The sequence below is a fragment of the Cibotium barometz genome, chromosome 18, assembly GCF_041138505.1.
Source record: "Cibotium barometz isolate CiBa-2024 chromosome 18, ASM4113850v1, whole genome shotgun sequence".
Lineage (NCBI taxonomy): Eukaryota > Viridiplantae > Streptophyta > Polypodiopsida > Cyatheales > Cibotiaceae > Cibotium > Cibotium barometz.
In genome coordinates, this window is record NC_141063.1 from 24,463,757 (window position 1) to 24,607,935 (window position 144,179).

At 42.9% G+C, this 144,179-nt stretch overlaps 1 protein-coding gene across 9 annotated transcripts; it reads left to right on the forward strand.

The window, feature by feature from the left end:
- The first annotated feature begins 21,826 nt into the window (after window positions 1-21,826).
- Window positions 21,827-109,910, forward strand: LOC147629104 (uncharacterized). Of its 9 annotated transcripts, none has more exons than XR_015267892.1 (23): window positions 21,827-22,418; window positions 49,497-49,604; window positions 52,251-52,396; window positions 52,504-52,585; window positions 52,697-53,109; window positions 53,546-53,981; window positions 54,115-54,338; window positions 86,670-86,865; window positions 86,974-87,146; window positions 87,234-87,408; window positions 87,562-87,615; window positions 87,726-87,905; window positions 88,828-88,940; window positions 97,496-97,678; window positions 97,873-97,930; window positions 101,751-101,810; window positions 101,897-101,938; window positions 102,010-102,175; window positions 103,758-103,893; window positions 104,006-104,083; window positions 108,041-108,157; window positions 109,372-109,434; window positions 109,535-109,910. XR_015267892.1 is itself a non-coding variant. In XM_086812351.1 (23 exons), the coding sequence occupies exons 1-23, from the start codon at window positions 22,278-22,280 to the stop codon at window positions 109,604-109,606; spliced, it is 3,393 nt and encodes a 1,130-aa protein (XP_086668477.1). In that variant the 5' UTR covers window positions 21,827-22,277; the 3' UTR covers window positions 109,607-109,910. The 9 variants fall into 9 exon arrangements, 8 of the variants coding, with proteins under 8 accessions (XP_086668477.1, XP_086668479.1, XP_086668478.1 ...); XM_086812351.1 differs by having other exon boundaries at window positions 102,033-102,175; XM_086812353.1 differs by having other exon boundaries at window positions 102,033-102,175; window positions 109,541-109,910.
- Window positions 109,911-144,179: the final 34,269 nt, after the last annotated feature.

A 144,179-nucleotide genomic window follows, 5' to 3' on the forward strand; every position in this document is an offset into this window, starting at 1 on the left:
TGCAAAAACGGAGGGCGAAATGACTTCAGATCAAAATTCTGAAACGAACAAGCCCTACGGGCTTTCCCACGGCATATACTAACCTGCAGACGCTCGTGAAACCTCGTCGCAATCGGAGGAGATGAAGCGGCAGGTGCCGGTGATGCTGCCCGGGAGGAGGAAGCCTGCTCTGATACCAATTGTTGGAATTAGGGTTGCAGGAATGCACACACAACTTCAAGAAGATGAGGAAGCTTGAGCACAACACAGTAGTGTATTATGAGTGCCAAAAATGAAAGATAACAAGCCCTAGAAGATAATGGGCGTATATACAATGCACGGGGGAAAAAACCTCCTAGTGAGGGAAAAAGTGCCCCGGCGGTCCTAAGTGTGTTCACACACATCACTACTATAATATGGTAACATGAAACTGATGCAAAAGCTACCTGTAATGAAGCAAAGACTGAACAGAAAACAACTCGTGCTATGTAGCACAGTCCACAATGGAGTACGTATGCCTGTTTTGCAGAAAACTGCACTGTCGAAATTTCTGCAGAAAATGACGAACACCTGTGCAGAACTTGAAATGCAAAAACGGAGCCCGAAACGACCTAGAAGCGCTCGTGAAAGCTCACCTCAATCAGAGAACGTGAGTCGGAGGGTGTTGCCGGCGTAGCCTTGGGAGCCGATGCCTGCTCTGATACCAATTGTTGGAATTAGGGTTGCAGGAAAGCACACAAAGCTTGGAGAAGAAGAAGCAAGAATGCACACAACACAAAGTGTACTAGATTGTGTCAATGTACAAAAGATAAGTTAGCCCTAGAAGGATGGGCGTATATACAAGCCGGGGGAAAAAACCTCCTAAAGAGGGAAAAAGTGCCCCGGCGGTCCTAAGTGTGTTCACACACATCACTGCCTATATATATATGGCAACAAACATTTCCAAGGATTTCATTACCGGTTTTACCCAAGACGAGTCGAGGGAATGACTCGGTGTGGGTGGTAGTGGACAGGTTAACTAAAATGGCAAAGTTTATTGCCACAAAAAAACTGTTAAAACGCCAGAGTTGGCAAAACTCTTTATTGAACATCTCTACAAGCTATATAGCCTGCCCGCAGATATAGTGTCGGATAGAGATAGAAAGTTCAACAGTCATTTTTGGAGGGAAATCTTCAAAAAGTTGGATACTACTCTGAGTATGAGTACGGCAGATCATCCGGAGTCTGATGGTCCCAAATTCTAAAGGAAGCACTCAGGATCGCGCTAAAACTTATGCGGATAAAGGACGTAGAAAGGTGACCTTTGCAGAAGGTGACTTTGTATTCCTCAAGGTTCCTGCGCAGTCAGAAACAATGAAAACGGGAAAGTGTGATAAACTTTCTCCGAGATATTGTGGTCCTTTTAAAATCCTTAAGAAGATTGGGGACGTAGCATATAAACTTGAGTTACCGGAGAGTCTCAAGTCCATCCTGTCTTCCATGTCAGTAAACTGAAGAAATCAGTTCACGGGTTAGAGAACGCAGTTTCTCCAGAGATTTTGGTGGACTTGATAGAGCCACCAAAGATACCACATGAACCTGAAAAGATTCTAGAGTATCGTGACAGACAAACCCGACGTAAAGTGTACCAGGAGGTACTTGTTAAATGGACAGATAGGGATGAGGTGATAGCTACCTGGGAACGTCGTAGTGCAATTTCCAAAAGGTTTCCCCAGTTTGTTTTCGAGGACGAAAACTCTTCTTAAGGGGGGGGTAATGTCACGTAGGCTGTAATGCCTGTGACCGACGGAGACCGGATGGCCATGTCCGGGGTTCAGTGGGAGAGGACGCCCATGCGGAGTCATGGGCGGCCAGGCTAGTGTGGACGACAGGCCACACACTATATAGCCTGGGGGATGAGGGGCAATCCTCATTCTTCCGCTATGGCTGGGTGGTGAGCCAGAGGCCGTCCCCTCTTGTGGTAACGCCCGTAGCGGCGTTACGGGAATGTAACACCTCCTACCTGGGATAGCAACTGCGCTTAGTTGCTATCCCTCCTACCTGGGATCTCCTACCACCTGGGATAGCAACTGCGCTCAATTGCTATCCCTCCTACCTGGGATAGCGACTGCGCTCAGTTGCGTCATATCAATTGGCCTGTGTTTGAAAGTAAGATTGGATGAGGTCAAACACAGGCCAATTGATATGACGCAACTGCGCTTAGTTGCGTCATATCAATTGGCCTGTGTTTGAAAGTAAGATTGGATGAGGTCAGGATAGGCATGGAAAAACCGCTCGAGCATTCATCAAGAATTCTCTCTGGGATGATTTTTTAAGGTCAAAAGGTATCTATTATACACTGTACCTATGCGAGTGGTAGTGGTCTCATGGACAATAATAGCTTCAGGTTGAAGCTCTTCTACCTGGTAAACGAGAATAGGCTCTTCCTCACACAGAGGATGTGTAGGAAGTGGTCCCTTATAAGGTCTCAAAAGACTGATATGAAAAGAATTATGAATTATGCAATGAGAAGGAAGTGAAAGCGGATATACTAGGTCATTGATTTTTTGAGCAATTTGAAAAGGACTATAAAAACGAGGAGCTAACTTAATGACAGGGTTAGTCTCAACACTTTTAAGACATATCTTTTCATCAATACAAAACAAAACATATTGACCTACTTGAAAAACCATGTGCTTTCTTTTCTTATTAGCCTATTCCTGTATTGCTCTTGTGCTTTGGAATTAGCATTATGAACATGATCATGAATGGAAGTAAAATCAATGGTGAATTGATATGCAGCTTCAATAGTGTGTGTGACAAACGAGTGATATAAGAGTAGATAAAACTTTGCCATACACAATTGCAAAAGGTGCTTTTTCCAGTGAATGTGGTGTGTTATTGTATGCAAATTGCAAAATATGGATACACTTATCCCATTGTTTAGGTTGTGATGAAACATATGCACAAAGTAAATTCAATATTGTGCTATTTGTCAGTTTAATTCGACCATTAGATTCAGGATGAAATGCAGTGGAAAATTCCAATTTAGTGCTTAGATATAGTCCAAAAATCACTACAAAACTTAGAATCGTAATCCGAAACGGTCACTTGTGGTAAGTCATGATGTGTGAAAATCTGTTTAACAAACAAGTGTGCAGCTTGATGTGCAATAGGAGTCTTTTTGCAAGGAAGAAAATATGCATGTTTGCTAAATTTATCAACAATAGTCCTAATCATATCATTATGGCTTGCAGTCATGGGAAAACCAGTGATAAAATCCATAGACAACAAGGAGTGTTAAGAACTGGAAGAGACATAAGCAAACCGGAATTCTTACCCTTGTAACTTATCACTTTTTGACAAAAATCATATTCAGAAACAAATCTAGTTACATTAGGTTTCATTTTAGGCCAATAGAATTCAGTAGATATGGTGTGAGATCCTGTCCCCACCGCGCAACAATTTCAGGGTTGCTAGCAGCGGAAGTAGCACTTCTTGCGCGGGGCAGGGTCCCACACTCGGGGCCTCGCCCCGGATATCTGGACAAGAGACTAATCCATCGGTTTTTCCAAAACCGAACCCGAAAAAACTTCCTTTGCCCAGAAAGCACGGGCGATTCCACCAGGATAACTTTTCCCTAACGTAGTCAAAAGCCTTAACTAACTGAGCTCATTTGACCAAACCCGTAAGTCCCATAGTCAGATCAGGGAAAAAGACTGTACTTGGATCATAGAGACCAACGCTTTTTTCCTCATTGAGAGGCACAACCATTGATTCTTTTCCATAGAACAATTTTTGTCCGGGATTTACTTCATCTATCAAACTAAACAGAAATTGAGTCTCGATTTATGGATCCATCAGTCCAGCCTAACCCCATCCCAGTCCCATGGGTTAGCCAATCGCCCAACCACTGTAGTGATAGAATCCAATTAGGAATTTGGTTAGGTTTTGTCCCGGATACTAGGGAAAAGAGTTCCCAAGCCCCTAGCCGGATTTTCAAGCAAATTTAACTCCAGTCATACCACTTACACACCCAATATGAAATTGCCTTTTTCCTAGATTCAAATGTATTTAATTCAGTCATTTAATGAAATCATAGTGTTACTGATCATAAACTTCCAAGTATCCGGTTGAATCTTAATTTCCAATCATTCCTTCATCGGAGTATCTACTATGACATCATTGGCAACCAGAACGCTCACCACCTGTTCACTCAGGGGCCTTTTCGATAGTTCCTAGCTCATAGTACCCGGCATATAATCACTTATAAAAATCAAGATGGAATCCTCGTTGAAGATCAGCAAGATCAACCAACAGATCCATATAAGAGAGCTATGGACTCATCAGTTGAGGACCAGCAAGGTCAATCAACCAGATCCATACTCGGTTTCAGAAAACAACTCTTACTCCTTGTTCTAATATCTTCCACGACGCACGTGTGTGGGTATCTTCGGCGACCCAAAGCCCGAGCACCGTATGCTCAGCACCCTCTAGGATCCTTCGCAGGTCACCTAGCGCTTCACTCATAGGCCGCTTCCTTGGTCCCTCATCCACCGTACCGGAAGCTCACCATTTAAATCGAACCGAGGCTGGTCAAGACCTCGGCCGACCTTGCGAGACGTCCTCCATTGACTCTCCATCAGCAGTTGCAACTTTATCAGTTAGGTCTCCACGACCTTAATCATAAGACGGTCAAAATGCTTCCCCAGCATTCTTGACATAATACAGTCATGTACAAATACAGTTTCTATAATGAACTCTCATCTTTCCACATTATCTTTCATCAGTCCACATTACTTATTCCACATTCCATTCATGTGTGTACTCATTCTTGTCCAATCACATCATTTTCCATCTCATCACATCAGATTCATTCACATCACATATCATTTATTCACATCCCAATTTACATGCCATCACATCTCATCCATTCACTCGTATCGATGTCACATCATTTCACATACACATTCGCATTCATTATTCCACATACACATCCACATCCATACATCCACTTCCACATCCGCATTCATACATACATATCCATATCCACATCCATACATCCACTTCCACATGCATACATCCACATCCACATCCATACATCCATTTCCACATCTATACATCCATTTTCACATCCATTTTCACATCCATACATCCATTTCCACATCCATACATCCATTTTCACATCCACATCCATACATCCACATTCACATCTACATCCATTTCCACATCCACATTCATACATCCACATCCACATCCACATCCACATCCACATCCTTATATCCACATTCATACATCCGCATCCACATTCATATATCCACACTGCCATTTCCACATCCATACATCCACATTCACATCTACATCCATACATCCATTTCCACATCCACATTCATACATCCACATCCATACATCCACATATACTTCCACATCCACATCTATACATCCACATTCACATCTACATCCATACATCCATTTCCACATCCACATCCATACATCCACATCTACATCCACATCTATACTTCCACATCCACATCTATACTTCCACATTCACATCCATACATCTACATCCACATCCATACATCCACATCCGCATCCACATTCATACATCCACATCCACATCCATACATCCACATCCACATCCTTACATCCACATCCATATCTACATCCATACATCCATATTCATACATCCACATCCACATCTACATCCATACATCCACATCCATACATCCACATCCATATCTACATCCATACATCCACATCCATATCGACATCCACACATCCACATTTATATTCATACATCCACATCCACATTCTCATCCATACATCCACATCCACACATCCACATCCATACATCCACATTCACATCTACATCCATACATCCATTTCCACATCCACATCCACATCCACATCCATACATCCACATTCATACATCCACATCCACATTCATACATCCACATCCATACATCCACATCCACATCTACATCCATATTCATACGTCACATCCATACTTATCACATACATATACATCTTTCCTTTTCCATACATCCTTCACATACATACATCTGCATCCATTCTTTCACATACATATATCTACATCCATTCTTTCACATACATACATCTCCATCCATTCTTCGTTCTTTTTCATTTATCTGATTCATTTCTTATTCCTCATATCTATTTATAGAATATAAGAGAATTCTTATTTTTGATATAAGATTTCTTTACGCATCTATTTATACATAAATTTTATTTTAAGGAGAATAACACTTTTGAAATAAAAATCAATCTTTTATGCATCTTCCTATGCATAAATTCATTTTAAATGAGAATGACACTTTTGAATTAAAATTTAACTTTTTATGCATCTTCTCATGCATAAAATCAAAATTGATGAAAATAACTCTTGAACTAAAAATAGATTTCTTTATGCATCTTTCTATGCATAAAATCAAAATTGATGAGAATAACACTTTTGGGTTAAAATAAATTCTTTATGCATCTTTCCATGCATAAATCCAATTTAGTAGGAATTACACTTTTAGAATAAAAGAATTTCTCTTATGCATCTAATTTATGCATAAAATCATTTATGATGAAAATCACACTTTTAATATAAAAAATATCTTTTATGCATATGTTTATGCATACAAATAATTTATGATGAAAATCACTCTTTTAATATAAAAGAATTTCTTTTATGCATCTAATTTATGCATAAAATCATTTATGATAAAAACCACACTTTTAATATAAAAAGATATCTTTTATGCATATGTTTATGCATACAAATCATTTATGATGAAAATCACTCTTTTAATATAAAAAATATATCTTTTATGCATATGTTTATGCATACAAATCATTTATGATGAAAATCACTCTTTTAATATAAAAGAATTTCTTTTATGCATCTAATTTATGCATAAAATCATTTATAATGAAAATCACACTTTTAATATAAAAAAATATCTTTTATGCATATGTTTATGCATACAAATCATTTATGATGAAAATCACTCTTTTAATATAAAAGAATTTCTTTTATGCATCCAATTTATGCATAAAATCATTTATGATGAAAATCACACTTTTAATATAAAAAATATCTTTTATGCATATGTTTATGCATACAAATCATTTATGATGAAAATCACTCTTTTAATATAAAAGAATTTCTTTTATGCATCTTATTTATGCATAAAATCTTTTATGATGAAAATCACTCTTTTGAATTAAAAATAAAATTCTTTATGCATCTTTCTATGCATAAAATAAAAATTGATGAAAATAACACTTTTTGGATTAATTTAAATTCTTTATGTATCTTTCCATGCATAAATCCAATTTAGTAGGAATTACACTTTTAGAATAAAAAAGTAAAACTTATTTTTACATAATTTTAGAAAATTTTGCCATAACTTCCTTTGTATGGCTCACCATTTTTCAATTTTTAACTTTCTAAAATCACTAGAATTTTACCAAGAGTATTTAATTCATTCTAATGTAAACAATTTCTACTAATTTAAGAGAAACATTATGAAAAACTTGATTTCATCCATTAATCATTCATCTAGGAATAAAGAATGGTTGGATTTACTAAAGAAGAGAGGGGAATGCCTTTTTCAATGAGGCATAACATCATTTTTATTTTCGAGAAGACAAAAATCATAAAAACCATTAAAATTAAGCATAAATGGGAATTTATGTACTTCCTTACTACCATGCATCAATTAACTTCAATAGCATTAAAGAGCCATTCCAATTAAGCTTCTCAAGCTTGAGAGGGGTTGAGAAGAGAGAAACATCAATTGAGAAATTATGGAAAAAGATCAAAATTCACACTTTACCTTACAAATCGCTTGATTCTTTGTTGATCACGGTAGAGGCCACCAACCAATCAATTGGTTTGGTGTGTTGATGGAGCCACCAATGGAGATTGAAGAAGGAGGGAAGCTCCAATTTCTTCAATTTGGAGAGAATTTTAGAGAATAATAAAAATTATCATTATTTCAGTATAATTCTGGCATAGTATAATTCTCCTATTTTTTTACAAAAGACTCAGGTTCTATTTATAGGAGAGGGAGGCTCTAACCAAGACCAACTGATTTCTAGAATTTTGCAGATTCAGTTTGGTTGAATTTGGACCAGAATTGGACCAGATCTGGACCAAGTTTGGTTCCTTTTTGATTCGGTTTGATCCAAGAGAGAGGAGAGATAAAAATATCACATTATTTTTGAGTTTAAAACTCATTCAAACATGTGAAGTAGGCGCCTCCTTGAAGGGGTCCCCTTTCCTTACGCATGTGTCAAAATGGAATCATTATACCCAAAATATCTTTTTTTTTTAGTAATACTCATAGTTTTTTACTAATAAACCTTGTACATAGTCAACTCTTCATCTTATGTGGGCATTTACTCATTTTTGGTTATTTTCTTTTACAAATTGGATTTATCTCCTCCCCACACATGGATTGATCCTATTGGCCCATAGGAACCTAAATTTAAAATTTTTCAAAAATCTGGACCCCTAGGATAAGGCTTCTTGAGGAGATTATACTTGATTTCTAATGCACCTTCTGGAAATCTTTTTGAACTTCTGTTTCAGGGAAACTTATTTTAATAAGATGAGAAATTTTTCTATCCAAAAATATTCAAAAACTGAATTATCACTCTCTAGAAGATTTTCTCTCTCTAGGCCAAAACTGGTAGAAACAAGATCTTTTATATTTCTGAAGAGGGATTTGACTATAGGAGAAGATACTGGACATCCTGAGAGGCTGGGGAGGAATCTTACATTCTACCCCACTTAAAAAACGCGAGATGTCCTCATCTCGCAAAACTAGAGCCAAATTCTTTTTCTTAAGATCCAACTGATTATGGGTTCCTTATATTTTGGTGAACCCAAACAGAATCCTGGGATAAAGATCCCTTATATAAAACTCATTATTAAATAACAATTCACTCAGATTATAACATTCAATTCCTTATCACAATAATGGTCCATTAGACCAAAATTTCTATCTGAACAGTCCTTCATGGAAATTTTTGATTTGTCCTCCTTTAACTTGATCCACTGGGTCAAGTGTTAACAGCAGCAACCTGCCAGCACAATCCACTAATCTCATAGTGATTTGCTGGAGTCATTAACGTCATTCTAACTACGAACATTATCACAGGGACTCATTCCATTCATCCTCATTGAGGTTTTGCTTAGTTATTACAATTCAGCCAAAATTCAAAAATCTTCATTTTTCAATCAGAATCCAAATCAACTCATCATTTCAATCAGAATTTAAAATCATATCAACCACATTCGAATTCATCATCTGGATAGCATTAATGCTTATAATTTCAAGTCTTAGATTTACTCGTATATACTGCCAATAAAGAGCTGCAGTTATATCCTCGGTATATACGGGTAGTCATGGTCCTTGGAATTATAAGGTAAAGACCATCATGTCTAGGCCTCAAGCAAGTCAGGGATTCCATACAATTGTGGTACTTCCATCTGAACACCCAATTACTAATTTATGAATTTCAGTTCAAATAACAATTTGTATGAATTTCATCACACAATTCTGATCTTATACTGCTACTTCATAAATTTTTGACATTTTTGGCTTTTTGGTTGATCCTCATTAGTTAATTCACTCTGATACCAACTGTGAGATCCCTGTCTCCATTGCGCAACAATTTCAAGGGTGCTAGCAGCGGAAGTAGCACTTCTTGCGCAGGGCAGGGTCCCACACTTGCCCACGGATATCCGAAAAGGAGACTAATCCATCGGTTTTTCCAAAACCGAACCCGAAAAAACTTCCTTTACGCGGAAAGCACGGGTGATTCCACTAGGATAACTTTTCCCTAACGTAGTCAACAGCCTTAACTAACTGAACTCATCTGACCGAACCCGTAAGTCCCATAGTCAGATCAGGGAAAAAGACTGTACTTAGATCATAGGGACCAACGCTTTTTTCCTCATTGAGAGGCACAGCCGTTGATTCTTTTCCATAGAACAATTTTTGTCCGGGATTTACTTCATCTATCGAACTAAACAGAAATTGAGTCTCGATTTACGGATCCATCAGTCTAGCCTAACCCCATTAGTCCATCAGTCCAGTCCCATGGGTTAGCCAACCGCCCAACCACTGTAGTGATGGGATCCAATTAGGAATTTGGTTAGGTTTTGTCCCGGATACCAAGGAAAAGAGTTCCCAGACCCCCTAGCCGGATTTTCAAGCAAATTTAACTCCGGTCATACCACTTACACACCCAATATGAAATTGCCTTTTTCCTAGATTCAAATGTATTTAATTCAGTCATTTAATGAAATCATAGTGTTACTGATCATAAACTTCCAAGTATCCGGTTGAATCTTAATTTCCAATCATTCCTTCATCGGAGTATCTATGACATCATTGGCAACCAGAACGCTCACCACCTGTTCACTCAGGGGCCTTTTCGATAGTTCCTAGCTCATAGTACTCGGCAGATCCACATAAGAGAGCTATGGACTCATCAATTTTTGTTGAGGACCAGCAAGGTCAATCAACCAGATCCATACTCGGTTTCAGAAAACAAATCTTACTCCTTGTTTCAATATCTTCCACAACGCACGTGTGGGTATCTTCGGCGACCCAGAGCTCGAGCACCATATGGTCACTACCCTCTAGGATCCTTCGCAAGTCACCTAGCATTTCACTCATAGGCCGCTTCCTTGGTCCCTCATCCACCGTACCGGAAGCTCACCATTTAAATCGAACCGAGGCTAGTCAAGACCTCGGCCGACCTTGCTACGCGAGACGTCCTCCATTGACTCTCCGTCAGCAGTTGCAACTTTATCAGTTAGGTCTCCATGACCTTAATCACAAGACGGTCAAAATGCTTCCCCAGCATTGTTGACATAATACAGTCATTCGCAAACAGTTTACAAATACAGTTTCTATAATGAACTCTCATCTTTTCACATTATCTCTCATCAGTCCACATTACTTATTCCACATTCCATTCATGTGTGTACTCATTCTTATCCAATCACATCATTTTCCATCTCATCACATCAGATTCATTCACATCACATATCATTTATTCACATTCCAATTTACATGCCATCACATCTATGAAAATAACTCTTTTGAACTAAAAATAGATTTCTTTATGCATCTTTGTATGCATAAAATCAAAATTGATTAGAATAACACTTTTGGGTTAAAATAAATTCTTTATGCATCTTTCCATGCATAAATCCAATTTAGTAGGAATTACACTTTTAGAATAAAAGAATTTCTCTTAATATGATAATCATTTATGATGAAAATCACACTTTTAATATAAAAAATATCTTTTATGCATATGTTTATGCATACAAATCATTTATGAGATGAAAATCACTCTTTTAATATAAAAGAATTTCTTTTATGCATCTAATTTATGCATAAAATCATTTATGATAAAAATCACACTTTTAATATAAAAAATTATCTTTTATGCATATGTTTATGTATACAAATCATTTATGATGAAAATAACTCTTTTAATATAAAAGAATTTCTTTTATGCATCTAATTTATGCATAAAATTATTTATGATGAAAATCACTCTTTTGAATTAAAAATAAAATTCTTTATGCATCTTTTTATGCATAAAATAAAAATTGATGAAAATAACACTTTTTGGATTAATTTAAATTCTTTATGCATCTATCCATGCATAAATCCAATTTAGTAGGAATTACACTTTTAGAATAAAAAAGTAAAACTTATTTTTATACAATTTTAGAAAATTTTGCCATAACCTCCTTTGTATGGCTGACCATTTTTCAATTTTTAACTTTCTAAAATCACTAGAATTGCACCAACCATTAATCATTCATCTAGGATAAAGAATGGTTGGATTTACTAAAGAAGAGAGGGGAATGCCTTTTTCAATGAGGCATAACATCATTTCATTTTAGAGAAGACAAAAATCATAAAAACCATTAAAATTAAGCATAAATGGGAATTTATGTATTTCCTTACTACCGTTCATCAATTAACTTCAATAGCATTAAAGAGCCATTCCAATTAAGCTTCTCAAGCTTGAGAGGGGTTGAGAAGAGAGAAACATTGAGAAATTATGGAAAAAGATCGAAATTCACACTTTACCTTACAAATTGCTTGATTCTTTGATCACGGTAGAGGCCACCAACCAATCAATTGGTTTGGTGTGTTGATGGAGCCACTAATGGAGATTGAAGAAGGAGGGAAGCTCCAATTTCTTCAATTTGGATAGAATTTTAGAGAATAATAAAAATTATCATTATTTCAGCATAATTCTGGCATAGTATAATTCTCCTATTTTTTTACAAAGGACTCAGGTTCTATTTATAGGAGAGGGAGGCTCTAACCAAGACTAACTGATTTCTAGAATTTTCCAAATTCAGTTTGGTTGAATTTGGATCAGATTTGGACCTAGTTTGGTTCCTTTTTGATTCGGATTGATCTAAGAGAGAGGAGAGATAAAAATATCACATTATTTTTGAGTTTAAAACTCATTCAAGCATGTGAAGTAGGTGCCTCCTTGAAGGGATCCCCTTTCCTTACACATGTGTCAAAATGGAATCATTATACCCAAAATATCTGATTTTTTTACTAATACTCATAGTTTTTTACTAATAAACCTTGTACATAGTCAACTCTTCATCTTATGTGGGCATTTACTCATTTTTTGTTATTTTCTTTTAAAAATTGGATTTATCTCCTCCCCACACATGGATTGATCCTATTGGCCCATAGGAACCTTAATTTAAAATTTTTCGAAAATCTGGACCCCTAGGATAAGGCTTCTTGAGCAAATTATACTTGATTTCTAATGCACCTTCTGGAAATCTTTTTGAACTTCTGTTTTAGGGAAACTTATTTTAATAAGATGAGAAATTTTTTTATCCAAAAATATTCAAAAACTGAATTACCACTCTCTAGAAGATTTTCTCTCTCTAGGCAAAAACTGGTAGAAACAAGATCTTTTATATTTCTGAAGAGGGATTTGACTACAGGGGAAGATACTAGACATCCTGTGAGAGGCTGGGGAGGAATCTTACATATGGTTTGAAATGTAGATGAAACACCTTGATGCCCTATATTTAAGGTGGCTAATGTAACTCCTCTAGAATAGAACGTCTAAAGGGTCGAGTAATGCATAAACTTTTCTCGAAGAAAAGGTATCCATTGTCATAGGAATACTCATTAAAAGGATTCCAATTATTTTCTCTCAATCTAGACCAAATGTCACTAAAGTCAGGGTCTTGGTCGTAACTCTCACGCATAGAGTCAAAAGATGTATTCTCAATTACATAAATATTTTCAATCATAGGTCTCCTACTAATAGCTTCAGCAACTACGGTTTCTTTACCACGTTGGTATTGGATAATAGGATGAAAACTTTGAATAAAAGTTGCCCATTTAATATGTCTATTGAAGATAAGTGGTTAAGGAAGCAAATGTTTAATACTTTTCTCATCAATTTTTATAAGAAACTCTGCCTATTAAATAATGTTTCCAAATCTTCAATGCATGAACTATAGCAGACAATTCTTTGTATCATAGGTGCTATACGTACTTTCAATAAGATAAAATTTCCTACTCTCAAAAGCAATAGGATGACCATCTTGCATTAACACAATACCAATTCCCTCACCACTAGCATCAGTTCTAACCACAAAGAAAGGACGTGAAAAATCAGGTAATTGTAACACAGGTACATGAGTAAGTGCATATTTTAATGCAAGAAAAGATTTCTCTTGAAGTTCAATCCATTTATAAGGTTTGGTTTTCTTGAGATGTTCAGTAAGATAATGTGCCTTATTTGCAAAATTACGGACAAACTAATAGTTACACAACCCTAGAAAAGATCGTAACTCATGAAGATTCTTAGGTTGCGGCCATGACGGAATAGCTTCTTTTTTCTTGGGATCATCATGGATTCCTTCAGTAGAAACTATAAGGCCCAAATACTCAATCTCACTTTGGAGGAAGCTACTCTTTTCAAGATTAAGATAAAGTTAATTTTCCTTGAGAAAGTTAAATTTAATTTTCAAGTGCTTTTCGTGCTCTTTTTTAGACTTACTAAAAGTGAGTTTTGTGCTCTTTTTTAACAACCACAAAGTTTTAATGGGGGGCCAAGAAAAATCCTATTCATCATACGGCTAAAAGTCACGGGAGCATTAGTAAGACCAAATGGCATCACGAAAAACTCAAAGTGACCAATCTGAGTTCTAAAACCAATTTTATAGATATCTTGGTCAGTCATTCTTACTTGATGATATCCATATTTAAGATCAATTTTGCTAAAGAGCTAGCTCCCCTTAATTCGTCGAGTAGATCATCAAATCTAGGAATTGGAAATCTATTCTTAACAACATTCTTATTGAGAGCGCCCTGTAGTCTACACACATATGATAAGTACCATTTTTATTCTTTACAAGAAGGACTGGCGCTCCATATGGTTAACTACTAGGTCTAATAAGTCCTCGAGAAAGAAAATCCTTGATTTGAGTCTAAATTTCTCTTTGCTAAAGAGGGTTAACTCTATAAGTCGCTCTTCAAAATGGTGTAGTTCCAAAAATAATATATATTCTATGATCCTGATGAGGATGTGCACTAGGTAATCTAGGAGGTCGCTCATTAAGAAAACAATCAGAAAATTTAGAAAGAAAGGAATCATGTGAGGTATCCCTAGGATGTGGTTCTTCGGTGCTAAGCTGGTTAACCAAAACTAAGAAAGTTTTCTCTCTCTTCCTCAATGCCCTTTCTTCCTAAATATGAGTCAAAAGTGTTTGACCCTTGCTTTCAAATTTTTCCCTATAAACAATTATTCTTACCACAATGCATAAAAGACATTGTGTGCTTTGCATAATCAATATGTGGTGTGTACGGATGTCAAAAAGGAATTCCCAAAATCATGTCTCAATACCATGCAAAGGTGCTACTAAGAAAGTACATTCATCATAAAATTGTGAAATAGACAAAGCAAGATTCTTCACTTTCTTAGTGCAATTATACTTTTGATTTTGAAAAGCAGCCTTTACTTTAAAATGAGAAGGAATCATGTCAAGATGAAGAGCATGTGCAGGACATTTAGATATAAAATCACATTTACTACCATCATGATGCAAGATTGTGATTTATTTATCTTTATTTTTTCCTTTCATTTTAAGTAAAGCGTGTGGTGAAAAAGAATGAGGATCAAGTTTATGAGTATCTTCTTGATCATATTTACCATTGAACTCGTTACCATTAAACTCTAACTTATAGTCATCATCTCTTGTGCCAGTGTCTTCATCACCATCCACCATGTTAAGTCGAGCAATTGGCTTCTTGTTTTGTTGCTTGGACACTTATCAAAATAGTGCCCCTTTTGATGGCAAGTGTAACTTAGGATGTTCTTCGCTTTTTCATCTTGATTCGCCAAATTTGGAACATCTGTCTTCTTTGGTTCTCCACTTGCTCCATTATTGCCAATCTTTGCTTTATTGTTTGGTAAGTGTAACATTGGATGTTCTTCGCTTTTTCATCTTGATTTGCCAAATCTAGAAGAGTTAGTCTTCTTTTGTTCTCCACCGGCTCCATTGTTGTTGATAATATTTGCTTTATTGTTGGTGAATTGATGGTTCCTTTAATCTTGACCTTGTAAAAAGGAAGAACGCTTATCCAAAGCACTAGAAGTTGTCGAAGCTTTGGAGAATTTAGAAGTAAGATTCTCCTATGGGGGAACCTTGGCACACCATTTATCTTTTCACAATTCAAAGCAAGAGATTTAGCAGATGCAAGAGTATGAGGACGAAGCATATTGACCTCTGCTCTAATCTTTGGATCCAACCCTGAAATAAACCATCTTTTAAGCCTGCTTTCATGCACTTTTTCAATTGACTACATTTGAATGAGGGCATTCCAAAAAAATTCAATGTAAGTTTGGACATCCTTCCCTTTCAACTGTCTAAGAGTGTCCAAATGCTATCAGGCTTTGGTGGCTTTGTACTAGGAGGTAAAAAGTGTCTCTTAATTTCATGCTAAAAATCCTCCCAAGTATGAGGTTTATGTTGTCCATTCTTGATAGCATTCCACCATAAAGTGGCATTCTGAATCAAATGATTTGCAATGCACTTGACCTTGTCTTTCTCGAAAAAATTCTCTCTCGAAAAATAGTCATAAAACTGGCTAAGTCGCCAAGCTAAAATAGTGCATGCGTCCTTCTTTCCATTAAAATTTTGGAAAGAGAAAGCCTTGTAACTAATGCAAGATTCTTTCTAAGCCGTTTGAGCATCGAGAGTTGCTTTGACAGCTCGATGAACATAATCCTCATCACCATCACTATCAAAATCATGCCTACACCATTTTCAATGTTTTAATTGGTCTTTCAATGCAAGACTTTGAGTGCGTTCATTGACCAATTGTGCTTGCAAAGCAATAAGTTGCTCTTGAATAGATGGGGGCGCATAACTGATGAGAAATAGCAAAAGTTCTGAAATACTTATAGTAGATCTCGCTTGTGATAATGATTATGAATTTTGTGTAACCCCATGACAAAATAGAAGAGTGATGCGGCCATCCAACGCAATCTCCAATTTCTCTGAAAGTAGTCATGAAGCATCGGAAGGTCGTTCGACTGGAAAATATTGAGTGTCGGAAGAGAATTTGAGCTTTTGAAGAACAAACAATGACCAATTTTGAAAATTTTATTGTAAATTCTGCATTAAAAAAATATGGGACACTGAAATTTTCTTCAATTTGAAGCGGCCCATCTTTAAATTCAGATGAATTTGGGTAAATTTTGAAGGGTTTTGATACCACTAACAAGAAATTAGATCTTGGGGAGACACATCGCTACTAACTATCAAACTGATCAAGTTACATAGACTTCAACAATCATAAATAAAAAATTAAAAATAATCACATGAGAGAGTATTGGGTGCAATCTATCCCCCCCCCAATAATTGTCAGCATACTCCCACTTCTTGGGTATTTATATCTTTATTAACAAAAATAGCCCACATGCCAAAAATAGTTGCACGTTCTTGCATGGGTTTGCCATTTACAAAAGATAGGAGTTGCTTTTACCAAAAGCTTAAATAAATACTTCCTATCCAAATCACTAAGGAAAATACATATAAACCCCCAAGGACTAGCTCACGTGCAACCAAATTAATAGGTCCACGCCCATGTATAAAAAAAAGTGGACAGCCAATAAAATACAAAAATATCTCATAGTAAATACCACGACCAAAATACCAAAATCATTGGCTATCTCGTCAATGCCAAAATACTAGAAGGAAAACCTTCGTGGTAATTGCTTATGCCAAATCACCACCATCATGTCCTAGCCATACCGGCTTAGGGCAAAACTTGTCAATCTCACCAACCTACAAGTTATCCATTCAAACACATTACACATTAGCAACAAGTGCTAAAATTACACAACAGAACATAAGCATTAAATTTAACACTTAGTTCTAACCATCCCTAAATTAATATGTCTTACATATGGAATATTCGGAATCACCCAAGTGCCATTTTACAAACATGGTGGTAATTAGGCATCCCAATTAACCATAGAGGGATGGATGGACAAATCGTAACAAATGACCCATCAAAGAAATACTTTGGCCTTTCTCCAAGTCCTCATCAATTGCATCTATTAATGTGTAGCCTGGTTGGATTGGTTCTAGATCCAAGGGCTCTGCAATTGGCCCTTTCTCTAGCCTCAGACATATCTAAAATGAACATGCACTCACAATCACCACTTGCACCTGTACTAAAATTATCCAAGTATATCTTTGAACGGGGGCCCATGATGGGTACAAACTCTCCATCACCAAACCACCCGCCGCCCAAAGAGAGGTAGCCCAGTCCATGAAAAGCGGATTAAGTACGTTGCTGTGCGAAGAAGCTCAAAGAACACACCCTATGTACATGCTAATCAATCAACTGGTCTTGGACCAAATTTGACAAATGAAAGGCAAGGACCCCTTCAACAACTTTTCTTACTTCGAAGGGCCCAAGACACTTACAAAACAACAAGAGATGTGGCTGCACTTCAACAACCAATACTACACTAAGACTCCCAGTCTAACAATAGTAGTCACATGCTGCCTTGCTAAGCATCCTACTCTACTTGAATGGGCCATCTAATGTCTATCTCTAACAAGCCCTGACAACCTCTAGTTTGGTCCCTAATGGCAACTTCACAACATACCTCATGCGCCATCCACACATCTCCGAATTAGCAACATCTTCACTAAGCTTGACATGAAAGGGAGCTATGTTACCGTTTTGGTTAACATGGCCTCTCCTATCCTACTTTTGTAAGGAACTTTGCCATCTTAACTTCCTATGATGTATCTTTTCTGTAAGATGGTGTTGGAATATATAAAGTAGCCTTACTTTGTGCTAATGCCAAATGGGAAAGTCTATGACTTATTGTATATAGTTGCTTAGGGCTAGACACAATTACCATGGCCTATTTTTAAGTCATGGTCAGCCAAGTGTGAACACTAGCCACTTGTATATAAGGTAAATTTGACATTAAGCAATATATACAATCATTCTCCATGTAATAGAACTTGTGAGCTCTCTTTCCTCTTATCCCTACTCTCTTGCTTGTGTTCTTTTGAATCCTTATATTGCATGCTTGGATAGAAATGGTCATAGGATCTCTCTCTCATGAGCTTCCCCTGTTTTTCCACCTCTTGGGAGATTGAGTCAGTGTGTAGAAATCTTCTTCTTGCACCTCCATCAAGGTTATTCAAGCTCTTCCTCCACACCCCATGGCTATGGAGCTCTCCAGGATCTACATGACGGGCTAGCACATCAATAACCATGGGAAGTTACATTTTGTGGCTCTAAGGCAAGCTCCCAAACAATGACAATTTATTTGAGAGAGCTTCCATGTAATTATATTTATAATAAGGATGCTTCAATTGGGTTTCATCTTGGGAAATATTATCCAAGGTCATATGGATGTATTATCCAAAATTGAAAACGAGATAGATCATAGATGAGCAGCAGCACTAGTTGTGTGAAAGATTATGAAAATTCCGAACTTTAGTTAGTACATTAATGTGCAACAAGTCTTATTTATGGAAATTCAATGTGAGGGGGGGATTGTCATGCAACTTATGATCGAGACAGAAGAAAAGATGAGAACAAATCCAAGAAGAAGGTGTCCCTTGCGTGAGGAACAACCCCCCATAATTATCAGCTGTGATGAAGAAAATGAGTATATACTCCAAGCAATATGTTTCCATTTGTGAGAAAGTTGTAGAATTTAAAATGCTATTATTAACGATGAGGATTTAATTTTGATGTCTGACGCACCTTTTTTGTTGTTCATTGTAGTAGCTGCTCGTTGGAATTTGTATGTATAGCTATTTTTTTGCATGATAAATCATGTGTATACACTTGCATGCCATTGTATGTACAAGCTTATGGTTCCATGCACTTTTAGTCTATAGAAAGTTATGTGTGTGGATTTCCAAGGGAGGCTATGATGTTCATGGAGGTTCTCTATACCTCTCTATTTTGAGCAATAGATATTGTACATATAGTTGCATATTATTTGTACATATAGTTGCATATTATTTGTACATACTTTTTGGCTCCTTAAACTATCTTTGGTTCATGAGGATTATATTGTCAAGTCTTAGCTGCTGTTCCTTGAGTATCTAATGCCAATTTTTTATAAAAAAAACTTATTTGGCTTCCTTTGATGATTCTACACATTTTTGTGCTTCTTGGTTTTGAAGAGTTCATATCTTAGTATGTTATGGTGATGACCATGTACATCACATTAAAATAAGAAATGTTTTTCATGTTCGGCCTATGCACAATTATTTTTTTATAAGGCTTATTACCTTTGATATTTGTTTTGTTGTTTTATATGATTATAGAGCACTCAAATTGTGCTTTATTTATTTGGATTCATGCTTTAGTAAATCCAAGTTGGCAAACTCTAATGCATGTATAACACAAATTTCTTTAATTGAAAGTTATGTTTCGAGCACACAAGCACTGTTTGTATCTGCATTCTCCTCCTCCACTGCACATGCATGAGCATTGCATTAGCTCGCTTCTCTCTCCCTTGGATATGATTTCATGTGCTTGATGTGCCGCGATTGTGCAACGTTTTGGCCCATGCTCTAGATCTTATTTTAAGGTGGCTTCCATTGCTTTCCCCTATAATACCTTGCATGTCATATTTGTTGCCATGGTGCTTTGCAGTTCCTTCATTGTTTCATCACAACAATGTGTAGCACTTGGTTACTTCTCTCAGAGATGTGTTAAACATGCTATCAGCTTCTCATCAACTCATTTTGAACTCTCTATCTTTGCATTATCCATGTAGCTCCATATCCAGTTATCCCAATGATCAAGCTTCTACTTATGTAGCTTTTCCAAAAACCATCACGCTTTTGGATGGTGCAGAAGGCATCAGTAATCTTCATGGAGTTAAGATTCGAGAAAAATTCTCAAGTTTTTTCATGGATTCCCAACAATTTGTTTTATCTTTTCATCTCGAATTTGATCTCTTAAAATGGAAAACCTTGTTTTTTTATTACATTTATATTCTTTTTGGCTCACGTTCATTCTCTATGTAGGATGCAAAGTCCTCAAATTTGCCTCCAAGAAAAACAACAAGAAGGGCTCGTGTGTCGATGTCGTGAACATTTATATTCCTTCTCTATGTAGGATGCAAAGTCCTCAATTTGCCTCCAAGAAAAACAACAAGAAGGGCTTGTGTGTTCATGTCGTGAACATTTATATTCATTCTCTATGTAGGATGCAAAGTCCTCAATTTGCCTCCAAGAAAAACAACAAGAAGGGCTTGTGTGTTGATGTCATAAACAAGAAGTCCCTAACCTCCTTAGAAGCTTGCCCTGAGTTTCCCAACATGAAAATGAGGCCTTTTGAAGTTTTTATCACAATATGGGTGGGGAATGTGGACATGGATTTATCATTTTGGGAGCTTGTGTGTTGATGTCATAAACAAGAAGTCCCTAACCTCCTTAGAAGCTTCCTGAGTTTCCCAACATGAAAATGAGGCCTTTTGAAGTTTTTATCACAATATGGGTGGGGAATGTGGACATGGATTTATCATTTTGGGAGTTTGTGAGGATGGAATACAACTCTATGCATTGTATGGGTAAGTTGGCCTTAAGAATAAGGTCTCTTTAACTCCATTGTATGGGTAAGAGACCTTAAGAATAAGTAACTCCATTGTATGGGAAAGAGACCTTAAGAATAAGTAACTCCATTGTATTTGTTTGAAAGATTTTACAGGTACATGGACAACGACATTACCAATAGGCTCACCATAACGTTACCAACAACACTCTTATGCATGTTGTGCATATCAACAAATACAACTCGTTGGATCATTTCAGGCATGAGCATAGGCATGGATATGGCGAGAGCCCACTCTGTTTGCAATGTGATGAAGCTACCCTATGATAATAGGATTGAACAGTTTGAATCTTTTCTTCATGGGTCGTCAAATTCGGTGGTAGCATACGATACTAGCAGGATTGAAGACTTTTAATCTTTTCTTCATGGGTCCTCAAATTCACAAGTACTATGATGACGCTAGGAATCTTTTCTTCATAGGGTAGCTTCATCACATTTAACTCTGTTTGGAATGTGATGAAGTTACCCTCTGACAATAGGATTGAAGAATTTGAATCTTTTCTTCATGGGTCCTCAAATTCATAGGTATTATGATGAGGCCATGAATGCTGCCCACGATGTTGATAATGATAGTGAAGAGAGCAAAGATTTTCAAAAAGGTGAGCTACTTGGTGGAAGAAAAAATCCAATAGTTATCTTTGTTTTTGATGAAGAGGTGGCATTGAGGATTAAACGCATTCTTTTGTGTCTCTGTGTGATCATGCAACAGAGATGAAGTGTGTTATACTAAAAAAGGGGACTCTTAGATAAAGATGCAATTGCATTGTAGATACCTTTTGTTTCTTGGTTTAATGCATGCTTTGATGTAATAGAGGTTTTCTTGCATGTTGTTTTGGTTGATTTCTATTGTCCATGCATTTTTGCACTAATTAATAGTCACTTTTCTTCACTAATCTTTTTTAATTCTATTTGTAATAGCATACCATAGTGAAAATTAAGGAGGAAAATAAAATAAAATGCTAATGTAAAACAACAATAATTTATTACCTCACTTAATTAACAGCGTTTCGAGAGATCTGGCTTGCCAGGGTTTGTGACTGCAGAAGAGTCCTACCTGCTGTGCCGCGCAGGCAGAGCTGGGGATTCCTCCCACATAAGATCGACAACATGTATGTGGCGTACGGCTGGCCCAAGGTTCTCTCCACAGCATCCAGCTCTCTGCAAGATATAATTGTTCATCTCAAAGCCTCCAATGGGCTCCTGCTGCTCGTGTCCTCATCGCACCTCGAAGTCTGGTGCACAGCACAGGTGCCCCTCTCAAACCCCTGTATTATCGCATCTCCGAATTTTAAAGAAATGAAACTTTCGGGATCTCTCTTTGCAATGGTCTGTCTTGTACTGCAATGGCAGGACCCAATTGGCTTGCCCAAGTCCTTCTGTGCCTGTTCTAGAAAGGAAGGGTAGGGGAGGGGTTTTGCTCTGCTAATCCGTACATGGTTCCCAGCAATTGATCCATCGCGGGGGGCTGGCCAGTCGACCCATTGCTCGCACATGGGAGACTGTCATGGGCGGGGCTGGCAATCGATCTATCTCTGGTGCCGGAACACTATTAACTATTTTGAGCTCACAATTGAGTGGCAGCCTGAGAATCGATCCATCGCTCAAGAATTTCACTCGTGAATTGAGGTGACTTTTACTGAATTCTACTGTTGTACAATGATGGTCACATGCAGACCATTAGTCTGCAGGTCAGCAATGAAGGGCCACTTGGTTGCAAAAGACTAGATCCTGCTTTGCTAGTCAGTACAAAGACAGCCCTGGCAATCATTCCATTGCTTGCACAGGTGTCATTTTCACTGGTTTGTGCTCATAATCGAGGTTTCTTTGTGATTTTCCAAGGGGGAAGGGGACTCGTTTTGCAAGTCCTTACATGGGCAGCCTGTCAATCAATCCACCGCCTCTGCACAGGCCACTTGGCCTCACAGTTGAGGCAGCTTCTGCCAATTCCAGAGTACCCACTCATTGCAAGTTTTACAATGGTCATGGCACCACATGAAATGGAACCATCAGTCTGCAGATCAGTAAGGAAGTACCACTTGGTTACAACCATGTTCATCTGCAAGATCCTGCATGGAGAGTGGGGCGACAATGTTGGTGGTGAAGAGATGCTATGGTATCACTAGGTGAGCCACCTTTCTTCCTATTAATGCAGGTGTTGTGCCAATTGTTTTTCCAATGTGTGGTGACTTGGCCTAAATGTGGATTGGAGTGTACAGGCGTACCTATTATCTTTCTACCAATAGAGTATGGAAGCCTTAGCTAACATCTCTTTCAAAACTCTTAATCCTAGTTTCTGCTGCGGTCACAGGAGGTTGGCAACCTGTTCCTGACTCATCCTGTGTATGCCGTTGCACTAAGAATACTCTGCATGCAAAGTATTCCGCAAAGGCCTTGCAAAGTCCAAGGAAGATGCCAAGGTAGAAGTACCAATAATCAGCCTTGCAACTGTACAATCAGCCCTGGCTGGAGCTGCAGACTGTACGGCCAAACCTTAAGCTGTACGACCATTGTACCACCTGGTCCCTGTAGCTTCTACAGGCTTGTGCACATCTACCCAGATGCTGTCGTACAACTGTACGACATTGTTTGTAGAGTCCGTATAGTATGGACTGTTGCGCAGACCGAACGCATGGCCGTGTAGGTCATACAGATGGTTGCGCCTGCTGGAAACCCTCGATCAGTTAAATATTCACAGTTGTTGCGTAAAAGTGTGCTGAAACGGAGCTGTGAGCCCCCGCTGACCTGCGCCCTGCCCTCTGCATCATGTGCCTCTCCCCCCTCCTGCCTGCCACCATGGTAGCCATGGAGTTTCGAAACGGGTTTCAGAGGTTTCGAGAGGTTTTGGTTTTCGGTCATGCATGAGAAACTCAAAGATAAACATATATCTCTATACATAGACTCTAAATATATATATATATATGTGCATATGTACATGTACATGTATATATACATATATGTGTATATGTACATGTATATATATGTATATATACATGTATATATATGTATATATACATGTATATATATGTATATATACATGTATATATATGTATATATACATGTATATATATGTATATATATATATATACATATATACATATATATACATATATACATATATATACATATATATATGTATATATATCTTCTGCTGAGAAATGAAGATATAGTCATCTTTCTGCCAAACCTCCAGCCCAAGAAAATAATGTAGAAGGCCAAGATCAGTCATCTCAAATGCCTTTGAAAGCTTGGACTGAACCTGTGTGACCAACCCAGTATCTGAGCTAGAAAGAATGAGGTCATCAACGTACAATACAATGACACAAATATCTCCATCAGAAAGAATCACATAGAGATTGCTGTCAGCATATGCCCTCTCAAAGCCAAGAGATAACAAGAAGGCATCAATCTTCTGATACTAGGCACGAGGTGCTTGTTTGAGACCATAAAGAGCCTTCTACAGAAGATAAACATGGGTGTCTTGTCCTTGAATCACAAAACCAGGAGGCTGCTCAATATAAACTTCCTCCTCTAAATCTCCATTCAGAAAAGCGGATTTGACATCCATCTAGAATACAGGCCATCTGAAGTGTGCAGCCAAAGCCAAAACAATCCTGATGGTGGTATATCTGGGTGTAGGAGCAAATGTCTCATCAAGGTCTTCACCTGCCTTTTGAGCATATCCTCGTGCAACAAGGCGGGCTTTGTACTTGTCCAAAGTACCATCTGCATGAAACTTGACTTTGAAAATCCATTTCACACCAATAACATGACGATGTAAAGGCCGTGGTACCAAAGACCAAGTGTTATTCCTCTCAATAGAGGCCATCTCTGCTTCCATGGCTTGCTGCCACTGCGGCTGTGAAGAGCCTCCTCTGGACTCTTAGGCTTATCGGAGAGAACTCATGAGAGCGTAATTCACTGTGTGATGAGATGTGGAAGCCCGAGATGAATGGCGAGGTCCAGGGGTGGTGGTAGAGATCTGGTTATGGAGCTGTGCATCAGTGAGACCAGAATCTCTAAAGAGTTGCTGAACCCACTGAGGTAGGCCAGCCTTCCTCTCAAAGCGTGAAGAAGAAGATCCAGCTGTAGTAGAGGACTCATCCGATGCTGCTGGAAGTGGTAATGAGGTAAGCACTAGTGAGGGTAATCCCGGAGTCAAAGCAGGACTCGTAGGCGGAGTGGGAGCTGCAGAAGCTGATGCAACGGGAACGGGTGACTGTAAAGGAGCAGTTGGCACCGGGGTTGCAGCAAGGGGAGGAGGAGTTGGACATGGAAGAGGTAAAAGATCACTAGCATCTGCCGGGAATGGATTATCCAGAAAGTCGGAAGATGCATCAGGTGGAGAGGAATCAATGCCAAACAAGCTCTCATCAAACCGAGCATCACGGGAAATGATGATGTCATCAACCTTCGGATCCTAGAAGCGGTACCCTTTGGATCTCAGACTGTAGCCTGTGAAGATCATCCTCTTTGACTTCGGGGCGAGTGTGGTCCTTTTCTTATCTGGGACATGCACACGAAAACATAAAGATGAGAAAGAGACGGCTTGTGGTCTGTAAAAGCCTCCTCCAGAGTAGCCACAGCTTCACCCCAGAAAGCAGGAGGGAGACCTGCATGATGCAACAAAGCACGAGTCATCTCTTTGACGGTCCGGCTCTTTCGTTCCACAACTCCATTCTGTTGAGGAGTGTAAGGAACAGTAGTCTGTCGGTGAATGCCCTTCGAAGCAAGGAAGTCATCAAATGGTACAAACTCGCCACCATTATCAGTCCGGAGGAATGAAACTCTACCTCCAAACTGATTTTCCACCATCGCGATCCAAGTCCTGAAACTGGAAAAAGCATCTGACTTGCAAGCTAGAAAACATACCCAAACTTTGCGAGTGAAATCATCCACAAGAAGAAGAAAATATCGAGCCCCGCTAAGAGACTCAACCTCCGTAGGCCCTGCAAGATCTGCATGTATAAGCTCCAGTCTTCGGGTTGCTCATCAGTGAGTGGCCTCCTCTGGAAATGCATCTCGATGATGCTTGCCCATCATGTAGGATGAGCAGATGTGTGAGAGAGACCTGAGCTGAGGTAGTCCGTTGACAACCTATTTAGAATGGAACTTCTGTAAGGCAGCAATGGGTACATGACCAAAGCGAGAATGCCACAAAGAAGTATCTGCCTAAGAAACCAAAGCCAACACGGGTGAGAAAAGCTGATGAATATGGGAATCAGTGTGAGGGATTTGGGAAGAAAAATTGGTGATCTTGTAGAGACCCCCATCATGGACTCCATTGGCAATAACCGAGAGAGTCTTCTTGTCGATTACTTTGATGACCTCATCATCAAAGTACACACCAAGTCCCTTCTGAGAAGCTTTGTATACTGAAAACAGATTTTTGGAAATTCGTGGTACATGGAGAACATCATGTAAGGTGGCAGAGGAACCCAAAGAAGCATTATCAACACCGGTGACAGGAAGCGAAGAGTTGTCGCCGATACAAACTGAAGAAGAGAGAGTCTGATAGTCCTCCAAGATATGGGCCTTATTGGTCATGTGGGCAGAGGCACCACTATCACCAACCCATTCCACCGCTTCAGGTGTGACACTAACCTCTTCAGGAGAAGTCATATTTGTGATCACGAGGAATGAATCCTTTGAAGAGGTGGATGAATTTGTGACTGCCATGTATGCAACTTTGGCAGATCCCTCCTTTGAAACTTTGCCTTTATCTTTGGTGTTGTCCTTGTCAGATGCTTTAGAAGCATCCTGGGCTTTATAGTTGGCTTTTGCTGCTCGAGAATCATCACGATGAGCAAGTCCTCCTCTTAGGTTGTGCACAGCAAGAAGAAAGGGAGGGAGGGTGGGAAACTGAAAGGAGAGGAAGAAGATCTCTCTAGGATGTAGCTCCCTGTTCTCAGCACCTAGAAGAGGGCTTCAACAATCAGAAAAATCAGCAATATTTGCTGAAAAATTAAGAATACAACAGTCCCAAGTGTCAGATGAAGAAAATGCAGCACTCTTGAGGAAGCCTTTGCCCCCGGAAGAAAACGCAGCACCTTCTACGCTGAAATCTGCAGAAAACGCAGCAAACTGTCGAAGCCTCTGCTCCAAAACAGAAAACTCAGCTCTCTTCTGCTCACAGGTCAGCGTTTTTCTCTGATACCATGAAAGAAAGTGAAGCAAATATAAAACACAGATGTAGGCCCAGGTAGAAGACCTGTAAATGCTGGAAATTGATGTTTATTGCTGAAATCTGAGCACGAGGGAAGCCCGTCGGTGTTGTACAATGGTAAGAAGCAGTAGCAGTTGCTAATGACCTCAACTGAATGTTGAAAAATCAGATGAACTGGGGGAAAGGGAGTTAGCCCTTATATATTCCTCGAGGATGCTGGTCGGCCAGCTGTAGCAAGCCGATAGCATGGCAGTAGCATAAAATGCTACAAAAATGTCTAAAAATACCAAAAAATGGTAGAAAAAATGCTGAATAATCTCTGCTAAGATATGCCAATGCAGGGCCTCATAAATGGCCAATACAAGCATGAAAAAGGTGATGTAGGCCCTCTGGAGATGATATAATCCAACAGGCTGGTCATAATAGGCCCTGACCTGATGTAATGAATGCTATTAAATGCTATTACATGCTTTGTGCTGCTGTGGGAGCTCAGTCCCAAACTCATGCTACACATGCTGTAAATGCCCTAAATAATACTTGATGTTTTTGAATATTATCTGCTAAATGCTTATAAATGCTTCGATATGCCATGTCACTTGTACACCTTCTGGGTGTGCATGTGACATTCCCCTCTGTTAAACTGTTGCTGGGTGGTACACCTGGCAACCTTTCGACTCCTCTGCTGATCCTCCTCCATTGAAACCACTGCCCCCTACTAACTTCTTCTGCCGGGACTGAGGTCGACTACAAGAGTTGAATCCTTTAAGCCAAAGACTTCTTTACTGCGAGAACTACATGGCAAATGCTGAAAGATTTGCTCGGAAAACCTGAGTCACCACCCACTGACTTGTTTGTGGAATCCTTTCACACACCATCTCCATCGTTCTTGAACCTCTAAACCTCCTGAGGCGATGTTGGAGCAAACTTCCGTCTTCTTCTGTGGAAGAGAACCCCTTGTTGCTAGTTGAAGCCCAAAACTCCAATTACTCCTCCTCAGAACGAGAGAGATATGCTAAATGCTGATGGTGAATGACTGTTCCTTTCTCCACTGCTGAGGTCCACCCTTGGATGCCGGCTTTCCTCTATGTAGGAGGTAGGAAGATAATTGATCTGAATGCTTACTACTGTGTGGATGCTGAATATGCTGATCTGTTGACTCTCCTTGCTCCCTAGGTAGGAAACGCTGAGAAGAGAGGAAGATCTATGAGATGCTATGGAATGAATAAGGCGATTTGCTTATATATGCTGTATTGATGTTGGTCGGGCAGGTTTGTTGCTGTCAGCCACGTGTCTAAGACCTCACGACTGCCTTAAATGCCTTATTAATGCTGTCGGCTGGTCATAACAAGCCTTGACCCGATGTAATGAATGCTATTAGATGCTTTGTGTTTCTGTGGGAGTTGAAACAGTCCCAAACTCATGCTACACATGCTGTAAATGCCCTGAATAATACTTGATGTTTCTGAATATTATCTGCTAAATGCTTATAAATGCTCTGAAATGCCATGTCACTTGTACACCTTCTGGGTGTGCACGTGACAACACTTGAGCTAGAGATTGAAATATTGAATGTATTGAATGAAATGAAGATACAATGGCCATGCTTATATACATCTCATGTAGAGCAGTCGACTAGTAGCATTGGGGGACAAATGTCGACGACAGATAAAAATACCTAAAATAGCCTAAGAAATATGGGAAAAATCCCTAAAAATATCAAATAAATATGTGGATAAAAAGGGGATAAAATGGAGAGTAAGAGAGCTGGAGCTGACATGTTTAACACCTCCTCTCAGCTCTAGCACGGGGGTCCGACTTCCATACGGGTAAGAAGCTAATCAATAGTATCTGGAGGAAGAGGTTTGGTGAAGAGATCAGCAATGTTGTGCTGAGAAGGACAATACTACAATGTAATGATGTCGTCGGCGACCAGCTCACGAACAAAGTGAAAGTGGACCTCAATATGTTTGGTCCTGCCATGGAAAGATCAAGTTCGAGCCAATGCCAAGGCACTCTGGCTATTTGTAAGAATACGGATTGGATAATCCGAGAGTACATGAAGATTGCTCAACATGTGGAACAACCATAACAACTCACAACAGGTATCCTTAGTAGGAGATAATGAAACTGTATTTTGCATCTTGGATCTCTAGGAAATAAGACCGGAACCAAGAGTGAAGCAATAACCAGAAATGGATCGTCGTGTATCCTGATCATTTGCCCAATCAGCATCAAAGTATCCAACAAGCTCAGTGCCTCTTCTGAAAGAGAGACCATAGTCCAAGGTATCGGATAAGTATTGAAGAACCCTCAGAGCAGCCTGCCAATGAGAATGTCAACGAGCAAAAGAAAAGTGATTGAGAACACTGACACTGTAAGAAATGTCGGGCCTGGTGTTAGTCAAATAAATAAGAGAACCAACAAGCTTCCGGTACTATGTACTATCCTCGAAGAGGGGAGAGGGATCATCATGAGAGAGCTTGGAGTTAGGATCCATCGGACAAGAAATTGGACGGCACTCAGTCATCCCAAATGTCTCCAGGAGCTACTGCAAATATGTGTATTGGCTAAGAAACACTCCATCAAAAGACTGATAGACCTCCATCCCAAGAAAGTAGTGGAGAAGTCCTGAATCAATCATCTCAAAGGTGAGCTAAATCTGACCGGAGCTGTTCAATCTTGGCAAGATGTGAGCCAGTGATCAATAAATCACCAACATATAAGACAATCAAGCAGAGCAAAGCATCCTAAGCAAAGACGTAGAGATTGCTGTCTGCAAAGCATCTCTGGAATCCAAGGGAAAGAAAGAATGCATCAATCTTATCATACCACGCCTTGGGTGCCTGTTTCAAACCATAAAGGGCTTCGTGCAATCTGTACACCTTACCCTCATGTCCGGGAACTTGAAACCTCGTGGTTGTTCAACATACACCTCCTCATGTAAGTCACCATTAAGAAAGGCAGACTTGACATCCATTTGGTAAACCGGCCAGTGCGCATGAGCAGAAAGAGCAAGAACTATCCGGATGGTGGTGTATCTGGCTGTAGGAGCAAAAGTATTCTCATAATCCACAACCTCAATCTGAGAGTACCCCTTCGCAACCAATTTGGCTTTGTGTTTGTTAAGAGATCCATCAGCATGAAACTTGGTCGTAAAGACCCACTTGACCCCAGTGACTTGCCGATGTAGAGGCCGGTCCACAAACTCCCATGTACGATTCCTCTCAATGGAATCAATCTCGGCCTCCATGGCTGCCCGCCACTTAGGAAGAGCAAGAGCCTCTTTAGTTGTAGGAGGCTCATATGACTGTATCACTGTACTCATAAGGGCTAGGTTACAAGAATGACCATTGACGAAGCTACTGTAATCTCTGTGCCTGTGTCAAAGATTGTGCTGAAGAATCAACAAGGTGATGAAGTTTCATATCGGAGAGATGAGAATCATGAACAGTGGTTTCTAGCCATCGTGGAATCTTGGGGGCAATCCTCCGTTGCACAGGAGTAGGAGGAGGAGGAGGAGGAGAAGCCGGGGAAGGAGGGGCTGGAGAGGTAGGGGGTAAAGAAGTTGATGGTGGAGAAGCTGGTGGTGGAGTTAGGGTGGCCGAGGAAGGAGAAGGGATCTCGATCGTAAGCTCGGGATGAGAGCGAGAATTATCTGATGAGGGTTCAACAAAGTGAACATCGCGAGAAATCACCAAGGATCGTGGCTCTGGATCCCATAATCTGGAAGCTTTGGAATGAGAGCTATATCCAAGGAATTTTCATCCACATGAGCTACCAAGGCATGATAGCTGTGAAGAAGTTGCAGCAAATGAGATTGGGTCTCATTCAAAGAGCCTTCAAAGTCCTTCAACCGATAAAGACCACCTGTGGCAACAATCTGCAAGGTGCTGGTGTTGATAATCTCGAGGATGAAATTGTTGAAGTAGACACCATATCCTTTCTCCGCAATCTGAAAAACTGAGATGAGAACGCTGGAGAGCTTGGTTACATGAAGCACATCCCGAATGGTAGATGTCATGTGCATCAGCAATGCCATGGACCTTTCTAGGGCTAAATCCAGAAGGGGCAAGCAGATAAAGACCATGAATCAGGATGATAGAGCACAGATCACCTTGGGCAGTGAAGACTGGAGACAGGCATGGAGAGCAAACTGAAGACCAGATGGTTGTCGGCTGCAGGAAAGGGTGTTGCTGGCTGCACACAGGGCTGTCGGCTGCACATTGGAGTGGTCGGCTGTACCAGAATACAAGGCGGCTGAGAAGCGCATGCATCAGGACCAGTCGGCAGCATTAAACATGTTTTATGCATTTATGACTGGCCGACCAGCAGTCGGCCAGCATAAAATATGTCCAAGACCCCTATATAAAGCATAGATGCTCATCATTGTAAGCATTCCACCCACTAGGGGTGTGGGTCACTTAGAGGTCCCATAGGGGACAGAATTTAGGGTTAGGAACCTTTTTATGAAGGCAGCCCATGGCTGCAAAGATCTGTACCTTTTTTGTACATAGTATATACTGAAATTCCAGCACTTCTCACTCTCTCTCTCTACTCTCTCTCTACCTGCGTTTTTGCATCATGGTGCGTTTTTGCATCAGAAAGTCTTCAAGAGTGTTTAGGGCTGAAAGAAGACTACCCAGAGCTTCCGCGCGTTACATTGGTATCAGAGCATCAGGCTCAGCCAAGCTAAACACTGATTCAGTCCCAGATGATGGTGTACAGGTCCAAGGTACAGGAAAGTACACGGATTCGAAGCCCAAGGCGGGAACACAGATCGGGAAGAACTCCCAGGAGGTTTGTTGGTGGTGTTCCACAGTGCCAGATGGGGATGGCAGTTCCGTGAGCCAGATGGGTTCTAAGGGAACGGTCCCAAGGGAGGTTGATCCTCCAAGGGTGATGTGAGAGTGCCAGACTCAGTTCCAGGAACGAAGACCAAGACGGTGTTCAGAGCCAGGGCAGGAATGGATTGTGGACTAGAGGAAGACCAGATGCATAGATCTTCATCAGAGACAGAGTGGTTTGGAGAACAGATTGGATTTTCAGGGAAAAAGGTTTGCCAGGGATGGAGGATGACAGAGGGACTTCGGAACAGGATTGGGATGATGACAGTCATCCAAGAGCAGGTTGGATTCCCGTCATCAAGTTTAGCAGAGGGGGATGTCATGTGCATCACAGATGCCATGGACATTTCTAGGGCTAAATCCAGAAAGGGCAAGCAGATAAAGACTAAGAACCAGTAGAAGATGGAGCAGGACTTGGAGCAAAGCATGGGTTAGAGGGGCTGTCAGCTTCAGGACAAAGGGTGCTGGCTGCCAGAAGAGAGCTGTCGGCTGACGTCAGCAAGGTGTAGGCAGCATGCGCATCAAGATCAAGGAAGAACCCCCAGTCGGCTGAATAGTATATACTGAAATTCCAGCACTTCTCACTCTCTCTCTCTACTCTCTCTCTACCTGCGTTTTTGCATCATGGTGCGTTTTTGCATCAGAAGGTTTTCAAGAGTGTTTAGGGCTGAAAGAAGACTACCCAGAGCTTCCGCGCGTTACATGATGTCATGTGCATCACAGATGCCATGGACATTTCTAGGGCTAAATCCAGAAAGGGCAAGCAGATAAAGACTAAGAACCAGTAGAAGATGGAGCAGGACTTGGAGCAAAGCATGGGTCAGAGGGGCTGTCGGCTTCAGGACAAAGGGTGCTGGCTGCCAGAAGAGAGCTGTCGGCTGACGTCAGCAAGGTGTAGGCAGCATGCGCATCAAGATCAAGGAAGAACCCCCAGTCGGCTGAATAGTATATACTGAAATTCCAGCACTTCTCACTCTCTCTCTCTACTCTCTCTCTACCTGCGTTTTTGCATCATGGTGCGTTTTTGCATCAGAAGGTTTTCAAGAGTGTTTAGGGCTGAAAGAAGACTACCCAGAGCTTCCGCGCGTTACATTGGTATCAGAGCATCAGGCTCAGCAAAGCTAAACGCTGCATCAGTCCCAGATGATGGTGTACAGGTCCAAGGTACAGGAAAGTACACGGATTCGAAGCCCAAAGCAAGAACACAGATCGGGAAGAACTCCCAGGAGGTTTGTTGGTGGTGTTCCACAGTGCCAGATGGGGATGTCAGTTCCGTGAGCCAGATGGGTTCTAAGGGAACGGTCCCAAGGGAGGTTGATCCTCCAAGGGTGATGTGAGAGTGCCAGACTCAGTTCCAGGAACGAAGACCAAGACGGTGTTCAGAGTCAGGGCAGGAATGGATTGTGGACTAGAGGAAGACCAGATGCATAGATCTTCATCAGAGACAGAGTGGTTTGGAGAACAGATCGGATTTTCAGAGAAAAAAAAGGGTTTGCCAGGGATGGATGATGACAGAGGGACTTCAGGACAGGATTGGGATGATGACAGTCATCCAAGAGCAGGTTGGATTCCCGTCATCAAGTTTAGCAGAGGGGGATGTCATGTGCATCAGCAATGCCATGGACCTTTCTAGGGCTAAATCCAGAAGGGGCAAGCAGATGAAGACCATGAATCAGGATGATAGAGCACAGATCACCTTGGGCAGTGAAGACTGGAGACAGGCATGGAGAGCAAACTGAAGACCAGATGGTTGTCGGCTGCAGGAAAGGGTGTTGCTGGCTGCACATTGGAGTGGTCGGCTGTACCAGAATACAAGGCGGCTGAGAAGCGCATGCATCAGGACCAGTCGGCAGCATTAAACATGTTTTATGCATTTATGACTGGCCGACCAGCAGTCGGCCAGCATAAAATATGTCCAAGACCCCTATATAAAGCATAGATGCTCATCATTGTAAGCATTCCACCCACTAGGGGTGTGGGTCACTTAGAGGTCCCATAGGGGACAGAATTTAGGGTTAGGAACCTTTTTATGAAGGCAGCCCATGGCTGCAAAGATCTGTACCTTTTTTGTACATAGTATATACTGAAATTCCAGCACTTCTCACTCTCTCTCTCTACTCTCTCTCTACCTGCGTTTTTGCATCATGGTGCGTTTTTGCATCAGAAAGTCTTCAAGAGTGTTTAGGGCTGAAAGAAGACTACCCAGAGCTTCCGCGCGTTACAGTAGAAGGCTGGCCCGGGGAAGAGTTATCGCACATTACCAACCGAAGAGACCTCCAAGTTGGAAGCATTACGAATGGACACCGTCGAAGAGCTGGGATGAATGTTATGAAGAATGGTCTTGTCAGGAGTCATTTGAGTAGTATACCCACGATCAACAACCCAATCCGTAAGACGTGAGGAGAAAGGAACATGAGAGTCAGAGGGAAGCTCCTCAATACCGATGAAGATAGTCTCCTTGGTGGAAGAGGATTTTTGAGTTTGGTTGGTGGATGAAGAGGTTTGATTGGGGGGTTTCTTAGTAGAACCACCTTCTTTCTTCTTCTTGCGACAATCAGGCTGAATGCGACCTTTGAGCATAGTCATAGGGGGACGCAGGGGACGGGAGGCTGGGACGCGGGGACGCTGTTCCGAGACGCGGCAGAAACGGGGACAGATGGACGTCCCCCTTGGAGGCGTCCCTCACAAGGGACTGGGGGATGGGGACGGCTCCGAGCCGGGACGGTGTGGGGGACAGTTCCTGTGGGGGACGACAGTTAGCCGTTGCGCATTCTAACGGTTAGTTTTGTGACCGTTGGGGGACGCCGTCTTGGGGGCATGTTTGGGCCATTTTGGCCCATGGTCACAAGGGCCCATAGTGGGCCTCTTGCCTTGGCCCTTGGCCCTTGTCTCCTCTCGAGTCTTGCCTCTCTCTCTTGCCTATCTATATAAGAACAATCACACACACACTTCCTCACACACACACCTTCAAGCCTTCAAGGAAGTTCAAGTCTCTTGAGTCTTTGCTCACTGCTCAAGCCTCTCAAGCGGCAAGCCACACACACACAAGCACTCTAGTCTCTAGTCTCTCTCCCTCAAGCCTCTTCCAACTTCCAAGCCTCTCACACAAGCACTCTAGTCTCTACTCTCTACTATCTAGTCTCTCTCCCTCAAGCCTCTTGAGTCTTGCAACTTCCAAGACTCTCACACAAGCACTCTAGTCTCTAGTCTCTCTCCCTCAAGCCTCTCTCTCCCTCTCTCTCCCTCTCTTAAGCCATCTTCAACCATGGCATCCTCCTCACGTGCTGGGGCTTTCCGTAGGACGATGGGATGGACATGGTGGGAGGAGGTTAACTACAGCCATCCGCTCATGGAGGCGGTTCTCAGCCATGGGCATGCAAGCTTTGCCCGTATTGGCGAACGGGTGGTGTCGACAAAGTGCGAGCCCACCTCTTGCATGAGAGTGGGCATGAGGTGCGGTTTTGCATGAATTTCACGCCCGAAAAGAGACAGGAACTTCTCGACAAGCTTGCCGTCTACGAGGCGGTCGAAGTGGCAAGGACGCCCCGAGTGGCTGTGGCTTCCGCGACGATGGGGAGAGGAACTCAAGCCTCTACGATGCAGTCATGTGTTGGATCGGGATCATGCACGCCATCACCTCCACCATCGAGTCGGAATGTTGCTCCATCCCTCACAACGGCACCCTCCATCTCCACGGCCTCTCAACCCTTGAGCAGTCCCACGACGACAATCTACACTTGGGGAGAATTGGAACCCCAAGTTGAAGGAGGAGGTGGATATGGCGGTGGGCTGCATCTTCTTCCATGACCACATTGCCTTTCAAGTAGCTAGGTAAGTGCGATCAATCATCGCCAATTCATCATTCATGTTTTCATCATACTAGTCTCCTTCTCATTACTAAATTGCTTTCTTGAATAGGTCGGAATATTTCAAGGCCATGGTTAAGAAGATTGGGGAGTATGGCTCAACCTATACGCCTTCCTCATCCGAGAGCTTGCGCACTACATTGCTCGAGAAGGAGAGGCGCATTGTAGAGCAAGCGGCCAACAACACAAAGCGGCAATGGGAGAGGAAACTCCCTCATTGTGGATGGATGGAGCGACATCCGCAAGAGGAGTATTCATGGCGGTTGCATATTCCCGCGGAGAGATGTACTTCATCTCATCTCATGATGCATCCGGCACCGGGAAGAGCGCAGATGTGCTTACAGTGGAGTGGGCTACCACCATGAAGATCATTGGCCCCGAGGATGTAGTGGGCTTTGTTGTGGATGGGGAGCCTTCGAATAGGGCAGTGGGAGCTATCCTCCAAGGTATGTATGGACATGTCACGGTGTCCTTTTATATGGCTCATTGCCTAAACAACCTCCTCAAGGACATAGGGGCTCTGCCATGGATCAGCCCGCTCATTGAGGACGCCAATACCATGGTCTCCTTTGTCCTCAACCACCGACGACTTCGGCATGAGTTCAACAAGAGGTTCTCTCTCTCTCCTCAAATATTCAGACACTCGGTTTGCCTACAACTTCCTCATGTTGGATCGGTTGAAGGATTGTAGCGGTGCTTTGAGGAGGCTTTTCCTTAGCGACAAGTTTGTCGACATGCAAGAGTCCCGTACAAACACCGGCCGAGAGTGTAGGTTATAGGCGGATGACGCCTCTTGGTGGGAGAGTGCGAAGACCACGGATGCTATGGTGAGGCCCATAGTCCACCTATTGAGGATTGTAGACGCTATGCAATCATGTATAGGCAAGGTCTACGAGGCCATAGATTGCATGATAGAGAAGTTGAAAGACTTCTTGCCTGACGAAGACAAATACGAGGAGATCCATGCCTTGTGTCTAGGAAGTGTCAGAATGCATAGCGGAAATGAAGACAACTATTGTCTAGAGAGCAAGACACAGATGAAAGAGAGAGAGAAGCTGTGTAACTTTGCTATATACACCAAAGAAAATCGCGGAAAATATACAATGTGGAGTGTGGGGGCAAGGGGCCATTTTATATGGCCCCAGGTTGCTAGTCGGCCAGCCCATAAACAGCCAATAGCAGCCCTGAGTGCTCACGACCAACAAAAAGCTCAGTCAGCCAGAATACATGCAGTCGTCGAGTAGCACCAGAGCAGTCGGGTAGCACCTAGAGGCAGCCGCTAGCCCAAACACACCTCCAAAAAATAGGGAAAAATACACGGAGAGTGAGGAAAAATGGGAAGACACTAAAACGGGCGGGCACACCCACAACAGAGGCCCTGACATAGCGTACAGACAGGAGATGACTGCTAACAGGAAGGTGGAATTCCTACTACTCTCCATTGCATGCAACAGCTTATGTGGTGGAGCCAGAATTCCAAGGCAACAAGCAGGAGAGCGACCGGGAGGTGAGCGCTGGGTGGAGGATCATCTTGGACCGTCTTGTGCTTGATGCATCGGTTAGGCGCAAGATTAGGGACCAGCTTTCCATGTATAGGTCATTTCATGGCTCCTATGGTTGTCATGATGCACAGATCGACCGCTCCAAAGTTGGTGCCGCTCTATGGTGGGAGGACTTTGGTTCGGATGGACCAGAGCTACAGCAGGCTGGCCATTCGCATACTTAGCCAGGCCGTCAGCTCCTCTTGCGTGGAGAAACTTTGGAGCACCTACAGCCACATTGCCTTTAGGAAGAGGAACCGACTCAGGGTAGAGCGTGCCAATGACCTTGTCTTTGTCAGCGTGAACTTGTGAATGCTTTGCAAGAGCATGACCAAGAAGGTAGATCCCTTCATCGAGTGGGAGATGAGTCAACAAGAAGAGCAACAAGAGGATGAGGTGCAGCAGCAGCATGCCAATGAGGATGAGCTTGATGTTCCTTTGGCACAAGCTACCCATGACCATGAGGCGAGCATTTCACTTGAATGATCATTCATGGATCATGATTCATGGGCCTTACTACTTAGCTCTAGGCTTTAACACTTTTGAGTCTTTCCATGCTTTAGCCTTTTTAAGTTTTTTGTCCTTCCATGTATTGTGCCTCCTTAAGGCCTAATCCTGACTCATTTTGTATCTACTTAATTATTAATACAATCAACCGTCAACGCCTTCACTCTTTGATTGGTGTATTTTGTTAATATGACTCAAAAGCTTACCATTTGTGTAAATTTGCGCTCATTTTGATGTACTTCCAAAGTAGAATAAGTGTAGAGTATAAAAACTTCAAAAAAAAAGTATTATGCCGTTTCCTCCCCTGTTCTCGTTCCCTACTTATGGCCATCCCCCGTCCCATTTCCGTTACCGTCCCCCATCCATTGTGACTGTGCCTTTGAGATCACAATAATGACAAGTAAGCTCTTTATGAGAGGGATTGTTGGCAGCTTTGTGGTCACATTTGTTGCTCGTGGAAACCTTGGACTATTGCCCTTAGCCTGAAGAAGGGTCTCAGAAGTATCTTGGCTGGGCTTCTTTCTCATGGCCCTATCTTGAAGCATGCCAACAATGGTATGTAGATCAGGAGTAGAAGGAAGAAGTGATATAGTATCACAAAAAGCAGAGTAAGTCTCGGGCAATTTGGTGAGGAGTCGATAGATAAAGTCCTCGTTGGTAGCTTTGCTCCCCAAAGAGACCAACTGCTTCTGAATGGTTATGAACTCTGTAACAGAATCCACGGTGTTAGCAGTATCGGTGATCTTTAGGTTAAATTGATGAGCAATAGAGGGTTTTATCTTCTTCTTTAACCTGAAGATCAAGAGTAGAAGGAAGAAGTGATATAGTATCACAAAAAGCAGAGTAAGTCTCGGGCAATTTGGCGAGGAGTTGATTGATAAAGTCCTCGTCGGTAGCTTTGCTCCCCAAAGAGACCAATTGCTTCTGAATGGTTATGAACTTTGTAACAGAATCCATGATGTTAGCAGTATCGGTGATCTTCAGGTTAAATTGATGAGCAATAGAGGGTTTTATGTTGAAGAAGATAAAGGCACGAGCCCTTGCATCTTTGTTAGCCTAGGCATCAATCTCAGCCTAAGGAGAAGTAACAGTACCAGAAACAATACCCCATAGCCGATGATACCAAAGGAGAGTCTTTATCTGTAGTGCCCAATCAAGATAATTGGTTCCAACTAAGATGGATTCCTTGGGAAGTTGAGGAATGGATGAAGAGATGATAGTCGGTGTAGAAGCCATGGAATCCTCCTCTTGAATTTACAACGGAAAGGCTACAAGTAGGTAGCCGGGGGTGGCCCACTCCTCCCTAGATGCTAGGTGAGGTGAAAGCAAGATGAAGAACTGTACTCTTACTGGAGATCAAGGCACATGGGTGAAGACGGGAGCTGACTCGATGTGCAATGAAGGGAGGGAGGGAGAGGCTACTAGAGTAGCAAGTGCACGGTGCTACCACTAGTCCAGGGTAGTGATAGAATACAAAATTAGGAGAGGAGAGAGAGTGCTGGGAAAAAAACCCAGCAGAGTGCTGTTGTAGCAGAAATGCAGCAGAAAAACGCTGATTTGTGCGATGAAGTAGATCTCCAAAATGCAGGCGCTGCCAAGGGAGCAGAGGAGAAAAAAAAATGCAGGCTGAAAACTCTTCTTGCTGATATGGAGAGGCACAAGATCTCTGATACCATGTGAGAGAATGTGAATGTGAAGCGGGAGCAAATGGAGATCACACAAGAGAGTAGACAGCCAAGAGAAATCCAACACTTGAGCTAGAGACTAAAATATTGAATGTATTGAATTGTGTTGAATGAATAAATGAAGGTACAATGGCCATGCTTATATACATCTCATGTAGAGCAGTTGGCCAGTAGCATTGGAGGACAAATGTCCAGGATAAATAAAAATGCCTAAAATAGCTAAGAAATATGGGAAAAATACCTATCAGATAAATATCTGGATAAAAAGGGGATAAAATGGAGTAAAAGAGAGCTAGAGATGACATGTCCAACAGTCGCCCCCCAAACCCCTCTCTTCTTTTTCTGCCTCCCACTCACTCTCTCTCCTCCCCCATCCAGCGCCTTTCTGTGTTTTGCTTGCCGCCCGTGCTCCTCTTCTTCCGTGCCTACTGGCTGCTCCCGCTCCTCTTCTCCCTCGCCTATCTGGCCGCTCCGCCTTCCCACTTTATTCTTCTTTCCCTTCCTACTCCCTGTACTCCCACTCGCCTCCCCCCCCTTCAGTGTTCTATCAAGGTAGCTCTTCCTTTCGACAAGTTTCGGCCTCTTCTAGTCTTGAATCCCCAGAAGAACTCCATGGCAGCCGCTCTGTCATCCCCGACTGAGGCCGCTGTCCCTTGCCTAGCATCGGACCCTTTGGCTGGCGTTTTAGGCTTTCCCATGACAATCTGCTTCCCAGGCCTAAGGAAGGAATACCTTTGGTGATAGGTGGTGCTATCGGGAGAGTGATGGAATTCCCCTCTGCCGCCGCTTTGGTTCTTGCTCTGGTGGCCGGGATTCCATCCCTTCGTATCTGCAGAGCCTCTCTGGAGACAGTGCAGCATGCCATCTCTCTTCCTTGCCTCCGAGAGCCCCTATTCTATAGAGAGTGGAGTACTTTGGCCTCCCAGGCCAATGCTTCATATGCAGGCAAATGGGACATCTTGCTAGAGCTTGTCCTCATCGTCAGTCCAAGAGACCGCCTCCAGTGGTCCACCCCCCGGTCCTAGCTCATATCCTCTTTAGGGGGTGGGAGGGAAGCTGGCTCCTAGGTGTAGAGCACTAGGATCCGGCCATGGTTGATACAATGCCGGAGAGTGGTAGACCGTTGGTCCGAGACGGAGCCAGCAATCGACTTCTAGGGTTGAGTGGTGCTGTTGAGCGCGCTAGGCTGGTAGAGCATGGGAGGATACAGTTTCGTCAGAGAACCGTTTCAAGCATTTATCTCAGTAGCCACCCGAAGGTGATGCCCCCCCCCCCCGGGCGGTTACCTTGAGGAACCCACCTCCCGCCCCGTGTGTTTGGAGGCTGTTACCTCGCCGAGATTCCTCTCTAGGTTCCTAGATCCCAGTGGGGCCCTTTGGCCATACCTAGCCTCTGGCGGACCCTTCCTCCCAAGAGGATTCCTCCCCTCCTCTTTCTTCTCCCACACCTCAGCTACACCGCCCCCCCGTCCCCCAATCTTCATCTTCAGCCCTCCCCTTAGCAGCTTCCTTTGACCCGACTCCTTTGGAGCCCCCTCTCCCCCCTCCTCCCGCCTCTCCGAAGCATTCTTGCCGCCCTCTAGCAGTGCCATACCCGGAGCGGCTGCAATTGGCGAGTTCAGTCCGTCGCTTGATTGAACGTTTCTCGAAGTCGGTTTAGATAACCACCGCCACCTCTTCTAATGAGGGCTGTCCTGCCAGAGTCGCTAGCGGGCCCCTTAGGGTTCTGGGGCAGCCAATGGATTACCGTTGAAGGAACTAGTATGTTCGAGGAGATGGTAGCTCCCATCCGGATTTGTGTGGTGTTGCACCACTGCAGGCCCTCCATGCCAGAGAGAGTGGCACGATGATCTCCTCCTTCCCCGTGAGTGCAGCATTGGGGACAGAAAGGGGTACGGAGTTTTTGTCTGTTGCTACTCGAGGTAGGCAGTCGAGCTTTCTCATCATTTGCATGATCTATGCATCATCGACGTGCTTACCCATCTTTGGCCCTTGGCTCAGATAGAGTTAGGAGGCTCAGGCCACAGAGATCAAGACGGGGAGGTGGTGTCCAATAGCTTGGAGGTGCTACTTTTTGTGTTTCTTCATATCTTAGTACCCCTTCCCCCCTCCTATAGATACCTACATTGTGACTAGTGGTGCCTAGATTATGCTTATTCCTGGGCTTGGACAGAGTGGTGCCACGTGGAGGTCAGGATTCGCGCCCACCCGTGGCATCTTCATCCCAGGACTGATTGTGATTACCCCCTGTTGAAAGCCACACCCAAGACTCTTCGAGTGGAGGGCAGTTCCGATAGTTTCGCTTCCCACAGAGATTAGATATGCAGATTGCCAGGCAGGAGTCACTTTTTGGTCTCCCTCTTTTACCTCTCCGGGACGCAGCTGGGGAGTTTGTATTTTTGTCAGCGAGCAACCATTGCCAGCAGTAGTTGGCTCAGGTACCATTGACATTGGTCGGGCTTAGTGGGTGACCATCAGGATTGGAGAGGATTGTGTGGGCTTTTTAAATGTTTATGCGCCGAATGCCATTGTAGGTAGAGCCGCCTTCTGGAGTACAGTTTGCTAGTCCCTTTTACAGGCCGACTTTTGGTGTATGGGTGGGGACTATAACATGATAGAGTCAGTAGAGAATAGACTCGGAGGAGGCATGGCTACAGTTTCTGGCTCAAAGTACTTTGCTTGGGAGGTGCTGATCCTGGCTCTTAGGGGGGCAAGACCCTTGGCATTTACCAGAGTTTGGATGCAGCTCCGAGAGTCTGTTCTTCTCGAGGTTTGACAGGAGGAGCACCGGCCCCAATCTTTCCAGACTTGATAGATTCTATGTGGATGAGTGGGCTTGCGGTCGTGGGGGCACGATCGGTATTTTGACAGGCACTACTTTCTCCTATCACGCTCTGGTTATTTTGTCTCTGGAGGATCCCTCGAGGCAGGATAGACACTTGAAGACTCGGATCCCTGACAGCCTCATCCAGGACTCTGAGATATGCAACATGATAGAGCAGATATGGGAGGGGCTGGATTTTCTCTCAAGATGAACTAGAGAGCTCAGATCCATAGAGGAGCGGATGGTCGAGTACAGATACCATGCCAGAGTTTCCTTTTGGACCAGGTGGGAGATAGGGTCACTGGGGATTTCTTTGAGATTGTAGGCCCCCACAGGCGGAGAGATGGTATCTGCAGGTTGCAAGGCCAGGATGGATCCCCCCTCCCCCCGCGCGGTTATGAGAGAGAGAGAGATGAGAACTGTACACCAGATTGGGTCCCAAATTACCCACTGAAGGGCCCCCTAATCTGTTACCGAGCAAGTTGGTGGTTCTTCTTTCTTTCAATTATTTTATGGATTTTTATGGTTTTAAAATGGTTTTTATGCTTTATGCCTTCTCTATAATGTTAGGCCTCATTACAAAGGGCATTCCTCTCTCTTCTCTAACAAAACCAACCATTCTCTATCCTAGGTGAATGGTTAAGTGATTAATGTCAAATTTTTATAATGTTTATCTCAATTAAGTGAAAAAAAATGTTTACTTTAGGATAATTTCAATATTGGTGTACTTTTAATTAGTTTTAAAGATGTAGAAAATTGAAAAATGGTCAGCCATACAAAGGAGGTTATGGCAAAATTTTTAGAATTTAGTAAAAGAAAATTCATTTTTTTAAATTATAAAAGAGTTACTTTTAGCATAATTGAATTTCATGCATAGAGGCATGCATAAAAGATGAATATTTTATTATAAAAGTGATAGTACTTGCTTTATTACTTTAGATAGAATGACTGTGGACTGTAGATAAGCCTCTCGGAGGATCGGAAGCTTGGCTGAACTATACACGGCTGTAGAAACATCACAATGAACTGATCTCGAGCCTATGTACTCAAAATGCTTATGAATGCTGTGTTACCTTCACCAGATTGCTGGAGCATGTATGGATGATGCACAAAAGGTGGAGGAACTGCTACATAATTGAAACGCAAGGCTGATCTGGAACACTTGCCGGCTCTGATATGTGCAGAAACGTAGAGATATATGCTGTTTGGGGCCTTTTGAGGACCTGAATGGCTGCGCCTACGATCTGCAAGGACTGTAGAGCTGCTGGGCGGTGTACTGGACTGCTGCGTTGAACTGCAGGGGCTGTTGGAAGCAAAACACAAGATCTCCAGGCTGGAGAGGCAAACGCAGAAGCTCCAAGAAGGTTGGATGAGTCTAGGGCTGAAGGCGTGGATGCTCCTAAGGCTGAGGATGAAGGGCGCCTGGCTTCTGAAGACTTGAATGAAGAACTAAGCCCTATGCAAGCCTATTTATACTAGATAGGGGTTGGTCAAGTTGGCTGGTCATAATTTAATAAACTTTATGTTTATAAATGACATTAAATGTTAATAAAATACCATAAATTATTAAAAAAATACCAGATTGGCTTCTGTGATGTTCTAAATGATGCATAGGCATATGAATGCACATGATGCAAAATGCAGAGTGCTTTTTGATGCAAACCCTAAGGCTTCTATTGACTCTACATGCATGAATGATTCTCTCCAAGTGGGTTAAGGGACTTGACTGACTGACTGACTGACCCGCTAAGGCTGAGGGTTCTAATAATGTACAAATGTTGCACTGCTGATGATGAGCCAGTTTGTCACCATGCACTGAGTGCAGAGTGCATGTGACATAGGGAGAGACTAGCGTTTATGGATTTGGGAGAGCGGGCCTATCACACGCCTCCAGTGGGACACACCCGAGGGAGTGGACTTGGTGTGATCCTGCAGATAGGGAGGAGACTCTGGCTACCCTATTTTTTGTATACATTGCACGGCTTGGCGGTAGGATCCAAATGCTTGAGGTCGAAGGCACTCCGGCAGCAGCAAGACACTGGCAGTCTCAGGGCCTCTCACTGCGCGCTCTCTCAGATTTTTGGAAGAGGCTCTGGGATAGTTTTTCACCTTGGAAGACCACTCTCTTTTTTTGGTTGTTGGCACATACGAGTTTCGTGGTTGGCCGTTGGAGGTAGACTAGCAGCATGTCCGAGATATGGCCATCCCCAGGAGTCTCTGCGACATTGTCTTTGGGATTGCCTGAAGGCTCAGCAGGTTTGGCAGCGGATTCTCCACATCTTCACTATGGACAGGGCCTCTTTACGTACTATTACATGGGGCACTGTCGCTTGGGCCACAGAGGCCAAGGTTATCATGGCTTATGAGGAGGAAGGTGGGGGGCTAACCCTTGAGGTCTCTTACCTTTGCATCTTGATAGTGCTAGTTCCAGCCCAATCTATTCGTCATTGCACTCTTGGTTCGAGCCAGAGATGGGAGATTTGTAGCAGCATTGCCGCATGGCACATCCGGAGAGATCGATGTACCGAAGCCATCGAATGCACCCACACTCTGCTTGTGGAGTACATTAGGAACATCTGGCTCGACATCATTCATACCCTCCAGGGCCAGTGGGGGAAGCTTCAGTGTCAAATCCCCACGGATCCCCTTGTGATCGATCTTGGTTTGAAACTCGAATCCTGCAAACAAACGAACAACAAACAAGCAAGGGGGTGCAGGCCTGACTCACCTCCCAACCATGACAGCCATGGGCAAGCCCACAGTCTTGGCTGTCCCCACCGAGCCACGAGCTGAGCTAACTAGGATGACATACCGACCAATCTCTTCCTCGCGACGTCCCATACCGCCACGAAGCTACCCTCGCGGGCCTCGAGATTGCTGCCGGCCTCGGCTGCGTAAAGCAGGTGCACGTCTGCACTAGATCCAGGCTCCAAGACCATAGAGCTCTCACAAACTCGCGAGACTCTCTATATCCCAATAACTAACCTTGGCCACCCTTTTATAGGCTCTTGGCCGGTCATCGGGCGTCCACACTTGGCCGCCCGCCCGTCCATACTTGGGTGCCCGCCCGTTAGTATTTCCCTAACTCAGCTCGTCAATCAGCCTGCCTAGTTCCAAGCTTCCCCAAGCCTCGAAACTAGTCTTGCATGCGTGTAGCACACGGTAGATACACACTGTGCACATGACATTGCACAACAAAAGTGCGAGTGAACTCGAGAGCTTGAGAGCTTGAAAACTTGAGAGATGTGAGGCAAGAAGCCCACTGAAGGGGTTTATAAAGGTTTCCCAAAAAAAACTAAAAGCCCCCAAAAGCTAACTTTGGCTTTTGCCTTTGCTTTTGTGTTTTTTTTTCTTGAAAAATAAAAATTATATATATATATATATATATATATATATATATATGGATATATATATTCTAAAGTCGTAAAAAAAAAAATAAACACTTTTAAACCTTGGAGAGGAGATGACTTTTAAACTTAAAAAAATAAAATAAAATTTTAAACTCCCAAAAAAAAAAACGAAAGCACTAAAAAAAAACGTGGCTTTCCTTGTTTTTTTTTTCTCCTGGAATAGCCGGCGCTGTCCTGCTGCGTTGCTGACGTCGAGTGCTGCCGTAGCCGGACGTGCTGCCGTCACCTGCGTCAGCCTGTGCTTCCTTGCGCCAGCGCTGCAGTGTTCGCCTCGCACGCTTTCTCTCTCTCTCTCTCTCTCTCGTTCAACCAAAAAGCATCGTGCTTTTCGTTTCTGTTTTCTCTCTACGTTCATGCGACTGCACAAACGAATCTACCTCTTCTTTGCAAAGCAATCAACCCTACTTAGACTACCACCTCCCATCAACATGGGTGTCTTTGATGAAGAAAAACACATACTATTTCTGAAAACTGCAGTATGCACAGAAAAAACAGCAAGTTTTTTAACACATACCGTTCTTCGACATCTTCTTCTCTACCTACCGACTTGCTCGTTCACGAGGTATGCTCTGATACCACTGTCAAATCCCCACGGATCCCCTCGTGATCGATCTTGGTTCGAAACTCGAATCCTGCAAACAAACGAACAACAAACAAGCAAGGGGGTGCAGGCCTGACTCACCTCCCAACCATGATAGCCGTGGGCAAGCCCACAGTCTTGGCTGTCCCCACCGAGCCACGAGCTGAGCTAACTAGGATGACGTACCGACCAATCTCTTCCTCGCGACGTCCCATACCGCCACGAAGCTGCCCTCGCGGGCCTCGAGATTGCTGCCGGCCTCGGCTGCGTAAAGCAGGTGCACGTCTGCACTAGATCCAGGCTCCAAGACCATAGAGCTCTCACAAACTTGCGAGACTCTCTATATCCCAATAACTAACCTTGGCCACCCTTTTATAGGCTCTTGGCCGGTCATCGGGTGTCCACACTTGGCCGCCCGCCCGTCCATACTTGGGTGCCCGCCCGTTAGTATTTCCCTAACTCAGCTCGTCAATCAGCTTGCCTAGTTCCAAGCTTCCCCAAGCCTCGAAACTAGTCTTGCATGCGTGTAGCACACGGTAGATACACACTATGCACATGACATTCAGGGTGGTTCTAACCGTATGCGGAAGTGCTGGGAAGCCTTCCTGAGGCTCTGGCGACATGGTCCTTTTCTCACAGATAGTGGTGGTGAGTGCACTTGGCACTACAGACCACCTGTGTGGTTATTCCCTCCCCACCCCTTGTATGAGATAGCCTTCTCCTCATAGAGCGGCCAACCGGAGGAGAAGTGCATCCTTTCCCCCCTTTTTGTTCTTTGATCCTCGCTCCGTAAATGGAGGCAAGTTTGTATCTAGCCTTTTGAGGCTACTTTTTTGTTAACTAATAGAAGGATCTTGTTTCCGGAGAGAAAAAAAGTGTGCTGAAACGCCAAGTACCGCACTCGGATGACCTGAACCAGCCCTAGAAGATGGCGATCAGCTAATAGGAGTGCAGGAGAGTAGTCGATCAACCTTCTTTCAAGCTCTTAACTCTTGATGTGTTCAATATCAGCCCTCAAACCTCCTTTTTATAGTAATTTGAGCTTGCTTTTGTTGTTGCTTTTCTTGTTTTAAACAAGTGAAAGTTTTTAATAATGTGCTTTTCTTCCAATAGGCACCTAATAAAAGGGGTATTCATATGAATAATACTTGTAAGAAACACCACGTCAATCCTAAACAAGTTTGTGCACACACTCGTCCATAGGGCAGGGAAGCCTAGGTGTCCCTGGTCCCATGGACAATGCATGCAATAAATCCGGGCATTGTCCATGCAAAACAAACAATGTCATAAATATCATGGCACATATATGAATGCATGATGCACATGTAGCTTGGAGTATCACACATGTGCTTTCTTGTATTCCAATTATCTGAAAATGCCTTAAAGTATACTGTTGTGTACATGGCTATAATCACAATGGGCCATTGCCCATGGGCCATTGCCCAAGATGTAGAAATAATATGCATGCTATTGCCCAAGGTTCTAGAATATCACACAAGCCATTGCCAATGCTCCAAACCTCCCTTCATGTCTTGCATGGATTTACACATGGGTGCGACTCATGTAATCCATTCACATAATCAATACCAACATGCCTTGCATGCTTCAAGATAATCATAATTTGGGAGTCCGAGAAATTAGGGATTTGTGACACTTGTCATGAGCGATTGGAATGGGCATCCAAATGTCGCATCGTGTGGAGAAAAAATTATCACAATCAGAAGCAAAGGCATTCAATTTACCCTAATGATTGTTGATGTAACACCTGGGCACATCGAAGGCCAATTGATTGTAAACCTTTGATTGGCCATCTGGCTAGAGTAATTCATCTTGGTATGGTAGGTATCCAACAATGCATGCCAAAAATGACTTACAAATATGCATCTTGGTCTGACACAATGGTATGTGGAAGACCACCAATCGGATACTGAAATCATATAGACAATCAAGCTACATCCTCGGTGGCAGCAACATAAGACTGATTGCACATCAACATCGTGGACTTACTAAACCTATTAACAATGGTCAAGCATGTGGTGTTTCTTTTTTGGTACTACGAGGCAAGTTTGTCACAAAATCATCGAGATGTCTTGAAAAGGTTCTTTACTCCTTAAGGATTAATGGAGAAGCCATGGTATTTATAGTAACATTTTCGGCATGCTTTGGGAGCCCCTTCATCAATGAAGTGTGGGTAGTCCCAAAGTTCGGCCAAGTGTGGGGGCATGTGCAATTCTTGTAGGATTGTGGACAAATGGCAAAATCCCTTGTGCATGGGTATGGGAAATCATGGACAAATTGGTGCCTTCTTACTCCTCCTACATATGCAAAAATCACTCTGGACTCTCAGCTTCTTGACAGATTATGCACTTGCTCATAACCAAGCTACATGGACTTATTTGTAGCATCATTTATGAGATGAACCACTCCAATGGCTTGCTCTATTGCTGTTATTTGAAGCTGTGAGGAGTTGCCCCACCCACTACACGAGTGTGGAAAAGAGAAAATAAGGAATTATCAGATTTTGCTTCATCTCTGAAGACGTCTTATGTGATGGATCAGATCTTAAAAGCTTTCGGGAGAACTAGATTAGCTTATGAGAGTAATACATTATTGATGTCTATCTCTGTTATTGTATACTTTGAGTTCAAGTTTTGTGCCATAAAAGATTTTACTTCTTGTGAGTGTGGTTTGCATACATCGAATGTTGTATCCTCTTACAGCTCCACTTCCACCTCACCTTAACAAGTACTTTTTGTTTTTTTCTCTCTTTATGATCTTAATATTGTGGAAAACAATGAGAAACTTGTATTCAAATTTTGACTGGACCACTCTTTCAAAGTTATATGTATGATATGAAAATATTTTCGTGTGGACTCTGCATGATGTCGCGTTGTGTTCCTTCTACAGCATAAAACTCGGCTAGCACAATGCTTCAGAGATCATGACTCAATTCATCAAGAAGGGCATAATATACAGGCAATATGGAATGTAGACACAAAGAGCATTTTGGTTCTTGTAAGTACTAGTTTGCTTTGTATGTATCAGCTGATTTTGATTTTTTCACGAATATTGATTTTTATGTTTGAAGTGACTTTTTCTGCATGGTTGTAATGTGCATTCTTTGGTGATAAGATATCTTCCTAGACCTTCAACTCACTAAAGGACCTTAAGTTTTAAAGAAGGCTATAGTAAATGGCAGGTATTAACTGAATTTAGTGCAAAACACTCACTCCTAATCTAGTTGTAATCCAAAAAACAAAGAATCTTGGTCAGCTCTTTGGGTGGCTTGCTTGAATGTGGGCTCTTTTTGATTAATGCTAGTCTTTAGGATCTCCCATGTCATAGTGATACACAGCTCCATATGCCCTCTAGAGCATGTCAATGATTCTTGCCCTCTAGATAACATCTATATCATCAAAAGTTATATTCTTCTTACATCCCTTTCAACAGAGAACCATTTTTTGTGATTCTAATCTTTTTGTTTTTTACAATCTTGCAGGCCTGCATTCATGGGTGTGCTCCTGTATGTACGCATACACACACACTCACTTTCTTAAAGATAGGCTTGATGAAACCCCAAGAAAAAGAGAGTCATGTTGCACACACACACACACACACACACACTCACTTTCTTAAAGATAGGCTTGATGAAACCCCAAGAAAAAGAGGGTCAAGTTGGATGCTAGATGTGACTATGAGACATCTAGACCATAGATTACCTTGCCAATGGGATCGCTTCTATTATGTACTTGGACACTAATCTACGGATTAGGGATCTAATTCAGCAAGGAAACTTCATTAGGGGCATGTGCACATGGGCCAGCCCATAAGGCACCCCATCATGGGGGTTGCCTTGTATATGGTGCTAGACGCTTGCAGACTCTCTAAGGCTTGGAAAATCGATTGACTTATGTAGCTCGTGCTTGACATGCCCAGACTGGGGCTCACAATGGGGTCATGGCATACGACAAACATTCCTAAAAAGGGTATTAACATTGTAAGATGTTACATAAAATGCCGAGCCAGTGTGTCACATAGCACCATAGTGCAGGGTGCATGTGACATTTTTATAGGTAAAGAGTGGTTTCATAACCACGAAATACGAGTAGATTGGAAGGGTAAGCTATCTTTTGTCATGGACGGTGTCTTGTTTTGTCTACATGGTGATTTTAATGTCCCATCCGCAACACTTGTAAACTCAGTTGAACTTGATAATGTAGTAAAGGATTCCAATTATGAAGTGTCCCCTCAAGCCCGGTTATTACCATAGCCTATTGCTCCCCTGGTGCTCCACATGATGCTGGGCCCTGGCGATCTAAACAGACTTGATGCCCTTTTTGCCCATGCACACACACCTGTATAGCTGCCTTGTCAGGCTGTATGGCCACCACGTGGCAGTCTGTGCAGTGTACTGTGTGTACCTTGCGCCTGCTGGCTGGCTGCACACTGCTGTTCCTCTGTGGCCGCCTGACCAAGCCCTAGTCCATAGGCGGCTCATACCCTTGCTTTTCTCTCGGCTTTGCACACACTAACATGAAACTTGGCCTACAGGTAACCTTGCATTAAGGTTCCCAGATGCAAAAAAAAAAACGACCATGGAACACACAATTTCCCTCTCTCACGCAACTTCACTCTCTTTCCTAACTTCCGACCACACAGTTCAACATGCGTGACACAAAACTGAAAAAAAGCATCGTACCTTTTCAGCCGAGATAAAAACCCTAGCAACCTACACTAGGATTCTCGACATTCATGAGACATGCAAACCTTGCTTTTTCTTCAGAGAGGGTGAGAGGGGGGGGGGGTCGTAGCCTCCGCTGTTATAAGGCAAAGTCTTAGCAAGTGATTCTCAAATTGGATCTTATCTTTGATGGATTCCAACTCATGACTAAAATTTTCCATTGTGGACCTGCCTTTGATCAGGGTCTGATTGACAGTTGACCTGGAGTTTTTGACCAGGTAAACACTGATCTCAACATGTGTAAGGGTGTGCTCCAGCCTTTCACATGTGTGCGCATGCCAATGCTGTATATTCACATGGCCAGGATTTCATGGCCATGTGAATTTCATGCCAATGCTGTATATTTACATGGCCAGGATTTCATGTTTTGGCAATGAATTTGAATGTGGAACTTCTATTTGAAAGCATGGCATTATATATTCTGCTCATTATGTTTCTTTCGGGTATTGTTTATGGCTCTTTGTGGTTTTCTTTGTGCTATCTGCATTTGAGTCATGTGGTTTTTTTTTTCAACAGCCTTAATGTTTACCCAGAGGGAATTTAAAAAACAAAGAGTATGGCAGTGTAGTTTGGGGCTTACTAAAAACGCTGAGAACCTATTATGGTCATAAAGACATTTGCTAAGTAAACGACTCCCTACAGGCTTAAAAATTGAAGTCTTCTCATGGCTGTAGCATGATGGTGCTCTCCAGGAGGCTTTTCTTGTCAGAAGATTCTGCCTTCATGCCTTAGTCCTTTTTTGATTTTAAAGATCCATTTTGATAATAGTTATTAAGGTAGCAGAAAAGATAAGGTAGTATAAATCTTGGAAAGTAAGGATGTGGTAAAAGTAGTGATGTGCAACTGCTGTAGGTAAACCATGACAGAATTGCATGAAGTTACAAGGGATGCACATTACATTCACTTGTATTTTTTTGCAGACATCGGCCCACTTTTTGCTTTGCTACAAGCTGAGCGTCTCCGATAAGCAGATCCGGTTTGGTGGAAAAGAGTCTAGTGGTGTTTTTCTTCTTCATTTAAAGCTTTCATCAAGCTTGAAAGCCCCGTTTCTGGACATCACTTCAACGTAAGGATGTGAAGTGGACTCTTTTTGTTTGTATTTGTAGAATATATGTTTCTGCTTTGCAGCACATCCACGAAATATGGTTGATATGAGCTTTCTTGATTTTTCAGAAGTAACTTTGCTGGCAACAATGAGAGTGCTTTATTGGGCCTTTCAAATGGAGCTTTGCACCTCATCTCATGGTCTGGTGAGGTACTCTCTCTCTCTCTCTCTCAAGAAAACCATGCTGTCATTGTTTTTGATATTCTCTTCCATTATTAAATAAGCTTAGATCTCATAATGTAGCCATTTTCTTTTATGCAGTTCTTGGATTCAGTGGATTTTTCCAAGGAATGCAAGCTTCTAGACGACAAAATTTCTGTCAAGGAGAGTAATGGTGATTTGACCTCACAAGGTCTAGCCAGGTCGTCTTTAATGGAGTCTTTCACAAACCCACATTTAAGTTTCACTCAACTGGAAATATCAGTGCAGTTGCATCTTCTTGTAGCAGTGTTTCAAGATGGGCATGTTTTGCTTTGCACAACAAGCAAGAACGGTGTGAAAAAAGGTTCTGACATAACACCGGAGAAATGGATAAGTATCTCAGATGCAGTATGTGCTGCTGTAGCCCACGAACAAAATATGCTTGCCGTCGGGTCAAAGAATGGAGCTGTTAGCCTTTTTGATCTGGCAGACAATGCAATTCTCATTCGAACAATCTCACTGTATGATTGGGGGTGAGGGCATCCACATCAACTACCAAGGGGCATATTTTTGAATGGTTAAGAAGCTTCACTTGGAATTTTGTTTTCATGTTGTGTGTTATGATGTAGTCATTATCTCACTTTATGCATATTGCTCTTTTTTTTAAACCCTGGCAAGCCTGCACTTCTGCTTTGTCTTAGTTTGTTTCTTCTGGCAATGTGAGAGCTTTAGTTCCTTCAGAAAACATCTCGCTAGGAGTAAGGGCCTGAATGAAACAGAAGAGACCAACACTTCGATGTAGACTGTAATTTCCAGGATGTTCCAACTTATTTCGATATCAATGTCATGATGTTACTGCTTGGAAATTGTCATTTCAAGTAAGGTCAATGTCATGCTGTGTAAGGGTTTCTGCAAGTGCAAGGGTTAAGACTTTTTGCTTGACAGACCTTTTTTTCAAACTCGTTGCAGGTATTCTATGGAAGATACTGGTGCTGTGAGCAGCATTAGGTGGACACCTGATAATACTGTATTTGCAGTTGGGTGGCAGCTTAGGGGCTTAGCTGTTTGGTCATCTTCTGGATGTAGGTTAATGTGTACCATTCGACAAAGTGGGCTGAATTCAGCTTTTTCACCAGTTGTCAAACCAGGGCAAGATCTGCTAAGATGTGAACCCCTTAGTGGGGGTGTTGCATGCATGGACTGGGGAGATCATGCATACCAATTATATGCTATGGAATCACGCAATGCAAATAGACTGCTTGCATTCTCATTTGGAAAATGCTGTTTAAACAGAGGTGTCTCAGGCGTTTCACATCTTCGTCAACTTATCTGTGGTGAGGACAGGGTGCTCCTTTTGCAATCAGAAGATGAAGATGAACTTAAAATCCAGCATCTTATTGTTCCAGTAAGTAGATTGCGAAGAAAATGAGTTGAACTTGTTGGTGAACCAGCTCATCATTCTGACAAAATGCTGTTTGGCTGCTGCTGTTATTTCTGATAATGTTTTATGCTAATCAACATCATGTTTTGACTGGCAGCAATCATACATCAGTCAAAATTGGCCAGTTTTGCACGTAGCTGCTAGTAAGGATGGAACACATTTGGCCATTGCTGGTCGTCGGGGTCTGATTATCTATGACTTGCGATCCAAGAAATGGCGTGTTTTTGGGGATGTAATGCAAGAGCAGCGGATTAGTTGCAGAGGCTTGCTTTGGCTTGGAAAAATTGTGGTTATCTGCAACTACAACGACACAAGCAAATTGTAAGGTTTTGATTGTCCCTTATTGTATCCAAAGGAAATTGAGGCAAGAAAAGCAAATAAATTTATTTCAAAGCATTTACTTTTTTTTCCGCCCAAGAAAAGATCCTTCCATTAGTTACTGCCTTGGGACAATCCTAGAGGCGATGCCGATGTGTCTCCAGAGGGTGTCCACATCTGGAACACAGAGCCAGCCGACCTCCAACTGCCAGCCAGGTGCCCACTGCCAAGCTCTTGTGTGCTATCTGCCACCGGAAAAGAGTAATCTTCTGTGGCCGGAAGCTATCCCACATCCACCTCCAAAAATCACAGAGAAAATGTGTGTGGATGCCCCGTGTCTGCCAGTGTGCTACTGCCGCATGTGTGCTGTCAACCTCTGGCATCTGAATCCTGTGACCTAAATGGACAGTGTACTCGAAGAAAGGGATGTCGGGGCAAAGGGATCATGCCATTGCCACTCACCAGGATCCCACTCTAGACGCATTAGTGGCCGGCCCTCCCATAACTATAATCTCCAAGATCTCTCTCTCTTGCCACTTTGGCTGGAGGTTGGTTGACGTGCCATCTGTGGTCATGAAACTCAATCACTCTTACCCTCTGTAAAGCGCAGCTGTTGAGGTCCTCTTTCGAGGGAGGGCATCGGCTCAATCTGCCCTGTGGCTCTATAGAGAGAGTTTTGACGGTGCCTCCATCTGCACAATGGACTGCCATTGAGATATCATGTCTGGTAAAAACCCCTACCCGCACGGGGGGAGGCAGATCCTGGAGCTGTATGAGCGGAGGGATGGAGACGTCGATGTAGAGGGTGAGTCCGTCTCTGCCTCAGATCCCAGCTAGGCTCCTCTCTTGAGCCTCTGGCGAGAGCTGTTTGAAGGTGAGCCACTCTCCAAGAGACTGGGCTGGTCCCTCGCTCAATGCGCCCCATGAGACATTAGGACTAGAGTCGAGGATGCGGCGGCTACGAAGTGTAATCAAGGGGTTTCAAACCAGTGGGCTGCGGAAGTCTGTCCTCGTCTAGGAGGGACTGGGGGGGCTGATGAAGAGAAAACGAATGTAGTCCTAGGCTCGGAAGAGGCTGGCCGCGAATCAATCCTCCAAGGCTGGGCTAAGGCCGCGGGTCCTCATCTGGAGTGCGAGTGGAGATGTGGGCCATGAGAAACTCCTTAGGTGGAGTCCTCTGATGATCAACTTGCCCAGAAGGGCTTTGCTCTACATAGAAGGATCAATAATACCCATGATGCCTTTATGACGACTCTCCATGCCACTTTGGCTAGTGCCGGCATGCCATCACTGCCCAAAGGAAGTTGCGGATCAACTGCTGTTCTGGATTTTGAGAAAGCCTACGACAAGGTGGATTGGGGCTTTCTTGAGGGGACTATGTGCAAGAGAGGTGTCAAATCCCCACGGATCCCCTCGTGATCGATCTTGGTTCGAAACTCGAATCCTGCAAACAAACGAACAACAAACAAGCATGGGGGTGCAGGCCTGACTCACCTCCCAACCATGACAGCCGTGGGCAAGCCCACAGACTTGGCTGTCCCCACCGAGCCACGAGCTGAGCTAACTAGGTTGACGTACCGACCAATCTCCTCCTCGCGACGTCCCATACCGCCACGAAGCTGCCCTCGCGGGCCTCGAGATTGCTGCCGGCCTCGGCTGCATAAAGCAGGTGCACGTCTGCACTAGATCCAGGCTCCAAGACCATAGAGCTCTCACAAACTCGCGAGACTCTCTATGCACAATAACTAACCTTGGCCACCCTTTTATAGGCTCTTGGCCGGTCATCGGGCGTCCACACTTGCCCGCCCGCCCGTCCATACTTGGGTGCCCGCCCGTTAGTATATCCCTAACTCAGCTCGTCAATCAGCCTGCCTAGTTCCAAGCTTCCCCAAGCCTCGAAACTAGTCTTGCATGCATATAGCACACGGTAGATACGCACTGTGCACATGACATACTCCCCTTCCTCTAAGAGCTCACTCCTGAGCTCACTAAAAAGCCAGGGTAATCTCTCTGAAGAGAAGTCAGTGTCTCCCATGTAGCGTCCTCCTTTCTCCAAGTATTGTCCTTCTTTCTCCTAAGCAACACAGGTGCACCCCAAGGTGATTTACTTGGACGGATCTGGCCCATCCTCAAATAATCTTCGAGTTGTTTAGCCAACTCATCTTCCTCAGCTTGGCTCATCCTATAAGGTGGAATACTCACAGGATGAGCACCAGGGATCAAGTCAATACGATGATCTACTGCCCGTTCAGGTGGTAAACCCGATGGCAGTTCCTTAGGAAATACATCTTGAAACGAATCAAGTATCTTCTGTAATTCTTTGCTTTCAAAGACACTTAATTCATTCACATCCATGGAAGGGATGAGAAAAGAAGAAAGTGGAATCAAGACACAATGGAAAGCGGTGTACAAAGAAGAATTCATTATATTTCCAAAATCAATTGTATTTACAAGAGGTCCCTGAGAGGGATGGATACAATCACCTAAAATACTATACTTGGTGTCCCTATGCTGAAAAGAAAAAATATGACTAGACCAATCTATCTGGACGTCAAGAGTCTTAAACCACTCAATCCCTAATAACAAGTCTACATTTTCCAGATGCATGACATAGCATTCCAGAGTATCTTTGTAGTCCTGAATCTGGATTGGAAGCATCTCGACCTTGCGATCCCAAACTTGTCTGCCCGCAGGTAGACGTACCTCATAGGTATGGTCGCTGAGTGTCGTGTCAAGACTCAATTTCTGCACAAGTTTGTAGTTAACAAAGTTATGCGAACTGCCAGGGTCTAACAGAATGTGAATTTTATGGCCATTCACTTCTCCATAAACTCGGAGAAGATCATGCATGCCAAATACTTTAGAATTGAACAGACAATCAGAACAAGTACTAGGGCGAGAAAGTACAGTAATTGACGTACCTGTCAAAGACAACTGGTTAGCTGTCTTTGGCTTGGGTCCTGCGTTTGACTTGGTACCCTTCTTCTTCGGCCACTCGTTACGCATGTGTCCCTTTTCTTCGCAGATAAAACAACGTCCTTCCTTCTTGAGCTTCAAAGCCCTAAGGAGTCGTTTCTTCTTCGCTGGTGTCGAACTTGTATTCTTCGAAGGTTGGTCCGAAGACTTGCCTTCAGTCGTGTTAGCCATAGGTGCGGAGAACTTTCTTTTATGCTTGTTCCCCTGCTCGGTAACGGGTGTTGACTTGGAAGAGACCATCGTATCATCATAGATACGAGCTGAATGAATGGCCTCGTCCAAAGTTTTACATTTGTTATTTTTAACCTGTAATCGGTACGAGTCTGGTAAACCAGCTACGAAAAACCCCAAAAGAGTAGTGGGATCCATCTTTGTAGCCTTCATCTGCAAGTCACGAAATTTCTGGAGATAGACCTCATAAGTGAGGTGCTGCGAGGTCATGGTCAAAGCTGAAAACCGGGCAACAACATCGTAGTCATCCTCTTTCTTGAGGAATTCTTTCTTGAAAATGTCTTCGAATTGTGCCCAAGTCGTTGGCTTTGGGTTCAGTTCCTTCCACCAAAGCAAAGCTTTGCCGGACAGGAAACCTGCTGCTAACTGTATCTTCTGTCCATCATCATATGGATGAAACTGAAAGTGAACTTGCCACTTATGTAGCCAAGTGTCCACGATCTCCTTGGTTCTCTGCTTTTGCTCGCCCCCGAACGGTTCCGGAGTAATATTGGGGCCTAAAGCAGAAGCCAAGGTATCCATTCCCGAGAAAGTAGAGAGGGTAGTGGTCAATAGAGCGATGGAGTTCTGCAAAGCCTGCATCTGGGCTGCGATTTGTGCCTGACGTTCCGCCGAAGAAGCTTCGAGAGCTACTTTGAACTCTTGGAAATCTGATTTTGACACAAACTCGTCAAAAAGATCGGCATCAGTGCCTTCCGTAGCCGGCAAGCCTTCGCGTTCCACGAGGGGCTCCAACTCTGATTCTTGGGTCGACATCGTGAAGAGGGTACGTGAAGAGAAAATTCGATCTTTGCACAATGAAAGTGCGAGCGAACTCGAGAGCTCGAGAGCTTGGAAACTTGAGAACTTGAGAAGTCCAGAGATGTGTGGCAAGAAGCCCACGTGAGGGGGTTTATAAAGGTTTCCCAAAAGCCAAAAAAACTCGAAAAGCTAGGCTTAGCTTTTGCTTTAGCTTTTGTGTTTTTTTTCTTTTTTTTCTTGAATATATATATATATATATATATATTTTAATATATATATATATGGATATATATATTCGCTTTTCTTTAAAAAAAAAAAAATAAACATCTTGAAACCTTTGAGAGGGGGGGTTCTTTTAAAATTTAAAAATTTTAACCTCCCCTTAAAAAAAACAAAAACGAAAGCAATTAAAAAAATGCTTTCCTTGCGTTGTTTTTTTTTTCGCTTCCCTCCTAATCTGCTGGCGTCACCCCGTCGGCCATCTCACATGGCGGCTGCTGGCGTCATCTGCTTTCTTGCGCCATCCTGCGCCTGCCGTCAGCTTACTGCCGCCGTCGTCGCCTGCGGGTGCGTGTGCGCCAGGCGTTACATACATTGGGCCGCCTACATGGCGTGGCCTAGGCGCTGGTCTGCCTGGCTTGGGCCGCCTGCGCTAGGCTGCGTAGGCCTGGCTGAAGGGCCTGCGTAGGCCTGGCTGGCTGCGCTAGCCTGGCCGCCTGGCTTGGCAGGCTTGGCCACGCAAGTCTAGGCGCCTGCCAGCCTACGGGTCCTGGCCGCCCATACCATTACGCCCACTATAGCCTGCAGCATCAAACAAGACCCGGCCAACGCACGTAACCAGCAGGACAGCAAACGATTCGCACGCTCTCTCTCTCACTCTCTCTCTCGTTCGTTCAACGAAAAGAAACGAAAAGCATCATGCTTTTTTTTCTTTTTTCTGTTTTCTCTCCCTGCAAGTTATGCGACTGCACACAAGGCCTCTTCTTTGCAAAAGGAATCAACCCAATCAAAACTACCATCTCCCATCAACATGGGATTCTTTGATGAAGAAAAAACACATACAAAACTGAAATCTGCAGTATGCACAGAAAAAACAGCAAGCTTTTTTAACACATACCGTACTTCGACCTCTTCTTCTCTACCTACCGACTTGCTCGTTCACGAGGTATGCTCTGATACCACTGTCAAATCCCCACGGATCCCCTCGTTATCGATCTTGGTTCGAAACTCGAATCCTGCAAACAAACGAACAACAAACAAGCATGGGGGTGCAGGCCTGACTCACCTCCCAACCATGACAGCCGTGGGCAAGCCCACAGACTTGGTTGTCCCCACCGAGCCACGAGCTGAGCTAACTAGGTTGACGTACCGACCAATCTCCTCCTCGCGACGTCCCATATCGCCACGAAGCTGCCCTTGCGGGCCTCGAGATTGCTGCCGGCCTCGGCTGCATAAAGCAGGTGCACGTCTGCACTAGATCCAGGCTCCAAGACCATAGAGCTCTCACAAACTCGCGAGACTCTCTATGCACAATAACTAACCTTGGCCACCCTTTTATAGGCTCTTGGCCGGTCATCGGGCGTCCACACTTGCCCGCCCGCCCGTCCATACTTGGGTGCCCGCCCGTTAGTATATCCCTAACTCAGCTCGTCAATCAGCCTGCCTAGTTCCAAGCTTCCCCAAGCCTCGAAACTAGTCTTGCATGCGTATAGCACACGGTAGATACGCATTGTGCACATGACAAGAGGCTTCCCTGCCACTTGGGTCCGAGGTCTCTGCCCTCTACTCCGCCTCTCACAGTCAAGTCCTTATCTGGGGTGGTCACAGTGATAGATTTCCACCTTCTCTTTCAGTACGCCAGGAATGTCCCCTTGCGCCCTTCCTCTTCCTCTTTGTGGTGGAGGCGATGAGCATTTTTTTAGCTTCCCAGGATACCGGACTACATGGCCTGAGGCTTCCTATCAGATCTCAAGAGGAGGTTCTCAATTCCGAATTCACAGATGACACAGCGGCCTACCTCTCCGGACATGTGGAGAATCTCTAGAGGTTTGGGGATGCAGTTGATATCTTTTGCCGGGCCTCAGGCACACAGATCAATCGACACAAGTCATGTGGATTTTGGGTTAGCTCATCCCCTACCCCGGCTTGGCAACCAGTTGAGTCCTTCTAGTGGATTTCGAGAGGTACTTTAGTTCAGTATCTTGGCTGCCAAGTTGGCATTGGCATCACCTCAGAGCAATAGCTTGCCCCTCTTCTTCTGAGCATTCGGAAGAAGCTTCTTTACTGGAGCATGACCAAGCTCTCACTCGCTGGTTGAGTAGTGGTGGCAAACCACGTCCTTCTTGCCACAATGTTGTTGGGCCTTCTCCATGGCGTGTATTGGTTAGGTAGTTGAACCGCTAAGTCTTGTTGACGTAAACGGGCCGTGGTGGTCCCCTCGTAGAAGGTGAAGATGCTATCCAGGATGCTCCTATCTTGGATGAAACCTGTCTGCGTGCCATGGATCAGATCTGGGAGCTGCGGCTGCCGTTGACAGTTGAAGGTTTTGGCTAGGATTTTGTAGATGGCACCATTGTTTCCCACCCGCCCTAGTGTGATATGCAACAAAAGTCTTTGTATTCGAAGATCCTGTCACACAAATGCTCACACCGTCTTCTGTATCCTGAGTTTCGTGAGTTTAGCAATCCACTTTAGTACTTCAAACTTTAAAGAGATATGAGAGAGAGATATGAGAACTGTACACCAGATTGGGTCCCGAATTACCCACTGAAGGGCCCCCTATCCCGATAACGAGATAGTATTTGCTTTATTTCTTTAGAGAGAATGACTGTGGACTGTAGATAAGCCAAACGCAAGATCTCGGAGGATCGAAGATTGGTTGAACTGTACACGGCTGTAGAAACACCTCGATGACCTGATCTCGAGCCTATGCACTCTTCCCAAGGGCATGAGGAAGGGCTGCACACCTGAGGCTGAGAAAAGGAGATGGTGGACTGTTCTAAGCTATGTTAGAATGCTGTAAATGCTTATGAATGCTATGTTACCTTCACGAGATGACGCTGCATGTATGGATGATGCACAGAAGGCTGGATACTGATGATTCAGGGCTGAGAACTGCTGTAGACTGAAACGCAAACCTGTAGGGATGCTGCTGGACTGAAACGCAGGTAGTACTGATGCTGCTGGACAGAAACGCAGGCTGTTCTGCTGCTGGACAGAAACGCATAAGTGTAGTGCTGGTTCACATGCAGAAAACGCAGGCTGTATGCTGAATGAGGGACTGAACTGATGCTGATGGCAGGCGCCTAGGGCTGTAGGGACTACTGAACTGCAGGTGTTGGATGAGCAAGGCTGGCTGAAGCAACCTCAAGCACTCCAAGGGCTGGATGAGACTAGTCTAGTGCTGAAGGCAAGGGAAACTCCTAGGGCTGAAGAGGAAAGCTCTTAGCACACTGAAGACTGAATGAGAAACTAAGCCCTATGCAAGCCTATTTATACTAACTGGAGGTTGGTCAAGTTGGCTGGTCATTATATTTATAAATGACAAATAATGCTAAATAAATACTATAAAATATGGAAAAAATACCAGATAAATCCTAGTAAATTTCTTAAGGCTTTTGGGATGTTCTAAATGATGCACATGCATATGAATGCATATTATGCAGGATGCAGAGTGCTTTTTGATGCAAATCCTAAGGCTTCTACTGACTCTACATGCATGAATGATTCTCTCCAAGTGGGTTAAGAGACTTGACTGACTGACTGACCCGCTAAGGCTGAGGAATGACCTACGTAGCTCGTGCCTGACTTATCCTGGACTGAGGATGTACAATGGGGTCACGGCGTACGACAAATATCATCCTATTGGGTTCTAAAACTGTATAACTGTTGCACTTCTGATGATGAGCCATCTTGTCACCGTGCACTGAGTGCAGAGTGCATGTGATATTCCCTCCTGATTAGCTTGGCGGCAGGTTCATGGCTTCCAAGTAGTCCGCCAATAACTGGGGGTACTCCTGGAAGAACTCCTCGTCGAGCCATACGGCTTCGTGGGTGCCTCGATCTCGGAATTTTGTATAGAACTGACGAATCCGTCGATCGGAACCATGCTTCCAAACTGAGGGGAGTCGACATATTGGTCTTTCATACTATCCAAGTCCTTCCCCGTGATTTCGAGAATGGTAGCTTCTTGGATTGCCTGGATGCTAGACTTTTGACTGAGAGCATCTGCTACTACTGGGTTATGCTTAACAGGGATGTATTCAATCATACCTCCAAACTGTTGGAAGATTTGACTCCACCTGGCCTGTCGATCACTCCACTGGGCACTTGGCATAGTCTGAAGCCACTTAATTGCTTGGTGGTCTGTTTTCACTGTGAAAGCCTGTCCATAAAGAAAAGGCTTCTAATGTTTGAGCGCTGTTTTCACACCCAAAAGCTCTTTGTCATATACCGAATAATTCTTTTCGGCGACATCCAACTTTCTACTATAATATGCCACGGGTCTATTGTCCTGCTGGAGGACTGCACCTATGGCTACATTGCTGGCATCGGTGATAACCTCGAAAGGTTCGTCCCATGATGCTAACTTTAATACAGGTGCTTCTGAGGCAGCTTTCTGGAGTGCACGGAATGCATCAAGTGCCTTACCTGTAACTGAGACTTTTTGCTTGCGAGTCTTCACCTCCTTGAGCAAGTCGGTAAGAGGTGCTGCAAGGTTGGAAAACTGATGGACATGGGTACTATAGGCCTGACAAAGACCTACGAATGAACGGATTTCTTGGGCGGTCTTAGGAATGTCCCAATCTAAGATCTCCTGAACCTTTGATGGGTCCAGTCTAATCCCATCGGAACCGATGATGTAGCCCAAATACTGAACTTCCTTAACACCAAATATAGACTTTTTGGCGTTTATGTAGAGCTGATTATCTCGCAAAAGTTGCAAGACTTTCTCCACATCTTTCTCATGCTGCTCCGCAGTGGCTGAGAAGACTAGTATGTCATCAAGGAATATGAAAACACACTTCCCAATGTGGACTGCGAAAATCCTAGACATCATCTTATTGAACGTTGCGGGTGCATTTGTAAGCCCAAAAGGCATGACTACGAAATCGTAGTGACCACGCTCTGTCTGAAAAGCTGTTTTTGGAATGTCAGCTTCAAAAATGTGGACCTGATGGTAACCACTCTTGAGGTCGATCTTAGTGAAAAACTTAGCACCGTCTAAACACTCCAAAATGTACTCTATCGTGGGCATAGGAAACTTATTCTTGATAGTGAGTTTGTTTAATGCCCTGTAGTCTACACAAAGGCGTGCAGACTTGTCCTTCTTTGGGACAAATAGGATAGGTGCAACAAATGGGGAGGAAGAAGGCCGAATGAATCCGGCTCGGAGAAGCTCAGATAACTGCTTTTCTAACTCGCTCTCTAAAGTCTTGGAAAGACGATAGGGAAACCTGCTAGGGAGATCTGATCCAGGGACCAAATCAATGTGATGGTCCTCAAGGCGAGAGGGTGGGAGACTGGGCGGGAGATCATCCCTAAGCATAATGTCCTGGTGTTTGGATGGTCCTCAAGGCGAGAGGGCGGGAGACTGGGCAGGAGATCGTCCCTAAGCATAATGTCCTGGTGTTTGGATAGGAGGTCTGCTAACTGAGGGATTGAAGATGTAACGGATGCTACTAATGAGGGAGGGGCTGTTTGAGCACGAACATAAAGGAGTGCTCCTTCTGCTCCCTTGCGGATAGCTCGTCTGGCCTGGAGATGTGAAATCAATGGGATGCCAAGAATGCTTCTATCCCCACGAATCATGACAGGCTCAGGAAAACCTTTACAAATAGTAAAAGTGTCTTGCCCCCAATTGGGAATAGGCTCATACTGACGGAACCACTGAATTCCTAAGATCATGTCACACCCCAACAGAGGTGAGACGATGAAATCTCGTTGAAATGAGGCCTTCTGAACTTCAAAGGCAAATTGCTGTGCCTTCTGGGAAATGTGGGTGCGAAGACCAGGTGTAAACCCGTCCACATCCAGAGGATATGGGACTAATGTGCAGTTCGATTTATTAGCCAACTGGGGAGAGATGGCGTCTTCAGAACTACCCATATCGAAAAGGACTACAAACTGTCGGCCCTGGGTAGAGCCATAAGCTCGGATGAGGCTCTTCTGAGCAGCATCGCTCGCACCCTCCTGCTTAGCATCAAATACCACGGATGGCATAGGATGCATGGAAGGTAAAAGTTGAACTGCATTTGAGGTAGGAGGCGGGGCTGGAGGAGCTGGGGAGCCTGTGGCAACTGTGGCAGAAGGAGCTTTGGCGGCTTGTGCCGCTTGCCATTTGTGGCAATCCTTCTTACCATGCCCTATAATATGACAGAAAAAACATCTATTTTCTGACTGGTACTTCCTTTGCTCCTCTGGAGGAAGATAACCTCCAGTAATGCCTGCTTTAGCCTTTTCATCAGGGGTTTTCTTAGGTTCTTTATCCTTCTTACCCCTTGAACTAGAGCTATTACTGCTGTCCTTCTTAGCATCTTTAGAAGACGCGTTACCTTTCCCTGTCTATGCAGCTGATTGCTGCTGCTGCTGCTGGGGTTTGGTACTGGACTAAGATGACTGCTTGGGCTTGCCCCCGTTAAGCTTCATTTCTTCATTCTGAGCGAGAGTCAGAGCCCGGTCATATGTACTTGGTTCAAAGTTACGAACTGTGAACCGAATGTTAGAGTCCAATCCACGAATGAATTGCTCCATCTTAGCCTGCTCAGATAACCCTAACTGCTGTGCTAAAGTAATAACCTTACCGGAAAACTGAAGCACTGGGGATCCGTTCTGTCTGAGTCCATAGAACTCGTCTTTCAGACCGGTCCTGTACTGGGGCGGGAGAAATCTGGTCTTGAGGTCATGGACAAAGATGTCCCAGTCAAAGGCTGTGACACCTGTGGCTTGGTCTGTATGAATACTAGACCAATGCTGCCACCAAGTGACTGCCTCACCAGTGAGATGGGGAGCCGCTAAGTGGACTTTGTCTTGTGGGTCTATGATCCTAGCTAATGGAAAATGAGCATTAAACCGATGAATAAATTGATTAACTGATGAATGATCACACTTACCATCATACTTGAAGTTTGGTTGACTGCGAATGATGGTGGTTGATGACACCTATGACTGGGGAGACTGAGGAGAGCTGCTGATACCTCAAGTGTATGGCCTCCTTTTCCCGTTGGTGCTTGAGTAACATACGTTCTCGATCAAGCTCACGGTGTTGTTCCCGAGCGGCGAGTTCAGCCTGACGCCGGTCTTCGTCGATCTTGCGTTGGGCTTCCTCATAGTCCCGTCTTTCTGCTTTTTCTCTTTTCCTTCGGGCCTCGTCCTCTCTCCTTTGTTGTTCCATCTGAAAGAAGAGGGAGATGTAGTCGGGTGCTGCCTGGAGGTGTAGAAGGACGTGCTGCTCTGCTGCATCCAAGAGTTGGAGACGCTCCATGAGTAGCTGGTTCTGAGCTCTAAGAAGAGCTATGGTGTCTGCTGTAGGCGGAAGAACATGGTCTCCTTCGGGGGAGACGTCTTCCGGCTGATGAGTACTCTCTCTTGTAGACATGATGCTGAAGTCGAAGGTCGTGCCGGAACGCAATCTAACCATCCAAGGATGCCCCCACGCTAGGATACGGTGTGTGTGGACAATCTGAATCTGATACCAATGTGATATGGAGCGGAAGTCTTTGTATTGGAAGATCCTGTCACACAAATGCTCACACCGTCTTCTGTATCCTGAGTTTCGTGAGTTTAGCAATCCACTTTAGTACTTCAAACTTTAAAGAGATATGAGAACTGTACACCAGATTGGGTCCCAAATTACCCACTGAAGGGATCCCTATCCCGATAAACGAGATAGTATTTGCTTTATTTCTTTAGAGAGAATGACTGTGGACTGTAGATAAGCCAAACGCAAGATCTCGGAGGATCGAAGATTGGTTGAACTGTACACGGTTGTAGAAACACCTCGATGACGTGATCTCGAGCCTATGCACTCTTCCCAAGGGCATGAGGAAGGGCTGCACACCTGAGGCTGAGAAAAGGAGATGGTGGACTGTTCTAAGCTATGTTAGAATGCTGTAAATGCTTATGAATGCTATGTTACCTTCATGAGATGATTGCTGCACGTATGGATGATGCACAGAAGGCTGGATACTGATGATTCAGGGCTGAGAACTGCTGTAGACTGAAACGCAAACCTGTAGGGATGCTGCTGGACTGAAACGCAGGTAGTACTGATGCTGCTGGACAGAAACGCAGGCTGTTCTGCTGCTGGACAGAAACGCATAAGTGTAGTGCTGGTTCACATGCAGAAATCGCAGGCTGTATGCTGAATGAGGGACTGAACTAATGCTGATGGCAGGCGCCTAGGGCTGTAGGGACTGCTGAACTGCAGGTGTTGGATGAGCAAGGCTGGCTGAAGCAACCTCAAGCACTCCAAGGGCTGGATGAGACTAGTCTAGTGCTGAAGGCAAGGGAAACTCCTAGGGCTGAGGAGGAAAGCTCTTAGCACACTGAAGACTGAATGAGAAACTAAGCCCTATGCAAGCCTATTTATACTAACTGGAGGTTGGTCAAGTTGGCTGGTCATTATATTTATAAATGACAAATAATGCTAAATAAATACTATAAAATATGGAAAAAATACCAGATAAATCCTAGTAAATTTCCTAAGGCTTCTGGGATGTTCTAAATGATGCACAGGCATATGAATGCATATTATGCAGGATGCAGAGTGCTTTCTGATGCAAACCCTAAGGCTTCTACTGACTCTACATGCATGAATGATTCTCTCCAAGTGGGTTAAGAGACTTGGCTGACTGACTGACCCACTAAGGCTGAGGAATGACCTACGTAGCTCGTGCCTGACTTATCCTGGACTGAGGATGTACAATGGGATCACGGCGTACGACAAATATCATCCTATTGGGTTCTAAAACTGTACAACTGTTGCACTTCTGATGATGAGCCATCTTGTTACCATGCACTTGAGTGCAGAGTGCATGTGACACCCAGGTTCGAGTCATAGCCACTGGTTTCTTCAATTCCTTGCTCACTGCAGAGCCTCACTCCTCACAGCTACAAGATGCGAGAGAGGGTCTGGCGACAAACTTGTGACATGGTCCCACCGGCTCTCCAGAGTTTCTTGATGACACCCTTCGCTTCCGAGGAGATTGCAGAGACTTTGCAAGCGCTCCCTAGGGGCTAGTGCCCAAGTGAGGATGGGCTTCCGGCTCCCCTGTTTTTGTCATTGGGAGCTCATGGAGGGCTTCTGAGTCACCTTCAATGAGTCATGGTTTCAGGATCTATGCCAGAGAGATTGGAGGACGGCTTGATTCACTTGATCCCAAAGGAGGGAGGCAACATATTGGAGATTTGCCAGTGGAGACCCATCACCCCTCCTAAGCCTCCAGATGCCATCCCTCTTGTGGTGAGGCCCTGTCATCTCAAAAAATCCCTTGTGCCACTATGGCCAGCCTGAGTCCAGAAAGACGCGCTGGCATGGAATCTGTAGTCCACTCTCCTCTCCTCTATGGAACTGATCTCAGTGTGGGTTGTGGCCATCTGAGCCTCAATCTAAGGGCTGTTTTGTTAGGTGCTGAAGGGAGGCTAGGCTTTGACAGAGACTCCTCTCTTGCTCTCTAAATTCTAATGGTTTGGTCTGAGTTGCCTCTTGGAGAATGGTGCTGATCTCGTTGAACCCACTATCCAAAGTCGCCACCGCTGTGCCCTCATGAAATACCAAGCTCTCCCATAGTTCCTCAATCCTCTTGCAGATCTCTGAGTCTTGGATCAAGCTCTTGGGTATGCAAAGGCTCTGCTGACTATCCTTTCGCCAGTACATTTGGATCCATCTATCGAGGGTTTTTGTTACGTGTTTCAGGCCTACTCATCAACATAGGAACGATCCAAACAGGAGAGGTTGGGGCCTGCGCTCCTTGTGTCAGATCTGGAGAATTTCAAGATCCCCAGTCAACGTCCAAACTCCGTGAGATGCAAGGGGTCCTGTTCCCTGATGGTGAAGACAAGCTCCTCCCTGGCTGCAAGCTCTGCACCAGAAATGGTATCCTGGCTACCACCTAGTCTATCCTCCATGGTCTCCAGCATATTAAAGTCGGCCCCCATACCCCAAAAATCAGCCTGAGGGAGGCCCTGCCGAATCATGCTCAAGAAGTCCGCTCGACCTGCCATGGAGCTAGGGGCGTAAATGTTGCGGAGGTCCACCCGCTCCTCCCTAAGCCTGATAATCACCCACTATCACCCACTGTGCTTTTTTGGGGACTATGGTGCCGGAGTCCACCACCGCCGGAGACGGGCTGAAGGCGGGTCACCAAAAAATGTGGTTCCTGTCCTGCAAAATCTTCCCGCATTTGTAGGTACAACTAGCTGACAAGTGATGCTCCTGAAGAAAGAGAATGTTGATAGAGCCTCCGGTAAGGCTCTCTGCAGATCCTCGTGAAGGACTTCCCGCCTAGAGCGGTAGTGCGTGTAACGGGAGGCGGACGCGTGTATTGGAATCGTATAAATGTGAACAAGATTCTGAGCACTTAACACTTGAGCATTACAACCACAAAGCTGAAAATGACAGTACACCACATAAAGGGGCCGATGATAGGCTGACCCCCCCCCCTTTAGGTTATATTACCAAAAGAGTCTGCAAAGTACAAGTTTACGGGTGCCTGGGGATTCACCACCAGCCTGCACCTGATTCTTCCAAATACATCATGAATGAATACATTTCAAACAAGAGAATCTGTAGGTACATCCGCCCTACACACAGGTACATCTGCCCTGTACAAGCCTCTTCACAGGTACATCCGCCCTGCACAAGAGTATCACAATCCTCACAGGTACTCCGCCTTGCACAAGATGTAAATGGATCTTTAGGCCCTGTTTCCACGCGAGAAACTGATCCAGAAACCTGTGTTCTCCGCGAGCAAGTGTCCCCAATGCTTGCCCTAAGCACCTGTTATATCAGGAAACCTTGAGACACATCCATGCTCACATATTCCATTGCTGTCCGGCCTGTTTTGTGCAATAACCAGTCCAAAACAGCAACTTTCTATCGCGAGAATTCCACCTGTAAAGGGTCCTACAGCCCTGTGGAGGTCCCTAGAGCTGTCCTGTACTGTCCAAGTTGACTTTGGACACCTGTAACGAGCCCAAAACTCGCAATAACCAGAAATTACAGGTCTGAAATTTACCAACCAGCCCTTTAGAAGAGTGTGGGGATTGTTATCCAAGCTTGTGTGAGTCCGGGAAGCAAGCAACCAGACCTGTAGCAACTCCCAAAGCTCCAACCAGCTCTCCAATGTGTTGAGTGATGAATAAAACAGCCCAAAAGGCCTCTTGAGGGAGGCGCCTTTTTCCAGTGCCACCTAAGGGGCTTGGTGGGTACACATACTGGCTGACATGTGTCCCCATAAGGTGTCCAGGTAGGTGTCCAGCCCATAGTGCTCCATTTGTCCTGTTTGTATAAGTTTAGGTCCAACCAAATGGGAAATGGCCATAAGCTGTCCGGACTTCATTAATTTTGGTCCAACCAAATGCGAACGCATTATAAGTTGTCCGGCCACTTATTAATGAGTGTGGACCCGCAAACCAATAAACCTTAGTAGTAAATGAAATAAGCTGTAAATTGAGTGTGGACGCACTTACCACCTGCAAAACCCATAAGCCCACAGTTTTAGGCCCAAACAGGAGTGCACACACGTGTCCACAAGGTGCCCGGGCGTCCCCGGTCCCTCGGACTTCACAAGCCAAAATAAGAAGCATTGTCCAGGCAGCAAGACAATGTCACACAAAGTAAAATAAAGTTATGGCATGCATCATTTATGCATTGTGCACATGTAAACTTGGAGAACCACCTATCATCATTCTTGTACTTGAAAATATTCCGCCTGCCATCATAACACACCATGTGTGCATGGTCGGAATCCACACGGGCACCGCCCGAAAGTCCACAAATGTCCTGCCATGTCCTTGGACTCATATGCATCCACTCATATGATCCATACACATGCCCAGGTATAATACATACATGCATCCGCATGTTTCTAGGCCTGACACTCCACAAATGTCCTGCCATGTCCTTGGACTCATATGCATCCACTCATATGATCCATACACATGCCCAGGTATAATACATACATGCATCCGCATGTTTCTAGGCCTGACACGCATCCGCATGTCCCTAGAATATAGGGGTTTGTGACATCCCCCCGGCTTCTAATCAGTTGACCGCAACTGAAAAGCCTCCAGATAGGCCTTCAAAAGATCTGGGTAATCCTCGAAGTAGGCCTCATCCATCCATTTCGCATCCAAAGCTGAATAATTCTTGAACTTCACAAGGTACCTACGAACAAGTTTGCCTCCCGCAAGCTTTCGTTCCTTGTGAAAAACAATCTCTTCAGGTTGAAGAATCTCTTCCAGCTCATCCACCTTGGGTGGGTCTTCCAAAACCGGCTCAAACGGTGTCGGTCCCACATAAGGCCTCAATAGGCTCACATGAAAAGCATTATGCATGTTCCAATGATCTGGGAGTACAAGCCGAAATGCAACATCATTGATCTTCTCCAAGATCTGAAAAGGTCCATAGTACCTGTTGGAAAGCTTAGGGTACTTTCCCTCTTTCCCTGGCCTCTTCCGAAGGCGTGCCTTTTCAAATTTCAGCAAGACCCAATCACCTTGTTTGAATTGTACATCCCTTCTATGCTTATCAGCTGCCTTTTTATTCTTGGTTTGAGACCTCTCTATGGCTGTCCGTACCTGTGCAAATGCAGTATCCAAGTCTCTGACATACTCATCTGCTGCAAAAATTTCATCCTTTGTACGAAGGAATGGGTGGTAGTACCACCTTGCCATAGATAATCTCAAAGGGCACCTTGCCCGTAGAAGTATGTACCGTATTGTTGTAGGCAAACTCCACAAGTGGTAAATACTTCTCCCAATCCGATTTGTGGTCGGATACATAAGATTTCAGCAAGTCAAGGACGGCTGAATTTGCTATTTCACTTTGGCCATCAGTCTGTGGATGGTAAGCTGATGAGAAGTTCAGCTTTGTACCCATATTGTCAAACAATGCGCGCCAAAATAAGCTTGTGGTTCTAGGATCTCTATCCCCCACAATAGATTTAGGCATGCCATGGTGTTTGAATATCTGTGCCAAAAACATCCTAGCCATATGATCTGGCTTTATTATCTTGCGCACGGGAATGAAATGTGCCTGCTTGCTAAACCTGTCAATGATGGTCCAAATAGCATCATTTCCCTGTGGCGTCCTTGGCAAATCCATAATGAAATCCATAGCAATGCTTTCCCATGGTTCATTTGGTATAGGCAAAGGCTGAAGCAATCCAGGTGCTTTATGTTGGTCAAACTTGACCTTTTGACATACCATACATTCACGTACATATGCTTCAATATCCTTGCGAATATGTGGCCAAAAGAAATACCTCTCCAAAGCTTGTGCTGTGGCCAAAATGCCTCTATGACCTGCATATGGAGGAGCATGGCACTCATCCATAACCTTATGGCGAAGGTTCTTTACCACACACATACGATTTTGCATCATGAGATATCCATCTCTTATGACATAAGATGGGACAGCAATACCCTCTTGCAAATCAGCCCATACATGTGCAAAATCCTCATCCATATGATAAGTATTACGCATATCCGATAAGTCCTCATGGTATGCAACTGTAATAGCATGAACCTGTGGTCGTCTAGATAAGGCATCTGCCACCACATTCTTTTTCCCTGGAGTGTGTAAAATCTGAAAATGAAACATTGAGAGGAAATTTGCCCATCTCATATGCTTCTCTGAGAGCTTACTTTGAGTCAAAAAGTATCTCAAACTTTGATGATCAGTTTTGACCATAAAATCAGCCCCTAAAAGATAGTGTTTCCAAATAGTAAGGGCATGAATTACAGCCAACAACTCCTTCTCATAAACCTGTAAGTGAAGCTCTGCATGTTGCAAGCGTCTGCTCTCATAGGCAATGGCATGTCCTTCTTGGTTCAAAACAGCCCCTATGCAGTCCCCACATGCATGACATTCCACCACAAAAGGTTTGTGCAAATCCGGAATAATGAGTACCGGTCCCGAGATGATTGCACTCTTCAACTTTTGGAAGGCATCTCTCTCTTCTTGTGTCCATTTAAAGATTGCTTTCTTCTTCGTTAACTCATGTAACGGAGCGGCAATGAAAGCAAAATGCTTGACGAACCTCCTGTAGTAAGCACATAAACCAAGGAAGCTCCTCACTTCATGGACTGATTTCAGCTCTGGCCATTCTTGCATGGCTTGTATCTTTGCGGGATCCATGCGCACACCATCCTTTGATACAATGTGACCAAGATAGTGAATCTCTGGGAGGAAGAATTCACTCTTTTTTGCATTTATGTAGAGCTGATTTTCCTTAAGCTCTTTAAACACAATAGCCAGGTGCTCACGATGTTGGGCTTCATTCTTTGAGAATACAATAATGTCATCAAAGAATATACCTGTGAACTTTCTATGCTTTCTGAACACCCTGTCCATCATCCTGTTGAAGGTAGCGGGTGCATTTGTAAGGCCAAAAGGCACCACCAAAAACTCATAAAGACCAAAGGCTGTCCTAAATGCAGTCTTGTGTACATCTTGAGGTGCCACTCTCACTTGATGATACCCACTCTTGAGGTCTATTCGGCTGAAACATGCCGAACCTTCAAGCTTGTCCAAGATGTCATCAATGCGCGGAATCGGAAACCGATTCTTGATGGTTATCTTATTGAGGGCACGGTAATCAACACACATCCTGTAAGTACCATCCTTCTTTTGAACAAGAAGTACCGGCGAGCAATATGGCGAGGAACTAGGTCGAATCAAACCCTTTTCCAAAAGTTCATTCACCTGTGCCATAATCTCTTCTTGTTGACTAGCACTCACCGTGTATGGTTGCCTATTAGGTGGAGAGCTACCGGGAATTAGATCTATGCAATGATCTTCCGGCCTCTCTGGTGGCAACCTTGCTGGCAAAGCATTTGCAAAACAATCTTTGAACTCATTCAAAAAGTTAAGCTTGTCTTGATCTAATGCACTAACATCAACACTAGAATGTTCAATGGTATCACGTACAAAAACCAAGTTAGAACAAGCTGATTTCTTTATTGCCTTATTAATTTGTACATGGCTTACAAGAGGTATGGTACTTCCAGTAGTACCAGCATCTATAGACTGCTCACGACCTCTATGTACAAAGCTGATTTTCTTCTCTTTGTAAGCCTTAATAGGCTCTAAACGGTGATGCTAGGGCATCCCCAACAAAACATCACAACCTGTAAGAGGAGCCACTAAAAAGTTCTCATGGTCGAGGTAGTCCTGTATATGTACAGGGAGCTTACCAATGACCGGAGTTACATCAACCTGTTTGCCCTCAAAGGCGGCATCTGCATTCATTTGCATTCCCATGTCTTCCACATTGAGACCTATGGCGGCAGCCATCTGTACGGATATAAAGTTATCTGTGGAAGCATCATCAAAAAGGAACAAGCGGGCTGATTCTTCAATTTACCCCAAGCTTTGCATATGACTCTACTCTTGGGCTCATGCCCTGTATTACCCTGCACATCGGGTACAACATTCACAAGAGGCTTTTCCACATTAGGCTCAGCATTCTTAGGATTCTGTGGGCATTTAGGATATATATGATCTTTACTGCCACACTTAAAACATTTTCCAGCCTTCCTGTACTCTTCCAATTGCTGTTTTGAGAGTCCAAAATTGTGGCGTTTACCCCCCGGCTTCTTTTCGGAGTCATCCTTTGCATCTCGGCCATCTTTGGGAGCATTCTTAGGTGGCTGTCCACCCTTTTTCTGGTCATAACCAGCCCTGAATTTGCTCTTGTTTTGACCTGCAAATGGCTTATTTGTGGGTGCTTTTATGTGCAAGTTCTCCGCAATCATGGCTGAGTGTATAAGCTCTTGTATGGTTTTATTTGGGTACACTCCCAAGCTTTGTTGGATGATGTGATGGAGCCCCGATTCAAACTTTCTCTTCTTCTCGTCCTCTCCAATCTTCATGAAGGGAGTAACCTTGAGAAGGACTTTCCAAAACTTTGCTATGTATGAAGCAACGGACTCTCCCTCATCTTGGGACAGGCAATCCCACTCCTTGCGTACATCCTTTGCAAAGTTTGGTGGTAAGAATTGATCATAAAACTGAATTTTGAAAGAAGACCAAGTTGGGGCAGCACTTCCATCAAGTATTTTTGCAAGCCACCAATCACTTGCCGTATCCTTGAGATGCATTCCCACATGCCTGAGCATAGACTTTTCCGAAAAGTCTTCATTGCAAAAAGCTATCTCAAACTGTCTAATGAAAGCAAGTGCTTTGGTAGAGTCCATCCGTCCCTGAAAGTTTTCAAACTTTACATCCTTGTCACCGGACTTGAACTCTCGAGGCTTCTTCCTTCTATATGCATCCCTATGTACATCCTGTTCATCTGCATGATGATGATGCCGCGATGAAGATTCACGATCCCTCTTCGTTCTCTCTTGAGCCACACTCTCCAAATGAGTAGAAAGCTCAACACGAGAACGGATATGTCTTCTTGGAGGAAAGCGGGAATGAGTAGAGGATCCCTCATCCTTACTCTTCTCTTGACTTGCATCAAGCCTAGCACTGGGACTCTTGTCCTTTCAGCATTTGGCACTTGCTGTGCTCTTTCTGCTTGTTGTACATCATGTGCACCACCACGGGCAGCCATGAGGGGTGGCTTTTTGAAAGCCAAACTACCATCTGCTTCAGTGTATACATCACCCTTAACCATTAGGTATGCAAGTGCAAGCTCTCGGGGTTTCTCAACATCCATTTCCTTTGCAATTGCTTCAAAAGTGACTTCATGGACCGAAGCCTTTGCCTTCGCAGCCAACACCTTTTGTACATCCGGGTCATTTTTCAATGACCTAAGCTCTTCGGTTTCAGCCCTATAGCGTCGCACTTGACGCCTCAAAGATTCCAAATCAGAATGCATAGTGTCATGAGTACCTGCATCTCCATAGACATCATTGCCTGCAGCATCTCTTGCATCCTTTGTACCATGAAATTCACGGTCCTGTGTGTTCTCCACACTGTCAGAAATGTGGCTGTCCATGACACTCAAATCAGGTCACCAGTTATGATTCCAAGCCTCAGACCGTTTTCCAATGAGGGGAAAAACTGAGCTCTGATACCAATGTAACGGGAGGCGGACGCGTGTATTGGAATCGTATAAATGTGAACAAGATTCTGAGCACTTAACACTTGAGCATTACAACCACAAAGCTGAAAATGACAGTACACCACATAAAGGGGCCGATGATAGGATGACCCCCCCCCCCTTTAGGTTATATTACCAAAAGAGTCTGCAAAGTACAAGTTTACGGGTACCTGGGGATTCACCACCAGCCTGCACACCTGATTCTTCCAAATACATCATGAATGAATACATTTCAAACAAGAGAATCTGTAGGTACATCCGCCCTACACACAGGTACATCCGCCCTGTACAAGCCTCTTCACAGGTACATCCGCCCTGCACAAGAGTATCACAATCCTCACAGGTACTCCGCCCTGCACAAGATGTAAATGGATCTTTAGGCCCTGTTTCCACGCGAGAAACTGATCCAGAAACCTGTGTTCTCCGTGAGCAAGTGTCCCCAATGCTTGCCCTAAGCACCTGTTATATCAGGAAACCTTGAGACACATCCATGCTCACATATTCCATTGCTGTCCGGCCTGTTTTGTGCAATAACCAGTCCAAAACAGCAACTTTCTATCGCGAGAATTCCACCTGTAAAGGGTCCTACAGCCCTGTGGAGGTCCCTAGAGCTGTCCTGTACTGTCCAAGTTGACTTTGGACACCTGTAACCAGCCCAAAACTCGCAATAACCAGAAATTACAGGTTTGAAATTTACCAACCAGCCCTTTAGAAGAGTGTGGGGATTGTTATCCAAGCTTGTGTGAGTCCGGGAAGCAAGCAACCAGCCCTGTAGCAACTCCCAAAGCTCCAACCAGCTCTCCAATGTGTTGAGTGATGCATAAAACAGCCCAAAAGGCCTCTTGAGGGAGGCGCCTTTTTCCAGTGCCACCTAAGGGGCTTGGTGGGTACACATACTGGCTGACATGTGTCCCCATAAGGTGTCCAGGTAGGTGTCCAGCACATAGTGCTCCATTTGTCCTGTTTGTATAAGTTTAGGTCCAACCAAATGGGAAATGGCCATAAGTTGTCCGGACTTCATTAATTTTGGTCCAACCAAATGCGAACGCATTATAAGTTGTCCGGCCACTTATTAATGAGTGTGGACTTGCAAACCAATAAACCTTAGTAGTAAATGAAATAAGCTGTAAATTGAGTGTGGACGCACTTACCACCTGCAAAACCCATAAGCCCACAGTTTTAGGCCCAAACAGGAGTGCACACACGTGTCCACAAGGTGCCCGGGCGTCCCCGGTCCCTCGGACTTCACAAGCCAAAATAAGAAGCATTGTCCAGGCAGCAAGACAATGTCACACAAAGTAAAATAAAGTTATGGCATGCATCATTTATGCATTGTGCACATGTAAACTTGGAGAACCACCTATCATCATTCTTGTACTTGAAAATATTCTGCCTGCCATCATAACACACCATGTGTGCATGGCCGGAATCCACACGGGCACCGCCCGAAAGTCCACAAATGTTCTGCCATGTCCTTGGACTCATATGCATCCACTCATATGATCCATACACATGCCCAGGTATAATACATACATGCATCCGCACGTTTCTAGGCCTGACACTCCACAAATGTCCTGCCATGTCCTTGGACTCATATGCATCCACTCATATGATCCATACACATGCCCAGGTATAATACATACATGCATCCGCATGTTTCTAGGCCTGACACGCATCCGCATGTCCCTAGAATATAGGGGTTTGTGACAGTGCGGGTTGCCCAATCCGTGAATGTTCCAAGAGACCATCTGCATCAAAGGGGTCTAGTGGGGTGAGATTCGTCTGAGCTGCCCTCCACCTGGTGAGACTTGGGTGAGGGTTTGGACGGCGAGTAGTCACAGCTTGTCCTGGTGTGCAGATGTCTGAGGTGTTCCCCAATCCTGTGCTCCATGTGGGCCCACTCCACTTTGGCCTGACTGTATGCATATGCTGGGCTCCAACTATCACAATATGAGGTATCTGTAGGAGGGGGGGGGAAGGGGATTGCTAACAATTTATGAAGGTAGATGACGAGGATCACCTCCAAACTAGAGCTCTCGAGCTCACCATCCTAGTCCCCGTGGCTTGATCCTCCAAGCTTCATGCGTGCCAAGGACCAAAAGTGAGTGACAATGTCGGTGAGCTGCAAGTCCCCCAGGTGATGAGAGAGCTCTATCACCTGTCCATGAATAATGGAGGAGACTCCACTCTCGCTGTGCTGCTACACTCAGTGGGAAGGGGAAGATCACTGCACCACTCTTTAGGAGTGGCTGGTCTGGATCGGTGAAAGATGACACAGACTTGGAGAGGGGCCGAAGTCTCTACAATTCTCCTGCATCCGCTGGTAGGAATCTGAAGAAGCTGTAGTCCACACGCTGCACGACTCAAGGCGGGGTGAGGGGTAACCTCATCAATGTTGAGCAATTGTTCTTGTAAATCTTTCACTTTGGTGAGATGATCTGACATGGAGTCACCCTCATCCATAGAAAGAAGATCCAATTGTCTCTCCAAGTAAGCAACTCTTGCCTCGTTGCGTACTTGATGCATTGCTTCCAATGTGTCCCATGCAAGCTTTGATGTCTTGCAAGACTGAATGTGTGGAATGATAGACCTTTTCACCGAAAGGGCTATCAAGGACATGGCCTGTGCATCCCTAGAGTCCTATCTCTTCTGCTCTTGTGTGGGAGCATGTTCTACCTCAGGAGTTCTTTGAGCACCTCCCCTTTGAGGTGTTGTTGGCTGTATGGTAAGTGGGCGCATGTCATCACCACACACGATGCCCCAAAGCCCTTTGGCTACTAGCAAATTACGGATCATAAAACTCCAGAGGGAGTAGTTTGATCATAGTCACAAGGGACGGGGGACGGGGACGGGACGGGGGACGGCCATAAGTAGGGAACGGGGACGGGGGAGGGAACGGCACTCAAAAAATACTTTTTTTTAAAAATTTTTCTACTCTACACTTATTCTACTTTGGAAGTATATCAAAATGAGCACAAATTTACACTAAAATGGTAAGCTTTTGAGTCATATTAATAATTAAGTAGATACAAAATGAGTCATGACTCAGGAGTCAGGACTAAGCCTTAAGGAGGCAAAATACATGGACGGACTCAAATGAGTCAATGACAAAAAAGTGCTGAAGACTAGAGGCTAGAGGCTAGAGCTAAGTAGTAAGGCCCATGAATCATGATCCATGAATGATCATCCACGTGAAGTGCTCGCCTCATGGTCATGGGTAGCTTGTGCCAAAGAAGCATCAAGCTCATCCTCAGTCTCATCCTCACTGGCATGCTGCTCCTGCACCTCATCCTCTTGTTGCTCTTCTTGTTGACTCATCTCCCACTCGGTGAAGGAATCTGCCTTCTTGGTCACGCTCTTGCAAAGCATTCGCAAGTTCGCACTGACGAAGACAAGGTCATTGGCACGCTCTACCCTGAGTCGGTTCCTCTTCCTAGAGGCAATGTGGCTGTAGGTACTCCAAAGTTGCTCCAAGCAAGAGGAGCTGACGGCCTGGCTAAGTATGCGGATGGCAAGCTGCTGCAGCTTCGGTCCATTTGAACCAAAGTCCTCCCACCATAGAGCAGAACCAACTTTGGAGCGGTCAACCTGTGCATCATGACAGCCATAGGAGCCATGAAATGACCTGTACATCGAAAGCTGGTCCCTGATCTTGCGCCTAACCGATGCATCGGGCACAAGACGATCCAAGATGATCCTCCATTCAGCGCTCACCTCCCGGTCGCTCTCCTGCTTGTTGCCTTGGAATTCTGGGTCGACCACATAAGCTGCTGCATGCAATGGAGAGTAGTAGGAATTCCACCTTCCTAGACACAAGGCATGGATCTCCTCGTATCTGTCTTCGTCAGGCAGCACGAAGTCTTTCAACTTCTCTATCATGCGATCCATGGCCTCGTAGACCTTGCCTATGCATGGTTGCATAGCGTCTACAATCCTCAATAGGTGGACTATGGGCCTCACCATAGCATCTGTGGTCTTCACACGCTCCCACCAAGAGGCGTCATCCGCCCGTAGCCTACACTCATGGCCAGTGTTTGTATGGGACTCTTGCATGGCGACAAACTCGTCGCTAAGGAAAAGCCCCCTCAAAGCACCGCTACAATCCTTCAACCGGCCCAACATGAGAAAGTTGTAGGCAAACCGGGTGTCGGAATATTTGAGGAGAGAGAGACAAGACCTCTTGTTGAACTCATGCCGAAGTCTTTGGTGGTTGAGGACAAAGGAGACCATGGTGTTGGCCTCCTCAATGAGCGGGCTGATCCATGGTAATGCCCCGATGTCCTTGAGGAGGTTGTTTAGGCAATGAGCCATACAAAAGGACACCGTGACATGTCCATACATACTTTGGAGAATAGCTCCTGCCGCCCTATTGGAAGGCTCCCCATCTGCAACAAAGCCCACTACATGCTCGGGGCCAACGATCTCCATGGTGGTAGCCCACTCCGCCGCAAGCACATCCGCGCTCTTCCCAGTGCCGGATGCATCATGAGATGAGATGAAGTACATCTCTCCGCGGGAATATGCAACCATGCCGTGAATACTCCTCTTGCGGGTGTCACTCCATCCATCCACAATGAGGGAGACTCCGTTCCTCTCCCATTGCCGCTTTGTGTTGTCGGCCGCTTGCTCTACAATGCGCTTCTCCTTGTCGAGCAATGTAGTGCGCAAGCTCTCGGATGAGGGGGGCGTATAGGTTGAGCCATACTCCCCAATCTTCTTAACCATGACCTTGAAGTATTCCGACCTATTCAAGAAAGTAATTTACTAATGAGAAGGGGACTAGGATGATGAAAACATGAATGATGAATTGGCAATGATCGACTGCACTTACCTAGCCGCTTGAAAGGCAATGTGGTCGTGGAAGAAGAAGCGGGCCACCGCCATATCCACCTCCTCCTTCAACTTGGGGTTCCAATTCTCCCCAAGTGTAGATTGTCGCCGTGGGCCACGTAATGATTGAGAGGCCGTGGAGATGGAGGGTGCCGGTGTCGTGGATGGAGTAACGTTCCGACTTGATGGTGAAGGTGATGGTGTGCATGATCCCGATCCACCACATGACTCCATTGTAGAGGCTTGAGTTCCTCTCCCCATCGTTGCGGGATCCACGGCCACTCGTGGTGTCCTTGTGGCTTCGACCGCTTCGTAGACGCTAAGCTTGTCGAGAAGTTCCCATCTCTTCTCGGGCGTGACATTCGTGCAAAACCTCACCTCATGCCCACTCTCATGCAAGAGGTGGGCTCGCACTTTGTCGGCGCCACCCGTTCGCCGGTACGGGCAAAGCTTGCATACCCATGGCCGAGAACCGCCTCCATGAACGGATGTGGTGTAGTTAACCTCCTCCCACCATGTCCATCCCGTTGTCCTTCTACGAGAAGCCCTGGCACGCGAGGAGGATGCCATGGTTGAAGATGGCTTGACTCTTGAGCCTTGAGGAATGAGAGAGAGAGAGAGAGAGAGAGAGAGAGAGAGAGAGAGAGAGAGAGCCTAGAGGCTTGGAAGTTGGAAGAGTCAAGACTCAAGAGGCTTGAGGGAGAGGTGAGAGCCTAGGCCCTAGAGCTTGGAACTTGGAAGTTGGAAGAGAGAAGATTCAAGAAGCTTGAGCCTTGAAAGCTTGAGCCTTGAGAGTTGTGAACTTGTGTGTGCTTGTAGCCTTGTAGAGGCTTGTTCTTATATAGATAGGCAAGAGAGAGAGAGAGGAAAGCCTCAAGGGCAAGAGAGAGAGAGAGAGGGCCAAGCCTCAAAGAGCCAAGGCCCAACAGCCATAAACGGCTAGAAACGGGCAGGCAAGCGCAACGGCCAAAAACGGCAGCAACGGCAGGCGCAACGGCTCTCTGCCATCCCCGCACAGCGCCGTCCCCGACAGCCGTCCCCTGTGAGAAACGTCCAGTGGGGGACGTCCATCCGTCCCCGTCTGTCCCCGTCCCTGCGCTGTCCCGGCGTTCCAAGCCTCCGTCCCCTCTGTCCCCTCTGACTATGAGTTTGATCCATCCAACTTGTCCTCCTTGGTGAGCACACCAAATACATCTGTAGCATTTTGAGCCATGTCGACAAAATACACCTGGAGGCATCAAACCAAGCACCAATGTGCATTGCCAGGCAACCAAATGTCCTGTGCAAATTTTTGTCTGCAACCTGAAGCAAGTATAAACCTGCACCAAATTGTCCAATTACACACAATGTGTATACATATGCGACAAATCACAGCTAAAATCCCCAATTACATGCTCCAAACTAAAAAGCCCAAATTTTTATGCACTGCAATTGCTTCTATGTGCAGTCAATTGTCCAATTTTCACAAAAGCCCCAAATTTTTGCAACTAGAAGAGGCTTAATTTGCTGATTTTGAATTTAATTTGAAAAACCCCCAAATTTCAACCAAAGCAGCATGTTCAATTTTTTGGCAATTTTGCATCAAATTGAGAAGTCTACATATGGTGCTTCCTGCAATTTTCCATGCAAAGGGGAATCTTGCCAAACCCCCAAAATTCTCTGAACTTGCACCAGAATGTCTGCATCCTTTCTTTTTTTTTTTTTGGAAATAAAAATACCTACAAAAGTGAGATGACGTGACCCGCTTGAGATGACTAGGTGCAGAAGGCGAGACTGCAGGTGTGGAGGTGGCGGGATTTTGAAGCAGGGCTGAAGGTCGTAGGCGGCCAGGCTCAGTCGGCGCTAAGGCGGGTGTCCAGGCTCAGTCGGCGGTGGGTGATGGGACCCAAAGGGCACAGTTGGGCGCTAGTGAGGTGGACAGAAATGGCGACAGCGGGAGAAGTAGGCCGGAGGCGACGGCGTGAGAAGCAGGCTGGAGCAGGGACCGTTGAGACGGAGAGGGGCGGACTCGCACTCTGGACGCCTCACGTGCTGCGAGCGCCGCCGTTGGGCGGCGGCGGTGCTCTCCCCACTAGCTCCGCTCCTTTGGGAGGCTATATCGGGCGGCAAGACAGCTGACGGGCGGCGAAGCTGCGACAGAGATTGCCGAATGGACTGCAAGGATGGAATAGGTCGACGGACGGGTCGCAGCGGCGGATTTCCACAGCGCCGACAGACAGATGTAGGCGATGGAAAAACATAGGGTTTTTGAAGGAATCCGGCGCCAGAAACTGCACGGGCAGAGGGGGCAGCCTAGCCCTGGTACCAATTGTTGGGGGACTCCCACACTCACACACAGCAATGCTTCTTGCAGATTAGGTTTAGGTGCAGGGAGAAAAAGCTCACACAGAAGAGAGAGAGAGGGAGCTAAACACAAAATGTGTGGTGATCACAAAATGCAAGTCAACCCTTGCATGTGAGTCACATCCATATAATATAGAAGTACAAAAGTTATATGGATAGAGTGTCCTTTCACACTTTATATCCAAGGAGGAAAACCACATGGGAAAAAGTACCCTTGGTTAAACCCTGTTCACATGTAGGCATATGCTCACTTATGGTAGTGCTACGTGTGAACAGGGCTTAACCAAGGGCATTACCTTTCCTTTGCTTTGCATTACCTTTCCCTGGCTGCGCAACAGATTGCTGCTGTTGGGGTTTGGTACTAGACTGTGATGATTGCTTGGGCTTGCCTCCATAGAACTCATCGGCCAGGCTGGTCATGTACTGGGACGGGAGAAATCTGGTCTTTAGGTCATGGACAAATGTATCCCAGCTAAAAGCTGTGACATCTGTGGTCTGGTATGTATGAAGACCAGACTAATGCTGCCACCAAGTGACTGCCTCACCCGTAAGGTGGGGAGCCGCTACGTGGACTCTATCCTGCGGGTCTGTAATCCTAGCTAAAGGAAAATGAGCAGTAAATTGATGAATGAATTGATTAACTGCTAAATGATCACACTTACCATCATACTTACTAAAATTTGGTTGAGTTCGAATGACGGTAGTCGATGTCGCGGGCTACTGGCTGGTGGCACCTATGGCTGGGGAACTGAAGATAGGTGCTAATATCTCAGATGCATGGCCTCCTTTTCCCTTTGGTGCTCGAGTAACATACGTTCTCGATCAAGCTCTCGTTGGTGCTCCCGAGCGGCGAGTTCAACCTGACGCCGATCTTCTTTGATCTTGCGTTGGGCTTCCTCATAGTCTCGTCTATCTGCTTTTTCTTGTTGCTTTCTTGCTTCAGCTTCAACTTTTTCTTCTCTTTGTCGAACCTCGTCTTCTCTTCTTTGTTGTTCCATCTGAAAGAAGAGGGAGATGTAGTCGGGGGTTGCTGGAGGAGGAGGAGGTCGTGTTGCTGTCGCCTCCAAAAGTTGGAGATGCTGTATAAGAAGATGGTTTGAGCTTTGAGTAGAGCTATGGTATTTGCGGTAGTCGGAAGAGTAAGGTCTCCTTCGGGGGAGACGTCTTCCGACTGATGTGTACTCTCCTCTGTAGACATGATGCTGAAGTCGGTGGTTGTGCCGGATCGCAATCTGACCATCCAAGGATGCCCTCACGCTAGGATGCGGTGTGTGTGGACAAGATGAATCTGATACCAATGTAACATGCAGCGGAAGTATTCATAATTAAGGATCCTGTCACACAAGTCTCACACTGCCTTTTGTATCCTGAGTTTCGCGAGTTTAGCAATCCACTTTTATGACTTCAAACATTAAGAGATTTAGAGAGAGAGAAATTGTACACCATATGGGGTCCCGAATTATCCACTGAAGGCCCCCCTATCCCGTTACCAGAATTGTATTTGCTTTATTACTTTGAAGAGACTATCTTTGGATTGACGATAAGCCAAACGCAAGATCTCGGAGGACCAAGAGTCGGGCTGAACTGTATACGGCTGTAGAAGCACCAATGATGACCAATCTCGAGCTTATGCACTCTTCCCAATGGAATGAGGGAAGGTTGCAAATCTGAGGCTGAGGTATGGGCTGATTGGGATTGTTTCTAGGCTGTGAATGAATGCCGAGTTTTACCTTCACCAAAGTGTTGTAGCAAAACGATGAAGATATGTATGCTGAAAACTACTCCTATGCAGAAAACGCAAGGTATTCTGAAGGCTGAATGCTGTATGCTGATGCATTTTGATGATGGATGCTGATTGCACATGCGTTGATGCTCCTAGTTGCCGAAGGATGAAACGCTGGCTGAAAATGCTGAGGGCTGAAGTGCTCTAGATGCTGAATATTCAATCGTTGATGCTCCTTAGGCTGAAGGCTCCAACGCTTGATGCTTGATTGCTGAATTATGATATGAATGAGTGGAGGGTGCAAAGCAAGCCTATTTATATGAGTGCTAGGGCTGGTCGGTTGTAGCTAATTTGCTGCACGACTTGTCCAAGATGATAAATGGTATTAAATGCTGGAAACTATGGAAAAAATGCCAGATAAATGCTAACAAATATCCTAAAAATACTAGATGCTATTTCAAGGCTTCTGGGATGGTCTATATGCAATGGATGAATGATATGCAATATGTAGAGTGCTTTCTAATGCAAACCCTAAGGCTTCTATTGACCCTACATGCATGAATGAATCTCTTCAAGTGGGTTAAGGGACTTGACTGACTGACTGACTCACTATGGCTGAGGAATGACCTATGTAGCTCGTGCCCGACATATCCTGGACTGAGGATTACAATGGGGTCACGGTGTACGGCAAATATCATCCTAAAGGGTGCTAATACTACTGGACAATGTTGCACTGATGATGATGAGCCATCTTGTCACCATGCACTATAGTGCAGAGTGCATGTGACATTTCAATGGCTCAGTATATCCATGATGGTACCATTGTATCACTTTTGGTCCCTTGTTGTTATGGAACTCCCTCCTCCACCTTCCGTCACACCACTCCTTTGCGCTTGCATGCACATCCATTGTGGGCTCATGGTCTGTGGACCTACTTTAGGTGTTTGCCTCATGAGAGGGTTGTAGTCTGCCAGTGCACGGATGTTTCTTTTCTGTACTTATAGAATTATATTTGGCTGGAAAAGAAAGAATTTACTCCGTTGCTGCTGAATTAGTTAACAAATTGAATCCAGATATGATGGAAGTGGCCCTTGTGTACATAATCAAAAGTTGGTCATCGTCTTGTGCCCATGTTTTAACTAGCGTCAATATGTGCATAGGAAGCCACTGTTAGAAGAAATGATCAATGAAGAAGCTCACCACAATTGGTGGGTTGCTGTTGTGCAGGAGGCCAAGAGCACGAACTCCACTGCAATCATCTTTGTGCCAGCGGAAGTTCGGATGTCATGTGAATATAGGAATTTCCAAGGATAGCTGAGACAAAAGGGGGCTGAGGGTCCAGTTTAGACAAAAGCCTGGTTTGGCCTCCTAACCATGAGTGCAAATGTTATCTGTGGGTTCTGTGGAGAAGGAGAGGGAGGGGGGACGAGATGGTGGTTCTCTCCTCGCATGGGCTCTGATGTTTTTTGAAACATATGCCCTTGGAAGTGTGCACAGTAGGAGTTGCCCTGGCGATTGCATCTGTGTTGTACGCTACCATTGCGTCTATCTTGTAGAGTCCCTCCATCACAGTACGGCATTGTACACCTTGTACTCCTCCTTTTGTTCTTTCAAAAGGTTGTGCATACTTAACTTGGAATGTGATTGGTAGTGGCTGCATTTTCCTTCCACAATTGCTGCTGGCTGGCTTGTGCATTAGCTGTCTCAGCTCGTGAGGAGGTGGCCTACACTATCCAGCAGTTTTTTAATCCATGTACTGCTCTCTGAGTGTATTGGGATCTTGTTTTCTCCATTTTAATGTGGCAAGGAACTGCCTTGCTCCAAATGTTCTTTCAAACTTTGCATCTTGTGCATGAAGGCAAATCCATTCTTCCTGCCTTTCATTAACCACACTTGGGAGATGAGTGCATACTACATAGTTCTTTGCCTTGTCATTGTTGAAGAAGAGTTGTCTGCATTGCTGCAGGATTCTAACAGGCTTAGTTTTATAATGTGGGAGCTGAGTATGTGCATTTTACTGTTTGGTGTTGCATGCTTTGTCTGATACCACACGGCTGATGCTTGAAATATAAAATGTAAACTTTTATGGGTCCATTCATACTACCAGTGCAATTTTTTATCATTTTGTGGCTGATGGCATTTGTTTGGTGTATAAGGTCATTCATTATCTTTTTGTATGGCTAAGGTAGTTTGCTGCACTCCTTCACTTTGCAGGTATGAGCTGTGCTTTTATCCACGTTACCACCTTGATGAAAGCTCTCTGCTGTGTCGAAAACTTCTGCTTGATAAACCTATTGTGATGGATATTTGGCAAGATTATATTTTGGTTACATACCCTCCGTTTGATGTTCATGTATTTCAAGCTAGACTATCTGGCAAACTCAACCCAACAAAGACTCCAACTCTGCAGGTATGATTAATATCTCAATAAGGGTCTTACTGTACAACAGTATTCATGGATAGGCCAGGCTGTTTTTTCTTTTTGCGTTAAAAAACCATATAATGAGACAAGGAACAGCTTGTTACAGCAAGGGAGCTTTCAATCATGACTGCCAAGAAGCAACCTGTGGCTATGCGCTTTTTACCTCACCGTATTGTGCTAGATGGAAAGCTTTCATCTGATATCGACATCTCTGTCCCTGATGATGTTCAGGGATCTTTTGTAGACTCTCTTCCAAAACAGCCTTCGAGGTCTCCAATCTGTTGCTGCTTTAGTTTGATAAGGTTTAAGTAGTGTTATTATGTAGGTCAAGGTTTATAACATCTATCTGATTGCAGGTGTCTTATCTTGAGAATAAATGGAGAACTGTCTTTGCTGGACCTGGATGAGGGCAGTGAACGTAAACTAACCGGAGATGTTGAGCATTTTTGGGTAACCTATAAGCAACCAGACGGGGAAGCCAACTTGATAGAGGAGGTGTCTTGGTTGGCGTACGGACATCATGGAATGCAGGCAAGGTCTTTATAAGCTTGGTGTGCAGCATGGACCCTTATTGGAAAGGGACTGACATGACATGAAGTGTTCTCTTGTCATGTCTTATCAGCTTGAGTAGACATCATCTCAGTTGTGTTTTCCAGATCTGAGCATATAATGTGGGCTGTGCAGGCCTGGTATCCCTCGTCTGGGGCAGATCCATACCAATTACAAGACTTCTTGCAGGTCCTACTTACATTTTTGTGTTAGAAGAATTTGATCTATGCTTTCTATATACCTTCAAACAAATCCTTTTACTTGGTTTCAAGAGTTTTTAGAATTGGATCTGTTTCCAGTTGGATCCAGAGCTGGAGTTCGACCGGGAAGTGTATCCGTTGGGACTACTGCCTTACTCTGGTGTGGTGGTTGGAGTTTCACAAAGACTATCCTTTTCAGCAGGTGTGGATATGCCCTGCTTTGAGCCTTTGCCACAAGCTCAGACTATCTTACACTGTCTTCTTCGCCATCTTCTTCAGGTTCAATTCTATCTTTGAAAACATATCATTTCAATTTGATGGGTGTTGAATGATTTTGCCTACAACCTCTATAGTCCTAATTTTATCCTCCTGTGCCATATGCATGTAACTGGAGACAACCAATGTATGCCCTAGGGTCCCAACTTCGTTCTTGTTTGAAATAAATTTCAGTTATTACGAAGAGAAGTTAAGGGGTCTAAGCTATGTAGTTCATTACAAAACATCTGAATGTAGTCCAATTTTCAAATTGTCAGACAGGGAATACATTAGTTGCGTAGTGTGCACATCAAAAGACCTTCGCGCGTGCACTTGAAGTGGAAGAAGCATCTTGCTCATCTTCGGCTTATTTTTAAGAGATGCCGGCTTTACCCCATCTAAAGAGCCTAAAACCCTTACTTCATGATTGTTACTCACAAATATGTATTTGACCCTTACTTTCATGACTGTTACCGACAAATATGTATTTTACTCCTTTGTTATCAAGCTTAATAATCATTTGTGGAGGTACATAGGCATATGACTTAGAATTTGACTCAGAATTTGCTAATCTAGGGTGGATTAAAAGAGAGAGAAGTTTATGATTACTAAAATCAAGGGAGGAGGGGAGGGTATTTTATCATCATAGTCAAACAGTGCAACCATTAGCCATGTAGGGTGCACATCAAGAGAGGAAGCAGGACATGGTATTTTATTCTCTTAGGAGACCTACTGAAATGCATGTAGTCCATAGGGCAAGACCATATGTGCGTGCAGACACCATGTGTGTGGGTGTCTGCGTGTGTCTATGCATGCACTCACTTGCATGTAAGGAGACAAAATTCAAATGCATGCACCATACAGGCGGTAACCTTGAGTCAAGTGATTGCTTCTCCCCTGCTGGACAGACTGAGTTTATTTTTGCTTTGTTTTGTGTATTGGACAGCGGGGAAAAATGGATGATGCTTTGCAACTTGCAAGGTTATCTGCGGGAAGGCCTCATTTTTCACATTGCCTAGAATGGTTGCTTTTCACGGTGTTTGATGCTGTAGTCTCCAGGTACACTCTCGATTTTACACAATGTCTTCTTCTGTTTGAGCAATGTTTGATTGGATTTGTGTCTGTGAATACAAGTTTAGTACTAGCCGAGGCTATGGTAGGCCTTTTCAAGGCTTAATACTTTTTTTTTTTCGAGAAAAGATCCTTTCATTAGTTATATAAAAACGCCCGTAGGGCTACAAAAGATCCTCTCCTGCTCACAAGAAAAACAGAGCAGTGAACAAAGCAAGGCAGCCCGGGAGACTCTCCCTAGGTGCTGAAAGGTACAAGCATCAATACAAAGAACTGAGGGGCTAAATCATACAATAGGAGGGGGGAAAAGCCAAACAGGTGGCCTGTAATGCCAACGGGGGGACCCCGCGTGTAGGGTATAGAAGGGGCCGCTGTGCTAGGTGGTGTGAAAGGCCTGGCGCCGCAAGATCGCCTCATCCGAGTCGCCTCGGATACGGTCATACTGTCCTCGCAGGGCGTGGATCAACTCTTGCCAAATCCCCCGTACAGTCTCTGCTGGTGGCTCCAGTCTCCCCTCAAAGGCCCTAAAACACCGGGCCCTCCAGGTGAACCAGATGGTGAGGCTGCTGAGGAGCTCCCATCGTAGATCCCTCTCTTGTGTCGAGCTAGCGGACGAGAAATCCGGTGAAGGAACGAGGCGAGGCTGGCCCCTAATGAATCTGATGGCCTGGCTGTCCTGCTCCGTCTCATAGCCCATAGCAAGCCCTGACAAAGTCGACCAAGCAGCGGCACCCCACGTATACATACCCTCTGGAGAGAGGGGGACCAAACTACGCAACATCCGCAGCCAAATCTGCTGCGCCTGAGGGCAATCCCAAAGGCAATGTCTCTGTGTCTCCATAGGGTGGCCGCATCGGACGCAGGCCGTCGGAAGACCGCTGTATACAAGCCAGGTGCCAACTGCTGAGCCCCTGTGGGCGACCAGCCACTGGAAAGTCGAGATCCTGCGGGCTTGTCGACTACCCCAGAGCTGGGCCCAAAAATCCTCCAGGAACTCCTGTGAGAGTCCCTGTAGCCGCCAGTGCCCCGCTGCAGCTGGAGAGACCATCCTCCTCGCCGTCAAAATATGCCGCCCCAGCCTAACAGTATACTGGAAAAAGGTGATCTCTGTGGCCTCAAGGGATGCATAAGGATCATGCCACTCGTACTCGCCAGGGTCCCACTGTAGCCGGGCCAAGGGGCGCGCTGCATATGCCCATATGCGCCAATCCGGGAGCACATCTGCAGGGTCTGGGTCAATATGCCACTTCCGAGAAGCGGCGGCCACTACCCGTATCCTCTGAAAGATGCACTCTGCAACCAAAGGCGACTCCACCTCCACTCTCTGAAGTCTGCCCTCATCCTGAATCTCATAGTAGAGGCATCTGCCATCCTCAGTGCAAGCTCTGACAGCAATCAGGATCTCCAACTGTGTAAAGGCTTCCATCCACCGTGGGGCCACAAGCTCGAGAGGCGTGAACCACTCCTCTGGGAGTGCCTCCTGAATGTCATTCCTCATAATCAACCCCCCTCTGAAGTGACTCAGCCTCTCCGCCTGGATCTCCTCTGGGAGACTGCAAAACGCGTGCCAGTCTCCAAAGCTACGTGCTGGGCTTGCCGCCAAAGGTTCCCAGGCTAGACGAGGTCGAGAACCCAGCATATGACCCTGCTTTGTGCGAACCGCTGGGCTCCAGATGAGCGGCTGTCTGGCCCGCTCCTCAACACAAGAAGGAGGTCTCTGAGAGAGCCCCGGTCTCAGCAGCTCCCAAGCTCTCAGGATGCTCAAAGCAAATCTGTCCTCCCATCCTCTACTGAGGCCTGTCCTCCTCATCTCTATGAAGATCCAGCGAATCTGTGGTGCCCAAGTGCCCCCTGCTGGGGGAGCCCGAGCCTGCAGCCGCTGCAAAAGAAGCTCTTTCCAAGGCTCAACGCCTGGAAGCAGCCCCCGAACAATAAGCTTCCCCAATAAAGCTCTACTGTGATCGACTGGATCTATAATGCCCAAGCCTCCTTGGGCCAGCGGAAGTGTAATAATTGCCCAAGCAACCTTTGCCCGAGCTGGCTGACCGTCCCGCCCGAACCAAAGAAAGTTCCTGATCAGCCTCTGTACCTAGCTGATGCAAGAGCTCGAGAAGATCCAGCAAGACGTAATGTACCACATGGTCGCTAAAAGCACCTGATTTGCCACCACCACCCTCCCAGCCAAGGATAGCCGAGCTGTACTCCAATACAAAAGCTTCTTCCGAATGCTCATAAGAAGCGGGGCAATCTGCTGCTCAGGTGACAAATCTAGTCCAATCTGGCATCCCAAATATCGCACTGCTGTGCCAGGAGGAATCCATCTAAAACCGGGGTCTGGGCTCCATGCCGGAGTGGGAGCGCTACTGATCCAAAAGGCCACTGTCTTGCGCCAATTGATCAATGCTCCCGAAGCTGCACTAAAAACCTGGAGCGACTGCTCTGCCCGAAGAAGATTGGCCTCCTGGCCATGCCAAAATAAGCCCGTGTCGTCAGCAAACTCAGCATCGAGCAGGTCCTCCCCCCGGACTGGGAGCTGGAGTCCTCTCAAACCAACCTCCTCTGCCGTCAAATACATGCTCATAGCCTCAGCAAAGAAGAGAAATAGAAACGGGGCGAGAGGACACCCCTGTCGGACTGATCTGGTCAGCTCAAAACTCGGCCCCCGTCCTCCTGCAATCAACACCTGGCTACGAGCTGTGGAATATAGAGCCGCCACCCCTCTAATCCAACCTGGCTCAAAGCCCAGGCGAAGCATAGTGCCCTCTAAGAAACCCCAATCGACTCTATCGTATGCCTTCTCAAAATCGAGAAGCATCACGACCAAGTCCTCACCAAGAAATCTAGCTCGGGCCGTCGCCTCCCGGAAGGTGAAAATGTTGTCAAGGATACTACGCTCCTTGACGAATCCTGTCTGGGTAGCATGAATCAACTCCCCTAGGAAGGGCTGGATCCTCAAACTCAAGGCCTTTGCTAAGACCTTGTAGACAGTGTTGAGGATCGTAATAGGTCTCCAATGTCGAGTATCATCTGATACTCCCTCCCCCTTGGGGATAAGAAAGATCAAGCTCTCTGAAAAGCTCTGTGGCATCACCCCAGTGTCCAAAACATACTGAAAGCCCCTGCGGAGGCCTGGCCCCAAAATGTCCCAATAGCGCATAAAAAAGGCAGGCGTCAATCCGTCCTCCCCTGGGCAACTATGGCGTGGCAGGACCCTCAAGGCCTCAGCAAGCTCAACCTCTGAAAGAGGCTCACCCAGAACTGTACGCATACGATCTGTGACCCTCCTCTGCACATGGGCCCACACAGTCTGTCTGCAAGCATCCCGAGCCTCAGTGGTGGCTGGCTCCGCTGAAAGCAGGTCTCTATAGAACCCAGTGGCAATGGCTCTGATCTCCCCGGGCTCAGTAGCTACTGATCCGTCCGGCCTCCCAAGCTAACGGACTCTTGCTCTAGCATGGCGGGGTCCAGTGATCTCAAAAAACTCCCCAGTCACTCTATCACCAAGCTGCGTCCACTGAGAGGCCTGGCGACGATAGTAAAACTCATGTCTCTGCTCCTCTGCCTCTCTAACCTCCTGGCGTGCTTGGCTCAGCTGGGACGCCACCCACTCACATGCAGGCTGCTGCTCCTGAAGGCGCTGAAGCGAAGCAAGGCTGCGTCTCAGCCGATCCTCCCGCTTGCGAGTCTCTCTCAGCCGTGTCAAAGCTGCAGCGTGCAGAAAAGAGCTAAGCTCGATGACTCCCTGGGCACACTGGCCTGCTGCATCCTGGTCAGAGCACTGACTGTCATACCAGATCCTTTCAATGTCCTCAGCGAGACTAGGATCTGTAAGTACCCTCTCTGGGATCCTCAACTGCAGGTTGGGCTCCCGTGTCCTCTCCTCAAGTGTCAAAATAACTGGCACATGGTCATAAAATGAGGTGCCAGCGAGAATGCCAACAGAGCCCCCTCGCTCCCCTAACCAGTCGCCCACATAAAAGCGATCAATCCGTGATAGATTAGTCCCTCCCTGCCGGCGATCCGACCAAGAGAAACTAAGACTGTCGTGAGAGCGGGAGAAGGCCCCATGCTGCCATGCATCAGTGATCCTCAGCGACATGCAAAATCGCTCCCAAGCTGCTAGCTCCGTGCCGTGCACTGTAACATGACTGCCTCCCACCCTATCAGCCGGGTCCTCAAGCATGTTGAAGTCTCCCCCGACACACCAATGTGCGGCCTCTGGCAATGCATCCATAACCTGGGTCCAAAACTCTGCTCTGGCAATAGGATGGTTGGGCGCATAGACGTTGAGCACGCCCAAGAGCTCATCATGCATCCTCAGAATGACATACTGTGCTCTACCAGGCACAATGATCCCTCGATCCACAATGGCCTGCCGCCATACATCTGCAATGACCATGCATACTCCTCCCTGTCCACCCAAAGGGCCAAACCCTGCAGACCAAAAGGTGTCCCATCTACCAGGCATCACCGAACCATATCTCCGGATCCTGCTCTCACCCAAGTGGTGCTCCTGCATCATCAAAATATCAATACTGCCACCAACCAGGCATCTCTGCAGCTCCTGCTTCAAGCAACCACGATAGCGTATATAATGTGCTCCGCCAAGGCCCTGTACATTATTCCATGAGATGATCCTCATGGATGACCTGCTAAGGTGGATGCTGTCTCAGCCGTACGGCGGGCCTTCGCCAGCGGCTTGGATGGAGAATAGTCCCCATCCGAGCGGCTGCGAATCTGCCCACCCGGTGTGCTGCAAGAATCACGGATCAGGCGCCAGTGGTTGTGTCCCATGGCGACTGCCTCCCGCTCAGACAGAGCAATCTCGTGTATGTATACATATCCAGGGTCGCGTGCTAAGTCTGCCACTATGCGAACGACCAAATGACGAATCCCTGAGGCATCCACACTCCCGGGATCCAAGAAAAAATGAGCCAACTCCCATAGTCGGCCTATCACATCTGTCACCTCCAGATCGCTCACATGGTGGGAAAACTCAACTGCCTGAGTCTTCAAAGTGCTAAGAGCGAGCTCTAGAGTCCACTCCCGGTCGCATGGGCCACAGAGAGGGAACGAGAAGGCAACCGCTGAATCAAGTGCCTCCTCCCCGCGGGCCGGAGGTATCACTACATGAACTCGGATGGGTGCTGGCTCATGGGGACCCTCTGCTCCAAAAAGCCATGTGAAGGAGTAATCAAAAGCCTCCGAGCGCTGTCTAGTGCCGAGGTGACTCAACCGACTGCGAATAGATGATATCCGTGAAGCCCGAATCGGCATGGTAAGTCTCCTCTGCGGTACTCGATCAAGATCGGTGCTCAGAGCCCTTCGGACTGCAGGTGAACGCCAGGGGATTGCTAGGGCCTCCTGGGGAGCTGAGGCGGGCGGGGGGGGGAGGAGGGGGGGGCGAGGGGGGTGGAGAAGGAGCCGCTGCCGAAATCGGAGCGGGGACGGGAGGTGGCGAAGGAGGAATTGAGGCGGTAGGGGGGGATGGGGGTGGGGGGGGTGAAGGAGGGGGTGCTGGCATCTCCTGGTCCTCAGTCGTCTCAGGGGTCTCCTCCTGTAGGGGAGCAAAGTTGTTCCTCACGGGAACCCAGTGATGCTGAGACTGTGTGGCTGCTGCTGCATCGGTCTCTGGGCGTGCTGCTGTGGCTGTCTCCCTCGACGGCGCCCCTGTCCAGGCTGCCACTCTGAGGTCTCTGTGGCCTGAGCAGGTGTCCCGGAGGCTGCCTGCCGAGCCGCATCTATGGGCGGGCCATCAGGGGCCTGCTTGCTGCCGTGAGGGTCGGGGTCTCCTGCGAGGACAGGCCTTGGCCAGATGGCCAACCTGCCTGCAAATAAAGCACTGGTTCGGGAGCCCCGAGAACTCCACTCTCTGATCAATCCATCCCCCCCCTATCCTAGGTAGCTGAATGACCTTTGGAAGGGTGGAGATGTCGGGAGCCCCGAGAACTCCACTCTCTGATCAATCCATCCCCCCCCTATCCTAGGTAGCTGAATGACCTTCGGAAGGGTGGAGATGTCGGGAACCAAAACTCTAACTGAAGGTAGCCCAGCTGCTCTGGCCACCACTGAAGCTGCTGTGGGGCCAGTCTCTAGCACCAAACCCAGCAATGCTCCTAGCCTAGAAAGGAGCGGCAAGTACTCACGGCGGAGTCCAGGGAAGCAAACTGTAACATGGAAAAGGCGCTCTCCGTGCTCGGCCGCTGCTGGGTCAAAGCCATGCTGCCAAGGTCTGAAGAATGCCTGAGCACCCCTGATGTCTAGGGGACTCATGGCTAGGACCTTGGCCACGCTCTGGGCGGTCTCGAACTCGATCTGGTAGTGACCACGGCCCAGTAGCTGAACGTCCAGGATCTTGCCCACATCTGCAAGAAGGCGGGCCTGGAGAAGATCCCGGATCTCCCCTCTGCTGGGGCGAGTGCCGACTATACGGCAGATGGTGGAGTGCACTTGGAGGCGTTCCACCTCTGCGGCGAGGCTCGCTTCCTCTTCTGGCGAAAGAGAAAGCCTGATGGGGGTATCCTCAGGGGGGCAGGCGAGGGGGCTGCAGGAGAGTCCCTCTGAGGTGGGGCGGGAGGAGCCTCCATCAGTGTCTGAAGCTAAGTCGAAGGCGGAGCGAAAGCAGAGAGTCGTGCAAGAGCCGAGCTGCACACAAAGGACGGAGAGGGAAGGCAGAAGGCAAAAAAGAAACAAAAAAGGAAGGCCCCAGGGGACGGCGAAATCAGAAAAAAAAGAGGTAAGGCGGCGAAGACAAAAAACCCCTAGGGGGAGGCGGAAACAGCGCGAAACAGGGGGCGGAGGGGAAGATAAGGCGAGGCGGCGAAAGGGGGGGGCGGGGCGCTGAAGAAAGACGGGAGGGCGTGAAGGAGAGGATAAGGAGCAGGGGGCGGCGGGCGCTGCAGCGCTGGGGCGTGCAGGACAGCCAGGCGGGGGAGTGGGGGCAAACGCGAGCGCAGGTGGGGGGGAGGGGGGGGGGGAGCAGACGCGATGGCGGGAGAGGGGGGAAAGCGAGCAGCCAGTGCGAGCAGGGGGGGGGGGAGCGAGAGCTTCAGCGAGCGATCAAGGCCCAAGGGAGTTTCAAGGCTTAATACTTAATAAAGGTCTAACCTTTATTAGGCCTTTTCAAGGCTTAATACTTAATAAAGGTCTAACCTTTTGGAGAATCTTAGTCTAATCATACCTCGAAGAGAAAACCTTTTGTATAGAGAGCCCCTGTTTTGAAGAAGCCATTTTTTCCGTATTCACAAAATGGAGGATTCAAGTAGTGTTTATGCCTTCACGGGAGGAGGTATAGGTTTTGTATCTGTCCAAATGCGAGCCAGGTTGAGTATCTGGTGTTGCTGTGTGGCTGAGTAAATTTAACTAAGACATTGAGTAAACTCAAGTAAGACATTGTGCTCAGCTTGCCAGATGCCCAGGCTCAAAGACCTTACATGTTTTATTAATTAATGAGGCTCGAGTATTGCTAACCATGTCACGAGCTCCCTAGATTTTTTGTCTCACCCCTTACTATCTGACTACCTCTAGTTTGTTGGAGAACCACTGCCTCTCCCCGCAACCAACACCTATATGACGGGTGGTGTGATCTTTTCTGTGATTCCCTTTAAGGTGTTCATCGCGTCACATACCACTGCCAAAAGAGCTTTCCACATAACTTGATATAGGAGATCGTATTGCGATGATAATTATTCAAGCCAATAGATTTCAGATGCTCTATAAGAAGACACACTTTTATTATTCTGCACAATCCTTGCCAAAAGAGATCTCCACCATACAGTCAAAATCTAGTAGCAATCCTTTTGCAGATAAAAATCCACAGAATAATGTGATAGAGAATGTAAAGTCCAACCTGAAAACCACATGGGATTTTACAATTATTCCTTCCAAGCAGGAAAAGCAGATCTTAGAACCTGAGCTATAGCTTCTTTATGCAAGATAAGAATTCACAACCTTTCTGATCATAGTTGCAATGAAACACTACCTTTTAAAACTTATGAAACATTTTGAAAACCGTTGCATACATTTCATACTGTTTTTTCAGCAGCAATAAAAAAATTATATTTGGACTGCTATCAAATAGAAACCTGCCCTGTACAAAAAATAAATGTGCATTGCTTCTCCTTTTGCACATGTGCCATCATCAACAAGTGCATGCAAGAGCTTCTTCTTCTTGCAAAAACCCACCTCAGAGGCACTGTGTAGAGAAGTTTGGGCCGTAGACTCTTTTTTGTTACTCTGTTCAAATCTTCAATGAGAATAAAAAATCAAGAATCATTTCACAACACAAAATATTTGCTTTCCATGATGGAAAATTGCAAGGATAGGCAATTTTTGCATTTATAGGCTATAGGGATTTTAGGATGTTTCTGGGCCAATAAGGGGATTTTTCTGGGACTTTTACCCCCTTTAAAGGTACAAAGAATTTCTTTAACGTTTTGAAACATGTCTCATGCAACACCTAGCAACTATGTCTCTCTGACTGGATTTGTCAATATTTGTGAGTTTGAAGTTTTGACTCTAAAGCATGTAGTTTGGAGTTGCAGTCAAAATTCTGGTAAAGCAGACTGGCCAAGCCCTATCAAATGGAATCCTTCCATGTTACTGCAGCAAGCATGTGATTTGATCAGGAATTTTTCAGAGTATCTGGATGTTGTGGTAAGCGTTGCAAGGAAAACGGATGGACGCCACTGGAGTGATCTTTTTGCTGCCGCTGGAAAGTCCACAGAGTATGGTACTCTACCCCTGCACAAAGCTTCCTGTAACTTGTGAAAATGTTTCACGCTTCACATTTGCTGCAGGTGCAAGCATAGATCTAATATTTCCTAGCTCGTAAAGTGTTAGTCATCATATCTGCACATTACTAGTACATGCTGTAACTTACTCAGCTTATTGAAATAGTCATTATCGTCCTTTTGTTCAGGCTTTTTGATGAATGCTTCAAGCGGCGTTGCTACCGGACAGCCGCTGGTTATATCTTGGTAACAGAAACTAAGACATTTCAAAAAATACAATTCTTTCTTGTGTTCATGTATAGTTTTTACTTGGGCTGTGTGTGCGTTGAAGGGGCTGTTGCACATTTTGATTTTCATTATTTGCTGCATAGATACAGCTGCAATCAGTGTTGTTTAAGGTTTTGACGGGCCCATGTTTCTGTTTCTTTTTACAGAATGCATCTTTTAAGATTCAGTTCTTACACTTTTTTCCGACTGGCCTTTGGCCCAAGATCCTCCTATAGTTACTGATTTTTCACCACCCATAGGCGATGCTGCCGAGGAAGCACCAAGGGGGGTTTTGAACCCATGACTTCTTGGTCCTAGGCAAACACCTTCACCACTTGAGCTATCACCTCATTGGCATTTCAGTTCTTACACTTGCAAGAGAAAAACTACGTTTTTTCAAAATTCGAAGCATCTACATATTAAGAAGTGTGAGATCCCTACCCCTCTAACCACACAATAATCTGGCAACGGAAATCAAACCAAGGGTAGTGACTCACTTAGGGCCTCATATCACAGTATCCTGACGCTTGGCTATCCCGTCAGCTCTCCTCAGTTTGACTGGAACAATCCTTATGAAAGGAAAGGTGAATGATTCCACTACGTATTTTTCCCTCATAATTCTCACAAGCAGGTTTACATCTAGTGGCATCCGTTTCTGTTTCCGTGTTTCCTAATGTGGCCTGAGTTTTCTTGATTTTTCCAATTTTCCTTGTTATCTTTATTAATTTATAATATATCCCAAGTTTCTTCTCTATTTCTCTCAACCTTTTTCATCATTTCTATTTACATATGCTATATAATGTTAAAGACATGCCGTTTCCTAGTTTTAAGCCGTTTTCGTTGCGGAGACATCATCCGTTTCAATTGCCGTTTACGTCGTATGCAACTATGTAAATAACACATATGCATCACATGAATATAGTGTTCAAATAGTTGTTTCAAGGCATGAATTCAGACAACATGCATCATACACATCTCCAAAGCAGTGTAAATCATCACAAGCTCAACAAGACATCATAGCTCCAGTCGATAGTCCGAGCAAGTCAAATTCCTCCAGCCGCATGTATTCTAGTGAGGTCTTCTCATGACAACTCCTTTATGCTTCATTCTTGAAATTTCACCAGTTTTCCTTAGGAGATTACAACTCCTTAACCAAGGGTCATTCATCACAACTCTAAGGTAGAGTTTTCAAGTACAACGGGGGTCTTTCTAAGGTCATCTATGCAGTCTCTCTTATTTGAAATTCCTCACCTTGATGCTTACAATCTCTAAGGGTCTTATGGTTATAAATCTGGAATTTCAGGGGTAAAAGAGTCTTTATTTTCTATGGTCTTTAGTCTAGACCTTTGGTCATACTTAGAAGTTCTTCTAGGATCATCGTAAAATTGCCTTAAGTTTCTTAGCATTTCTTTAATTATCCATTAACCATAATTTTATCTCAACTTCCTTCTTACTAATTTGGGATCAGGGTTAAGTCTTAAATATCCTAGGACACATTTAGGCCTTTACTAGCATGTGTGTGCGTCCATGTACATCATTCTTTTTAGGGTAAAGCACCCCTACTTTCTAACTTGATAAGCGGTATCGTTGGACTTGAATTTGAATCTTGTGTTAATTTACATCGTAAGAATCAATATCAATATATTGACAAAAACTATGCACTCCTAAGAAATCACTAGCATTTCGACTAGCCTTCCTAAGGTTCTGACCTTAATTTTCTTGAGATCTTCTCTGTAACTTTTCCGCTTATGATGAGTTAACTCTAATCGGTTGGATTCCGTTTTCTTTTCTAGGGTTTGGTCATGTTTTCACTATTTTCTAGAGATTCTTTGAACAATCATCCAAGAATTGATAATCCAAGGACTCGATTTCAACTTGCTCTTAACCTAATGCTTTTTCTTCACTAATCCTGCATAGAATCTTTCTCTTTTTTTCAAAAGCTAAGTCTTAGTCATTTTTGGGCAATTACTCTAGTGAGCGAATTTAAGACTCTTAATGAAAAATTACTAGGGGGCATTTTGCATTTTCTATGGCTAATTTGACTAAAGAATTATTCCAACTATTTATGCTATCCCTATTTAGACTTTCTATCTCTATGTCCAGATCTTGTCTTTGTAATATATAGGTATTTTTCGTCTCCTAAAAATCTATTCTAACTTTTATAATTTGGTCTTTAATCTTTCAAAAATGATTATGAATTTATAACCTAATATTAGTTATAATTTACTCATGCACAACTAGTACATGTAGGCAATTTCTTCCTCTACATTGCTTCTTGGATATTCTCTCTTTCTGTCTTTACAATTAAGATATCTCTAATATCCTTAAGTCTATCCTGAAATTGATTTTAATCCTCCAATGTCTAGTCGATTATCCCAGCCTAGCATTGAGTATATTCAATTTGTGCACACTAGTACACATAGACCAATTTCTCTCTCTCTAAACTAATGTCTTTAATTAATTAAGATTTAACAATAATTTAATTAGTTATCTTTATAGAGTTGATCCAAACCTCCTTTAGCCCATGTTTTTATTTTAAATCTATATGTCATGAGTATCATCCATTTTAAATTAAGATTGTATGGTCAATTTAGGACGTTTAACATACTCTGTTCTTGAGAACCGTGCAATAAATGAGGGTCTTATATTTAAATTTATCCTAAGCTTTCATTCCCATAGAAATGACTAGCAATTTACAAAGATTGCATAAATTGAATTAGATGGGTTACTTTACCTTTGTTAATTGAGTTAAATAGGTGGTATAGAGCCCGATGTAGATGAGATGAAGGCCGCCTCCCTCCAAGAAGCCAAAAAGTTGTTTTGATGATTTCTAGGAGCAACACGAGTCCCAGTCACACTACTTTTGATGCCAAATGAGTACTCTATACCTAGGTTATGCACTTGTGTATCCCAAAAGCTAGTATTGCATTGTATTCTATGTAGAAAAGTACCCTCCCATGCACAAGAAAAACGCGCGTATTTCAAATGAGCAAGGGGGTCTTTTTATATGCTCTCTCTTTTGGTTTGATACCCAATTCTAATGCAATAGTTTCCAATGTATCATTCACAAAAGCTAACACACTAACAATACACCCTCACATGACTAATGCATGTATTCCACAAAAATCTAATGCAACTAGACTTTAATGTTCATGCAACCAATCACTTTTCATGCAATTAACCACTTCCTCATGCATCTAGACCTTACACCAATTAACTACCTCTCTCACGGAGAGTTGAGTTTACTATTAGTTCCAAAGCTTATCTCCTTATTTAATTTATTTCTTTGGCTCCAAAATTCAACCTTAGGCTTTGCACCTGTACCCATTTAACATTAGATTAATTAATGTGCACTCTCTCATTTACAAGTGCCAAGGCTAATACTTTAACACCTAAGCACATGCTTTATTTTTGTTTGCATGGGGATTATTTTTCTTGGATCATTTATTTTTTTTCATAATATTTGCTAATGACATTTTTCTCTTTCTAACCCTAATATGTGCTGGGGGTGCACGTGCAGTGCACATGGGAAGGCCCCAATAAATTTGTACACCAGCAGCTTGGTCAATTAACTTAAATTATCTATATGATTTTATTTTCTTAGGCTCTTAAGTTTTTCTCATTCAAATGCACACCTTCTCTCTTTTAAGTTTGTATTCTCTCACTAGAATTGTGCAGTATAGAAAACAATACCCCATGTTAATTTACTAAATAGGAAGAGGGATCTTACAAGAAGTTTGACATGGCTGGTGTTTGAGTTAGCAGTGAATTTCTCATGCACCTTGCATTGCTTCTGCAGGTAATAGAGAAGCTGGAGGGCACACCAGTCAGTCAATACAATGCTCTACGCTTACTTCAGGTATGAAAGTGATGTGTCAAGGTAATAGTTGTTGTTGTGTTTGGTCCCGTTTTGGAGGGAATTAATCTGTCGGATTTGTTTTGTAGGCCACACTTGAAGAATCCATGTATGAACTTGCAGGAGAACTGGTAAGCATGCATTATTTTAAAACTATGCTTGTTGAGTGATGTGCATGTTGTGTATGCACTGAATTGTATAGGTGTAATGGCTTTGCAAAACAAGGTTCGTTTCCTGCTGCGTTCTGGAAGGGAAATCGAAACTGCAAATGGAGAACCGGAGAGGAAAACAAACAGTTTTTTGGGGTCGTTTTTATTTCGTTCAAGCCCGGCAAAAGAGCCTCCTGCAAACTTGCAGACTGCAAAGAGGTATATGGACAAGTGTGCTTTTTGAGGAGTGCAAGATTCTCTCCAAGATCAGATTACAAACTGGCTTTGATTGATTGATTCAAATGGTGATCCGTTTGACTTGCTATTATTGTAGAGTCTGAGCTGGGTATGGTTCATGCCATCTGAGGGGTAGGCCTTCATATCCTTAATATGGCGGACAATGTGCTTGCATAGCATTCTAGTTGTACCATTTACATTTGTTAAGATCCTTTGATTTATTTGCTTGTGAATTACATTTGTGTTATAGCAAATAACTTTGAGGTACCTTCTTTCACACTGCTTTAGTCAAAGGGCGGGATCTCAGCAAGTCTCTCAAAAGTGCATGGTTGGCCCTGGCTCTATGGCACATGCAAAAAGTATTCTCACATGATTGAACTGGCCCCTGAATGCTACCAATGATGTGGCATGCCATCATTTCCGGGGCAAGCATATGCGGAGTGCTTTTGGGAGTCATACATGGCATGGCACCATGTGCAATTAATCCACTGCTAGAACTAGTGTACAAACAATTGGTGGAAAGTTGTGCCGATAACTTCAGAATTGAATGTGATGGTTCAAGCTTTCAAAGAGATGCAGACCTGTAGACCCTCGACAAAACCCCTTGATGGTCGTGAAGAAGTGTCTGCTGTGCAGGCTCTGATGGTCCGAGAGCAGCTGGTTGAGAGTGGGCAGGCGACCTGGTCGGGTGCAGGTCGTCAAGGTACTTCAGGGACGGAGACAATGACGGCAACGGACGTGACGAAGGAGCTGAAACAGCACAAAAAATGACCCCTTGCCCCGTAAGCCCAAGAGTGGGCTGAGTGCCGCCCGCTGAGAATGCAGCACTGCCCACTGGTTGGGTGGCAGTGGCTCTCCCCCCACCTGTGCCGCCCAGTCAGCCAGTGGAAAGGGGCGGAGGTGGTTGACTCCACGCTAAGGCTGTGAAGGAGGTTGAGCAGAGGGGTGGCACGAAGTTGGGCTGGAAATATGCAGCCTACAGTTGGAAGGCAGAAACTCGTGAGCAGTTTGACGGGTAGCTCCAGGAGAAACAAGCTCTAACACCAAATGCTGGAAAGCCACAGCCACATAGAGAGAGTTAGGGTTTCAGCCGACAGGCACACTGAGATGGAGATAGACACAGTACACAAATTGGTGAGAGTGAGAATCAGTGGAGGTGACAGAGTCAACCTTCCATCCATAATAATAATATGAAAGTACAAAGCAATTAATAGTGTCCTTTCACACTGGATATCCAAGGGGAAAAACCACATGGGAGAAGGTGCCCTTGGTTAGGTCCTGTTCACACGTAGCACTACCGTAAGTGTGCATTTGCCTTCACATTAGTTATGTTTAAATCTGTCTAATGAATATATTGAAAATATAATGGATAAAGTATAAAATGATCTGCACTAAATACTAGGCAGGTGCAACTTTGGGACCTACCTTGTAGTGCATGCCAAGTAGGATATACAGATGTAGAGTGGCTTCATTAGCATGCAGATGGATGCCACATGCAACCTGTTGTTTCCAACCTGCTGTTTCTTAATGCAAAAACTAATTTTTAATTTTATTTCAAATGAAGTTTTACAGCAAAGGAGACGAATGCACACATTGCCACTGTAAAGAGAATATTGGAGAACCATGCTGGCTATCTCATGGCACATAAGATGCTCCGTGAACTTGTAGCTTTTGTCAAAGGAACTCAGTTTGACCTTACGGTATTTTCTTTTGCCATGAAGGTTTTTTATTTTGGTAAATTTTCACAGGAACTCTTAATCATGACTTGAAAAAATTCAAGATTTTGTTAAATCGTTTGATTTTGATTGGCAGGAATTTTTGCAATCATCAGGTGGTAGATGTGCTCGCTTGCAGGACTTCGCTTCTGCTCTCCATATTGTCGGGCAAAAGGTAGTTGCTGCTTTCAACTTTTGGTTTACAAGTAATGTTTCGAGGTATGTTTTGTTTCACTTAGAAATATTTCATCCTAGTCCAACATATAAAAAGAAACAAATATTAATTGCAGTGAAATTGCAAAAATCCCGAAATCCCTTTTAAGGTTTTATGCAATTTCACTACAACTTCACCGAATTGAAATGAGATTGCAGAAACCCCCAAACCCAAAATTGAGGATCTTGCAAATTTTCTTCAATTTCATAAAAATGAATCGAAGTTGCAAAAATCCATGAATTGACAATTTTTGCGATTTCACTTTAGTTTGGTTGAATTGAAATGAAATTGCAAAAGATCTCAAATTGCATTTGGAGATTCTTGCAATTTCACTTTACTTAAGAAACTTACTTCGATAGCTTATCTATGAAGATTTGTCGACTATGGTGACATTCCTTTATGCATGAACTTGCACCTACTCTTTAGTGTTGATGATGTGAGTGGGGATGTCATAGCATGAGTCTGTGCTATGCATGATGGAGTTGAAATTTGAACGTTTGTGAGTAGACACTCATGGAATCAAGATCACACTTTGGTTTTTGCTGAGTTTGGAAAATAACCCGAACTTCCATTGGTATATTTATTATGTTGCTACGATGAAGCACAACTTGTTTCTTGTTCAAGGAAAAGCGATACAGGCATCCTATGAGTAAGCAGGCACTAAAAAATAGTGAATGTTGTGGTTTGTAGATAATGTAGACCATCAGTACTGGCACACAAGATTTCCCTCTGGTGGGTTGTGTAGCCTTACAATAATCAGCCTAGGTGCATTGCCTTGAGACTTAGTCATGTACATATAGAAATATATATGAGTGGTTCCGTTATGAACACAGAGTATGCTTATCAAGCACAAGAAGAGGAGGATTTGCTTTGTTTCAAGTTTCAACCATAGGTGCATTTCATTCTTGTACCGAACCCCATGATCTGTAGGCCACTTTGGATACAGGTCGCGTACCATACAGAGCATTCCATACACTGCCTAAAATGCACAAGCTTCTAAAGGTCTTGTTCATTCTGGACCATATTTGGCATCCCCCGTGCCTCATCCATGCATCGTTTATGCAGCTCGTACATATTATCTATACACAATGGTAGCATATTTTATATTTAACTATTCAAAGTAGAAGAAGAGTGACTGAATAGCAAGATCTCTACCCGGGAAAAAAAAACCATAAACTTATGTGGAGACACTTTTCTACACCTTTCTAGCCCATTCAACCACTTTTCATCGAGAAACTGATGTTGATTACTCTTCCTTTATACTGTCTCCTGCTACCTTAAGTGGCCAATCCGCTTACTCGGTAAGTACCCCATTTGAAACTATCCGAATTCAATTGTTCAGTTTTGTGGACATTCTCACCCCCTTTAAAAGGGTTCACGATAGGACTTTTCAACTTCAGCCTATCTAGCCCTAGCCCATTGTTATGCCCGCATGCATCTGTAAGGCTATGGGAGATGATTTGCATTCCATGTTAAAATTGGCTCAAGATGGTCAAACAAGATGCATCTAGGATTAGTATCTGTAGCAATGGCTATGAGAAGAAAAAGAAGTAAGCTTTAGCTGATCGTTGATATGACTACACATGAATCACTTAACCAACTATGGCTTAAGATGTCCCTACCATGGAAAGTAAAGCATGACTCGAGAAGAACAAGAGGGGCTAGCATGTCAAAGCACTGACAATATTTTTAAATGGCAGAGGCGATGCACAAAGAGCTTTAACATTTTGATGTACTCGAAGAGCATTAGATGCCAATACTCTATCAATGACGCTTACCTGTAGCGGGTTAGAAATGTTAGGTATGGTACATACAGCACATGGGTGATACAATTACCAAAAGCAAATGATTTAAGCTAACATGTGTTAAGTACAATCTATCAGCTCACAACCTTGCATAGTCTCCACGCTTGACCGCATGACCCCTTGAGAAGATCCCGAACGTGCTCTCAACAATAACGCCACTGCCAGTATTGCAGCCATTGTTTGTGCATTGTACTAGATGATGCAAAAGTCGACAGCACCAGATGCTCCAAACTCAAAGAGAAACTCTGGCTGCAGAACAGATTTTCCTCTGCAGACGAGGCATTGGAGGTGGAAAACAAGCCCATGCTGACGATCAACTGCTTCAGTTTTGACACTATTGTGAGAGAGTATTATTAGCTCATGAAAGATGTAGTGGAAGAATCTTGTCACCAGCCCAAAGATGATGATTATGCATGATAAAAGGCAATCTGAATCTGGGCAAGAGATAAGCATGCCACCATAGCTGACTGGCTACTCTCTCCGATGCATCAGAGAAAGGCACTTCCAGCGAATCAGTATTAGAGCTCCTCACTCCAACCCACATAGGTATCAGACTGGAGTTCCTTTAATTTTGTTTATGAAAAGACATCTGGTGGAGTTTTAAGCGTGACACCACATGTTATATTACTGGGTATGATTCTGCTACTCTCAACAACCCTATTTTATTGGTCTCAAGGCTCTTTTTTGACCAGAGTCATCTTCTCAGCACAATGATAAGCTTGGTGATGTTAATCGATATTACACTAAACATAATTTGCTAAGGAGTAGAGGAGTTTGAAGAACCAAAGAAGTGGACAGGGCATTTGCCTTTGAAGGAGATTGAACGCCACAAGACAGAAGAACTTATGTTTCGGTCATCATGAAATGGGCATTTTGAGAGGGGTTGTCCTTACATCACATAGACATTGAGGTGGTCAACCCTTCTGGAAAGGGGAAGACTGATGTTTCTTTCTGTGTGGGTTGAACTGTCCAAAGGGGGACTCCATGTGAATGACACCATTACATGAAATGGGCATTTTGAGAGGGGTTGTCCTTACATCACATAGACATTGAGGTGGTCAACCCTTCTGGAAAGGGGAAGACTGATGTTTCTTTCTGTGTGGGTTGAACTGTCCAAAGGGGGACTCCATGTGAATGACACCATTAAAATGCTTTGTCTAAGTTAAGGTGCTGGTGCTCTTTGATTCAGGCAGTAAAGAAGATTTGATATCACCAACCGTATTGAAGAAGCTCCCCTATTGGTAACAAGGGGTGTATGGTTTGTCAGGTGCTTTCACAAGCGGTGTTTGCTGCACATATTTAAAAGCAGAAAATGAGCGTGTCTTTTTACAGGTGAAAATGAGCCTGTCTGCTACCATTCAATTAAAGCCACAAGAGGAGCTCCCTCCCCTCATTCTACAACTCGAGACTCATTTCCAAAGTAGTTTTGCTGTCGACAACCTTTTAAAGCCTCTGCATGTGACATCCAGCCTCGGGCAAGGTGCAACCACCAGAACTGCTCCAGTTGCCAGCACTCGTTGAATGCAAAGGTCTTTAGGGAGGAATGCAGCAACAGCCAGTAGTTTACAATCTTTTGTACCTTTTCTCCTGTTAAAGCAAATGCTCCACAAGAAAGGAAGAGGGTTGGAGGTGGGATCTGGTGGGGGTGTGCTGTGAACATTTTCTTCAACTTTTGTCTAATTTGTTTGCTGTTTATTATTGTCTTAAGTGTTTTTGTTTTCTTGTGATGAAATTGCCAGGATTTTCGTGTCTCCACTGCAGTGACCTGACAATGAACTAATTACTTAAGAGTATTTTGTGAAAGAGTGTTGTGTCCCGAGAGGCATATCAATCGAAGCTACCCACTGTTTTGTCTTTTGCCCTTTTACAGATCCTGCACCCCATCACTCCACCCTCTCCTTTGCACGATTGTACATTTTTCAATTCTTCATAGGAACACGTGTAAGCGAAGCTTAAGCCCTCTACAGCTGATGCACCCCAAACACTCCGCCCTCTCCTTGGGTTTTGCATGATTGTACATTTTCCAATTCTTCAAAGATACACGTGCAAGCGAAGCTTAAGCATGTATAGAGGAGGTTTAACCATGATGCTAATCCTTGTTTTTTGTGTGCAGCTTGACATGAACATACTGCAGAGTCGATTGGATGCGGAGTTTCTTTTAGCCCATATGTGCACTGTTGGGTTCAAGGAATGGATAGTTGTACTTTCTACTTTGCTAAGACGCATGGAGGTGAAACTGTTAAACCACGTCTGTGTCCATAGTCTGTCTGGAGCTGAACTTCAATATTGAGTTTTCTTGTCGAACATTTTTTGGTTTCACTTTGTGAAAGCATCTTTCGTTGTACAAGTTCACAAAATGATTTTCTTTTTTCCGGGAGGGGAGGGAGGACATCACTTTTTAATCAGTAAGCTTGCTGTGGGTGAAGCTGGATCTAAGTTAGGAACAGAAGGATTTGTTTGGTGTAGAAGGATGTCTCAGATTGGAATTTGGGCAATGGGTGATCATTCCAAAATGTTGAATGGTCATGGACTGAACCTGGAACATAAAACTGGTATGTTGTGTTCAGACACCTGTTGACACACCCTGTTCTGAAAAGGTGGTGTAGCTGAGTGACTGCACCAGATGCGGTCAGTCTTTGGCCGGCAGGCAATTTGAATGGCTGGCAGACAATCCAAATGAATTTAAACCCAAGCTTTGGGTGGTGCGTATTGCTTCCTGTTTTGAGGTGTTCTAATAGCCTATTTTGGGAAGGGTAAAACCCCGGCATTGACTGCACCAACTTAAGAATCATACCGGACATGACTTCCACAGTGTGGGGAGTTAACAGGAGTGTAACCCACTATAAAAGGCAAAGCGACTCCGGAGCTAGCATGTATGGACATAAGAAATTCCTGATTTTTAGCTGACATAGAGACAAGTGAGGTGCAGGAGGATTCAAGAGCAGTGATAAATATCATGGTTTGTTCTCAAGTGCAGTGATTAATGGAATTGCAAAAACCGAACTGTCTTACAAAGGTGGATTGCAATTTAGAGTGGATAAAGGCCATATGGTAGGAATATGGTTTGACTATGGAGAAACATTTGCTGGACTGTTGAGTGTGACTCCAGTCTTCGGTGGATGGAGTGGCTTTACAAAACTAAATGCAATTCTGCTGGTAGCTGTGTGCTTTACACAGTTGGACATTGGGACATTTTATCCATGAAAAGACCTTCACTTGGATCCAGAGTGATCACGTTCTTGGTTCTTGCAACTAATGAAAGATCCAAAAACCGTAATATATAAAGAAAACAGATTTGATCCATTGTTCTAGATGTTTAGAATAGTAGCTTAACTGTAGCATCAATCGTATCTAGGGAATGTGTAATCTATTGGCTGTATGCCTAGTTCTTCCAGATAATATAATGAAGAGAAAGCAAGATGAGAATCTTTGTTCTGTCTGCAGGTCTTGTTGGATCTTTTCAGAGGGGACCCACGTCTATGGAACGCATACAGTCAAACCCTTAGGGTATCTTCTAATCTTCTCTTCACAAATGTGGCTTTTGACGAGTGTATAAGGTGGTAAATCATCAACTTCCCCTGCTGACTAATTGTTCTCTTCTTAACAGCTACAGTCTGAATTTTCGGAGTTTGAAGATTTGCTTTGCTTGATTGAGGAGGCTCTTGAGCCTGTAGAGTGAGACCATAGGCTCTGGTTGTATCATGACAGAGCCTGATATTTTTTAGTTTTTTGGGGCGCGGGGCGGGGGGGTGGGTTTGTTGTGACTCTCTAGCAGCCTTTATGCTCTCAATACTTGTAATCATATATCTTTGTTCATGCCCCCACTAATAAATCCATATTCCACTTCTTAAAGTACTAAGTTACAATTTTTTTATGCATTGATGAAGTGTATTGTTCAAAGCTTTGAAAAGCTTGTTAATTCCTTGAGAACTCCAGCCATTGTAGTAAAGTTTTGGAATGGTGTAAGTTGTGGAAAAAGAAAACTGTGTACACCTTGCAATTCTAATGTTGGTTGTACTTGAGCTTTATTTAAGCAGTTTTAATCTGTAAAAGAGAGTTGATTCCTGACGGAAGATGATTCTTTTCAACTTGCGAGAAAAGCCTCTAGATATTTTGCTAAAAAGCAAGCTCGTATATTGTGAAGAATGCTGCATCGGACTGATCTATTCGAAAGCAGTTAATAATGTTCATGGGAAGTATAGGAGTGGGGTAAGAACACATAGACATATACATAAACACATACACATACACATACACATACACATACACATACACATACACATACACATAAATATATATGTATTTGTAGATGTATATATATACATGCATACATATATGTTTCTGTATATACATATACATATATATGTATGTGTATATATATATGTATATATATATGTACACACACACACACACACACACACACACACACACACATACACATCATGGTGCAAGCCCTTGCAATGGAAACACTGCAAGAGGTGGTCTATGTGACATACTAATGAAATCTCTCGTCCTTGGTAATACCAGAGGTGGGTATAGCATTGGGGGTGGTTTGTACATACCTCTCGGTATAGGGTTCTGTTGATAAATGGGCATTGGGTTATGTGCCAATTGAGAATCATTTGGTATGGGCGGTAGGGCTAGTCATTGCTTTGGTGCCGAGAGAGGAGTCATGGTGCCGGGTTTCTTTGGTACTAATAATGGGTGGTATCATGGCTCCCATGGCATTGGCAATGAGCACAATAATCATGTTGTCTAGGCCTTACCAGCGAACACTCCGTGCTCGTAAGATTTTGGCAGTATATTGCACACCAAACCATGTCTCTCCGTGTGCTTGAGGAAGTGGTTGGGACTAGTCTTGGGGTTGCCCTTGGGACTGGCCTTGCCTAGCCTAGTGCTAGGGCCTAAATGGTTGAGCAAATTTTCTGATAACTCATCCATGCTCATGTCCTTGAGTAGGACTCTAGCTAGTGCTTGTGGGACACCCTTAGCCATTGAGACTTTAGATGATGCGTCCCCAATCTCTTGGTTCAGGTGGAGGACTTCTATATCCTTATCTTGGAGATTGTTGATTGGGTGTATTGCCTCGATGGCAATACTCATCGAAGATGTAGTGTCTAGACTTGTAGAGATGGTCATGAAGTATCCGATCATGAAATGATCGATAAGCAATAAGTAATCTAGTCTTTTGCAGGGGTTGCATCTTATAAAGTCTCGTTTTATTTTTCCCTCCTCTTGTTTAAGCTTATAGATTTATGCGATTGGGCTCCATCTGGTTTCATTGGGCAAGAATCCCATAATGAATGTGTCGCAAAGACCTCATAGTTGGCCTTTTCTTGTGGATTTGATTGTGTCTTAAGACCTTGTAGCTAGCCTTTTCATGTGGGTATAGAGACCTAAACCATTGGTTTGCTTTGCTTTCAAGGCAAAGTCCGAATGAGCAAACCTTGGTGGGATCATTAATCCTTTTCACTGCCTTGCAAATTTGATCGAACTTCTCTAGGTATTGAATGGGACCTCGAGTTCCATCAAATTTGGTTATCCTTGAGATGTGGATTGGCTTTGTTTTGTCCAACTCTGAGCCTCTAGGTATTATGTTCGTGGCAACCTCCCTTCTATTTTCAAACGCCATCCTAAGTATGTCTTCTGTATATTCATGTGGTGGTGGAATGTAAGGGAGTGGTTGCACAAAATCCTCTATTTCAGGTATGGGAGCTTGTCCCACTTTGCAAGTCAAGATCTTTCCTTAGCCTTACTGAAGCATGTGTTGGTGGGTCTTGCCTTAGGGCCGCAAATGCAACTTCCCAATGTGGGTACGCTAGCTCGTCCCTCACGTCCTCACTTTGTCGTCACACTGAAATACTCATTTGTCAATGGGGTGAAGGGAGAGATCTCTATGTCTTGATGGAGGAAATAAGAGATCCTTCTTCGTGGTGGTTCTCTCACACAAAAGACAAGGGAAGAAGAAGAATCGAATGCGAGAAGAAAACCTACAATCAAGTTTATCTAGCATGCATCCATCAAGAAGCCAAGAATCAACGGTTGTGCCTCTCAATGAGGAAAAAAGCGTTGGTCTCTATGATCCAAGTGCAAGTCTTTTCCTTGATCTGACTATGATACTTACGGGTTCGGTCAAATCAGTTCAATTAGTTAAGGCTCTTGACTACGTTAGAGTAAAAATATCCTGGAGGAATCGCCCGTGCTTTCCGGGCGAGGAAAGTTTTTCCGGGTTCGGTTTTGGAAGAACCGAGGGATTAGTCTCTTGTCCAGATATTCGTGGGGCGAGGCCCCTAGTGAAGGACCCTGCCCGACGCAAGAAGTGCTACTTCCTCTGTTAGCATCCCAGGATTCATTGCGCAGAGGGGATAGGGATCTTTCAGAAATGCCTTGTGTTCATTGCAATTAATGCATCCATCCCAATTCCCATTGTGCGTACAAGATACCTATCTTTCTGTACTGCATATATTGCAAAACCTTTAGTCATGACACACCCCAATGTCCCAATTCATCTACAATTAACTCAAAATCTCCATCTCTCGTGCCCCAAGAAAAAACAGTTCAAAGGGATAAAACTGCTCAAGAAATAGTTCAACGAACATTTTAGTGTTTCTATTGTCGTGGACCACACAAAGTAGCAGACTGCATAGTTTGGAATACTTCCATGTCCACAGTCGTTGACACTTTGCAACCCATATGTCAATGATGTGGAATCGATCACATATTCCAAGATTGCCCAAGGCAAGTTGCTTCCCTACAAACTGTATCATAGAATACAACTCTTAATATCTTGAGTGTATAAAACAGCAATTGTCCACGGTACCCTTGAATGTGCTTATACGCTTACAAGCCAAGGCACGAAATACAGTAAAAAATAATGCAAAAGAAAATACTTTGACATTAGGAATTTTTTGGATCCAAAAAGGACCTCCTGAGGATTCCTAATTTTAAGGGATTAGAGCTTAAAAAGCTGGGCTTAAGGGAGACAAAGGCTATGATGACTCCTATTTTTTGCCTTGCCACATCAGCCATACCTCCCTAGTTTCACTTTTTAAAGGGAATATTCTCATACTCTCTCTCTCTTACTTTTTGACTTTTCTCATACTTTTTGACTTTTTGAAATTTTTATCTTCACTCTCTATAAATTGAATCTTTCTTGTCAGTTTGAAATCTCCTTTCTCATTAACTCCCACCATATGTCCCTTCCATATCAGCAAAACATTCTCGTATTTAGGTGGGTCTCAAAAAGTGAAAATTTTTTATTTTTTATTTTTTTACATTTTGAGGTGGAAAAAACACTACCCAAACAATATGTATGATGAAAATAATTTTTTTCCTCCAAAAAGCTTGTAATTCAAGGGTCATGTCGTCAGAAGCCTGTCAGGAACTGTCAGGTCCCCACAACCCCATAAACATAATTAACTGTCAGATTTCAAAATTGTGGGGATCTCAAAAATTATTATTTTTTAATTTCTCATAAATGTAATTTATTGATGAAAAACTCCATGTTAGTATATTTGTATATCAAAAAGATCATTTTCTACTTAGAAAAATGGATTTATGTTAAACCTGCAAAAACAGCAAAGTTTTAACAGTCTCTCTCACTCACTCCCTCTCTCTCTCTCTCTCTCTCTCTCTCCTTTTTAGCTTCTTCCTCTGCTTAGCTATGGGGCCTTTGCAAGCTGTGTGTATAGCCCCTTGTGAAGCTAGAAAACAGAAGGTTGATTTACACATTCGTATTCTTGAAGAGTATGGCAGCTCTAAAAAAACTTATCCTACTGATGCACAATCTGTCCAAGCTGGTAGGATAGCTAAGGAGAAAAATGTAGATCTTTGGGTTGATGGGCATCTCTATCCAGTTGACCCTCCATTAAGAGCAAACCCTCCTTCCCGCAATTTATCATCTTTTATGCAATTTGTTGGTGAAGGAGAGCTTGGCTTGTTAGGATACTGCAGAAGATTGACTATACAAGTGGAGCTTGGAAAACCCATATTCTCCAATCTCAATTGCAAGCATCACAATTCAGCCTTTTACAATGTCAAGAAGGACTTAAAACATCATCAGATAAAATGAAAGAGATCCTCGCAGGAGAATGTGGAGAAGGATGCAAAGATTCAAAGGCTAGAGGAACTTATCAAACGACTCAGAGCAACGCCAAATGGTGCTCGTGAACGCAAAAAGACATTGCTGGTATAGAATCTCTTGCGTTTAAAGGTGGAGCACGGAAGAAAAGGATTCGTACAACAAAGTAAGTAACATAAACTCTCATTATGTACTCAGTGATTTAAACAAAATAGCCATGATTTGTGTTCTGCCAGAAATTTTCTGCAAGAGATGTGTGGTTCTAATGAAGAGGGATGGAAGGATTTGGTCAAAGCCATTCTGAATACCAAGGATATTCTCTCAATTATTACTGACCCTCATCATCCTAAAATATGCCAAGCTGTTGTTAGCAATGTAGTGAGCGAGATTATCACCTCCATCGATTCTTCATTAATTCAATATGCTTGTGATGCAGCTGGAATCAACATGAAAGGGTACCAAGCAATCCGTCAGGTTGTAAAAGATGCATTTCTAAGACAAGGAATCACTGGCACTTTATTTCCTACACTCAAGGTGATTCACAATGTCAAGCGTATCAATAATGATGATGTGCAGCGAGCTATAGGATAGTTTTATCACGTTGAGGACACACTAACATTAGACACAGGGTCAAGCAGAAAGAAAATCAAGACAACAAGTATAGAATTTCACTATGATGTTTACAATAACATCTTTGTTCATATTGAGAGACTACAACAAGCTATGGTGAAGTTCTATTGTCTTTCACCAGAAGGTGAGAACTTGCAATTGCTACTATTCATGTTTTTCAGTAGAAAATGAAGACGATTATTTTGTTTTGAATATTGTAAATTACCGTTTATTTGCAGTTTTGGGGAGCACACTTTCATTTGTGCTCAAACTAGATGAGTGCCAAATTGTGAAAGGTCGGAAGCTAGAACGTATGAGCATTACGCTCATGAATGAGGCCATGATTTGTGCATGGGTGTAAGATTCGTCCCCAGCCTCTCAGGATGTCCAGTATCTTCTCCTATAGTCAAATCCCTCTTCAAAAATATAAAAGATCTTGTTTCTGCCAGTTTTGGCCTAGAGAGAAAATCTTCTAGAGAGTGGTAATTCAGTTTTTAAATATTTTTGGATGAAAAAATCTCTTTCTATTAAAATAAGTTCTCCCGAAATAGAAGTTCAAAAAGATTTTCAAAAGGTGCATTAGAAATCAAGTATAATCTGTTCAAGAGGCCTTATCCTGAGGGTCAAGAAATCAAGTATAATTTGTTCAAGAGGTCTTATCCTGAGGGTTAAGATTTTTTCAAAATTTTAAATTAAGGTTCCTATGGGCCAATAAGATCAATCCATGTGTGGGGAGGAGATAAATCCAATTTGTAAAAGAAAAATACCCAAAAATGAGTAAATGCTCACATAAGATGAAGAGTTGACTATGTACAAGGGTTATTAGTAAAAAACTATGAGTATTACTAAAAAAATGAGATATTTTGGGTATAATGATTCCATTTTGACACATGTGTAAGGAAGGAGAGTCCTTTCAAGGAGGCGCCTACTTCACATGCTTAAATGAGTTTTAAACTAAAAAATAATGTGATATTTTTATCTCTCCTCTCTCTTAGATCAAACCGAATAAAAAAGAAACCAAACTAGGTCCAAATCTAGTCCAAATTTAATCAAACTGAATCTGAAAAATTCTAGAAATCAGTTGGTCTTGGTTAGAGCCTCCCTCTCTTATAAATAGAACCTGGGTCCTTTGTAAAAAAATAGGAGAATTATACTATGTCAGAATTATGCTGAAATAATGATAATTTTTACTATTCTCTAAAATTCTCTCCAAATTGAAGAAATTGGAGCTTCCCTCCTTCTTCAATCTCCATTGGTGGCTCCATCAACATACCAAATCAATTTATTGGTTGGGGGCCTCTACCGTGATCAAAGAATCAAGCAATTTGTAAGGTAAAGTGTGAATTTTGATCTTTTTTCATAATTTCTTAATGTTTCTCTCTTCTCAACCCCTCTCAAGCTTGAGAAGCTTAATTGGAATGGCTTTTTAATGCTATTGGAGTTAATTGATGAATGGTAGTAAGGAAATATATAAATTTCTATTTATGCTTAATTTTAATGGTTTTTATGATTTTTATCTTCTCTAAAATGATTATGATGTTATGCCTCATTGAAAAAAGGCATTCTCCTCTTCTCTTTAGTAAATCCAACCATTCTTTATCTTAGATGAATGATTATTGGATAGAATCAAGTTTTTCATAATGTTTTTCTTAAATAAGTAGAACATTAGAATGATTTAAATACTCTTGGTGAAATTCTAGTTGATTTTAGAGAGTTAAAAATTGAAAAATGGTCAGCCATACAAAGGAGGTTATAGTGACATTTTTTAAAATTGTGTAAAATAAGTTTTATTTTTTTTATTCAAAAAGAGTAATTCCCATCGTATATGTATTCTTAAAGTGTTAATTTTCATCCTAGGTATAAAAAAATACATACTAAAAATATTTTATTAAAAAAAAGCGTTACTTTCTTTAGCATTAAGTTCTATGCATAGAAGAAAGTATATTGAAATTGTTATTCTGATTATATAAAAGAGTGATTTTCATCATAAATGATTTGTATACATAAACATATGCATAAAAGATATTTTTTAAAATCTTAAAAGTGTAATTTTTACCATAAATGATTTTATGCATAAATTAGATGCATAATAGAAATTCTTTTATATTAAAAGAGTGATTTTTATCATAAATGATTTATATTCATAAAAGATATTTTTTTATATTAAAAGTGTGACTTTTATCATAAATAATTTTATGCATAAATTAGATGCATAAAAGAAATTCTTTTATATTAAAAGAGTGATTTTTATCATAAATGATTTGTATGCATAAAAGATATATTTTTTATATTAAAAGTGTGATTTTTATCATAAATGATTTTATGCATAAATTAGATGCATAAAAGAAATGCTTGTATATTAAAAGAGTGATTTTCATCATAAATGATTTGTATGCATAAAAGATATTTTTTTATATTAAAAGTGTGATTTTTATCATAAATAATTTTATGCATAAATTAGATGCATAAAAGAAATTTTTTTATATTAAAAGAGTGATTTTTATCATGAATGATTTGTATGCATAAAAGATTTTTTTATATTAAAAGTGAGATTCTCATCACATAAATGAATTTTATGCATAAATTAAATGCATAAGAGAAATTCTTTTATTCTAAAAGTGTAATTCTTACTAAATTAGATTTATGCATGGAAAGATGCATAAAGAATTTATTTTAACCCAAAAGTGTTATTCTCATCAATTTTATTTTTATGCATAGAAAGATGCATAAAGAAATCTATTTTTTAGTTCAAATGAGTTATTTTCATCAATTTTGATTTTATGCATGAGAAGATGCATAAAAGATTGAATTTTAATTCAAAAGTGTCATTCTCGTTTAAAATGAATTTATGCATAGGAAGATGCATAAAAGATTGGTTTTTATTTCGATTTTATTTCGAAAGTGTTATTCTCCTTAAAATGGAATTTATGCATAAATAGATGCGTAAAGAAATCTTATTTATGCATAAATAGATGCGTAAAGAAATCTTATATCAAAAATAAGAATCCTCTTGTATTCTACAAATATGAATGTGGATGTGGATGTATGGATGTGGAATGTGGAATGTGGATGTGGATGTATGAATGTGGAATGTGGATATGGATGTATGAATGTGAAATGTGAAATGTGGATGTGGATGTATGGATGTAGAATGTGGATATGGATGTATAGATGTGGAATGTGGATATGGATATATGAATGTGAAATGTGAAATGTGGATGTGGATGTATGAATGTGGAATGTGGATATGGATGTATGGATGTGGAATGTGGATGTGGATGTATGAGTGTGGAATGTGGATATGGATGTATGAATGTGGATGTGAATGTGAAAATGGATGTATGGATATGGATGTGGATGTGGATGTGGATGTGGATGTGGATGTATGGATGTGGATATGGATGTGGATGTATGAATGTAGATGTGGATGTAGATGTATGAATGTAGATGTGGATATGGAAATGGAAATGGATGTATGGATGTGGATGTGGATGTATGGATGTAGATATGAAATGTGGATGTGGATGTGGATATGGATGTATGAATGCGGATGTGGAAATGGATGTATAGATGTGGATGTGGATGTGGATGTGAAAATGAAAGTATGGATGTGGATGTATGAATGTGGATGTGGATGTATGGATGTGGATATGGATGTGTATGTATGAATGCGGATATGGAATTGGATGTGTGGATGAGGATGTACGAATGTGGATGTGTATGTGGAATAATGAATGCGAATGTGTATATGAAATGATGTGACGTCGATATGAGTGAATGGATGAGATGTGATGGCATGTGAATGGGGATTTGAATAAATGATATGTGATGTGAATGAATCTGATGTGATGAGATGGAAAATGATGTGATTGGATAAGAATGAGTACACATATGAATGATGTGATGAGATGAAAAATGATGTGATTGGATAAGAATGAGTACACATATGAATGGAATGTGGAATAAGTAATGTGGATTGATGAGGGATAATATGGAAAGACGAGAGTTCATTATAGAAACTGTATTTGTAACCTGTTTGTAAATGACTGTTTTATGTCAAGAATACTGGGGAAGCATTTTGATCGTCTTATGAGATTAAGGTCGTGAAAACCTAACTGCTGATAAAGTTGCAACTGCTGACGGAGAGTCAATGGAGGATGTCTCGCGTAGCAAGGTCGGCCGAGGTCTTGACCAGCCTCGGTTCGATTTAAATGGTGAGCTTCTGGTACGGTGGATGAGGAACCAAGGAAGCAGCCTATGAGTGAAGCGCTAGGTGACCTGCGAAGGATCCTAGAGGATGCTGACCATACGGTGCTCAGGCTCTGGGTCATCGAAGATACCCACACGTGCGTCGTGGAAGATATTGGAACAAGGAGTAAGAGTTGTTTTCTAAAATCGGGCATGGATCTGGTTGATTGACCTTGCTGGTCCTCAACGGATGAGTCCATGGCTCTTTTATATGGATCTGTTGGTTGATCTTGCTGATCTTCAATGGAGATTCCATCTTGATTTTATAAGTGATCATACTGCTGGGTAATATGAGCTAGGAACTATTGAAAAGGTCCCTGAGTGGACAGGTGGTGAGCGTTCTGGTTTTTGCCAATGATGCCATAGATACTCCGATGAAGGAATGATTGGAAATTAAGATTCAACCGGATATTTTGGAGGACTGTGATTAGTAATACAATGTTTTCATTAAAAGATTGTTTTAAAGATAGCTGATGCTGGAAAAAAGGCAATTTCATATTGGGCATGTAAGTGATGTGACTGGAGTTAAATTTGCTTGAAAATCCGGCTAGGGGACCTTTTCCCTGGTACCCGAGACAAAACCTAACCAAATTCTAAATTGAATCCCATCACTACAGTGGTTGGGCGGTTGGCTAAACCATGGGACTGGATGGGGTTAGGCTCGACTGATGGATCCGTAAAATAAGACTCAATTTCTATTGTAGTACGCTAGATGAAGTAAATCCCGGATAGTAATTGTTCTATGGAAAAAAGAATCAACGGCTGTGCCTCTCGATAGGGAAAAAAGCGTTGATCTCTATGATCCAAGTGCAAGTTTCTTCATTGATCTGACCAAGTGACTTTAGGTTCGGTTGGATTAGTTTGGTCAGTAATGACCCTCACTATGTTAGAGTAAAATTTTATCCTGGAGGAATCGCCTGTGCTTTCCGGGCAAGGGAAGTTTTTGTAAGTTCGGTTTTGGAAGAACCGAGGAATTAGTCACCTGTCCGGATATCCGTGGGGCGAGGCCCCGAGTGTAGGACCCTGCCCCGTGCAAGATGTGCTACTTCCGCTGCTAGCACCCAGAATCCGTTGCGCGGTGGGGACGGGGATCTTACAATGGGAAAAGACTACCAAACCAAGTTTTAGTGTGTAATCTGAGAAAGAGGTCTGGTGGCTTGGTGCATTCGAGGTACCGAAGGAGACACATGAGGTATTGACATGGATATTTGAAAGGACTCCCTAGATAACAGATGTAATCAAAAAGCAAATTGATGGTCAACTTTTAGATGTAAAAAACATAGGAAAGTTCAAGGTGGATTGGCATCTTGGGGGAGATTTGAAGACAATTAAATGCATGATGGGTTGTGCTCAAGGCACGACATCAAGATGGCCTTGTCCATACTGCAATGCTCAGATTGATATTCCTAGGCAGAAAAAGACAAATGGAAAAGGTATACAGAAGGTTGGTTCTATTGGGAAGGATGCCTCAAAAGGTCCCAAGAAAGGGAAGAAGCAACAAGAAGATGTAGTAGATCCAACAACCGAGTCAACTGATGATGAAGATGAGGAACAACCAAATGCAAGATGGGTGGAAGGTGTCATGTCTCGTGATATGCTAGGAGAACCAAATAGGAATTCAAATTGGAGCCCCATCATTAATTTTTCACTAAAGAATATTCACTTTTGCACACTTCATGCATTCATGAGAATCTTTGATCGATTGCTTAAGTGCCATATCGATTATGCATTCATAATGCCTACACAAGAGAGGAAAGTTGCAGCCCTTGGAAAATTAGAGCATCTTTTGAATTCTCTGGGCTGCCATGGTGGAAACGTGAAAATTAGAGTGAATAAGCAGGTCTCTGGTATGTCATACGAGGTTGCTCAAAAGGTCTCCATGACTGGATCAAAGGCAAGGAGATTTTTGGAGAAGCCAGCAAACATAGAGAATTCAAAGAAGACTTGGGGACTCTGGAGAGACCTGTGTGCAATCACCACAAATGTAGATTGTCCAATGCCAGCTCTTGTAAATATGCGCAAATAGCTTTGGATAAATTTCAATAACATGGTTCGCATTATGAATCAAAGTAGCACAACTCCCCAAGAACGAGCATCATTCCAACAACATATCATAGAATTCACCAAAAGTGTGCTAGGTGCTTGGGGAGAGAGTAAAGTAACACACTATATGGTAAGTTGTACAATAACAAAATAAACTGGTGTTTTAACCTTGACTTTTTCTAATTAAATTCTATTGTCATGTGTACAGCACATAGTTTATGCGCATGGTGCGTATTTCATGAACAAGTATGGATCGCTCGATATGTGGAGTACCCAAAGGGATGGAGAAATCACATTATAAAGCAAGAGGGATTTATTTCAAAAATACAAGACATGGAGGTGGAGCTTCTGTAACACGTACAAACTATCTACAAGAGATGTTCAATTGGTCTTATCGCACAACCTTTGGAAGGGTATTGGTTAGGGAGTGGGCCCAACAATCTAAGCTTGCGCAAGAGGCACGCAAGGCTGCAAAAAGTCATGCTCGGCTTGAATGGTTGCAGACCAATGCTCCCCACCAATGCTCCCCATAGGCATGGTGCTTGGCGTGCACGAATGAGGAGACAAGGGAGGCATTGGGTTGTGCACGTACCAGCATAAATCTAGATGTAATAAGGCTAAGAAAATAAGTTTAGTTAGGTTTTTTTTCCCTTAAAAAAACTATTAATAGTTCCTTCTCTCACTTCATTTTCATTTCACTTTTTTAGAGAGCTTGAGCTCAAGATCTACATAGACACCCACGTAAGGACACCAACACATCACCATGTTAGCAGAGTCGTACATGGATATGGCACGCACCAAGAACACCGCACGTGTTACCATGCCTTCACAAAACACAGTGCAAGGCACCCAACAACCACATACTGGCGACACCATAGAAGAGAGTGATCCCTTGGATTCTAGGACACACCCAATGGGATCACCAGAGTCCAACCCTCCTCCCACAGCAACACCATGCACACACATGCAGGCCCTTCTAGTGGGAGGAAGCGTGTGAAGAAGACCCCACAATGTAGCCACCCTAGAGATCAAGACAGAGAGGCCAATGATGAGCAGTTCGACTGGGTTGGTGAAAAAATTCCTACATTGCGTAGCACCATAGGTGGCAAGACCCTACTACCAAGACAGGGTCCCCTACCTACTCGGGAGGAACTTGATACACAGGTACCACAGCAACAGGAGGAGGATTCAGACTATGAGAGAGACCAAGAGGAGGTTCTTGCAAGTGCGCGCAAGCATAGAAAGGTCAAGCTCTTCAAGCCAAGGAAGTCCCATCCTCACCAACGCACTAACACAACACAGAGAGCTCCAAGGAGAAGGATGCGCCAAGGGCATAGGGCTCTACAAGAAATCAAGTTTTATCAGAGGAACACTGAGTTGCTCATAAGAAGAGCCTCTTTTGCTCGCACAGTGAAGGAGATTCTCCAACGATATAGAATAGAGTTCCGTGTGCAGGGGATTGTCCTTGAAGCATTGCAAGAAGCCTCCGAGGCTTACCTTGTTGGGCTTTTTGAAGACACCAACCTCCTTGCAATACATGCAAAGAGGATTACTATATCTGCCAAGGACATGCAACTAGCTCGGCGCATTCGAGGTGAACGAGACACGATCTAGAGATCTTAGATGTTAACCTTTTTTTTGAAGCAACTCTTTTGTTTCAAACCCCCCTTTGTAACAAGCCTATCTGGCTTTCATTTGTAACCTTTTGATAGTTAAAATTTTAAGTTTCTCTTACAATGTCTCGGTGTCATCATGTTTCTCTTACAATGTCTCGGTGTCATCATGTTTGTTTAACATGGAGTGTCTATCATGTGCCAGTTTGTCACCCAAGGCATCAGAAATACTCTTGGAGGGCTGAGGAAGCTGTGCCAAAACAGTGCGAATTTGGCCTCTGCAACGGCGATGTAGGCTCAAAATTTGCACTGTTCTGGCACTTCATCCCTAGCCACTCAGGATCATTTCTGATGCATTTATAATGAAGTTGAGCACACTAATTGTGAGAAACAGTAGTTTATAAGATAAAAATACCTTTAATCATGTGTAAAAATATAGTGTTTATTATCCAATGCATCAGAATTTCTCCTGGAGGACTAGGGAAGTTATGCCAGAACAGTGCGAATTTAGGCTCTGCCAGCGGTGCAGGCTCAAAATTCGCACTATTCTGGCACTGCTCTCCCAGCCACTCAGGATCATTTCTAATGCATTTATAATGAAGTTGAGCACACTAATTTCTAATGCATTTCTAATGCATTTATAATGAAGTTGAGCACACTAATTGTGAGAAATAGTAGTTTATAAGATAAAAACATATTAAATCATATGTAAAAATATAGTGTTTATCATCTAATGCATCAGAATTGCTCCTGGAGGACTGGGGAAGCTATGCCAGAATAGTGCAAATTTAGGCTCTACAGGCAGCGGTGCAGGCTGCTAAAAAATTCGCACTGTTCTGGCACTGCTCCCCTAGCCACTAAGGATCATTTCTGAAGTTGAGCACACTAATTGTGAGAAATATTAGTTTATAAGATAAAAATACCTTTAATCATGTGTAAAAATATAGTGTTTATCATTCAATGCATCACAATTGCTCCTCGAGGACTGAGGAAGCTGTGCCAGAACAGTGCGAATTTAGGCTCTGCATCGGCGGTGCAGGCTCAAAATTTGCACTGTTCTGGCACTGCTTCCCCAGCCACTCACACGATCATTTTTGATGCATTTATTATGAAGTTGAGTACATTAATTGTGAGAAATAATAGTTTATAAGATAAAAATAGCTTTAATCATGTGTAAAATTATATTGTTTATCATCCAATGCATCAGAATTGCTCCTGGAGAACTGGGGAAGCTATGCCAGAACAGTGCAAATTTAGGCTCTGCTCAGCGACGGTGCAGGCTCAAAATTCGCACTGTTCTGGCATTGCTCCCCCAGCCACTCAGGATCATTTCTAATGCATTTGTAATAAAGATGAGTACAATAATTGTGAGAAACAATAGTTTATAAGATAAAAACAGCTTTAATCATGTGTAAAATTACATTGTTTATCATCCAATGCATCAGAATCGCTCTTGGAGGACTGAGGAAGCTATGCCAGAATAGTGCGAATTTAGGCTATGCAGCGGCGGTGCAGGCTCAAAATTCGCACTGTTCTGGCACTGCTTCCCCATCCACTCAGGATCATTTCTGATATATTTATAATGAAGTTGAGTACATTAATTATAAAAACAGTAATTTATAAAATAAAAATACCTTTAATCATGTATAAAAATACATTATTTGTCATCCAATGCATCAGAATTGCTCCTAGAGAGCTGGGGAAGCTATGCCAGAACATTGCGAATTTGGGCTCTACAGCAACGGTGCAGGCTCAAAATTTACACTATTCTGGCACTGCTCCCCCAGCCACTCAGAATCATTTTTGATGCATTTATAATCAAGTTGAGTCTATTGATTTATGAGAAACAGTAATTTACAAGATAAAAATACCTTTAATCATGTGTAAAAATACATTATTTATCATCCAATGCATCAGAATTGCTCCTGAAGGGCTGGGGAAGCTGTTCTGGCACTACTCTCCCATGCTCCCAGGATCATTTTTGATGCATTCACAAAAACATTGATGGTACAAACTTAAAAAAAATGATATACTTCATGAAAATAAGTTTGTAAAAATTGTATTGTATTCATAATAAGAAATGATACATCATCTTTACAAAAGCTTTCTTACAATATTGAGCTTCCTTCTTTTGTTATTGGGTAGAGTGTGCTCAAGGAGTGATTGGGCTATTTTTTGAGGATCCTCTATGCCTATGCTTTTGGCTATACCTATACGAGCAAGAAGCTTACCCCTAAATCCAGAACCAAAAACATCGAAGGCAAGGGATTTTTTAATTAGAACTATACATTTGGTGCTCTGTGCCATAGAGGCTACACAGAGCACCTTAGAGAGGGCTTTCAAAAAGAAGAGAGTGAAGGCAGATTGAGGGGTGTAGTCCCTATGGATAATGGCAATGCCATCCACCACCACAGGAAGTCGACCAAGATAATGCACCAACACAGCATCATGTCCATGGACCTTGGCCTGGTCTCTGTTGTCGTCGCCTCTTCCAGTAAATGCGTCAATTTCAACCACCCTATACAATCAAAGGAAAAATCAAAATATTTTCCTATACATAATTACAAATGTTTCTAAGTTGTAAAAGGTCGATTATTACCTCTTGCTCAATGTCTTCTTTTGCCAAAGTGCTGGTGGGGGCGGAGAGGTCAATCGAGGACTTAGCCTCATCCTTTTTTGGTGCTTTGGTCTCCTCCATTGCTCCAGTAGCAAGGGTATCCTTTTCAACCTCTAGCTTGTCTTGTAAGGTTGTGAATTCCTCCTCTGGAACTAGGGCTTGCTCCGTGGTCTCAACCACAGTTTCCTTGACCAAAGCAACTGTCTCTGCGATAGATTCTCCAAGGGGTAATATAGCACTATCTAGGTGAGGACCGAGGTTGTGGACGTATCAAGGTCCACCTCACATCGCGTGCATATAATGCCCAGGCATTCATCCATTCTCAAGCCAGCTGTCTTTTCAAGGTCATGAAGAAATAAGTACCTTCCACCACAATGGTGCTCAAGAGATTGATCTCAAGCTCTGGCAGCACCTTGCTCTCCTGGTGTGGGGAAGATGGCCTCGCATCTTCTACTATAGTGGGCTATTCAGCTCTACAGATTGTGCACCCTCTGAAAAGTTCCCTGATGCAAGCTGCTCTTTCACACCAGCACTCGTTCCTACTACCTTCACTTCCTTGTCATCCCTCAAATACCCTGCCAACTGCAATGCAGGCATCTCTACCTCCTCATTCGAATCCTCATCTCGCTGATGAGGAACGCAAAAGTGGCGAGCCACGAGAGGAACCTAGTTCCTAAATTGCCCTTCCCCAACCTCTTCACCTCCTACTTATTGAAGGTACAGTAAGCTGCTCCTGCGGGGATGTAGATGTCGATGAAGCGTTCAAGGCGCTGGATGTAGGGGCGGGCATATTGTTGAATGTACTTAAGCAGCTCAACAGGCACCCATCCATCATTGGGGCAATGGGGAAAGGAGATGGAGTGGGGAGCCAAGTATTGCTCCATGTATGCAATCTGCGTCTCATAATGTTGGGACGCAAGGGCGAGCGACTTTTCAAAGTCGACTTCATGAGAGAACATGACAAAGAGCTCGCTCTTGCCCGCCCACGGGGTGGTGGAGAGGAACTCACATAAGTTGTCAAAGTGGGTAGCCATGTGAATGCAAAGAGATAGTGTGAGCTCGTGCTTGGTTTCTATCGCGTGAAAATGAGAAAGAAGGCACCTTTGGCTATTTATAGTTAAAATTTAAAGTTTGGCCTTTTCACACTAGACTGCTAAAACAAAAAAATTACAGTTTGTAAAAATATTAAGATTTCAATTAAATAAAGATTGGTTAAAAAAGAGCCTCCTACAAAATTACAAGCATGTCATCTCTAATCTAAAATTGTTATAATGTCTTCATTTTTTGCCCCTCTTGTGACATTTACTTCATGTTGATCTCCATCTCCTTGTTGACTTGAAAGCTTGTCATTGCCTTCACCTCGATCCTCCTGAAACTCTTGCCCCTCACGTGCATTAGAACAGAGGCTATTTTCCCATATACTCAGTTCATCTTCAAGCTCTTCCACATGCCTACTATGTGTTGGTAGGGCTATGCACCTTGCTACTGAAAATTCAAGGTCCCCCATTCGCCATGATTTTGAGACCATGGTTGTCCCCTCCTTACGCTTCCCAATCTATAAAAATATAGAAAGTAGCACAATAACCAAAAAGTGTAAGGGTTAACTCTAGACATGTAGTGAAATCAGATCTACCTTTCTTCTCATCAACTTGAAACTTGACTCTTCCACATTGTCAAAGCCCATGATGCTAAAGTGTTGACGCAGGTCTGCTAGGCTCCAATACTTGCTTGCTGCCACTCGCTCAATCCATCCATTTTGCATCATCACAGCTACCTCAATAGGCATAATTTCTTCTTCTGAGGCTTGAAGTGGGATCCATGTCCCGTGCTTTTGCATCCATCTTTGGTAGTGCACATGCATGTACAAAATAGAGCGCGCCTTCAAGAACTTGAAAGACACTGTAGAATCTACTACTTTGCACTTGTACACATCACCTTGATGTGACCCCTCATTAACCTCCCAACCCTCTCCTAGTAATCCTTGAATGAGGTCAGACAGTACCTCTTTACAAATATACATTATTTTTGTTTGATGCATTGGTGGCATGGAATTGAACATGTGCACAAAAACATGTAAAGGACAAAACCAATTTAGCCCTACTAACCTAGATGCCTTTGAAAACTTGAGTGATGTCTTGATATCACTTACCATCTTAAACTTTAAGCAAACCTAGTTTTTTATCTACAAAATATGAGTGAGAAAAGAAAAAGATATTGTTCTGTACAAGATCACTTGGGCTTTGAGATACAAACATTGCCTCTCCAATGGATGCATGCATAGCATAGAAAACTCCAGTGAGGCTTTGTAGTAGTGGTTGTTCCTCAACATAATTAGAGGGAAAAATATCTGCAGAGAGACATAAGAAAATGGAGAATCATAAGAAAATTTGAAACAAAAAATCCAATATTAGCATGTTGTTAAAGCTGTGTTTATGTTACACTGACAATTTGAAGGAAACCTTGGTCATTGGCCTTGAATGTACAAGTCTCCAAGGGTATACACATGTTGCACTGACAATTTGAAGGAAACCTTGGTCGTTGGCCTTGAATATACAAGTCTCCAAGGTTATACACATGTTGCACTATGGCACCAGTCCTTCCTTCTTAGTATGCTTGAAGCCTTGTAGCCGCCCCTTCCAATGATGTAGCATATTCCCCAGTTGACGCACTCGCGATGTGGTCCCTTAGAGCTTGGCTGCATGTAGACCCAAGCCCCAACCCTGAATCTTGTTGGAGCCCAAACTCCATTCTCATCTCTTGTGTTATGCAGCACAAGCTCTTCCACCTCCTCCCTAGGTCTTCTCTCATTTACTAGAAGAGGCCATGGTGGTAAGAAAAGAGAAGAAGGAAAAAGAAAAACTTGTTTTACAACAGAAGAGTGGAGAGGAGAGAAAGTTCGGGGTTTTTAGTGCAGCAATGGAAAGCTTAGAAGAGGGTTAGAGTTTGAGAATAGGCTTCCTGAACCTAGGGTAGACTAAAGGTGGGGGGGAGTTTGAGAGGGAAAACACACTTTTGGGAAAAAATTAAATTTTTTAATTTTTAGAGTTTTTCATCTGCGCGATTCTAGGTGGGGGTACCTCTAAGTTTGGGCCCAAGAGGTAGGGGGACAAGAGTAGTAATTAGGCCCCATTAGCAAACCAAAGCCTAGGCCCCCTAGGGTCAAAGAAGTCAAAAATGTGCACCCAGCCCTCTTCCTATTGGTCCATTCCTAATCAAAAGTTAATCCAAGAGGCCCTCTTTGGGTCCAAAAAATTCCTAATGAAATAGGTAGAAGAGCATGTTTTAAAACAGAAGCCAAAAGAGGAAACAAAACCTTTTAAACCCAAGAACAAGGGCAACCAAACTGTCAAAACCAAGGTTGAAGTAAAGGACAAGGGAAAGGAGCCTGAGGGGACCTAACCCCAATAGAGCAAAAAGCTACACATGATGTAAAAGCATCCACCTTAAAGTCTACCACTTAAACCACAAAACCCACAGGTAAGACAGAAAACAAAAAAACAAAAAAAGAAATTTTATTCTCATCGCATGGGCAAACATAATGAAAACCTAACGATCCAAGGAAAGTCAAAAGAAGATATAAGTTCTAGTATGTTACTTAGTGAGGATGAACCAAATTCTGATTTGTCACTAAGTGCATCTCATAGACCAAGCAAGAAACTAGAACCCGCCCAACTATCTCGACGTGAAAATCATGATCACATGATGACATATGCGCAACGCAAAAGGCAAGCTTTAGCAGAGCATGCTTAGCATTGTTGAGTGTCATACAAGATCCCTGGTTGTGATTGAACCTCATATTGTCAAACCTAAAAAAGTAACCCAAATACAAAAATGAGAGGGATATCGCTTCCCCTTCCAAGAGGAAGACACACTCCTTAAATAAATGAACTCATTAAGCCAAGAAGAGTCATTAGAGGCAAATTGCACGAATGATGCGGTTGAAAAAGCACGTGACAAATTTGATGACTTCCTAACAAATTTAATGTAATCTCTCAGATCCTCATTTGGAGGAGTGCTCTTCTCTCGTGTGGTGAAGCCAACATAGCATCAACACTTGCACCATTAAAGGCTAAACATGAGTTATACCAAGACATAAAGAGCTACATAGAACAGTACTGTAAGGATTCACAAGTTTCCAAACAGACCTCAGTTAAAATTGTAAGAGGACCAAGTGTGCCATTGTACACATTGAATACTATTGAAAAAGCTGAAAGCCAAGTAGAGGTATGGTTAGATTTCCCTATGAGTAATCATGTTAAGCACAAACACACATTGATTAGCCCTTGAGCTAGTCATAACATCATGACAATAGACACTTGGGTGTCATTTGGGACAACCTCAAATTATCCCTAAAGACAATGGTCTTGCAAGAGGTGCTAATGGACAAAACATTGAAGTTCAAGGTTAAAGAATTCCATTTACACAAGACTTGAACATGCCATGTTTGGGGTACTTTGATTATACAATGTATATTGAAACTAACCCCCTTACTTGCAAGTTTTTTGTGGTTGAGTATGTGTTGGAAGCAGATTTGATCTTGGTACATAAATGGACTATTGCTACCTAAGCACCGTTGTGCTTTGCTAGCGATAGGTTCATCATGATAGTCAAAATACTCACAGTCCTGTTCTATAGAGTTCTTTATGTCTCGGTATAACTTAGGTTGAGCCCTTAATGGTGTAAGTGCGGATGTTATACTAGCTTCACCAGAAGAGAAGAGCATTCCTCCAAATGAGGTTTTGAGAGACTATTTTAATCTTATAAGGGAATTATCGAATTCCTCATGTGCTTTCTCAAGAGTATAGTTTGTATAATATGTTTCAAATGACTCTTCTGTAGAGAGTATGTCTCCCTCTTGAAAGGAGAAGCGGTACTCCTCTAGGCTTTGTATTTTGGTTACTTTTTTAGGATTGGCATTATGAGGCTCAATCACAACTGGTGACCCTGTAAGACATTCAACCAAGCTAAGCATGCTCTCTTGAGCTTGCTTTTTGCATTCCGCATATGTCATGTGATCATTAGTATCCATTTGGGGTGGTTGGGTGGGTTCTAGTTTCTTGATTGGTCTATGTGGTGCACTGAGTGAAGAGGAAGAACTTGTTTCATCCTCACTTAGTAACGTACTAGAACTTATTTCATTTTTTGACTTTCTTTGGTTTGTTAGTTTTTCATTATGTTTACCCATGCGAGGAGATCGAATTTTCTTTTGAGATTTTGTATCATGTGTCGCGGATGTGGATGTATATGTGGAAGAATGAATGTGGATGTTGTATGTGAAAGAATGGATGTGGATGTGCATGTGCATGTGAGAGAATGTGACGTCATGTGAATGAATGAGATGTGATGTGAAATGGATGTGATGAGATGTGATTTAAATTTATCGATTGTGGCTACTACGTCATGGCATACATAAAGCGTCTCATTGATGGTGCTTATGGGAAGAGATCTAAGAGAAATCTGTGCGGCCGTGTTTTTGTATGAGTCACTTAGGCCGTGTGTGGGTGCTAATGTGAGTAAAGATTCACTTAGACCTTGGGCAACCCCCTTGCTAGATTAGTCAATATGTCCAAGGTGTGGGTATCTAGGGGTTGCAAAGGGTTGGTACCTAGCATGTCTAAAGCTTTAGGACTTGTGATAGTGCTAGGCAAGGGGCCAAATCCTAGAGAGATTGATGTGATAGGGGGTGTAAAACCCAATGACACACTTGTTATAGGCATGGCAAATGGTATTGGGAAGTGTATTTGGGGCATGGATCTCAATGGCTTGAAGATATCAGCCATTGGGTTTAGTTTGGGTGTGAGTGCACATAATCCCTCTATTATTGCCATATCTTTGACCTTGTCAATAGCTCCTTAATTGTGAGATCCCGGTCTCCACCACGCACAGATTCGGGGTACTAGCAGCGGAAGTAGCACATCGTGCGGCGCGGGTAGGGTCTCACACTCGGGGCCTCGCCCACGGATATTCGGACAAGAGACTAATCCGTCGGTTTGTCCAAAATCGAAAACGGAAAAACTCCCTTTACCCGGAAAGCACGGGCGATTCCACCAGATAACTTTGTACTCTATCGTAGTCAAGATCCTTACCGATCACGCTGATCCGACTGCACCTATAAAGATACTCGGTCGGATCAAGGAAGAAACTTGCACTTGGATCATTGGGATCAACGCTTTTTTCCCCATCAAGAGGCACAGCCGTTGATTCCTATCCATAGAACAATTACTATCCGGGATTTACTTTATCTATCGTAATAACAGAAATTAAAATCTCGATTTACGGATCCATCAGTCCAGCCTAACCCCATCCAATCCCATGGGTTAGCCAACCGCCCAACCACTGTAGTGATGGGATCCAATTTGGAATTTGGTTAGGTTTTTTCCCGGGTACCAAGGAAAAGAGTTCCAAGACCCCCTAGCCGGAAGTTCATGCAAACATAAAACTAGTCATACCACTTACACACCCAATATGAAATTGCCTTTTTCTTAGCATTAACTAGCTTTAAAACAATCCTTTAATAAAACCATTATGTCACTGATGACAATCCTCAAAGTCTCTGGTTGAATCCTTATTTCCAGTCATTCTTTCATCGGTGTACTTATGGCATCATTGGCAACCAGAACGCTCACCACCTGTTCTCTCAGGGGCCTTTTCCATAGTTCCTAGCTCATAGTAACCGGCAATATATTCATATAATAGAATGGAATCTCCGTGGAAGATCAGCAAGATCAACCCACAGATCCATATAAAAGAGCCATGGACTCATCTGTTGAGGACCAGCAAGGTCAATCAACCAGATCCATGCCCGGTTTCAGAAAACAACTCTTACTCCTTGTTCCAATATCTTCCACGACGCACGTGTGGGTATCTTCGGTGACCCAGAGCCCGAGCACCGTATGGTCAGCACCCTCTAGGATCCTTCGCAGGTGACCTAGCGCTTCACTCATAGGCCGCTTCCTTGGTCCCTCATCCACCGTACCGGAAGCTCACCATTTAAATCGAGCCGAGGCTGGTCAAGACCTCGATCGACCTTGCTACGCGAGACGTCCTCCATTGACTCTCCGTCAGCAGTTGCAACTTTATCAGTTCAGTCTTCATGACCTTAATCCTCAAGACGGTCAAAATGCTTCTCCAGCATTCTTGACATAAAACAGTCATTTACAAACAGTCACAAATACAGTTTCTATAACGAACTCTTGTCTTTCCATATTATCCACTCTCGGACCACATTACTTATTCCACATTCCATTCAGTGTGTACTCGTTCTCATCCATTCACTCATATAGACTACATTATCTCACATACATCTTCATATTCATTATTCTACATACATATCCATGTTCGTACGTCCACATCATACATCCAATTTCACATTCATACATACGCATCTACATGCATACATCCACATCTACATTCATACATCCATACCTCCATTTCCACATCCACACATCCACATTCATATTCATACATCCACATTCACATGCATACATCCATTTTCACATCCTCATTCATACATCCACATTCACATACATACATCCACATCCGTATCTACATCCATACATTCACATCCACCTCTTCGTTCACAATCACATCCATACATCCACATCTACATACATACATCCACATCTGTATCTACATCCATACATTCACATCCACCTCTTCATTCACAATCACATCCATACATCCACATCTACATACATACATCCATACATCCACATCTATATACATACGTCCATTTTTACATCCTCATTCATACATACACATCCACATACATACATACACATCCGTATCTACATCCATACATCCACATCCACATCAACATTCACATTCATACATATACATCTACATGTATACATCCACATCACATTCATACAACCATATTACATCCATTCTCGTCCTAACACATCCCATATACATCTTAACACATCCTAACTCATCTTAACACATTCTATCACATCTCATACACATCTTATCACATCTTTTTACATCTCATACATCTCTTATCACATCCTATCACTTTCCATACGCATCTTATCAATTCTTATCACATCTCATACACCTCTTATCACATCTTATCACATTTCATATCTTTTTTTTTTTTAAAAGAGAATTCTTATATTTGATATAAGATTTCTCTACACATTTATTTATACATGAATTCCATTTAAGGAGACTAACACTTTCGAAATTAAAATCAATCTTTTATGCATCTTCTTATGCATAATTTCAATTTGGTAGGGAATTACACTTTTAGAATAAAAGAATTTCTCTTATGCATCTAAGTTAAACATAAAATCCATTTATGAGGAAAATCACACTTTTAGTATAAAAAGAATATCTTTTATGCATACCTATATGCATGAAATCCAATATGATAAAAGTAACACTTTTGATATAAAAATTTTTCCTTTATGCATACTTCTATGCATGAAAATTAAAAATGATAAAAGTAACACTTTTGATATAAAAAATTTTCCTTTATGCATACTTCTATGCATGAAAATTAAAAATGATAAAAGTAACACTTTTGATATAAAAATTTTTCCTTTATGCATACTTCTATGCATGAAAATTAAAAATGATAAAAGTAACACTTTTGATATAAAAATTTTCTTTTATGCATACTTCTATGCATAAAAATTAAAAATGATAAAAGTAACACTTTTGATATAAAAATTTTTCCTTTATGCATACTTCTATGCATGAAAATTAAAAATGATAAAAGTAACACTTTTGATATAAAAATTTTCTTTTATGCATACTTCTATGCATGAAAATTAAAAATGATAAAAGTAACACTTTTGATATAAAAATTTTTCCTTTATGCATACTTCTATGCATGAAAATTAAAAATGATAAAAGTAACACTTTTGATATAAAAATTTTTCCTTTATGCATACTTCTATGCATGAAAATTAAAAATGATAAAAGTAACACTTTTGATATAAAAATTTATCCACTATGCATACTTCTATGCATGAAATAAAAATGGTAAAAATAACACTTTTGATATAAAAACTTATCCTTTATGCATGATATTAAAATTCAATTTCTCCATGATTGTAATGAAATTCTTTCAATTAATCTAGGATGATAATTCCTAGAATATGGTAGGAAGTCCTCTTTTTATGCTTTGAATGAAATTATTTTATGCATAATTTTTATAAAAATTTTGCCATAGCTCCGCTGCTATGACTGATAAATCTCAATTTTTCTAAGGGATAATGCTTATCATTAAAGAAATAATTAAAATGATCTCTAATTGGATTATTAATCCATAATGGATTGAATCATCAATATACATAAACTAAAAGCATAGAAAAAAGCCATTAATTTGACCTCAAGCATAGCTTAATCTTGGGTTAAGGAAAAGCTTTATGAAAAGCTTGATTTGAATTGAGAACGGGTCATGAGTATGACCATTTCTTGAGTGAGAGAGAGAATTTACATAAAAATCATTAGAATTTAAACATAAATGAAAGTTAACTTCAATAGCATTTATTAAATTTGTAACTCTTCACTACTATTCAAACTTCAATAGCATTTAAAAAAAACCATACCAATTAAACTTCTCAAGCTTGAGAGGGGTTGAGAAGAGAGAAACATTGAGAAATTATAGAAAGATCAATATTCACTAATTACCTTACAACTTGCTTGATTCTTTGTTCACGGTAGAGGCCCCCAACCAATCAATTGGTTAAGTATGTTGATGGAGTCACTAATGGGGATTGAAGAAAGAGGGAAGCTCCAAAAACTAGTGAATTATTAAATGAATTCACAGTTCTTGGCTTAGGTTGAGTAGAGTAACGATGCATAAACACTATATATTTTTCAACAAGGGGGAGGCTTCTATTTATAGGAAAAATTGAGCTCCTAACCAAACAAACTGATTCTAGAATTTTCTAAATCAGTTTGGTCAATATTTGACCATTTTTAGGTCAGTTAAGCTAACTTTTTGGAACTAGACTTAAATGAGGAGAGAGGAGATATGAAATATCTCAATTTTTATGAGTTTAAAACTCATTCAAGCATGTGAAATATGCACCTCCTTTAAAGAACTCCCTTTCCTTACATATGTGTCATAATGGAATCATTTTAATATTGCTCATAGTTTTTTTACTAATAAACCTTGTACATTTTCAACTCTTCATCTTATGTGAAATATGCACCTCCTTTAAAGAACTCCCCTTCCTTACATATGTGTCATAATGGAATCATTTTAATATTGCTCATAGTTTTTTTTACTAATAAACCTTGTACATTTTCAACTCTTCATCTTATGTAAAATATGCACCTCCTTTAAAGAACTCCCCTTCCTTACATATGTGTCATAATGGAATCATTTTAATATTGCTCATAGTTTTTTACTAATAAACCTTGTACATTTTCAACTCTTCATCTTATGTGAGCATTTACTCATTTTTGGATACCCAAAATATCTCATATTTTTAATATTGCTCATAGTTTTTTACTAATAAACCTTGTACATTTTCAACTCTTCATCTTATGTGAGCATTTACTCATTTTTGGGTATCTTCTTTTACAAATTGGATTTATCTCCTCCCTACACATGGATTGATGCTATTGGCCCATAGGAACCTTAATTGGACCATAATCCAAAAATTTCTGAAAATCTAGATCCTTAGGCTAAGGTCCTTTATACCCATTTCCAATTAATTCCAATTGCACATTGGAAAGTTCTTTTTGAATTTCTATTTCAGGGAAACTTATTTTAATAAGATGAGATAATTTTCTATCCAAAAATATTAAAAATTTAAATATTCTCTCTCTAGAATATTTTCTCTCTCTAGGTTAAAACAGTTAGAAACAAGTCTTTTATATTTCTGAAGAGGGATTGATTACAGGGGAAGATGCTGGACATTTTGAGAGGCTGGGGAGGAATCTTACATTAATGAGCAAGCACAGGTGTTTTTTTAATATATTTTTAGGTTTTCGTACAGCCCGTTACATCCTCAGGAGGCTTGGCGTTCTCTTCGGTGGGTGTGTTCATTTTCCCTAATTAGCTTAGGCACTACATGGCAGGTGATTTGAAGACTCTAAAATGCATGTATAACATAAGCAAAGGTGCAAATGCAAAGAGGCCATGTCTATATTGCATGTCAAGTGTCAAGACTTTAGATCGTGTACTATGGAACAAAGCTCCTGACAGGAATTTAAAAAATTAAGATTTCAAAGCAGTGCTTGATATTCCTCTATACAGAGTGCACATATGCACATTGCATGCACTATGTAGAATTGTAGAGAAGCTGGTGTATTTGTACATATGCTTTGCATGGACATTAAAGCCTAAAAAAGAATCTTTAAAAGAAATCAAAGCAATAGAAAAAGTGCTATCAGACATTGGCTTGCATGGGGGGCATGTTAAAATTGAGGAGGACGACAAGTGGTCACAAGGGGGCAGCAAAGTACCAAAAAAAACCAGCAATAGGTGGTGTGAAAGCTAAAAGATTTTTATCATACTGCCTCAAAGACTGTCGAGATAAAAATAATCAAAATATGTTTAATCTATGGAAAGATCTACATAATGCAGTCAAGGACATTGGAAATGAAGGTTCAATCCAAAATCGGAAGGCAGATGTGTGGATTTCACTTGACAAGATCTTTGCATTCATGGAGAAAAAGAGTTGGAGCAATAGTGAGATAAAATTATTTGAAAACATATTAAAGACTTGGAGGAAGGCATTCATTGTAGGATGGAGTGATCAACATGTAACTCATTACATGGTAAGAACTTTAAAAACTGTTGCAATCTCCATACTGTGAGACTAACTAATACATACATCTGATTTTTTTCTATTTTGTCATCATTGATTGTAGCATATACTATATAATCATACACCATATTTTGCAAAGACATACGGTTCATTGTCAATATGGTCAACTCAAGGCATGGAGAAGTTACATTACATGCCAAGAATATGTTACTTTAAGCACACTAGACATGGTGGAGGCAAGAATCGAGCCAATAGTCTTGTAGAGTTATATCAATGGACTTACAGGAAATTGATTCACAAAGCAAAACAAAAAGACACATTCAAGTCCTCATCATTGACACGTGCAATATAATTGATTAATAAATAAAAGCGACAATGCGCTTGGAATCAGTCAACTACAAGAGAGCACCATCAGTCCTCATCATTGACACGTGCAATATAATTTATTAATAAATAAAAGCGACAATGCGCTTGGAATCAGTCAACTACGAGAGAGCACCATCAGTTGTGGCGTTGCTCAAGAGTCAGGGTTGGGAGATGAGGTGGGCTTGATCTTCTTCAGTGGTCTTCCTTCTTCATCTTCCTTTTCCTCTTCTTCATCTTCATCTGCCGGGAGATCTATTTTTGGCATTTGCACCATTGGAGGCAATAGTTCCGATCGGCTTTTTCTTGTCCTTATTAAATATCTTTTTCCATATGGATGCAATGTGTCTGGGTCTGTAATTCTCGCTACAATAGCATGCGCTATATATGATAGGTAGTAGGAGCGTCTTAGTGCTTGGCAACCATACCCCTGACCAAACACCCGCAATGCAAACTGTTTCTCACAAGCACCACCTTCTCAGCATTTGAAGGCACTTCGTGTCCACCACAAAACTTGGATAGTACTTTGAATGCAAGGAATTTTGCATTGTCTTTTGAGAACTCCTTGTGAAATATAACGATCTGTATATTAAAATTGTAATCATCATGACTCATGTCACTGCTTGTTGTTGTCAATTTTAAGCTAGTGTCGTAAATTGCACGTACCTTTTGATGATTCAAATGTCTTATATATTGAGCAAGAGCAACATCCTTTTGATGACTTGTTGACTTTGAAGTGGAAGCTCCGAATGATCTTGAGCCTCCTGCTCTCTTCAAGAAATCATATCATATACAAAAACCTGGTACCAATGTTATATGTTTAATTGACACAATCGACAAAGTTCGCGTAAATCAAATTCTTATAGTTTGAAAAATCTTTGGCTCTATTACTTGTTGATTTTCATCACCCTCAAGTATGGATCTTGTCCACAAAGGGATCGTGGACTTACTGTCTTCATGCATAGTAGGTGCCAAAAATTTTCCCATATCTGCCAAACCAAGACGGTCGCCAATTGCTGCAACCTCCTCCTCATAAGGCAATTGGGTTTCATATGTCCTAGCTTCACGAACATCTTCTTTAATATCTCTTTTCCAGGCACGTACTCGGAGTCTTGGAACTGCAGAATCAGCTAGTAGATAATTGTCAACTCCTTTCTCTATCCAACCCATGTCTGCTTCACTAAAATTTGCTAAGACATCCAAGCAATAGTCTTCATGAATATTGAAATGTTGCATAATGTATGTTAATAATACATAATCAGCTTGGGCTGCCATAGTAAAGCTGGGCAAGGAAGGTAATGACAACTCCCCCTATTCATTCTCATTAGATTGATTGTCTTCCAATGAAATAGGTGCTGCATCAAAGGGGATAAGGGATGCATTAGCCTCAAAGGTTTCCTTTTTGGCCTCTGCCCTCTCCTCTGCTGGGTCTATAGCCACCTCTTCCTCAACCCCATCATCCTCGATTGGCACTTGAGTGCTTGCCAAAGTCAATATCTCAGGCTCTGAGTCCTCAGTAAGAAGATGCAGAAAACAAAGAAAACCATAACTAAATTGGAGCAAGCGAAACTTCTTTGAGTGTATTGGGCATTTCTCCTCTACTCTATTGCAGCAGCTAGGAATCTTTTCAAGACAATGGCTAAGCCTCCTCTTCATGACTTTGTCTGTTGCAAAATCAGATGGACGAACATATCGTTCACCATCGGACATAACGATATTGGCAGAAACAGTGTCTTTATACTCCTACTCACGATCACCAAGAACAATCCTACAAGAATTAATGACGTTCTCAAGAGAAAGTTCCTTGTTGAACACTGAAGACAACTCATGCAAACGCTCGTGGGCTTGTGCATTGTACAAGAACATAAATAGCTTTTCTACACAAGACTCTTCTGCCCTCCTTCTGCCTCGTCATCCGATTCGTAGACAATGTCCAACTCTTTGAAGACATTCCTAAAAAAAACATTTCAGTCAATTAGAACATGCACGCTTATTATACATGGGGTCAGTAATACCTGGCACGATAAGGAGATTTGGATATACACATGCAAGCCCCCTATCGCTTGGTACTAGCACCAAAAAAAGAGGGGTCAATACCAAGCAGTAGAGGGCTCATGCAAAATTCACGAGCCCATCACCGCTTGGTACTGACCCCTAACTTTAAAGAGACTTAAAGGGGTCAATAAGTTTTTTTATAGATGAAGCCTTTATATGTTAAATAAAAAACATACAAGCGGTATATTTTATATTTTAGTTGTATTTTGTAAGCTGAAATAGTCTGTCTTCTAGGCTTGAAAATTGATGGCCTGCCCTAACCTTCAATGTGAAAGCCTATAAACCTACTGGCCTTCATATTTACACATTTGCAAATGGATGAGGGGTCAGTACCAAGCGATAGAGGGCTTACGCGGAATTCAAGAGTTATCACTGCTTAATTTAAAGAGACTTAAAGGGGTCAATAAGTTTTTTTTTTAAGATGAAACCTTTATATATTAAATAAAAAACATACAAGTGGCATATTTTGTATTTTAGTTATATTTTGTAAGCTAAAATAGTCTGTCTTCCGAGCCTGAAAATTTAAGGCATGCCCTAAGCTTCGATTTGAAGACCTATAAACTTACTTGGCCTTCATGTTTACACATTTGCAACCCACTACTACTATAAAAATTTTGATTTCAATTGAAACCTTAGTTTCCATGGTGGCCTTCACCTGAAGGTTAAAATTAAAATGCCTTTGAAGGTCGTTGCAGCCTTAAAATTTCAGGGCCCAATTTTTATTTCTCCAACCATCCGAGTGGTTGGAGGTTTTTGCTTTAATGGAGGGGGGCTCAAACCGGCTCGCCCCCCCACCTCATCATGTGTGTGTGTGTGTGTGTGTGTGTGTGTTTTTGTGTGTGTGTGTGTGTGTGTGTGTGTGCGTGCGTGTGTGTGTGTGTGTGTGTGTGCATGTGTGTGTGTGTTCCTTTTAAGTGTTTGAGAGAGAGAGAGAGAGAGAGGGGGGGGGAGAGAGAGAGAGAGAGAGAGAGAGAGAGAGAGAGAGAGAGATGGGCATACCTGTAGAAAAAATTGAAAGCTTCAGTTTTCCAAGACGAAGGGATGATGGCATTGGCGATGCAGAGGGACGAGAACGTAGGTAACTCAACGCAAATGGGTGTCTCAGCTTATCATAGAGCTAGTTAGCTTTGAGGATTTCCTATTAGACTTAAACCTAGAAGGATTTTAGCTTACAAAGAAAATTTATGAAATAGTGTCAATTTCTAAAAATGTATGTCCCAAATTGCTTGATTTGCTGGTTTGAGAAGAGTCCAATGGGAATTCGGGTATGTTTCTCAAAAATATTTTCCCCGAACATTGCTCCTAAGGGAGATTTGGGACGTTATCAACTTGTACCACACGAGCAGATTTGGGATGTTATCGACTGCAGACATTTAAAAGGTCAGACGCATTAATGGCACATCAATATGGTATGTACTATGTGCTCACTCCTCTCCTTTCTTGCATGTGTTTATCTTTTTCACCTTTGAGTCTCTGAAAAAATAGCAAGAGCCAAACAGCATCGCCGCTACATCCATCGTCCTCCGAGTCTCCGACTACATCAGCCTCCTCAACGCCCCCCAAACGCCATCGGCCTCTACATCCATTGCAGGTATTTCAAAGTTCTTTCAGACCCTCTATTAACGTTTTGATGTTTGTTTTTTGAATGTTGATAATAGTGTCTGTACAAAGCGCTCAGGGTTTCATTGGGGTCCTTCTGGTCCCATATCGCTTAATACTAACCCCCTTGGCTCACATTGCCCACGGGTCTAGTACCAAGCAATTAGCAAGTCTCTTGGTACTAACCCTCTTATGGAATGTTTCCCACGGGTTCAAACCCTACGAGCACAAACCCTACACAATGTTGGTCATGGGGTTAGTATAAAGCAATTAATAGGCCTGTGAATTTATGTTTAATTGATTCTCGCTTGGCACCAACCCTGTAGGATCCCACTGCCCCCTCCACACCCCGGATTCCCGGTAGCTAGCAGTGGAAGCAACTCCCTCATGCACGGACAGGGTTTCCCACTCGGGGCCTCGTCCTCGAATGTTTGGGCGCATGAGACTAAGCTGGTGGTCATTCCGAAAACCGAAACCGGGAAAATTTTCCATGCCCGAAAAACGGGAATGATTCCACCATTTTGAATTTCTTAACGAATTTTTCTAACGAGGTCAAGATATTGAACTAACCTTCATCTGAATAAACCAGATAGAAGGAAAATTATTACACCATTTTGAATTTCTTAACGAATTTTTCTAACGAGATCAAGATATTGAACTAACCTTCATCTGAATAAACCAGATAGAAGGAAAATTATTACAGACTTAACTTAAAGGAATCAACGCTTACTATTCATTAGAGAAGTCTTCACGATTTTATTTAACTACTCGAGTTCTAAACGTATTCCTATTAATCAATTTTATTATTAAAACTCTACTAATTCCAGCCTAACCCCATCCGGCCCATGGGTTAGCCACTGCCCAACCACTAGAATTGGTAGAACTAGACAAGTACTCACCCACCCATAATTGAATGCCTTTCTCAACTTTTGCTTTAGAATACAGATACGCACACACTCCTCTTTAAACTTTAACTTTTAAAACAATCCATTAACAAACAATTATTGGTTACAGATGTCATAACTCAAAATTTCCATTCAATCCTTGTTTCTCACAAAACAGTATCACTCTAAACTCTCCGTTGAGACCAGCAGGTCAGCCAACGAGATCCAGTAAACAGATTACAATAATTTTCTCGTCTCATCATACATATATATATATCTTCCACGACATATGCATGGGTGTCCTAAGCACCGCGAGCCCGTGCATCGCCTGGTCAGAACTCTCCAGGATCCTCCTTAAGTGTCCTGGGACTTCACTCAAGGACTGCTTCGTCGGCCTTCGCCCATCGTACTACCGGAAGCACACCATTTTTCACCATACCCAGGCTGGTCAAGACCTGGGCAGGTTTTTGCCGCGTGAGCCGTCCTTCGCCAGCTGTTGCAACCGAACTTCCCTTAGAAAAACACATATACCAAATGCTCCCTCTAGCATTTTGGCATAAGACAGTCCTTTGAGAAAATAGGGTTTCTATGCAAATTTTCAGTTTTGATTTTCTTTTAAATACAATGGGTATATCTTAAATCCGTATCCCAATACTTCTAGATCACAGGTCTAAAATTCCAACTGAATTTCCTGAATTCTGTAACCTTGATCCTCATATCAGAATCAAGGGTCTTAACTTGATTTCAGATTAGGTAGGTGATTTGAGTGAAACTTTCTTGAACTGGTCACATCTTCTTTTCTGAAGGAGATTAAGTCTTGGTCATAGTCCGATTCAGGGTTTGAGTATGGAAAGGTTCTCCCTTAACTATCTTTCTCGAAGGGTAATATTTCAATTACTACTTTACTGAATTTCATTCATTGAGTATTTGCTTAACTGAATTCAAAACTAATCACGAATTCCTATGAGGAATAAATTAATCATTTATCTAAAATTCTGACTTCGATAGTTTTTCTGATATGAAACGGTAGAATTTTCTCTCACAGAGTATTTACTTATTCATTTACCAATATTCATGGGATTTAAACATAGGATTAAAGAGAACTCTTATTTTGATATAAAAATTCTGTATGCATCTATTTATGCATAAAATCCAACTTCTATGGAAATAACACTTTTATATAAAAGAAAATCTTTTTATGCATCTATTTATGCATAAAAATAAATTTTGATGAAAGTAACACTTTTATAAAAAAATTCTTTTATGCATCTATTTATGCATAAAAATCAATATTGATGAAAGTAACACTTTTATAATTAAAAAAAATCTTTTATGCATCTATTCATGCATAAAAATCAATTTTGATGAAAGTAACACTTTTATAATAAAAAAAATTCTTTTATGCATCTATTTATGCATAAAAATCAATATTGGTGAAAGTAACACTTTTATAATAAAAAAAATTCTTTTATGCATAAAAATCAATAATGGTGAAAGTAACACTTTTATAATTTAAAAAAAAATCTTTTATGCATCTATTTATGCATAAAAATCAATTTTGATGAAAGTAACACTTTTATAATTTAAAAAAAATTCTTTTATGCATAAAAATCAATATTGATGAAAGTAACACTTTTATAATTAAAAAAATTCTTTTATGCATCATTTTATGCATAAAAATCAATATTGATGAAAGTAACACTTTTATAATAAAAATTTTATTTCCAATATGCATCTTTCTATGCATAGAATTTAAATCTAATGAAAATCACTCTTTTATAATAATAAAAATAACCAATATGCATCTTTCTATGCATAAAATTTAAATCTAATAAAAATCACTCTTTTATAATAAAAAAATAACCAATATGCATCTTTCTATGCATAGAATTTAAATTTTAATGGAAATAACACTTTTATAATAAAAATATTTCTACTATGTATTTTTCTATGCCTAAAATGAGAATAACACTTTTAGAATACACAAATGGTGGGGATTACTCTTTTAGAATACACAAATGGTGGGGATTACTCTTTTTGAATAATAAAAGATAAAACTTATTTCACAAAATTTAAGAAAATTTTACCATAACCTCCTTTGTATGGCTGACCATTTTTCAATTTTTTCTATCCTCAAGTTACTTAAAAATTATCCCAAATGGTTTAAAGCATTCTAAACTAATCAAATTTCACTTTTAAAAGAGAAACAATATGAAAAGATTAATTCTAACAATTTGATTACTTATCTAGGATAAAGAAAGGTTGAATTTAAGAATGAAGAGAGGGGGAAAGCCTTTCCAACAAGGCATAACATCATTTTTTCATTTTAAAGAAAATAAAAATTAGAAAACCATTAAAAGGAATAAAGAAAAAGTAGGATTTCTAGCTTACTTGAATTTCTGTGAGCTT

Excerpts from the sequence above, each read along its gene's own strand:
- LOC147629104 (XM_086812351.1), top strand. The coding sequence starts at position 22,278 with ATGTATGTGGCGTACGGCTGGCCCAAGGTTCTCTCCACAGCATCCAGC. Across the intron at positions 103,894-104,005 it reads GAACTCAGTTTGACCTTACG|GAATTTTTGCAATCATCAGG; the intron begins GTATTTTCTTTT and ends TTTGATTGGCAG. Across the intron at positions 104,084-108,040 it reads TCCATATTGTCGGGCAAAAG|CTTGACATGAACATACTGCA; the intron begins GTAGTTGCTGCT and ends TTTTGTGTGCAG.